At 39.7% G+C, this 121,896-nt stretch overlaps 3 protein-coding genes and 1 long non-coding RNA gene across 4 annotated transcripts; 3 read left to right on the top strand and 1 right to left on the bottom strand.

Annotated features, from left to right (window-relative positions):
- Positions 1–17,074: 17,074 nt before the first annotated feature.
- Positions 17,075–76,223, top strand: POC1B (POC1 centriolar protein B). The gene is made up of 12 exons (XM_062585086.1): positions 17,075–17,123; positions 17,276–17,360; positions 25,346–25,517; positions 26,274–26,453; positions 27,830–27,937; positions 28,819–28,934; positions 29,328–29,461; positions 30,406–30,474; positions 34,831–34,983; positions 43,959–44,045; positions 74,635–74,817; positions 76,073–76,223. Exons 1-12 carry the CDS (start codon positions 17,109–17,111, stop codon positions 76,175–76,177), a joined length of 1,407 nt encoding a protein of 468 aa, XP_062441070.1. The 5' UTR covers positions 17,075–17,108; the 3' UTR covers positions 76,178–76,223.
- Positions 17,723–22,408, top strand: GALNT4 (polypeptide N-acetylgalactosaminyltransferase 4). Its single transcript, XM_062585070.1, has one exon. It carries the CDS (start codon positions 17,723–17,725, stop codon positions 19,472–19,474), a length of 1,752 nt encoding a protein of 583 aa, XP_062441054.1. The 3' UTR covers positions 19,475–22,408.
- Positions 76,224–90,998: 14,775 nt separating the features above from the next.
- Positions 90,999–115,484, bottom strand: LOC134136384 (uncharacterized). Its single transcript, XR_009957490.1, has 3 exons — positions 115,402–115,484; positions 91,480–91,539; positions 90,999–91,084 (listed from the first exon to the last, which is right to left on the bottom strand). It is a non-coding gene; the product is annotated as an uncharacterized LOC134136384 (long non-coding RNA).
- Positions 115,485–116,816: 1,332 nt separating this feature from the next.
- DUSP6 (dual specificity phosphatase 6) lies at positions 116,817–121,334 on the top strand. Its single transcript, XM_062568182.1, has 3 exons — positions 116,817–117,329; positions 117,921–118,358; positions 119,794–121,334. Exons 1-3 carry the CDS (start codon positions 116,927–116,929, stop codon positions 120,099–120,101), a joined length of 1,149 nt encoding a protein of 382 aa, XP_062424166.1. The 5' UTR covers positions 116,817–116,926; the 3' UTR covers positions 120,102–121,334.
- Positions 121,335–121,896: the final 562 nt, after the last annotated feature.

Here is a 121,896-nt window from a genome sequence, read left to right as displayed (position 1 = left end):
TTCACTCCAACTAGACTTCGCTGAGCTCTACGCTTCAGTGGGTTTTCAGTCCATCTCACTGTCCACTCATCTAGTCTATAGTTCATTAGCTTGTCTATGAGGGTATTATGGCAGACAGCCATAAGCCTTACCAAAGTCAAGCTAGACTACAGTTTTAACTGATCCAAATGGAGAACACTTCTTAAAAATATTTTCAATAATAATAGAAGCCAATAATTTAAATGGAATTGAAAATTTGCCTTTTTTTTCTTTACCATAGTTTACAAAATGGTTATCTAATTGAGGGAAATATCAGTTAAATTGAGTATCAGTTCCATGCTTAAATAGAAATACTCCTCTTTTGCCTCATTACAGAAATACTTTGTCACACGTGGAGAGTTTAGTGTTGTATCAGGTTCAGTTTCTTTTTAGTGACTCTCAGATAATGGCATATAAAATTTTAAGTTAATGCAGTCTGCAGATAATGTTATGCTAATGTAGGAAGCCTGATGCTACAAAAGTGCCATTTGAGTCTTAAAACAGATGTAACAGGAAAAACATCTGTCAAATCTTCAAAGTACAAGATGTATGGTAAAGCTAGCTGTTTGGCTGACCAAATGTTAAAGTAATGTAATATGATTCAAATAGAAATTTGGCATTCTAGCTATCGGGAAAAAAAAAAAAAAAAAGAATATCTGCAAAACAAGCCATCATAGCCATGTGTGATTTATAAAAACTCTTTTGCAACTAAAAAAGATTTAATATAAGTACGTATAGAAGATGTGGGAGGAGTGCCCACAACACTAAATCTTTAATATGCTGTGTTCTGGTTCTGTACCTATCTAGATGCCATCTGACTTAATGGTGCACAAAAATACTTTAATTTTCTTTGGTACTTCAAGCATATTGCTATGCTATCATTTCAAAGGCATTAGTGTTTCAATAAAGGATGAAGTAAACTCTATAGCAAGAGTTTAAGATATGCTGAAGTGCCATTTTTAGAAAGCTCGGGATAGCAGTGGTTGCCAAGCATACTCTAGACACATCAATAACTGAACACAATTATATTAGAGCTTTAGTTCTCATTAACTTTTTTTTTCTTTTTTTTTTTGTCAAAAGGATTACAAGCAGTTCAAGTCTGAATATCAATTAAATGACCATGCCAGATTGATACTAATCAACATGTTCAGCAGCTTTCTATGTGCTTGAATCAACAAGTGCTACAGGCGATTTGATCACTGGATAAGGATCATGAGCTGATAAAATTCCACTTGTGAATGTAATACTGCTTTGCAGCTTTCTTCATTGCTATTCCTAAAGGCAATCAGCAAAGCCAACAGACGCCTGTTTTCTAAAAACATGCTTGATCTCTAGTATTTTAAAAAACTGAAACATATTCCTTTATGCTATCATAGCCTCAGTTTCAAATACTGTTTAGTCAGTTAAACAGTTAAGCCATAGAAAATATTTCTAAACTGACTACAGCTGGAATATTGCCCAATAAAAGACAAATGCTCTTGTGGCTTCCTTGCCTTGCTTCAGCATTGCAAAGCTTGATGCTTGTACTGTAACTTAAGTTGGCTCTCTGAGGTTACTGAGAAATTCTATTATTGACCACCCTAATACAACTATATCTCCAAATTTTAGAGAAAGTTTTCAGTTGTTAAGGAGGCTCTCTTAGTGTCATGGATCCCTTTTGCTATCCCAGTGGAAAAGATGGGCATGCAATCTGTTCAATATCCATATATTCAGCTTTGTTGGTTGTCCAGCAAAATTTGCTGGAACTTCTACCTGGTCTGAGCAAGCTGCCCAGTGCAGCTGCAGGGGCTGGCTTAGTTGCAACGTATCCTTTCACCCTGTAGTGTTCTTAACCCATTAAATTGGTTCAGGTTACCTCCTCTGCTCCTCTTCCTCCAGTATCCTGTCTGTTGCACCAGTTAAACTGTTTCTGTGACAGCATGGTGAACCACACTGGAACCAATTCTGGTTAAACCTCTGCTGCCTAAGATAGCACTGCTACCATGAGAAACATTTGTCAGATGCTATTGGGTACACAGGCTGCTCTCTGGATAATAAGCTTGAGGAAAAAGGTCCTCCCCTCTGTGGCACCTAACACCCCAGTAACCTAGAGGTGGAAGAAACAACAACTAACACACTGTGGGCAATGGAAGTTGAGTGGGAGATGAAAGGGGAGGGAGGGAAGGAAAGAATAAGCAGAAAGGAGGTTCTTTGAAAGTGTCAAAGCAAGCAAAATAGAATCTGATGTTGTACACTTACAGACAAGATAGGATTGAGAGGAGCAAAAGGAATGAAGATACAAGTTGAAAGGTATATAACTAGTTTAACAGTCCTCTAGCTGTAGGCACTAACCTTGAGTGCTACAAACTGCCCCTCTGTCACTACATATCTTTGCTTGAGCATCTCAATTATCTTCTCCACTTTTTGCTTCTCATTTACAGAGGAGAACCTACTGCTGTCTGTGCTGTGAATCTGAATACTTAAATTTGACAACCAAAATGGATGGTGGTATGATATCAACATAAACGATGATAGGTTGTTAAGAGTGTACAAGACTAGAATATCAAATGTTCTAAGTAAACAGATGTAAAAAACTTTATCCAAAGCTTTTTATTTAAAATATCAAGATTAAGTGTGGCTAACTTTGGAAGAGCTAGAACTAAAACTGTCATGTCACGGTAAAATGCGCCTACATGCAAGTGTTCACATGCTTTTGATAAAGACATAAGTTTTGTGATCACATGCAGTACTAAGGAAGAAATTCTTCCTTGAAACTGAGGGTATATATAGAAAAAAGTCATTTGTTGAAGGAACCTGTTGTAGCAAGCACATTACAGCTGGCAAATCCACCCAGTCGTTTAGGTGCCAGGACAAGCTGTTTGTATCACCAGAACAAAGTCTAGTTAGTGATGGATTCTTTTAAATTAGGGTGAAAAAAAAGCCAGCAAACCTAATTTCTGAGGTTAAGACAGTGCAAAAGATTTGAGCAGCACACAAAGCAAAATAGATGTTTTTGTTTCTAATAGGCCACTTGTGATTAATTAGCATACGTTTAATGCTTTGCCTACATCAAAGATACTGCACTGCATAGGTGGTAGCCTTATGCTATACTGATGCAGCCAGATGAAGAGCTCCTAGAGCTAAATCATTATTGTAGCAGCTAGCTGCAATGAGGTGGTTCAGAACCAGTCTGTTCAAAAAACAGACTGTGTCAGTTTTCAAATGGGAAGATATCATCAGAGCACAATTCCTGCCACTTTATCTGCAAAAGCGGTTTTGCCCAGATATCTATCCTAACTTTGAGGGGAGAGCCACTTGACTTTATTTACTTTATTTTCTGCAGTGCTCAGGGATTATGACAACTTTAATGTGCTATGTATCTCATCCACTATGAGGCTGTATCAGCCCTCCTCACAGCTGGGACCAGTCTCCATAGCACCTGTACACCAAATGCCACTGGAAAACAAACTGGCTCCAGATGGGAGATTCTGTATATATTATGTCCATGCATGGCAGCCCTTTGATTAGAAGTATGCAAAATGATAAAAACAGATAATGGACAATTTTGTGATATGAGAGAATGCTACAAGGAGTCTGAGTAGCATCATCTAAAAAAATTGTTTTAATTTACAGGACAGCAAAGAAAACTAGAGGTATTCTTCTGTGTTTCTGTTTTCTCTGTTGTCAAATTTAAGTATTCAGATCCACAGCACAGAGCCCAGTAGGTTCTCTTCTGTAAATGAGAGCAAGAAGTGTATGAGGAGAACACGGTACATTCCACTCCTACATTCTCACCACTTACTTACAACATATGGGCTAAACGATTCAGAAGAGAGAAAAGCACTCAAAGCTGAGATCAACATAAAATTTGTTACCTTATTAATGCCCCTCTAAAGAAGCACGTTGACCTAATTCCATGTAGCCTTCCTGCAGGAGAAGGTGAATTTAAAACAAAAGATGGCAGGGGTGGGGAGGGAAGAGGTGGGACAGCTGCAGCTTGAACTTTCTACCCCAGAATAATCCACTACACTAACATACCTCATCAGTGGGATGCGTCCCACTAATTAAAAATATCACTTCACAAGAAACAACTCTACTGCTCAATCCTTGAATCAGACTAGTATCTAGTTGCCTCATTTATGGTGGCAGCTCTTTTGTATTTGATGCATGCATGCAGACAGAACAATGTATTTGAATGTAAAACTTCTGTATATCTGACTCCTTTTCATCTTTCTGTGTGCACCAGCTTTGCAAGTCTGTCACTACCTACTTGTGGGTTTGCCAGGCAAAGAGATCCTTCCCTGCTCTGAGATAGCAATGAAGCATGACATAACAGCATTTACGCTTGCAGATAAAGTGGCAAAAATGTAGTTTATAAGGCTTTCCTTTCTAGTTCTCATGTGACCTAGCCTTCTCTGTAACAGTCCTGAAACTGAAGCAGCTGATACCGCTGGTCACACAGCTGTCCTCACCTTACTCTGGAAACTAACCCAAGAGAAGAGTAGAACTAGGTTCTCCACATAGTTCCATAGTACTAAAAACTAGACAGATGATCTGTCTAGTTCAGTCCTGAACAATGGACATTTCTAATTCAATGCTAAAGTCACCTCCAGATCTGCCACAAGATGCTGAGTTAAGGATCCTATTTAGCAGATGAGTAGTAAACATGGGTAGCGTGGAGCTAGGAGAATGGTATTATGGCATTTCTAAACAAATGCATATAGCACAGCCATGTGCTATCCACTTAACCTATGATGGGGCAGATTCTGGCCTTCATCAAAAATTTGGCAGAAGGAACTAAAGCCATGGACATAACATGGAATGTACACCAACACACACAGCTGGAGACTGCCCCTACTCCACTCAGTTTATTTTCCAGACTGTTCCCTTCTCCATCTTTCTGGCTCCTACATACTCCCCCTTCTTTGACTCTATACAGAGAAGACTTGTTGAGCTGCAAATCATAGTACAGGACCAAGAAGGGGACCATCTGGGCCTCTAGTAGCTGTAGTTGTCATTTTTTGCAATTACATTTCCATTTTTCCACTTGTAGTTGCAGATGTTTAGGCACCTTTAGGTTCTTTGGTTGTTCAGTAATAGTAGCATATTTTTTCTTACTTGTTTCTATAATTACCTTATAGTTTCTCTTCTTGTACTTTTTACCTGGCAGTTCTGTTTATTGATTGTTAAGCACTTTATGTTTTCTTACATTTGTGCATGCTTTTACTGCTTTATCATATTTGGTATATCCATATGTATTCTTCCCTAGTCCTGCTTCAGTAAGTGCAGAAAAGTAAGCTTAAAAAGAATGGAGAGTAAGGTTATTTGCATTTTCTCTTCCCACCAGCAGCCAGAAAGAATAACTATGAGTTAATAAAACTGACATTGAGTGCACTGTAATAGGCTATACATATTAAATAATTTAACTAAGTCCTCCTTCACAACATAAGCCCTGCCACAACTGGTTAAACCAAATGGAACAAGGAGGGATACAACATGCTCTACTCTATTTGGTTCTCACAAACAGACACGACCCAGTTGGCCTGATCAGCAGCTTGAGCCTTGTGGCTGTCTGAAAGGAAGACAGGTCCAAACATGCATTCTGCAACATGCAGCAGCTACTGAAGCAATAATTAAAAAGACTCCTTGGTGGTAAGTCAGCTTGTAAGTGAAATAATCTTCCTCACGGGGCAAGAGAAGAAAAAGCAAGTTTGGTGAGCAGAAAAGGTACTATAGCTCTCACTAAAGCTGCATCTTATCTTCAGCCTGAATTGAACTGCAGAACACTGGCATTACACACCCTCTTAAACCAGCCAGCATTGGGGGCAGCAAAGCAACTTATGGCCTGGAGCCTGGCACCACATAAAATCATCTTGCTGATGGGCTTGGTTACAACTAACTAGAATGCATATCCCATAGGATTGTTTGGAAGCTCATGCACATAAAGCCATCCAGGATCTTTTGCATGCCTATCATACAGAGGTGACATGCAACAAACTCCATCCTTGCTGCTCATGTAACCTATCTACCACATAACTTCAGCGCTTTGCTCTTCTGCCAGTCAGTCAGGTTAATGAAAGCTTAATGTCATCGCCTTTCTGAAAACGATCACATACCTCTTCTCCATGGTCAAGGGACTTGCATGTTCTTCTGCTATTACAAGAAACAATGGGAAGTTTTGGACATATTTCCATTCATAGAATGACAGAATTGCATATATAGTAAGATACCTCCAGAGGTCATCTAATTCAACCCCTGCTTAAAGGGCATCCAATCAGACCAGGTTGCTCAGAACTAGTTCAGCCAAATTTCAAATATCTCCAAAGACAAAGATTCCACCACCTCTTTGGGCAGTATGTTTGACCACCTTCTTGGTAAAGCATTTTTCTCCTTGTATCTAGCTGGAATTTGCCATATTCCAGTTTGCACCTGTTGTTTCTCATCCTATTACAGTAGACCTCTGAGAATTGTTTGGCTCTGTCTTCTCCATACTCTGCTACTAGTTGTGTAAGAGCTTCCCTTAGTAACCTCTTATTAAGGCTGAAGGAATCCAGTTCTCTCAGTCTCTCTTCACACATTATTTACTCCAGTCCCTGAATCATCTCAGCCCTGCACTGGTCTCACTCTAATCGACACTGTTTTTCTCGTATCTCCTTTTGGGGAGACCAAAACCGGACACAGTACTCCAGACAAGGTCTCGGGTGCTGCATAGAAAGGAAAACTCACTTCCCTTGACCTTAGCCAGTCAGCCCTCAGTATATAATGTTGCATGAGGTTATTCCAGCCTTGATGCACTTGGCTTTACTGAACTTCATGAGGTTCCCATCAGCCCATTTTTCCAGCCTGTTGAAGTTCTCATGAATAGCAGCCCTGTCTGCCAGCAGGTATACCCTCTCCCATCATCCAAGTTATTAATACAATATTAAACAGTACATTCACAACACTTGAGAGATGCCACTGAAAACTCGTTGTCAGATGGACAGATAGACATAGAATTAGTAATCATCATACATCTAGCCTGGCAGTACAGCCAGTTTTCCATGTAATTATCATCCACCTAGCTAATCTATGTCTCACTAATTTGGCTGTAAATATACAATAGGAGATCATGTCATAGGCCTTGCTGAAGTCAAGGTATACATCATTCATTGTTTTCCTCTGATCTGTACAGCCATTCATCTCATTATAGAAGGCAATCAGGTTGGTTAGGCATGATTTGCCCTTGTTTAATCCATGATGGCTGTTTTCAGTAAGTCTGGTCCTTCATGCATTTTGAAATGGCTTTGAGGAGGATTTGCTCTACAACCTTGCCAGGAACAGAGGATCACCAGTCCATAGTTCCCCAGATCTTATTTTTTGCTCTTGTGAAGTTGGGTGTGACATTTGCTTTTTTCTAGTCACCAAGAATGTCCTGGGATCACCATGCTATTTCAAAAATGATAGAAGTGCAGCCTTGTAATGGTATCAGCCAGCTCTCTTACTGCATTCTTGATATACCCTGTCTGGTCCCATGGACTTGTATATATTCAATTGGCTTAAGTGCTCTCTATCTTCCTCTACTGGGGTAATGTTTCACACATCAGACCGTGCTAATCAGCTCAGGGAACTGGGAGGTTGGAGCACAAACCTCTCAATTGAAAGCAGACAAAAGCATAAAGTACCTAATCTTTTCCATGTCCTTTGTCAGCAGTACTGAGAAAAAGTACTGAGTGGTGGGCCCACATTTTCGATAGGTTTCCTTTTGCTGCCAAGGTACTTGAAGAAATTCTTTTTTCTCTTCACATCCCTCTTTAGTTCCAACTCCAGCTGAGCTTCGGCTTTCCTAAATTCAATACTGTGTACTCAGGAGATTACCTTAACACTGCCTTCCTCCTCTTGAAGCTCTACATCCAGTCTTGGTCTTTCTATGTTTGTCTCACTGACTTTTACCTCCAGCCACTGCTCCTTGTATACTCAGGCAGTGTGCAGGATGAATAATACAGCCAAAGATGAGGCCATCAGTATGACTTACCTGAGTAACAATCCAGAAATGTACTACTACCTAGCAGATATGACCAAGGAAGAACGTTTTGAAGCTACTGGTGTTGCTTTCAAATTTGTACAGCTGAACAAGAATCATCTAGAGAAGATCTGTTCCATCCTGGTTACCTGTGTAGCAGGCTACAAACAAATCCAGTGAGATCCAGCACTGCCACACTCCAGTGTAGTTTCTGGCAAAATGGTAGAAAGCAGAACTATCGCATACAGATATCTAAAAACATTCCATAATGAAACAGGCCTGCATCTAGCAATCCAAATCGAAAATAAGCTGGAGGTAAAAGATGTGAAGCAATATGAAACTTCAGACAGTAATAGTTCTAAGGCTTGCATGTGCACAGAGTTGCTATTTAAGTGCCTAACTAAGTTAAGACTGCACAGCAGCTGTAAACTCAAGCATGCAATGGGGGCTCAGTGCTGAACGCCCAGAACAAGCACATGGCTGCAATCAATGACAGTTCAATTCTGATGCATATGCCCAAACCAGAAAATTAGAGAAACACACCAAAAGTCAAGCTGTAACTGAACCACACACTCAGAAGCACTCCTGAGGCTGATCTAAATTTAAGCCTAAATCCAAGTGGCTTCAAGTTATAAATTCTGATTAATAAAGAAGTAAGACTCATTTCAAACACTTCAGCCTTCTGTTTTGTTGAAATACATACCTATTTTTTTCTGTAATATGCACAGCGAGTAACTTTTCACTCAACCCAGTAGTTCCCAAAAGTCTCAAAGTAACACCTACACATCCCTTGCTGTTTCAGAGCTATCAAGTTTTATCCCTACAAGTTCAGAATAAAAAACATGCTCATCTTCAGTCACTATCTGCATATTATCAACCAACCTCACTATTATGCTCTGGGTTACTATATTACCTTACCTCTCCTATAAGATCTGAACATGTTCACTTCCTGTGTTTGTCTTGCATGATGTTTGTCAATCTATGTACAAAAAAAAAAATGTATTTTGTGAATGTTTATAGCAGCTTTTTGGATTCCTGAAATATATTAATCGATTGCAATTGGAGGTGATGATAAAAACAGATGCATTTCTACATTTTTCTAGTTAAATTTAATGCATATGTATATTTCTCTTGGAGAGCTGAGTCAAAAATCTCTAGTCTTGATGGTTCAAAACATAACTTTCCAGTTTTAGTACAGTCTGGTTTAAAGCAATCAACATGAACTTATAAAATACCTGATAATATAAATTCAGCTGTGTCCAAATACCAAGTTTTTCCTCAACACCCAGCAAATAGATTTACTGCCACCTTTTATTCATAAATTTAAGCCAGAATTTGATTTCAAGAAATCTGGCCTTCAAAAAGCTTCAATTTTTCTAAAATTGAGCATGTGAGCTCAGATATCAAGAAGTCATTTTTCTAATTAAATTTATTTTATTTTTTCTTGTTCCTGCTTATTCCATTTCCTACTTTATTTTCCTTGTTAGTTTCTTTAGGTATAAAGTTGCCTTGTAATACATAAATAAGCAGATACTTCATCAAGCTTCATATTTCCAAATAACACTACTATGAAGTGTAGTCACCTTCTCCTCATTTTCACTGATTCAATCATACAACTAATATCCACATTATACTAGATGATGCTATTGTTTAACTGTACTAAATGGAGATATTCTGCCAATGTCAATCTATTCATACTTCAGCAGATGCCATAGAATTAGACTAACCTTTGCTGCATTGTACTAAATTCTTCCAAACTTGTTCTAAACTTCATAAATCTAATAAGGCACATGTTAACTCCTGATTTTAAGCACACCTTACAACTAACCTTGCTAAAGTAACTTGATTCTAACCCACATAATTTTAAAATATACAGTATTTTTAAAAACGGCATACAATAGCAAACAGCCCTCATTATAGACATGGTTGCATCCAGGCAGGCTTTGAATATCTCCAGAGCAGGAGCAACAGGGACCCCTTCTTGCTGAAGCCCCAGCTTGAACCAGGGACCTTTAGATCTTCAGTCTAACACTTTCCTAGCCGAGCTACTTCAGGCACTATCTCACATCAATTTAGAAAACAACTGTTTTACTTATTATTAGAAAAGCCAGATGCAAGCACACAAATAAACTATTTACCAACATTCTCATGATGTTGGCAACACAACAGCCATTACTGATATTGACTATTCATTAAAATATTAAAGGCGGGGGGCGGGGGGAAGAGAGAGAGAGAGAGAAATAAGTTCTTTAAATTTAGAATTGCAGACGGGTATACAGCCAGGTAGTTATGTCACTGCTACAAAACATCATATTAATCATATTAAATCCCAGGAAATTTCATTAGCCAGATGAATCCCATCACCAGAAAATAATCAATGGTGACAAATGTTCTCACAGATTCAAACAATTATACAAACTGTTATACAGTTATAATCTGACATGGAAGATAACATTAATATAGGTTTACATGCAGCTCACTCCATGTTACAATTGCGTATTACTATATGAGATTTTTTACTGTACTGTTTGGGTAATTATGGAGAAATACTTTGAAATTTAATTCCTGAAGTAATTAGAAAGAGGCGTATCTTCTGCACAAAAGCAACTAACAAAAAATCTTTTGGATAATACCCATTCTTATACAAATTCTAATGATTTTAAGACAAGTTATCTGGCAGAGTAACTGTTGCTGTCAGCTTCTACTCTAAAAGATTATTTGGCTTACAGTATCACTTTTAAATTATGTAGTTTTCCTTTCCACGTGCTTTCCTTGATGCACTTTAAGGTCTGTTATTTATCCTTCAATAGAAATACAATCTATATACAAAATAAGAAAAAAACCTCATACATTCATCAGCCTCATGTTCACCTTCCAACATGTCCTTGCTTTCTCAGCATATTTCAAGAATCAATGACTTCTGTATTAAGTCATTTGAAGGTATCTGACTCCAAATGTAAATTTGTTGCCAGTTTTCATGAATCAACAAAACCATAAAAACAATTTTTTAAGGATGAAAAGCTTTTGACCTGTTAACCCAATCTACTCTACATAATTTTGAAACACAATTCTAGTTACTACTAAATTCTACTTCCATAACATTCACTAAAATAAGTTGCAGCCTTAAGTAGATGGTTATCTGTTTTAATAGAATTCTTGAGCTACCTCACTAGCACAACTGGAAGGGTTTTTTTTAAAAAAAAAAAAAACAATAATAATTCAACACTGAATAATTTGTCATGCGTACCTTGGTTTGATAACATCCTCACTGGCCTTTTTATTGTGTATACTGAATTATGGCATACTATTATATGCACTTCTCTAATACAAAAATCACAAGTAATTGTCTCCTCCTTAATTACCACTTATTTGCAAACACAGAAAATCTGTGACATAAATTGACGCATCTGACAATAGCTCCTTCTTGCATATAGTATCCAAAAGCCTTCCAGTGTTCCAAGATCTTACATTTCCTGTAGCTAGAGTGTTTGTTTCTCAGCTTTTAGTCTAGTTGACAAATGGTATTCAGTAGCACTATAATGCAGTTTAAAAGCGCTGCAGCTACCTCCTAGCTGAAAAAGTACCGACCAAACACAATTCTAGTATTACCGACACACTTTTTAGTGTTAGCTTATATGTAGTCCTATGATACGTTAATAGGACGAACAACAACGCATGGCTTAACTATTTTTTGTCTTCCTGTTGCATTTGTTGAGTGGTAGCACAAACATGAAAAGTCTTCCTGAACTTTCTCTGTTTATCATACATATGCGCTGATACTCAAAACACATAGTAAAAGTTATTTTTTCCCACTCATGGGTGACTTAAAGATATTTAGATTCCTTTTAAATTAAACTGATTTAATCCTTAAACCTATGGAAACAATACAATATACCTCTTTTATATCAGATCAAGTAATACAAAAAGAACATACCTAAAACTCAAGCTTTCTCATTAAAAACATGTAAGGGTCTTCTTCAATAGGTCATCTTTGGTGTAGAATCATTTTTGAAACTTTCTTCAAGGGACTTTCTTCAAATAACAGATTCTACCATTTTAAAATTTTCCTAGTGTCTCTCAGTAACGTTCCTTTACGCTAAAAGTGACATCAAATACATTCAGAATCATCCTTGCATTTCAATCTGTATGCACAAACTCACTGTTCTTTTCAATGTTCCTGCTTCTGTCGGTGAATAGACTTCAATGGGACTTTGACAAAGTTCCTCCAAACCAGCAATTCTCCACATCTATTTTCACAACTGTTTTAATGTAGCATGAAAAGACAGGAGCTCTCAAGGGCTGGAAAGATGATGAGGGATAAGGGTCTACAACCTTTAACTGAATACATATATGTACTACATTCTTCTACTGAATGTACATGAATAACCAACTTCACACTGGCAAAGCATATGTCACATCCCCCTCTAGTGTCCAAGCCACATCATAGCCTACTTCTGTTCCCTCTGCGCCCCCCCCCCCCCACACACCCAGGGGTCACCAGATCTCCTGCAAACATCTGTGCCTCTGATAAAACAGCCCAGAGGAGATAATATAAAAAGATCGGGGGGGGGGGGGGGGGTTGTCTTTTAAAAAAGGAAAAGCTATTCAGACCCCTACACTAAAGTTGTATTACAGTTATAAAGTCCTCACATTTGATAGGACAAAATGCCAGTTGGACTAGTATATTAAAATTGCTCCCTTGTGCACATGATGTTACTTCAGTTACTATGAAATACCATTGGATTGGTAATTTATGCCTGCATTGCAACATATATGCACAAGGAACATTAAATTTGTCTGTGTGTCCTTGAATTATATGCATAGTTTAATTATGTCCTAGTTTGACCATGCAACCTGTGCTAATTTTCAGTATGATCTTAAAGTGTTCCTCCATATTAAAAAATTTGTTTGGACTGCTGAATATTAAAACATTATTATTGCTTAGAGTTTGAAGGAAAAACAAACTCTCATTCATAGCAAATTCTCATGTTAGAAAAAGAAATGCATAGAAGTTAAAGCAATACATATGCAAGAAATGTTAACTCAGTACCTGTGAAAAAACTTCACAGTTGCTGAAGGAACAGCCCAGTGTTGCTGGAATAATGCTTGGAAAATATTTTCTGATGCACCATCTATCCTTACCATCACACTACACAAGCTGACACAGCTTGTATATTACAGAATTATTAGTCTGAACCTTAAAAATGTCAGCTCATAGTTGTATTAGATTATTAGGAGTTACAATCACACTCAGAACGGTTGAAGCTGAAAGGGACCTCTGGAGATCATCTAGTACAACTCCCCTGCTCAAGCAGGGTCACCTAGAGCATGTTAGGCAGGGCTGCATCCAGGCAGGCTTTGAATATCTCCAGAGGAGACTCCACAGCCTCTCTGGGCAACCAGGTCCAGTGCTCTGTCACTCTCACAGTGAAGAAATTCCCCCTCACAGTCAGGCGGAACTTCCTCCTGTGGTTCAGTCTGTGCCTGTCCTCTTGTCCTGTCATATGGCACTCCTAGAAAGGGTCTGGCCCTGTCCCCTTGCCACCCTCCCTTCAGGTACTTGTACACATTGATGAAATCACCTCTCAATCTTCTCTTCCCCAGGTTGAAGAGGCCCAGCTCTCGCAGCCGTTCCTCATAAGGCAGATGCTCCAGCCCTCTGATCATCTTCATAGCCCTATGCTGGACTCTCTCCAGTAGCTCCATGTCTCTCTTGTAGTGGAGAGCCCCGAACTGGACACAGTACTCCAGATGAGGCCTCCCCAGGGCTGAGCAGAGGGGCAGGATCACCTCTTTCGACCTGCTGGCAACACTCTTCCTAATGCACCCCAGGAGAACATTGGCCTTCTTGGCCCCAAAAGCACATTGCTGGCTCATAATCAACCTGTTCATATTGAAATAATTATTTTTAAAAAAATGCATGCCAAATGCATTCCACAAAAGACGTGGAAAAATAATCAGCATTAAAACTACAAAGATTACCTGCCAGCTTTATAAATACAGTCCTTATATGTAATTATGTAAATGCAAAAGCAAGGGAGTATTTTGCTTCCTTTTCCTATTGGGAGTCTTCAAAATGCTCTCAGGTGAGGATGGGCATTAAGGAGCAGATTATCTTTGTAAACCCTGTAATTAGCAAAAAAACTTCCTAGCACTTCCTAGAAGAGGGATGCCCCTCTCTTTCTCTCCATAGTCATAGTCCTTCCTCTACTTTGTGCCTATCACTCGGCACTTTACAGTTCAGGAATTTTATCGGCAGCTACACGTTTCAGTTTATTGTAAACACACAGAGTAAAGGACAAAGATCTGCATGAGAAGTAACAGCTGTGAAGAAGGTAAAAGGAGAACGATTGAGCATGGCTGGGAATTGTCAGGTCAGCTTGTAACTAAAATTGTATGCGTCTTGGAGGGATACTCCGTGATCCACCAAGTTTTGCAGAGCTGCTGCAACACAACCATACTCTATGATGCACCTCAAAACACAGATATCCAAAATACGGTATCAGATATGATATTATACATTTACTGCAGCATGGAAGGTAATTTCTCTCCTTGAAGATGAGAAGCAGAACACAAAATAACCTAGACTATTTAAACTTTAGTATTAATACTGCAACCCAGAAGCACTGCATCTAAAACTAATTTGATTATGTCCAGGCTGAAGGCCATCAGTCACTGTTAATAAACCCAGGAGAAAGAATGGAGCAAAGGTTGAGAAATAGGTAGAAACTTAAGTAGTGGTGAGCAAGCCAACTGAATTCAAGTTTTATTAGTTACTACTTCTGCAACATAGTACAATGTGGGACATTCAAGTTTTATTATTAACTTTTTTTTAATGGAACATACTTACTTTGTGATAACTAAAAGCATATGAGCTAACATAAGGGGGTGGATAAGTGAGCTCTGAGGGAGAAAATTAAAAATAAAACAACATCCCAAGAATAAATAATGACAGAACTAAGAAAAACTTTGACTTTACTTAGGTGCAAGTTAAAGTCAATGTGTCCCATCCACCACTTAGTCAACCTAGTTTTATTTCCTGAAGCTGCAAAAATAAGTCACCAGTCTGCATAACATCAACATAAGGAGAGCCAGGAGATTTTAGTGTAAACATCTGTGTTCTTTTTGTGATAAGCCTGCTTTTTAAAGCATTTAAAAAAATTATTAAAGCTGTATTTAATGGTTAGGCATAACTAATTTCAAATTGTTCTGCAGCTTAGAAAACTTGCACGTCGGCCTAATTAATGACCTGATTTTGTAGATGTACAAGTTTATTGTGAGATGATGCTCTATAAAATGCAGGTTGGATAAAAAGAGGTAATTGAAGTTTAAGTTACTTCTTCATGACCACTTGAATACACAGCCCTCCCTTTTGCTAATTGCTGCTGCCCCTCTTTTTGCTAACACAGCTATCTAAGTAGCATTTTCAGTGAGACTGGTTCCCTTGCCTAGCTTACCATAAAGCTGCACAAACATTCACAGCACTAGTAACATCATTCTTTTTCTTGGTTCTAAGCAAGAAAAAAAAAAAAGAAAGAAAGAAACCGCATTTTTTTTAAAAAAAAATCCCAGTTGCTTTTTTTTTTTTTTTTTTAAGGACTACTTAAAGACAACTCTATGATACAAACATGAGTGCTGGCTTGGAAATCTAGAAAGCACTAGGAGACCAAGAACCAACGGGGAAGAGACTATTCAAGAAAACAATAGCACCTAAAGTAGCTTAATGCAAAATTACTGCCTTAAGTGTTAAAGCAGCAATTTAGAAGTAACAACATTCAGATCATATTATTTAGATCTTCCACAGTTTTGAATATTTTCCCTCCTTATCAGATAACCTGGAAAGAAAGGCCCTCAAGAACAGGCAAACAAAAGCTGTGGTAGAAAAATGAGTCTTACTCTATTAAAGAGATAGAATCATGCATGAAAGACTGACTCATGATAGATTTTTCTAGTGTCTGAGCACATTATACTTACCACAGTTACTGTATTTCTTTAGGTACTGTAAACTGTAGACCTTTGCCCCCAAATAAGTTTCATACACACTGCTCTGCTCCAGGGCTTTATACTCCTTGAATTTTAAGTTCCTGAGTATTCACCTTAGTATTCTTGACCAGGCAGCCTTACTAGATTCCTGAAACAGTAAGTGCGACCACCTGAGTGTGCTGGAGGCACACATTTGCTAGGTCAGGGCCCAAGGAAAGGAGACCTCTGGTACTCCACCTCAGGGAACAACCTCAGACCAGTAGTCAAAGCAAAAACAGGAAAGAAACGCAGCTCAACCTGTAACCGTGGCAATGGCATTTTCAAGCAGCCCTAACAATTTTAATCAACTCAGAAGCCCCTTTAAGCCTTCCTGAGATTCCTCAATCAAAACAAAACAGGAGCACGTGAAGTTCCGAGCACCATACCGTCACTTGAGAACGAACACAAAACGCGGGGTTACCTCACCAGGAAGAGCTTTTGTTTTTAATACACCGCAAGCCAACTTTCCTAAGCCACGCCGCGGAGCCCCGCTTTCTCGCACCCCTCGCAAACCAGGCCACCCCGGATGGCCGCGCGCTCGCCATCTCGCAGCCGGAGAGCGGGGCCCCAGGCAGCGCAACGGACGCCGGTGTGCGTGCGTGCGGAGGGGGGATCCGGCCCTGCCCAGGCCCCGCGGACGTGTAACGGCCGCCACCGGCGCAGCGAACGACAAAACCGCGCTTGCGCATAGCGAAGAGCGCGGCTAACGGTCACATAGCGCCTCGCAGCAGGGGCGGGGCTAACGGCAGCGCAGGGCCCGCCCCCGCGCGGAGCCACGCCCCCGAGTGGGCGGGGGCGCCCAGCTGAGAGTAGCATTGTCCGCACACCGGGTAGCCAGAGAACTGCGAGGGGCGCTGCTGCTCTGCGCCTTTAAGAGCGAGTCGAGCACCCACACGACGGATGGGGGCAGCCGCGGGGCGCCGCCGGCGGCGCGGTCCCCGCCCCCGCTCCGAGAGCAGCCGGCGAATGGGCGAATCGAAAGACGCAGCGTTGGCGCCAAACGCGAGCTCGGGGCTCGACTGGCCGAGTCTGGAGCGCGGGGGGTTTGACAGCGCAGCGGCGCCGCCGGGGCAGCCGCCGCCCCGCGCCTATGGCGTCCGCGCTGGTAAGAGCCCGGCGGTGGCGGCGGGTCTCTGCGGGGCGGCCGGGGCGCGCTGCGGGGCCGCGGCGAGGCGCGGGGGCCGCGCGGGGCGAGGCGGCGGCGCCGCCGCCGCAGCGAGGGCCGCCGGCTGACGGCGGCCGCCTTCCTCCCCGCAGGAGGACCCCGTCCTCATCCGGCCCTTCCGCGGCCACAGAGCGGCGGTGACCGGCGTCGCCTTCAACGCGGGCGCCACGGGGTTGGGTGAGTGCGCGGGGCCGCGCCGGGCCGGGCCGGGCCAGGGAGGCGGCGGCGGACGCCGTGGGCTCCGCGGGCGGAGCGGGGCGGGGGCCGAGGAGTCTCTGCCCCTTCCTTAAGCGACAACTTTTTGAGCAAACCACGAGGCGGGAGGAGGGGTTTGTCCCGCGGCGAGAGAGGAGGAGGAGGAGGAAGTAAGTAAGCGAGCGGAGCGGAGCGGCGGGGGCGGGGGTGCTCCGTGCCGCTCTCGCCGCCGCCGGCCCGGGCCCCAAGCGGGGGCAGCCTGCGGCCCGCCGGCCCCGCGCAGCGGCCGCCGCCGCCTCCCGCCCGCCCGCCCGCCGGCCGGGGGCTGCCCTCAGTCGGCTGCGATGAGGATCCGCCTGGCGCGGCGGTGGACGTGGGTCGGCAGAGGCTGCGCGTTGCTCGGCCTGCTGACGGCCGCCTACCTGGTGGCGGAGCTGTCCGTGTCCTCGCTGGGCGCCTCCCGCGCCGCGGGCAGCGTCGCCGCCGGGAAGTGGGAGAGGCGCTTTTCTGGCGGAGCGGGCGAGGCGGTGGATTTGGCTCGTCCAGTTTATGACAGATCCCCGCCTGATTCCCACGCCCCGGGAGAATGGGGTAAGCCCACTCGCCTGCAGCTGAGTCCGGAGGAGAAGAAACAGGAGGAGGAGCTGATCGAGAAGTATGCGATTAATATTTACTTGAGTGATAAAATCTCTCTCCATCGGCACATTGAAGATAATCGGATGGGTGAATGTAAAACTAAATCTTACAACTACAGACGACTGCCCACAACATCTGTCATAATCGCTTTCTACAATGAAGCGTGGTCAACGCTGCTGCGGACGGTACACAGTGTTCTTGAAACATCTCCTTCAGTTCTTCTGAAAGAAATTATATTAGTTGACGACTTGAGTGATAAAGTGTATTTGAAGGCTGACCTTGAAAAATACATAAGCAATCTGAAAAGGGTTCGTTTGATAAGAACCAACAAACGAGAAGGATTGGTCCGCGCACGCTTAATCGGAGCTACCTTTGCCACTGGTGATGTCCTTACATTTCTAGACTGTCACTGTGAATGCGTCTCTGGTTGGTTAGAACCGCTGCTCGAGAGGATTGCTGAGAATGAGACTGTTGTTGTTTGTCCTGTTATTGACACCATTGACTGGAACACGTTTGAATACTACATGCAAACAACAGAGCCCATGATCGGGGGTTTTGACTGGCGGTTGACGTTTCAGTGGCACTCTGTGCCAAAGCATGAACGTCAAAGGCGCAAATCTGAAACTGACCCAATCAGATCCCCGACTATGGCCGGTGGCTTGTTTGCTGTCAGCAAGAAGTATTTTGAGTACCTGGGTACATATGATACGGGAATGGATGTTTGGGGAGGGGAGAACTTAGAACTATCGTTTAGAGTTTGGCAGTGTGGAGGCATACTGGAGATTCATCCGTGCTCCCATGTAGGCCATGTGTTTCCAAAGCGTGCACCATATGCTAGGCCAAACTTCCTTCAGAACACTGCACGTGCTGCTGAGGTGTGGATGGATGAGTATAAAGAACTGTTCTACAACAGAAATCCTTCAGCAAGAAAAGAAAATTATGGAGATATATCTGAAAGAAAGCTTCTAAGAGAGCGTTTGAAATGTAAGAATTTTAACTGGTATTTAAAGAACATATTTTCAGAGCTGCATGTACCAGAAGATCGTCCTGGCTGGCATGGTGCTATCCGCAGTGCAGGCATATCGTCAGAATGCCTGGACTATGCTTTGCCAGAGCATAATCCTACTGGAGCTCACCTTTCTCTCTTTGGATGCCATGGTCAAGGAGGCAATCAATTTTTTGAATACACATCAGATAAGGAGATTAGATTTAACTCTGTAACTGAACTATGTGCCGAAGTCCCTGAGCAAAAAGATTTCATTGGTATGAGGAGCTGCCCAAAAGATGGATCTCCTATTCCAGAAAATATTATATGGCATTTCAAAGACGATGGGACTATTTATCATCCTCAGTCAGGAAAGTGCCTTAGTGCTTATCGTACAACCGAGGGGCGTCCAGATGTGCAAATGAGAGCTTGTAATGTTGCAGATAAAAATCAGATTTGGAAGTTTGAGAAATAATGGCTATTGGTAGTAAGAATCGGATGGACTATAATCACCAAGGCTTTTGCGTACATGGGCAAGGGGCAACATTTGATTGTGAACGTCTTCAGAAGTGTCCTTCCTGTAGTAGTGTAGAAACTGTCTCCTGCAGTGAACAGTATGAAAAGCAAAAGTAAATAATGCGGTTTAGTTTCTGAAACATTAAGTCCCAATTTAGAGGTTTTTATTTTTGTAGAATGTTGATTTATTGTTTTCTTATTTTGATCTGCCTTAATTATGGGAAAACAAAGCCTGTTTAGTGGACTGAAGAGGTTGCTCTTGTGTGTGTGGGGGGGGTTGTTTGTTTGCTTTTTAATACTAAACCTACAAGATCATATGTGAAAGTAAAGAATTTATTCCTAAGGAAGTAAAAGTTAGGGTTCTTGTAGCAATATTAACCAATCTATTTTGCAGCTGCATCATGTAATGTGTGTATCTAACATGCTAAATAATGCTACATTAGCAGGTGGTTGAGTTGACTTTGTGGAAAGCAGAATCTGCTTTCTGGATTTTGGTCTTGGAATATCATATAACTTTACTGACAAGTTTTCATACCCTTGAGGATTTTAAGGTGACAATTGACTATGTTGTTCTGAGGAAAAAGAAGGATTTTTTAGTGGATAGGACTCAGGAAATGGTAGGCTTTGTCTCAGATGCTTTCTTCTGGCACAAATGCCTTGCAGTCCTGCCCCTGTGCTGGAACACTGATCTGCTAAGGGTGACTCAGGAATCTTTGTATGCTTGGAAATAAGAGAGTAGCAGCAGTGGAAACAAGGGCATACTAAAGGTACTGTACATGAGAAGAAGTAAGGATGGTAAGAAGTAGGAGTTCCACTGAAGAAGCAAAGAGAGCATAGACTTGCATTAGCTACTACTGTTTCTTAGCTATATATATATGTAATATTTACATGGTCCTTGTGTAAGCTTTTCCACGTTAAACTTTTGGCTTCCTAGGGAGGAAGCTACAGAGCTTATCCAACTGTACCGTGTGTTCAGAACAAATTTTGGTTACATCTTACAAGCCCTTGTACAAATTTTGAAGTGGCAGCAGAGTAGAGGAGAGAGACACAAAGGAAAACTTGGGCTGTTTTGGTTTGCCACATGTACTGTATTTTGGCAACAGCTTGCAGGCCCTACACCGTATGTGGAGCTTTGAAATAGTTGCAGTATGTGCTACTTCTTTCTGGTCATAATAGTGTCACAGGACACTCGGTGAAGTTGGGGTTACTGAGGTGAGGGGAACTGAAGAGGCAGAAGACAAATCTTAGGAAACCAGAGTTTGTTAGGTGGCTCACAGGACATCTTGCTTTGAACATGTGTTATTCTGTTTCCCATCATGCTAACTGTGGAAGAATATTGGTTCTTGAATTGTGTCACTAACTCATTTTCTTTTATCTGGGTGTGATTACAGGCACTAGATGTGATCAGTATTTTGTGTACTTGAAAAAAACAGTCTTGTGCTAGGGTCCATGTTTTGGCCCATCCATGACTGAGTTGAATGGTTACCTTAATGTTGCAGGTATTCCAGCTTTTTTGGTTACTTTCATTGAAGTAATAGATGTTCTCAGTAGCCACAATAAAGTAAATGTTGGCACTGGGCTGGTAGGCAGGAACTTGAGGTGGTGAGCAATACGAATCTGGATAAACACGTCAGGAATGTAGTAAGCGTAGGTATACTGTAGGCGTTGGTAGGTAGAAGGGCTAAAAGGAAGCAAGTGAGACCTGAAGTAAGTAAAGATTTGCCACAAAAAACAAAGCAAGAGTAAATTAAGATATCCATTTGAATCTGTGTGATTGGAAAAACTTGAAAGATTTGGATGACAACTGACAAGCGAGTTAAAACAGGCTAAGATAGAAGGGGAACATAGGAAAATTTGGATCTGGGGATACAGTGCTAAATCATAGTAAAAATGCTTGCCACTGTGTGGCATGGGTTGTTTTAAGCTTTGGTAACTCGTTTTAAAGAGGTTACTTGCGATTTGATTTTCTTTTTTTTTCCTAAGCTGATTTTGGGGGGAAAATGGAACCTTTTTACTATATAAGGGAGGCATTCCCAGAAAATGCACTTTTCTCTTGTGGCAAGGAATTCTTTTGTGGACTCACAAGTTATGAATCACTTATCAAACTACAAAATACAGCCACTCATTATGTACCAGAGCAGAAAATTATACAAAGTATGTGTTTTGTGAAAAGCTTGCTGTTAACTGTTACATTACATAGAAACAGCAGGAAAAAAGACACAGGTATCCTACATAGTAGAGTCATCAGTTGTATATGCAATGCATACTTCCTCAGATGAAAGTAATTAAACAGTGTGAATATTGACTATGCAACTTTTTATACAATTTTAACTTTTTTATAAGACTTGGCAAAAAACTGTGTTTTGTATAGAGAGTTACTTACATGCTAAATATGACATTCAAAGTGCTATTTGAGCAAAAAAATCTGGGTGAATCCATCTCTTAAAGTTTGAAGACCTTTTCTCTCTGCATGTATCTGAACCCTTCCTCCTACTCCCCACCACATCCCATTATATTTTTAATTGTTTAAAAATATAAAAACAAAAAAAATTACACAAAGCAAAAGTAAATGACCTGGCCCTAAAAAAATATTGTTTCTTCCCAATGGCAACAATTAAAAAATAAATAAAGGTGTGCAGTGAGTGGCTGGGGAATAGGGGAGAGGGAGAGAGAAGCTGCCATTTCCAGTTCAACTAGCATTGAACTTAATTGCAGCAATGTTGCAGAAATATCCAGTTTTTCAGTGTGTGCAGATTTGTGGAAAATCTGAAGCTCTGGAAGATTTTATATTGTGTTATACATCAAGAATTTGAGAAATGTTTGTATATATTTTAAACTACTGATTTTTAAATCACTTAAATCGAATGTGAATTCAACACTGAATAAATATGGGAGGGTTTGGGTTTTCTTTTGGAAAATAAAATTCAAATGATAATTGAATATTGACTACTGTGCTTTTTTAAAAAAAAATTCTCTTCCATTCATATAAGTATATACAGCGTACAATGAAACTGCCATGAACTTCATGAAACTTATTGAAGATTTGTCATAATTTATCCACTATATCTAAAATCTCAGATTAAGTTCCTTGATGGGGGTTTAATTAATAATTCTTTTTTCCTCTATGTAGGAAATCTTCATAATCACTGTTAAATATGCTTGCATTTTGACTTTACACCCTATTACAGTAACATTTGTAAGGTTCCTTCAAAGTTTGATTTTTATTTATTTGTTTTTATATTCACATCCCCACCTGCACCCATCCTGAAAGTCCATATGACCTGTAATTCATGCACTGTGTTATTTAGTGATATTGGGAATGCTTCAATACTTTAAAAAAAGGAGCAACTAAGTAGTACATTTAGCTCTTAAAGCCTGGTTGACTGTACTTTCTGGTCTTTTGCAGAATGTAGTCATATTCCTTACAATAGTGTTTTGGGAAATGGGAGTGTAATGGTAATGCCTTATTACAGTGCTTTATGTTTTTGTTATATATAATAACTTATATGATCAGTATGAACAACTTAAAAGTATAAATTGAATTTGTATCATTACAAATGCCATAGCTTTCTTTGGCATATGAGTCCCAGATACCTGTTTAAACAACCACTCAGTGTGCACGCGTGGCCTTTGTATAAAATAGTTTCATTTTTTGTTGATCTGTTCCGTTATGACTTGTAAAGGGAAAAACAAGTTATCTAGAAAAACTTTATTGACACTTAATTCTTTCCTTTTACATTTTGAGATACTTTAACTATGTTTGGGTGTTTACAGAAGACTGAGGTTATAAACTTGACTATGTTGCATATTGGCATCAATCTGGTGTGAATTTTCATTTTTTCCCCTTCTGATTGTATTTTGTAGTTTTGCAGTTACTGTTGCATCATGGATAAAATGTTTTGGATTTCATTTCCAAACACAATTCTAATTATATTTTGTTTTCTGTACGGAGTGTGTGCAACAGACCTATTTGTGGTAGGCTTTCTTTAAAAATCGTTCTGGACCTTCTGTGTTTCTGTTGTGTTTCAGTTCTGCTATTGTAATTTAGCTTTGGAGGTTGTTTTTGGACCATTTGCTGGTGGTCTGGTAATTGGTAATTCTTCAGTCAGTCTCTCTCCCTTTGCCGGCTGGGCACTGAGCCTCTCTGCTCTTTGAGCCCAAGAGCTAACGTGAACCAGGTTTGAAGGGCAGTATCATGTACAACAGCCTTTAAGTGCCCTGATAGTGGGTAAGCGGCCTGAAGAGCAGCCTGAGTAGGCTCAAGAGAGGATCTAGTAAGAGTTTAGGCAATAGAAAATGTTGGATCATTGCTTGCAGCTCATTAGTATTGGGATAATCCCTTTATGAGAGAGTGAGCCACAGAAAACCCAGACTTTGAATGTACTATGTTGTCTTCTTTTAGAATAGTTCCTTTGGTTTTAGCAAGCAAAGAGGGCTTTTTGAAAGCAAGGAGGGCTGGTATTACATAGCCTGTCAGCAGTCTGCGAGGCACTGCTGTGTGTTGCACGAGTAATTGGTGGTTCATGCATTCCTTGTTTTAGGAACTGTCAATCTTGTTATCTGTTCCACTTTTCCAAGATGATGCCTTGAAATTCTACTTTGACTTTGAGTTTACTTTTTATTTCTGTTCTATGCAACTCTAAATTACATTTTTCTGAATCAGAGGCAAAAAAAATAATTCAAGTACAATTAGAGCCTGCTATAAAATAAGCAGCTTTGAAATATTTGAGAGGAAGAAATATTCTGTGTTTATGCATCAGATTCATGCCTCCTGATGCGAGGGTAAGGATAGTCTTGTCCCCCATCTCTTATTAGAAAACAATATTTTTTGAAGTAAAATAACTCTGAGCAAAATGCCTGCATCGAGTTTAGCGTCTGATGTTTTGTTCAAGTCTTGCCATGACATATGTGCCAATAAGTAGGCTTCTTTCCTTATTCTACTGCTGTTTGTGTTGTTGGTGCCTGGAACAGATTGGGATAAGATTTATCATCCTTACTTTCATGTCTACTCCAGTTTCTCGGAGGTCATTGCTCTTCTTTTCCCTCCCTTTCTGTACTAGGAGTAGAAATTTTGTAATTGGTGAGGGAGAGGGAAGAAGAAGAGACATAAATCTGTTTTTTTTTTTTTTGTTTTTTTTTTTATCTGTTTTTGGTTGTGTCCTCCATGCTAGCACTTAGGGGAGATGAAGATAATGGGGCTTAGGAGAATCTGGCTTGTCAATTTAGTTCAGCTCCTCGTAGCTTTTGCTGCCTGAAGTTTCTTGAAAATGACTGAGCTCCAGTGAAAAGCAGTGTCTGCTTTCTTAGATTTAGGGGATAGAGTCAACTTATAAGGTGATTGAACCCCCCTCGCCCCCAAAATTATTTCTTTTAGCGGGCAAAAAACTTCACATTCTAATTTTGAGCTAGACAAATGTTAGCAATAAAAATGTGGTATTTAAACAGAGTTTCAAAATTATCATATTTGGATATTCATTTCAGTTTAGATGCCTAAAGTACCAGAAATGATAATTTCAATTAGTTCTTTGAATTGGCCTCTCTCTCCTCAGAGTGAAATATTTGGAAATTAAAAACGTTATATCTTGGAGATAAGAGTTAAATACTGAACATATCATTGTAAACTCTGTTTTTTTCTGAATATTAAGTAATGAGAAATCTGGATTGATAAACAACGATGTGCATGATGTTGGATTATTTTTTTTAATATTGTTTTTAATCAGTAAAGTGCTTTATAGACCAGTTTGCTCAATACCTGGGACCAGTGGTATGATTTCTTCTTAGCTAATGATTTGCTTTGATAGACAATATCTTCTTAATTATTTCTTGCCAGCTACCTCTTCTTTGGATAGGTTTCTTATGATATGGAAGCTGAAGGCACAGTCTAGAGCGTTCCGATTTGTAGGTCACGCAGCAGCTGTGACCAGCGTGCAGTTCTCACCAGATGGACAACTAGTTGCTTCGGCTTCTCAGGATCGTACTGTCAGACTGTGGATTCCTTGTATGTGAGTATAACTGGGCAATGCTGGCTGTATTTTTATGTATTTATTTTAATGTGCACTGTGGATACTGAAGAACCTCTGTTAAATGTTTCCGTTTCCTTCCCACATCCCTGACTGGGCTTTGTTAGAAACGGAGATTGGGGAGCACAGTTCTTTACTCCAGATTATTCTGTAGTTCCCAGGGAAAATTATTGCAATTCAGAGATCATCATTTCATCAATGTGTAGGACTACTCTTGGTACTGTTTCTCTGGCTTAAAAGATGTATTTCTTTTCATAAAGATTGCATGATTAGGTCTCATTTTGGGGAGACAAATGATGAGGAAACAAAAATAACATTTGAAAAAAGAAATAGACTTGATTTTCTCTTTGGATTGTTATTCCAATAGTGTATAATCACTGCCACTTAAGAATGATCTTAGAAAGTCTAGCACTACTTTAACTCTTAAATGATTCTCGGATTACTGTATTTAAAGCTTTAATTAAATTCTCTTTCAAATAGAATATGGAGGCAAATGCTGCTACTTAATTGTACTATATTCTAAAACTGGTCATCTAAATCTGTATGATTGCTTGTAAAGTCTACATTTTAGTATTTGCTCTACAAATAGGCAAAACTATTGGCAGCACTACAGTTTAGCCACTGTGTGTTGTTTTTGTTTTGGATGAGATGTAGTCTCCCAAATATGGTAACTTTATGGGTTTGTAAGCACTATTTGGTTTAATATAACTGTTTTGTTTTGTGTCCCCTCCCCCCCAGTCATGGAGAATCATCAGTACTAAAAGGTCATACGGCGCCTGTTCGTAGCGTGAGCTTCTCGCATGATGGCCACTTTCTAGTTTCAGCATCCAATGATAAATCAATAAAAATATGGAGCGTTCACCGCCAACGCCTTTTCTTTTCTATATCCCAGCACACTCACTGGGTTCGCTGTGCCAAGTAAGTGTTGTTTTTATTCTCTTTGAAAGCAAGCAGTCTTGGTGGATTTCTTGCACAGAGCTCTTAACAAAGGATATTTATTGCCCAGAGACAGAACTAAGAGAGAGGAAAAATCTGTGAATGGTAAAACTGATATATCAATAATGTTTTTAACCAACTCTGTATGTATGTGTGTATACACACACACATACATATATATGTGCATATATACATAAAAATAAAACTTTTATTAATATGTGTGTGTGTATATATTTCATATCTTTTTTTTTATATATATATCTTAACTGAAGTTTGGAAGCCTATTATTATTAGCCTACATTTATTTATTTAAACATTTGTCATTGGATGTTAAAATAATTATGGACAAGAAGAAAAATTATTTTAAAGGAGGGGTGAGGTCTTCTGCAGTAATTTTCAGTCAATGTCCTGCCCCAGTCATATATATTTTTATGCTGTGTTGACAACTCATTTCTCAGCATTCACTCTTTTCTAGATTTATTTATTTATTTAGATTTCTTGGAGTAAAGGCATAAAAAAGAGTGGTCATGAGCTTCATGAGCTAAAATGAGTAACATTGCTTTTATCCTTTCCATTTTCATAAAAGTTCTTTGTATGGAAAGTTAAGTACCCTATTTAAAGGCAGAGCAGGTCCTCAAAGATAATCCTTTACTGCTTTGTTTCCATACTAACAGAAAATATGTATATTAATCACAGATTTATAGCTAAGAGTCCTGTTAAACATTTGGAAAGGAAATCTAATACTAGTGGATTGCAGAGTCCTGCGGATTTCTAAAGTATATAATGATTGAGAAGAAAAATATTCTAAGAAATCATATGTGAAAATTCTTGAATAGTGTTGCAATATTGCTTTTATGCAGTTGGTTGCTATGAGAAATAATGAGAATTGGTGAAATCAGTCTGCTTAATCTATCTAGTGTGCTTCTTCAGGAATAATCATGAATGTTTTGCTGGAAGTTTGGAAGGCTAGAGAAAACTCCCAGGAGAATATGTATGTAGGTTAAAATTGAACGTAAAGTTCTGTTGTGTTCTCTTTTCTTTTCATCTATAATGAGCTCTTTGGGACCTAAAATGTCTCCTTTAGGTTTAGGTTGCTTGTTACTCTCTTCCCCTCACTTATGGTTTTATTTTTCATTAATTATAGCTGACTGTGAAATCAAAAAAAAAAAAAAAAAAAAATCCAGAAAATGGAAAAAGCTTTTCTCTTGAATTTTATTATTTACTGAGAGATTCAAAATGCTATTATAACTATTATTTCCAAGCAGACTTTCTTGGTTCTTGTGTTTTGCTACCAATGTGTTTAATACTAAACATCTAATACTACACAGAATAGAAATGCATATGTTTACATATTCCAGATTTTCACCTGATGGAAGAATAATAGCATCTTGCAGTGAAGATAAAACTGTTAAAATATGGGATACAAGAAATAAAACATGTGTTGATAGCTTCATAGATTATGGAGGGTAAGTGTTACTATTTTTAAAAAAATCAGTAAAATACATCATTTTAATGAGATTAAATTCATATTTTCTGTTGTTAGCATCTCCATGCCATATCTGAAAATAGATCAAAGTTCTACGATCTGTGGATTGTAATACTCATTTTGATTTTTCTAAAGAGGTTAACTGGCTATATCTACCCAGTTTTCCTAGAGTCAAGAAATAACTCAGAGAGAAGTCAGATCGTTTGGGGGGTTTTGACTTTTTCCTTCATGTTTTTTTTCTTCTGTTAGGATCACTTTATTTAATATTGGGCGCTTTAGCAGGAGGAAAAGCTTAGGAATTCTCCACCTACATATTCACTAGTGCTGCTGATGAAGAAGGTATTCTGTTAGCTTCAGTGATCTACTTTGTTTAATTATGAAAAATAAACACTTGCTTTCACTTATGAATTTCCTTATATATCTTGGAATCAAAGTTTTATTTTACAAATGCCCTAGAATATTAATTTTGTATACATGCTTAGTTAGTTCCACAGCTGCCCCCTCTATCCTTTTTCAAGCAAAAAGGTTGTCGTGTGTGGGTAGAAAATTATTTTACTAACTGTGTGCAACCCTTGATATTATACCAATGTTTTCATGCTCAGAGCTAGCTTTCCAGTACTTTCTTCTGGGAACCTTATACCCTGATGTGAACTGTGAAGATGTGAGTCAGGATGATTGTATTATCTTCTCAGGAAAAAACAGATTATGCAGTCTGATTTGCCAGGCACATCTTTTTTTCCTGCCTATTTAAATTGTTTGAAATACCTTACTTGAGCTTCTGTACAGGTTGTTTCTATGAAAGTTGGTGGCAAATTCTGTTGTAAATATTAAACATCAATCTATTTCATGAATTACCCTTAGATTTGCAAATTTTGTGGACTTCAATCCAAGTGGTACATGTATAGCTTCTGGAGGTTCCAATCATACAGTGAGACTGTGGGATATTCGAACGAACAAGCTACTACAGCATTACAGAGGTAAAAACAACATAGTTTGTTGCATTTTCTTTAGAATGGAGCTATTTGCAACAAAATTTGATTAGTGTAAACTTATTATTTCATTCTTTACTGCAGAAAGTGTTGGGGGGGGAAAGGTCATATTGATATTTTGTAAGTACTCTCTCTGCAGAAAGAATTAGGCAGCCTAAAAAAAACAGACTGTAACCTGGTTATTCCTTTGCAGTGGTGCTCTTGATTTTTAGAATATAACTGAGTAAATGTTTTAGAGATTCTCCTATGCAGCCAACTTTTTTTTTCCCCTCCAGTAATGGAATCAGTTTTTCTTTGGGAAATAGAAAAGAGATAATTATTGGAAATGTACCTTTTATTTCTTAAATATTTCATATCTGATCATAGTCTTATGTAAATTAGTTCACACAGCAGGGGTTAACTGTGTGTCGTTCCATCCTTCTGGTAACTATCTCATCACTGCTTCTACTGATGGTACCCTTAAGATTTTGGACCTCTTAGAAGGAAGGCTTATTTACACACTTCATGGACACAAGGTATACACAATAATTCTATTCTATGATTCTAAGATGTTAATAGGTTCTGAAAAATCTCTTTAAAGGGAAAATAACATTTGTGCCTTCATGTCTTGTGTCTTGCTACTTGTGGAAAAACATCTAGTAGAGAGCCACCTGTTGCCTTAATATAGCTTGTCAGAAATGGACAAGAGATGCATCAGCTTTAGCCCCAGCAATGCAGTTGATCTCTCGGTATTGTATCACAGAATCGGTAAGGTTGGAAGGGACCTCTGGAGATCATCTAGTCCAACCCTCTGCTCAAGCAGAGTCACCTAGAGCACGTTAGACAGGGATGCATCCAGGTGGGCCTTGAAGATCTCCAGAGGAGGAGACTCCACAACGTCTCTGGGCAACCTGTTTTAAGGATAAGCATATGCATGATTAATATTGAGCAAAAGTTCTTGTTCCGAATTAATTAATTAATTTTAGAAATGAAGAGTTAATTACCTGGCATACTAGTCCTTTCTGTACTGAAAAATAGTACAATAACCCTCCAGTTGATTTTGTGTGTGTGTGTGTGTGTGAAAAATGGCAGCCTTTCTCCCTTACCTCCTAATGCAAAACAAACCCTAATTTTGATAACAAATCACTCAGACACATTATTAAATATATATTGCATTATTCAAAACAACTTTTCATTGTTTTAACTCTGTGTAAAATGTATAGACAATGCCACTATCTTTCCATATTTGGTTACAGTAGTGATAATGCAACATCTTATCAAGATGTACAATATTCACTCTTCAATGAAATTGAGTTTCATAAAAATTTCACTGCAGTTGAACTGTTCCTTTTCTTGCTAAAATTGGAAAATGTATTTATATTAAACTACTGCATGGAGGTATTTTTGTCTTTGCCTTAAAATAGTATGATTACAGTAATAGCATAATTTTACTGTGTACTAATTGTTTTTTATTTTACAGGGACCAGTTCTTTCTGTGGCTTTTTCAAAGGGTGGTGAAAAATTTGCCTCAGGTGGAGCAGATGCTCAGGTTTGTGGTATTGACTTTTTAAATAAAATTTCTTCTTAATGTTTGTTGCAGTGAATGAGAGTTAAACATAATATGCCAAAGCATCATGTTAATTATAGTATGCTGACATGATTTCTTTTCATTTCTTCTCCTATTTTGTAATATATTGGCTTTATTTATCCTAAAGTTAAATTTGAGGAGGAAAATGCTAAATGTTGGAAAAGTTGATCCTAACTAATTCAATTGGATATTTTGAAGAGAAGAGCACAATATTGGCCACTTCTATTAACAAATTACATTAAAGGAGTCATTTTTAAGTATAAACATTTTTAAAACACTACAATTTAATGTTGCATACACATTTCATTAGGTTTTTCCTTCTTTTAAAGTCACTACTCTAGTTATAAGAATGTAGTGCTGGAAAACTTTTGGCTAGAATTAGAGGAGGAAAAATCTTATATTAGTTTCACTAATCTGTATTAATGAAACAACAAGGAATTTGACTTCATAGAAGGAAAAGTTGTTTGAACATTTAAAACAAAAGTTCTTTTTAATTAAATAGCAAGCCATGTGATTAATTCTCATCTACTGCGATAAATCTCATAAATATAAAAATTGTTAATAGTCCTAGAATTGCCCTTGACATGTCTTTTATGCCTCAAAAAGAAACAACTTACATAGCCCAAAGATTAAAGTCTCACAATCTGTTGACATTTTTGTCAATATTCGTTGTCTTATTGTTTCCTGTTATAAAAAGCTAGAGCCCATTACAAGTGTAGAAAGTGTTGTAGAAGGGAGAATCTTCTGAACTGACCATGAACTATGTTTGTATTCTAGTAGATATATTTTGTGAAATTTGAAATATATTTCAAGAAGTAACAGAAACAGCCCTGAAAATAATAAATTCTTCTGAATAAAAAAACGTCAGTATCATCAAAATGAATACAGCTGTCTGAAAAACAATGGCAACTATTAGAAAAATGCAGATGTCACCAGTCTTTCAATATTAATCTTGCAAGCAGGAAAAGAAAATGAGTGGAGGGGAAAGACATACATTCCTTGAGCCACTATTGTCGTCTTTTTTCCTCATGCTCAAGCTTTTGTTTGAGTGTTTTCAGTTACAAAAGGAAACTTTGATCCTTAGGGAATCCTGAATTGTTGACCTAATTTTCCTGAGAAGTTTATTTGATTTTTTTTTAATTATTATTTTTTTTAATGAGGACTAATGTAGAGTATTTAACTTGAGAGAAAGTGAAGTGTGTGAAGTATTAAATTAGGTCACATTCTAGAAGACTTATCAGAAGCCCTGATAATGGAGAAGTCATAACATTAAGCCAAACTCAATCTCCCAGACTAATTGCTACCATATTCTAGGAATGGCTGTTATTGCAATGTTCCTTTGAACTCGAGGCCTGCTGAATGCATGCATGTTTGGTGCAATGGTGTCATTGCCTTTCTCCTACTCTGACTCCATGCTATAGAGCCAGTGGCACATGAGATCATGGAGTGAGTCCAATATTGTATTGCAAAACCTGTAAGATGATTCATGTTGTTCAGCAGTCTGATGCACCAGTCTCATGCTCGGTGCATGAGAGGAAAGATCCAGGTTCATAAGAATGTGATTTCTAGGTAAATGGGCAGTAACAAAGTGGTCATAGTAGGACTAGTTGCTAACCCTTTTTTTATTTTTCTTACGAAAAAACATGTTTTTTATCGGTTGAAAATCATCTTTTCATGTGAATGTTAGTGTGGGAGAGAGTTACTTATTTTGCTATAACTTTCATTTTTATGTCTTAAGTTTTAAAGTGTACAGTGTTACATTCTGTGTACATTCTATTCTGTGATAACTGTTGATATATATGGCTTTATCTGTAGCAAACATTAATGTATTCCTTTTGCTGATGACATGTACACACATGTACTCAGGAAACATCAGTGTTTGCTGACCTTTCCATGTAGCTCATTCAAGTCTGCTAGCAGAGTAGCTGTGGGAGCACTCCTCTGCTTGCTTTGGTGGGTTTAATATGGGTTATTGCAAATGTAGATCTCTTCAGGTCTATCTTGAGTTAAACCTTTTAGGGAATATTTATCTGAAAACTTCTGGCAGATTTGTACAGGCAATGTCAGGCTGATCAGCACAGACGGACCAAAGAAATACCATCTCTAGTGCAAAATTCAAAAGATGCTGTCTGCCCACAGCATGAGTGAAGGGCAGCTGATTCATTGTAAATTTACTGTGTTACTTGCTCTGTACACATTCTTTTGAGACTATTTTATTTTCAGACAGACAAAACCTGTTTTTCTCCATCCAACAATGCATACCAATATCTCTGCTTCTAGTTTCAAGTTTCTTTCTGGTCAGTGCTCAGCCAGCTGAGAGGAGAGCTTTATTCAGAAGCACGTTAAGTGTATTTAATGAGCACTGGATAGTCCTTTGTTTCTTCCCTTTTGCTTCCTTTATGAATCAAAAAAAAAAAAAAAAATCATACACTTCTAGTATCTTGACTATACATTCACATGCCCAATTTTTTCACCTACCTGCTTCAGTGAGAAGCTTAAGACTTTTTACAGTTACTATTAAGTGAAAGAGCAAAGTTACACCTGTTCCTTTTGAAGATAATTGTCTTGTGGTGCCTTGCATGAAGACTTTTAATTGACTTGCCATTTAGGGGCAATCATTATGTCAGGTGACTGCCTGGAGATATAAAGAAAAATACTTCCTTAGGTAATACTTACCTTTCTAGGCTTCTGCACAATTGCTTTATACAGTTTGCATCACAAGTGAGATGCTCAAGGCATGCATGGATGAATCCTTGCTAGTTTTAATCTTTTTTTTTTTTTTTTTTTTTTTTTTTTTTGTCTTTAATAATGAAGCTGCAGTGGCAAATTTCCAGTTCAGTGGGACAAAACATTTTTGGAGCTTGAACAGCTTAAATGGCTTGCTGCTGATGAAAGCAAAAGGTCCTGTTTCTACTGCCTTGCAACTATATCTGGATTTACTCAGATACCACTTAGTGTTGAGCTAATTCAGATCGCTAAAACAGCAGAAAATTAGCCTGGAAAAACAGAAAAACTCAAAGCCATAAAATATGTGAACAATTTTATGCAGGACTGATGATCTAAAAGTGATGAAGGTAGTGGGACTACAAAGCTGAGAAGAGGAAGGGAGAAGAAAGCAGGACCTCCCTCCTATGTGCAGCACAGTAAGCTGCTCTAAATGAGCTCATCTGACTGTCCCAGATGGTTGTTTATTGGTGCACCGCATCTCCTAGCTCTAACATCTCCATATTTAGTTTTCCACTCAGCAGAGTCATGAAAGATGTTGAACCTGAGACCAGCTTGTAATAGTCCAGCTAATTAGGAATATATTAAAAATATGATTTAGTTTACCTGGAATTTCTGCTCACAAATCTGTTGTTTCTGCTGTTACTATATAGTTTGTTATATAGTTTATTAATTTCTAAAAAATACATTTTTTGCAAGACAGGCAAGTAATTTTTAAGTCAGCTTAAGAGTAGAACATAATCTCATCTTAATTTTCCTGTAATTTAGAGAGCAGCTATAAAATCAATGTTTGTCTGCTAGAAATGGCCATCTCCCTCTAAAGAAAATGGAATAAATTTTGTAACACTGTTTTGCCAAGCACTTAAGTAAAGTAACAAGGATAGTACAAAAGGGATGACTTATGGTAAATTTAATTAAATATTTATAGTTGTTTTGTGACATGAGGCAGCAATATTAAATGTGTTACCATTCTTAGTTTTACTCTACCGAGTGCTGGATGTATAAATAGTCTCCCTAGTAGGGAGACTATCTTGTACTATCTTACTTCTGCTTTTGCCCATGGTGTGAATGTCTACCTATCCTGAATGAAAACAGTGCAGTTAGAAAGGGTTTAGAAAACAGAATCTTATTGCTAAAACTCCAGAGGATATTCTTCAGAGTTTCAAGGAACTTGGTCATTTTGTTTATCAAAAGAGAAAGTTTGAGAAAATGACTTGCAAGCCTTTATAGAGGACAGATATAGCAGAAAATAGCTTAGCACAATGTAGTTTGCCAAAAGGTGAAGCAAAATAAAGGATTGCTTTGGAGTTTGCTTTGTTTTTTTGATTATTTTAATATCTTTTAGAGATCTTTAAGACTTCATGTTTTTTCTAAAAGAGATTAAAATACAAATATTGGACTTGAAGTACAAGATACTGCAGGGAAGTGCTTGTGTTGTAAAAGTGATCAGACTAAATTATAATAGCAAGGTTAGTCTAATGTTATGATCTATTAGTAAAAACAGAGCTCATTGAATAGTTATGTTTGTGCATTGAATAGGCTTGAGGGTAAAGTTACCGATGGCTTTTTGAAGTTACTGATGTCTTTTTACAGGTATTTCTATGGAAAACCAACTTTGATTCATTTGATTATAAAGAAGTTCTTAAACAACATATTAGAAGACTGCATACTGATGACCCTCCTCATCTTCTTGATATTTACCCAAGGTCACCACATCCCCATAATGAAAGATTTCAGTCAGTTGAGGTGAGTGCAGTAAGTACTCTAATATATGCAGCCTGAAACAGTAAACACTTTCTGACTACCATTTATAGTTAAATGTGGGCTATGTATATCAGAGAATCGTTTTTTGTTTATGTTGTGTATAATATTTCAGGAGCAACCATGATTTATGAATTCATATTAAGGTTACTAGGCTAGCTGATTTGTCTGACTGTTCCTTTCATGCTTCTTGTGTAAGGTCTGTACTTTACATCTGGTAAAAGTGTAGGTGGTAGTCTGGTGTTTGCTGAAATAAAAACATGTCAGACTATTGCAGAAGATAGCCGAACCTTCAGTGAGCTTTTAGGATACTGCTGAAAATATATCTCTGTCAGCAGGATAAGGTGAACATTGGCATTATTACTAAAAGTCAAAAAGTTTATCCCAAGTTGTTCCTCTTTCTAAGACTCTTAGGTATTGTGAGGAGGGCTTGACATTGATCTAAAAATGTAGAAAGCCTTTTTATGATTGTGATGATTTTCATGTCATTACAGAAAGGCAGATCCATGTAGCCTGATTTTCTTATAGGCTTTCTGCAGTGACTATACTTTTAAAGTTTGCTGGTGGAAGGTATTACAGTATTGGGAATTGAAGTGGAATGTCCAATATTCAGTTAGTATTTGGAAAATTCTGTTTAATTCCTGTTTGTCAGATTGTCTGGAAGTTGTTATGCTAAATGAGTAAACAATACCATGAGATAGACAAGACCATTCTTTAGGCTGAAACTCTAGGGCTATGTTTGCTGCTGTTGATAGATCTGTTTCACTTCTGAATGCTAACTACCTACACTTTAATCTCTTCTTTGGTATTCTCTAGATGCCTCTAGTGTTTGAGAGTTGTATTTGATATGAACCTGGGAAATTTTTGGTTGCTTTCACACACTAATCTTGTCCTATAGAAATTCACTGTTATCTGTTCCGATTCTTTTTGTTTGTTCATATAAAATACAAATACTGCTACCTTGACATTTGACTCCTATCTCAGACTCTTAAAACATTGAGACTTCACAGTTCTCTGTGTTGGCCTTCTCTATGAAATGAACTTGCATGTAATGACAGTACTGTTATGCTAGTAGGAAGCATACGTATGCAATATCACTAGTATAAAGACTGACAATATTTGAGGGGAAGTACGAGGAAGGAAGATGGCAGAACCTTAATAGAATCCATCAGAAAGTATTTTCATGTGTCTGATTTGGTTGTTAAGTTGGATGTGAGGTTTCCTGATGCTTAGCATTCTGATCAGAACAAAAACAGGACAACAACTGAATGCTTGACAGCTTGTTTAACGAACTTCTTTGCCAGACAATGTCCCATTTTTGTAAGGTCAATGAATGAAGCTGCAAAATACAGTTCCTTTTAGTAGCTGCCTTCAGTATAAATGGTCAGTGCAGAAACTCAATCACTGCATTTGCCCTCAGATTTAAACCACTCTTACTGTACCAACAGTTTGCTCAAGACCTGTTCAAACTGTATCTAGTTACAACACATGTTAAACAAACATGTTATCACTTTATTACCAGCTCTGAAAGGTCACATAATGGGAATTTCATAGTAGAATATCAAATTATTTATAAGCACGTCCTTGAAAGATTTCATTTAAACTAATGTCTGCACTTCTGCATGGCTGTAACATTTGCAGGCTTCTGAATTAGCTGCTCTCTGTTAGCAAAAGAGGTCTACAGCTTTGTCATTGCAGAGTTTGGGGCTCCCGTGGTATCTTGCCATAGTTCTTTTCTTGACCAATTTAAGGATCTTAGAAAACTAGACACAGCATCCTTATTCTTACTAGCATACTTTATCTGTAGATTATCTTGCTCTCAAACCACCATGAAGTATATTATATTTACTGATTAGTAAACTGATACTTGGTTACTGATAAAGTTTTAATGAAACAGATATTCCTGTGATGTCCTTTTTATTTGTAAATTAACATAATAAAAGTAATAATCATTAGGATCTCTTGTACAACTTATTTTCAGAATTCATTTAATAATGTAAAAGTTTAGAAAGCATTAAAGTGAAGTTATCAAGTTTAGTTGCTTCATATATGTCTTTCTCTGTCTTTACTGCCCCTCCTGTCTTCATAAACAAAAAATGTTGTGTATGATGAGGAAGAATGGGCCTCACCATCTGGATACAGACATAATTTATCTATACAAAATGATATCAGGTTATTATCAGCACAGACATGCTTTAGTTGCACTAACTATGCTCAAAATTTTGCGGTGTTCCTAAATATTGTTTACAACGAAGCAGTATTTTGCAGTCTTCCTATGTATTGCCTCTTAACTGCAAAATACAACATTTCTACCCCCGGTGTGCTACTGTACTTCAGATTTTTGCTCCTCTTTTCAGTTAAGACAAACATATACTTTTTTAAAAACATCCCAACCTTTTTCTTGCAACAGAAAATAGGAATTTTTATCACTAGGCAGTCTGATTGTAATACCACCCTTATTCTTCTAGTTACTCCTCATGTCCCCAGTGTACCTCCAGGAAAGGAGGAACTGAATTGCAGAAACGTTGATTAGAGGGAATTTCTGGAGGTCACCTACCCCCTGCTTGCAGTGGGAATGTTTCCAGCAATTGATCAAGTGAGTCATGGCTTTGCCTAGTTGGGTATTGAACAAGGATGGAGATTCCACCATCTGGGTGGAATCTCTGGGTGATCTTTTCCAGTGCTCCACAACACTTTCAGTGAAGCAGCTTTTCATAGTGTCCAATCTGAGTCTCAGTCCCAACTAATATTCCAGAATCTATTTCACTTTTTAAAACTTATAACCATTACAAGTATTCAAATAATTTGCAAATGTAAATAAGTGGCTCACTCACTGAAGGTGCCTACTTTTCTCCATTGACTATAGTAGTAATCTTGAGCAACTAGGTCAAATACAGGAGTCTAGCAATATGACTGGATTTAACTGAGATGAATCCCATTCACTGTTTTTTTCTGAGATAAGGGATTTTTTTTAGCAATTTGGAAATAGTATATTTATGCCATAGTGTAATTGTAGCATGAGACGGTATACATGCGTGTGATATATATGCATTCCATTTGGAGACAAGTTGTATTTCTGAATTTTCCATGTTTTTGCACAGTTAATGTTTGGTATGCCAGAGACCTAAAATTGTTTCAAGATTCTTCAAACCTCTTTAAAATAAATAAATAAATAAAAGTATTATTTCAGTCTAAGCTGTGTTGGTTTGTATCTTAAACATAAATATCTTCTATTGTTTTGGGTTTTTTTTTTTCATTTCATATTCAAATCTTCAGAATAATTTTGGATGCAAGTGTTTTCCTAGATGAATAAAATGAGTCTACACTAGGTGGCAGTAGAAATAAGCGAATATATGGTTATTGCTTGTTAGCCCTGAGAACTCTGGCCTAACATGAAACTGTTTAACCAATTTAATTTTTTTCCTGGTATACTTGCAAAGAATTTTTCACAGATAACTACATCACTTTTTTTGAAAATGATGTGTGTGAGCCACTTCAAACTTCATATTCAGCTTCATTCTGTTACCTCATTAACCTTTGGTATGACATCAATGTCTTATGAAAGGTATTGTAAAAGTGTGGAGTGAAACCTGTTGTGTTCTTTTAGAGATTGAACGTACTTTATTAAAACCAGCAGAGGGATGTCTTCTGGGGCATATTCATTTATTTAAAGCATATGGTAAGAAATTAATGTCCTTTGTTGATTCTGCTTCTTTTGTTCCTCCCCTATTTTTCTACTGTCTTAAGTAACGATCCTAATTCCTGCTTTTTATTTTCTTAAAATAATATTTGGGTTTGTGCTGCTTTAGTCGTCAGAAATCTCTAATTCCGTACATGCGAGGTTCTGGAGAACTTTTCCTTCAAAAGGATGTTGGGATTCAGGGTGGGGTTTTGTTGTTTAGGGGCTTTTTTTCCTTTCTTTTTTTTAATAGTATGGATCAGAATTTGATATATGTATCATGATATTGGAAGAATATAATCCTATTTACGAGATAATTAAAGGAAAGTTTTTGGACTAGTGATTTTTAAAAACTTTTAATAAAACAGCTGTTCTCTTTACCTCATTTCTTTAGTGTTCTGGTTTTCTCTCTAGTTTTTAAATTTATTTTTTTTCTAAATATATTTAGTGAGATTATTTCATAGCTAACTACATCAGTCTGTCAGGAGATGTGTTGAGCGAGTCATTTGAAACTTTTCCATTTAGTTTCATTCCATTACTTCATTAATTTTTATAGCAAGATTAAATGCAGCTATTCACAAAAAGAGTTTAGCTGCACCCTTCATGTTTTATGCTGCGTTTTCCTCATATGCTCTGCTATTCCTGAGTTGTTGCTTGATAGTTCTGTGTATATTTAGCTCCTTTAATATGACCTGTGGGAAACTGTTCCTGCAGTGCTAGTCAGTGGTTCCAATTCTTCTCCTCCTCCTCCACTATCTCTGATAAAGTGGTAGGCAGAAATATTTGCAATTCCACTGCCAGGAGGTGGTATTTCTGCATAAACAGCACATTTTCTTTACTTAATCATACCTTGTACTTATTTAGCAATGTAACATCAGAAAAGCCATGCAACTGGTTTTACAGTAGTTTTGATGTACGTAACAAGGAGATATTAGTGCAAATAAGATGTTCCAAGAGCTGTTAGTAATAATACTACAGTAATTCAAGTCACTCTTCCACATCAGAATATTGATAGATGATAGGCACCTGCTGTCCCTGCTCTACAGAGTCCTCTGTTCTCTACAGTGCTCAAATGATATGTGTTGGAAAAGGACTGGGCTCAGCTGCCAATAGTATGGCTGACACTCAGCTGATGTATTATATTTATTACAGGAAGGTCTGACAGTCAGACACGAATGAGGCTTGTTATGCTGGACACTAAAAAAAAATGGACAAAACCTGTTGTCTGTTTCATCTAAATAGATTAGATGTGTATAGAGAAAGAAAGTAAAATTGTGGCATAGTGTTTTTGTTGTGACAGTAAAGAAGTCCAGTTAAAACTGTGGAATTTTCAGATAAACACAAAGTTACTGCTTGAACTGTGTTACCTAGCTCTGTTTCTCTTTTTTTCCCTTTCTTCGAAGTCCATTTGACAAAATTGGAAAAAATTGATCCAAATGTCTACAGATTGAGGAAGACTTAACAGCTCTCAATTCTTATAGCCCTGTAGAAAAAGTGGTTTCCAGATTGTCTCCAAATAGCACTCTCTCATTTGGCCCAACAACAGTCTGAATTCAAAGTCAGAATACTTACAAAAAGAGCTATAGAGAAAGAACAGCTTGTCAAACCTGAATTCAAGCAAGATCTAAGCACTGCTAGTCAGAAATGGTGATCTAGCTTAAAAAAAAAAAAAAAAAAAAAAAAGAGTTGAGATATCTCCTTAATGAAGGCTTGTCATCTATGATTGTCAGTGCTGTAAAGCGTGAAGATCCTTTTCAGCTTGACTGATCAGGTAACATCTATATTTGAATATGCCTTTATTTTCCCCCTCCAGCTTGCTAGGAAACTTTGTGGTTCCTTTTCTCACAACCTCCCTTCCCTCACGAAGATCTCACTGTACTGAACTTCTACTTGTTCCAACCAGAATTTGTGTGACATAAGTTACAGAAATCCAGATGAACTGAGTGAAAAGGTTCCGGGCAGTATAAGATGCTACTGTCCATCTTTCCTGGCTACTAATTCCAATTTAAAGCTCTCATTCTAGCCACTAATTCAACTAATGGATCTCTGACCTAAAAAGCAATACTTTCATTCCTAAACACTAGGATCAAGTAGTTTCGGCTGAGGAAATCCCACTGAAGCAGTCACTGGATGAGCAGCTCAGGCTGATCTAGAGTTGTGACTGCTCTCGAGTGAGATGATAGGCCCTTTCTTCTTGAAAAGGCAAAGTAAAATGATCCTTCTATCTAATAAATCTCCAGCAGCAATCAATCAATAAATAAATAAATAGTATCACTAGGCACATGTGTAGTTTTGTCTGTATTTCAGTTGAAAGTAATTAGTTTCTGATAGGTCCATTGTTATACCATTGATGCAAAGTTGAAAAGAAGCAAGTTCATTTCTCTTTACTACACCAGACTTCTTGATAATTTGGAAGTCATCTAGTCTTTCTGTGAATTTTGTCAGTCCATAAAATAGTGTGTATATCACACTTAGAGGACAAATATGTTAGGCTGTGGTGCATCCAGATAATAAAATGATAAGGAATATATACAATACAGCTTTCATAGGGAGGATATTCTGTTTCTTATGTCAAACCATAAGATAAATAAAAGCAGCAACTTTTTTCCCCAGTTGTTTACTCTCTTATTTTTCATTAATGTTTTACTTTTCAGGAAAGGGCATTGATAAAATATTGTAAAAATTGTAGATTTCCTATAACCAACCAAGTGAGTAGTTAAACTACAATAAAAAAGTCAAATTTTCAGACCTTTTGATAGCATGTATGTGAAATAGAATGCTGCCTCTTGTACTGAAATCAGTCCCAGGTATTATCCAGTTTTTCATATGGCTTTAGAGACATCAAGATTTCTGTTTAGCTAGTTCACTTATCACAGAAGTCAGTGTTACCTTATACCTGTTTTCCACAACATTTTTCAAGTTATTTTAAAATATCGGGCTTATCATATAAGAAGCAAGCATATATGCAGATTCTCTGTATTGCTCTAATAAAGGACTGGGGAACTTGAGCGTGAGTTAGAAATGGAGTGCTCTCTGCAGCTAGATTTGTGCTCACATATGGCTTTGGTGTAACGATGTAGCACTTCAGTAAGGCAGCTTGGGCCGTTACATAGCCACTAAGCTGGAGTGGCTGCAACCATGTGGACTCCATGTGAAGCTATTTTACCCTTCATCCTTCTATTTTATTCTAGTGAGCTTCATGCCACACCGCCAACGCTGATGTAGCAAAATTTTGTGGTAATGGAAATTGGAAGCAGTAGTATGAGACTGTGAGCCAGGATGTGCTAGTCAAGTGCTACAGGCTGGCGACTAGCTTAATATAAAAACTTGGGTACTGCATACAGCACCCGCTACAAAATTGGTTGAGCTCTCAAGTCCATAGTCATCCATGACTCCTCCTGCCCTGGGACTTTTCTTCCTTAGTGGAAGGAAGAAAAGGAAAGCACCTACTCACAAGTGTGGGTGAAGTAAAACTTGAAGATGACCTTCAGGTGCCTTCTACGTGTTCTCATAGAGAGGATAGGTCAAACAACTGTAGTTGTGAGCTCACACTGATACAGGAGGAAAAAGGAGGAGTGGAATTACATGCAGTTTCCAAATAGGGAACTAGGATAGATGCTGGTTAAGGCACTTTGGATAAGATGACTAAGCAAGCCCTTAATTTCTGCTCTTGCAAGTTAGAAGTACTTCCTATTTGCTGAACAAATTCAGCTCAAGTAGCCAGACACATCAGGCTGTAAACTTTCACAACTGGCAGTATCATGGCAAATGCTGCAGCTGACTTATCAGAGAATGCTTGTTTGGCACAAAACAGAATTTCTGGCCATTGAAATATTTGACCTTAGCACCTCATCAAAGTGCCTGTATGTGTGCTCATTTTTCCAAGTAAGAACAGGTTATCTAAGGCAGATGAAAGTAGCTGGTATTAACATGATGCAGGTTTGTAGCTGTCTGACATTGAACCACATGGAACTACTGGAGGGAGACCAGCATAGGGCTACAAAGATGATTAGAGGATTGGAGCACCCCTCCTATGAGAAAGACTGCAAGAGCTGGGCCTGTTTAGCCTGGAGAAGAGAAGACTGAGGGGGGATCTTATCAATGTCTACAAATACCTTAAGGGAGGATGTCAAGAAGATGGGGCTAGACTCTTCGGTGGTGCTGTGCGACAGAACTAGAGGCAACAGGCACAAACTGAAACACAGGAAGTTCCACCTGAATATAAGGAAAACTTCTTTACTGTGAGAATAACGGAGTACTGGAAGAGGTTGCCCGGAGAGGTTGTGGAGTCTCCTTCTCTGGAGATATTCAAAACCTGCCTGCATGCAACCCTGTCTACCATGCTGTAGGTGACCCTGCTTGAGCAGGAAGGATGCTCTCCAGAGCTCCCTTCCAACCTCAACCATTCTGTGAAAAGGTGCATTGAATTCTGATACCATGAAGCTAGGCGATCAGAGCATAAATGCTGTGGGTAAACTCTCAGTGTGCATGCCAGAAGGCCCTGTTATGGTGAAGCTACAAAAGTCTGTGGAATAGTTTTTAAACAGGTATTAATTTTAGATGAAGTGGAAACAAAACTGCTGTGGACTGGAGGCAAGCTAGAGCAGCCAGTATAGGTGCAGCAAGCACATGACAGCTACCACTTGCCATCAGTTGTTTATTTGTAGTTAAAGGCAGCATAAGCTATGTCCTCTTCTGAAAACTTCCTAGCAGTGGTAAATTAGTGTTCCATATTACTGTACCCTTATGCATCTTGTGCATCTATGTCAATTTTTTTAAAAAAAGTGTAGAAGTCAGCATAACGGAGGGATACATGCAAAACTTTCAAAAGCACCTGCAAGTGGCAGTTATGGAGTTCAGAAATTATTTGAATAATACCTACAGTTCACTGCTTTAGGAGTATCATTGGCCACTCCTTGGTAAACTTAAACAGTTGTATAGCTTCAATTTTAACAGAAGGAATCACAGAAGGGGTAAGGTTGGAAGGGACCTATGGAGATCATCTAGTCCACCTTCCCCACCCCCCCTCCCTCCAAGGATTTCCCTGGGCAATTTGAGTTAACTGTGATAAATGTATATCTGGATCCTGTTTCTGTATTATATAATTGTTTATTATAATGTTGCAGGAGGCATAATCCTTTATTTTTCACATGCTTTAAAGAATATTTATAGTATTTAGTTAATAGGTGCCTTAGTGTGTCAAATGGTCCTTTTTGTTTCAGTCTGACTTCTCTTTTGTACTGGTGCTGAAATAGGAATGATTATAATTCATTTTCAACAGGTCAACCCTAGTATTGATGTGGCTGATACACAAACACTTGACCCACCTGTCATAGAGATAAATTCCTCTTCATCTTTCAATACTCTGGTAAGTTACCCTGTGAGTGAAAAGAGGATTGGGCATAGTCTAAATTAACGTGTTACAAGAAGTATATTCTTTTTATCTATATTGATAAAATATACTTTTAATAACTGTTCAAAGTTCAATATCCTAAATTCTCAACTTAAGCTTGTTTTCAATTTCCAAGGATAACCAGAAGATGGTGTAGTAGTGAAGCTTTCACATTATCCCAGCAATTTTATCCTTGTACTAAGCAGCTATTCTAATCTAAGCCTTTGTTAATTATATCTAAATATTGCTGTTATTTGTGTCCTATTCTGAAGCAGACTTTCTAACTCTGTCTTTACCTGCAATTAATGGGAAACCTAGAGAATAATTGCCTTACTGATAAAATTCCAATAATGATTTATTTTTTCTCTTTTTAAGACATCTAGTAGTTCTCTAAGACAGAAAAGCTAATGCAATCTAGGAAAAAATGATAGGATTAGATCCTTCTAGTGTTAGCTTTTCATATGACATTGGTATGGCATGTGGGAGGAAAGGAAGGCAATGTTTTAACGGTACTTTCGTAGGAGGAGAAATATGCTCTCCTGCTATGAAGTCCTAAAAGATGTACTGTTCTAGAATTAGGTTAAAATGAGAATTTCTCTTTTTTAGCTCTGAATCTGTTCCTGTGAAGGCATGATTTGTATCTAGAGCAATGTTAATTGCCATAACAACAGTTGTACAGCTGAAGGGTTAATACCTAAGGCTAGGCAGTAGGTGTAGTTTCTGCTGTTCTAATTTGTTCTAAATGCTGTATGAATAGGCATGTTGTGAGGGTACTTTTTATAAAGTACTTTGAGGTCATTTGATGAAAATCATGATATAGAGGTACACATGTTTAAAAAAATATTTGCTAAACAGAAATAACCACAGATTACCTTTTACTAGATCAGAGATGTTACAGTTTCATATATTTTAAGGTTTAACAATTGTCAAACTGTGTTTTCACAATGAAAGATGGATCTTTAAGATAAGATAATTTATGTCAAAAGAAGTAATTTGGAGACTTACAGAAGTCTCTTAAGTAGATTTGACAGATTGTAGCTTATGGTGGATACAACTTATTTGTTACCCATCACTTTAAAATATGCTATAATCATTACTTCCTGATCTTAATAATGATTACAGAATTCAGATATATGTTACACTATATTTTTTTGTCGTGCATCTATAAAGCTGCCAATCATTTAATCTCCTTCATTAGTTCTTTTGATATGAAAGCACTTTATAAAACCTTATGCCCAGAAATCATCTTAGGGGGGTCAAACAAGGAAAAGAATAAGTAGATCCACTACAGACAACATCTTGTTGTTTTTTATCTGATTGGCTTTACAGTCTTATTAAAAATGTTGCTTCAGCTTTTGACTGTTATCAGTAGTCACAATGTATTTTTTCGTTATCTTGAGCTCCTATTCACCATTGGCTCTCATGTTTCTGCATCACAGCACCCATTATCTGACTCTTTTTTTTCCCCTCTCTCCCATCTAGCAACATTTCTCTATCCTCATTACTCTGATTACAGCCCTAAAGGCAATTGCTCTGCCCCACAGACCCACTATTGACACAAATCCAGAAATCATCTGCACATTTTCTGTGCTGTTAGCTCTTTTCCTACAGTAAGACTTCCCCAAATTTGGCAACCCATCTGGGCCTCCCTGCTTTCTAATGTCGTCTATACATCGTTAGCATCATTGTGCTATCCAGTACCAGTCTGCTGCCTTACCTGCTCCTGCCATTTGTGGAATGGCTGCCTATTTCTTAACTGAGCTGTAGGTCAGCCATCAAGTTTCTTCACATTTTGTTTCCAAAGGGGTTCTGGATTTCAGTGACTTAGACCTTTTCATCTAAAGCTAGCTCAGTTGCCCTTAGGTATAGAGGTCCCTTTTATAGAGGCTTCATATTCTTCTGAGAAGTCAAAGGCAGGAAGGGAGGATGCTGAACTTCTCCTCATCTCACTTACACTGCCAGACTTCCCCTAGATATTATTTATCCTTGCTTGAATGGCCCTTTTCTTAAAAAAAACAAAACAAAAAAACAAACAAACAAACAAAAAAAAAAAACACTTCTCTCATTTGATGTCATCATTATGTCATCATTATGTCTAACTCATCCTATCTTTTCCTGATTCCAAAACCTGGCTTGCTCTTTTTCTCCTAATTATCAAAGGCAATCCCCTGTATATTTCTTTGTTTTGTTTTGTTTTCCTCTGCAAACTTTATCAAGATCTATCTTAAAGCTACCTGTGGACTTTTGCTCCTACTTCTACTGGAAGGACTCTGTTCCAGAGTCTCACCCCTCAGATGACTAAAAATCTTTGTTCTAATTGCCAGCTTAATTCACAAATATCCAGTGTGTACCTATTTATTCTTGTTCAAGTCCTTTGCTTTAGCTCAAAAGGCTCTTCTACCCTTTTTATATATTCAGAGAGGAAAAATATAATCTGCACTTATGCATCTTTAAGGATTCTTGTTCAATGAGATTATGTATCACGCATTTAACACAGGAGAGCTGCAAGGGTCTTTCCACCAGATGATATTTGCAAAGCACCTCAACAAGTCTCTGGACCAGGCTTCTCTAGTACAAATAAAAACACTGAAGCTTTTGTAGGGTTTGTGATAAGTTACCAAAAGCTCACTAAAAGATCTTCAGGGAGAATGAAAGTCTCTATCAGACCTTATAATGTTTTGTTGAATGATTATCAAGCTTCTTGACAGTAGCTAGGCTAACTCCTATAAATCTCAAGCTACTCCAGGAAATAGGAGAAAGACACCCCTCCTCCCTGACCTCTCTCCTTACCCACCCTTATCTTTTCTGTGACAGGCTTTTCCCTCTTTTTGTATTCTCCTTATTGAGAATCTCTTCAGACTATTCAAACTGTGTCTGTTTGTACTGGTCATAGGAAATACACTAATAACTGCCTGTAAGAAGACTTGGATCAGAACAAAAAGCTTTTCCTTTCTCTTCTGTATAGATTTATCAGTAGAAATTATAGAGCAGTGTAGGTTGGAATGGGTGTTTGGAGGAACCTCATCCAACCTTCCTCTTAAAGCACGGCCAACTTGAATTAGGCTGCAAAGGGTCTTGTCTGATTGATTTGTGAATATCTGTAAGAATGGAGATTCCACAACCTCTCTGGGCAACTTGTTCTAATGTTTATGTTGTGATGAAAATATTTTTCACAAAATGTAGCTGGAATTTCCCATGTTCCAACTTTCATGTTGCCACAGTCTTATCACAATGGTCCACTAGTAAGTGTCCAGCTCAGTCTTCTCTATGTTCTTTAGTTACATATTTGAGATAGCAATAAGATTCCCCTAAGCCTTCTCTTAAGGCTGAAAAAACTTGTTTCTCTCAGCTTCTCCTTGTATATCATGTGCTCTGGCCACCTCACATCTTACTGACCCTTCATTGGACTTGCTACAGGATGCCAAAGTCTTCCCTGTATAGAGAAGCCCCAAACTGGACACCATAATACAGGTTAAGGTGCAGTTAAATACCCTTGTCCTCTATTCTTCACAACAATCTGTCTGGAGAAAGAATTTTTAAAACATGTATTTAAAAAAATACTATTATTACCTGTATTGCAGATTTAAATATATTTATATATTCTTAGCCATTGATTTATATTTTGAGCTTTAACTGTGTGAGAAAAGATTGGTCTTACTTTTTCCTCCCTCTCCTCTTTTCAAGGAATGCACACTGTTTTCAGAAGAAATTTTAATTTGTTGCTTCATCAAAGCCAACAATCTCTTATGGCTTCCATACTTAAAAATGCGTTTGTATGTATTTTCAAATTTACTTACTTTTATTTTCTTGTGTCAAAGATTGAGCTAAGATATACAAGAAGAATGTTCTTGTAGGAGATTTGCTGGAAAATGCTCAATTCCTAAACTTCCTGAACTTTAAATACCTTATCTTCTCAGATTGTCCTATCTTATAAGCTGTAAGACCATTTCCTTTTTGAATGTGCTAAGGAAAAAAAATGTTTCATCCAAGAATCCAAACAGATACAACTTTTTTTTTGTAGATTTAATGAAGGGAATTTGATCATTGTGCCAGAGGAAAAAACTTCAATGTAAACTTCAGTATAGGAACTGCTTGCTTTGGGCTATAACTACAAAACCATTAAGAATTACTGTATGTTTGTTATATGGTTGACGAATATCCGATGTTAGACATAGTTCTGATTTTTTGCAGTCTTTTATTTCTATTAGAGGTATTAGAATGTCATTCTTAAAATGAATGATATTCATTGCATTGGGCTTTCTTTCCTTTCCCTTCTCTTCCCTTCCCTTCTCTGAAAAATGTTATATTGCCTCTCTCCCAGTTCTTCTTTTCTACATGCCAAGCAGCTTAATAGTACTTCGTTCTCTGAGCTATTGAAAAGCAAAAACTGGAAGACTTGTCTCCCTTTGAGACTATTTCCTCCTATTTCATCCTCTGATTTTTACTGTTAGTTTTGAGGGAGGTTGGATTTTTGGTGTTTCTTTTTTTTTCTTCATTTTTTTCCCCTTTTCTTCCTTGTTTAAGTCTGTAAGCCAATACACTGATAACCTCTGGTCCCTCATAAGCTGCTGAGAACAAGGGAAAGTTGATGATGTCTCAGTAGTTTTTACCCACAGCAGCAGGAAATCAGTGTATAGGCTCTCTAATGTTCCATCCCTTGACCTTGTTCATGTAAACAGGATTTGAAAGGAGCAAAGCAATGTACTGTAATGTGAAGTCAGAAAGTCAGCGTTGATTATGAAAGATCTGCTGGTTTTTGTCTTCCAGTGCTAGTAAACAATGAAAGCAAGACATGTTTATTGTTCAGGTACCTAATGGTTTCTATAAAGTTGAGTTTTTAATTAAACTAATTATTGGAAGGGAAAGATAAGGATTGTTCCTCTTTAGGGTAGAAGGAATACACTATTTGTTTTGTTTTAAAGTTACCTGATAGATTCTTTCTTTTTCCCCAAATTTTAAGATACTTGAAAGCAAATAATAGTACTTGCACAGTTTCACCTCAAGATAAGACACTGTCAACTAGTCTGCACTGCATTTGTGGCTGGTCTTCTAATGTAAAGAGTACAAGTATTTGTATTCTCAATTTGTGATTTAGCTGTTGTCTCTCCAGTATGTATTTCAGGGTTTAGATATTTTTGACCCAAACATTACTTCTTTCTTTATTTTGAGTATAACCAAAAAAAAACCCCTCCCTCATGTGTTGTAAATTATGATAGCAATCACAAATGCTGTTAATTATGAATTTGCATCTAGTTCTTCCGTATCTCTGTGTACCTGAAAGCTTACACAGCTGTTCTGTCTCACTGGAAGCAACTCATTTTGAAGAGATTTTGAGATAAATGTCTTTCTGCATGGGTTAACACAATTCCAGAATTTTGTAGAAGAGAGGATGATAAAAGAAATTTTGTATTAAAAGTGCATCTTTTCCTTTCCATGCAACTTTAGATTTATTCTGTTTTACATCCTTTCCTGCCCTCAGCCTTACGTGGAAACAAATGCCAACTGCCTTGAATGACGTTAGTGGGAGGGGAAAAGGAAGACAGGAATAATATGAATTACACAGCTAAATCACCTCCTTTGGGGACCTGGTGCTATTCAGAAGGGAATTTCCAGTGGAATAAAATTTGTGCAGCACTTCACAGTGCACAATGACTCTCCTTACTGCTAACAGTTGCTGTTGATCCAAAGGCAGGAGAAGAACTGCACAACAGCTTCAAGTTTTCTTGGATCTTGGATATCCAGCCTTTCACTTAAATTCTGATCTTTGCATGATATTTACATGTTCTTCTCTGCTAAAGGAAAGTTCTGGTTCTATCCCTTTGGACGACTGGAATCCTTCTCTTCTGGAAAAAAAAAAGAAAAAGAAAAAAAGATGTCCTACTTGCATTCCTTGTTCAAAACTCAGTCACCAATTAGACAGAATGAGAGTTCTACACTGAGGATGGAACCCAATAGTAGAAGGGCTTTGATCAAAATTGGCAGTTCCTTGTTTCCCTCGATCAGCATCTCTCGCATTTGCTTACCTTACTTGTTCCCAGACAGAATCCAAGTGCTACTGCAAAGTATAAAATTAATATTCAGACCATATAGCAGAAAACTAATCTCAGCATAACAAAGGTCACTTCCTGAAGAGCTGTAGGTCTATTTATTTTTTAAATTGCTACTCTATATTGCTGCTAAATGTAATAGGAACAAACTGCAAATTCTATGATCCAGATTCCAAATTCCAAACATGCAATGAAATTACTGAGTAATGTGAAGAGATCCTTCTTCTCCAGAAGTCTGAGGTAAAACTGTCCGTACCTTTTCCATAGATGAACATACCAAAACCTATCAAAGATGCTCTGAATTTCTAAGTAGAATAATGAATGCTGCAGATAGAGGGACTTGGAAGTGTTCAATGTGACTGAATAAAAATATTTTTTGTTCTACCTTTTGCATCTTTGCAAGTGAGATCTTTCCTCTACCGGTCTTGCTCTTACACAAGCAATTTTTAGTGTCTTGACTTACAGCGCACTCTAGACAGACCTTTCTCTATGTCTAAAACATTCTCTACATCACACTGGAAGCCAGGTGTGCATCTTTCTGCATTTCTCGTAGTCTTTGCTTGCTATATAGGTTCAGTGCATGGGAGGGGAAAGGGTGAGTTGTGCTCTCCCCTATCTTTGCAGCTTGTCATTTGCCCTTAGGGAAGGAAGGGTCTCCTATCCCTTCCAAAGGCTGTACCTAATCCATATGCAGCAATGATGAGGCAGCAGAGACTGCCTTCTTGTTGCCCAGCTGCTGTCTTTCACAGAAAGTATGGTATATACAAAGAAAACAGCTATTTTTCTGTCACAAGTGGCAAAGGGTTGAAGCATTTGGTGTTTTCAACAGTGAATTTCTAAACTGTATTTCTGGTTCTTCATAGAGGTGCAGGCCTGATTAAAATGACTTGGGTAGTTCAATCTCGCAAGAAAAATGCTCTAATAATACTAGCATCAGATAATGATTAATTTTAAAAATCAGATATGTGAAAATGAACTCAACATTTGTAATAAAAGAAGAGTATGATCCAAATGGTTTTTGTGTTTTGCAGTGATGATATTCTAACACAGCATGTAACTGCTGGTTCACAAGGAAAGAACAGGAAATGTGTTGTGCTGCTACATAATTAGGTAATACATGTCTTGATATTCCTTAATAGGCTTCATTATATTCTTTGAGTGAGCTGGAGCTTGAGAGAAAGTCAAGTTTTCACTGGAGACAGAATTCTGAATTTGGGCACTAGAGAGTGCAAGAATATAAAATTTTCTGTACTATTTTTAGCCTGCCTTTCTGAGGAAATGCAGCTTATGGGATAGTAGCTTTATTTGTCTGTCTTTTGACTCATCTCCCTAATAAGCCTTTACTAGTTCATTTTTTTTATCAAGTTTGGAAATTAGCAGCTGGCAGACTGAGCAAACCAAAATTGGTGCCACCACTAAAGAAAAGGCAGGTAGGATGTGACGCTATGAATGTTCTTTGGTGACAGCTGATTGAACAGAGATCATTTACTGATGCTGGACTAAGTACGGACTACCTGCAAGTGACCTGTCCTGGAGCTGGAGTGACTGTAGGGGAGTTCAGGAGAAGAACTTAAAAGAAAAAAAAAATCCAAAAAACTATAGAAGATTAAGTTTCAATGTTTAGTCTCCTCATATGATAGTTTGCTTAATTACATTGCCTTTGCCCCATAGTTATATTACTTATTAACAGATGCTTTTGCTGGACTATTGCTAAGACAAACTGACTAAGTGTAGATGAATTTTAGAACTGGCAGTATACTGCTTTATGTAGGACCTTAGTTGTGGCAACAGTACAATGCTTAAAGACATGGATCAGCTTGAAAAACATTCCTTATATTGTTCCTTTAGCAAGACAGCACATTTCTGGGAACGAGAGGCACAGAAGTTCCAGGTATTATTTCTGTCCCAACTTCCTGACATACTGTATTTGTACATTCTGACCTTGTCTGCCAAAGTAATGTCATCATCCGCCCGCCCCTTCGGCTGGGAATCGAAGCTGTATTCACAGTTCTCACAGCTGATTCTGAGGCATGCAGAAAATGCCCGACAGCTATCAACCCACACATCCAATAACAACTGCTTCCTTCCTCTTCCTGGGGAAGAGTAACATCCTCTGAGCAGAACCATCCCCTGAGGAATGCAAGAACAGCAGTGAGCCTTTCACACAGGAAATTACTGCTATAGCACTTGCAGAAAAGTGTTTCTGTCACTCGGATTGTCAGTCCATAATGAGCTTCCTGCTGACCTAGAAGATGATTTACTACTGATCTAAAAGTGCCATTTGTGAGTTGGTTAGCTTAATGGAAGTTAATGGAGTTAGCATTCAGCAGTTCTGTAAGTCTGTAAACACCTGTTTTAACTTGTGCTACTGCATGAAAAAAAGTGTTGAATGTAGTATTCACTGCATTTTAATAATTCTGAGAAAGCACATTCTGAGGAACTGAGAATGAAGGAAATGTTTGGATCAGTTCATAGTGTGTGAGTCTTAGAAAAGGTTGCAAGGCTTTATTTTTATTTATCTGAAGTTGGATGATGAAACTATGCCACAGATCAAACCTGCCAGAAGAAATATTAAGGCTGAGATATGTCTCTTGACTTAGCCTCTATTCTTAAATATTACTGAGTCCAAGTTTAGTGCAGCATGCTTACAACTACATAGTGCAGTTTTGAATATAAAATGAAATATCTATAAAACATTTTTTATTCAAATGATTAATACAATAGTTTGTTACAAAAATACAACACTTTAACACTATCTGAATCTCCTATATTTCTAAATGATGATGCTTGAACAAGTGCTAGCAAATTCTATTTGTGACTTAGATTTCAGTGATACCTAAACCCAGAGGATGCCTTCTGTCTAAAAGCTTGTTTCGGTGTTTTCCAAATATATCAATTGTTCAAATAAAATACCTCTCTCCTTGCAAACCTTGATTCATTACTATCTAGTTTGCTATAGGAGATGTATTTATTCTCTTCACTTGAGATAATGGAAATACCGAGTTGGATCCAAAAATGACAGAGGTCCCTTAAAACAGGATTGAGAGACTGAGAATTCAATAAAAATTCAGCACTGAGAACAAAAATGTTTTCTCCTAGTAGCTTCGTCAGATCATAGAATCACAGAATCATAGAATCAGTAAGGTTGGAAGGGACCTCTGGAGATCATCTAGTCCAACCTACCTGCTCAAGCAGGGTCACCTAGAGCACGTTAGACAGGGTTGCATCCAGGCGGGCCTTGGAGATCTCCAGAGAAGGAGACTCCACAAGCTCTCTGGGCAACCTGGTCCAGTGCTCTGTCACTCTCAGAGTGAAAAAATTCCTCCTCGCGTGCAGGCGGAACTTCCTGTTCTTCAATTTCTGCCCATTGTCTCTTGTCCTGTCACATGGGACAACTGAAAAGAGTTTGTCCCCGTCCCCTTGACACCCTCCCTTAAGGTACTTGAACACATTGATAAGATCCCCTCCCCCCCCCCCAGTCTTCTCTTCCCCAGGCTGAAGAGGCCCAGCTCTCACAGCCGTTCCTCATAGGGCAGATGCTCCAGCCATCTGATCATCCCTGTAGCCCTACACTGGACACTCTCCAGTAGCTCCATGTCTCTCTTGTCCTGAGGAACCCAGATCTGGACACAGTACTCCAGATGAGGCCTCCCCAGGGCTGAGGAGAGGGGCAGGATCACCTCCCTCGACCTGCTGGCAACACTCTTCCTAATGCACCCCAGGAGACCATTGGCTTTCTTGGCCACAAGGGCACATTGCTGGCTCATTGTCACCTTGTCCACCAGCACTCCCAGGTCCTTCTCTGCAGAGCTGCTCTCCAGAAGGTCGACCTCCAGCTTGTACTGGTGCATGGGGGTTATTCCTCCCTAGGTGCAGGACTCTGCACTTGCCCTTGTTGAACCTCATGAGGTTCCTCTCCGCCCAACTCTCTAGCCTGTCCAGGTCTCTCTGAAGGGCAGCACAGCCCTCAGGTGTCTCAGTCACTCCTCCCAGCTTGGTCTCATCAGCAAACTTGCTGAGGAGGCACTCTGTCCCCTCATCCAGGTCATTGATGAAAAAGTTGAACAGGATGGGACCCAGTGCTGAGCTCTGGGAGACACCGCTAGCCACAGGCCTCCAACTGGACTCCACATCTCTGATGAAAACCCTCTGAGCTCTGCCTTTCAGCCAGTTCTCAATGCACCTCACTGCCCACTCATCTAACCCACACGTCCTGAGCTTCTCTAGGAGGATGTTATGGGAGACAGTGTCAAAAGCCTTGCTGAAGTCAAGGTACACAAGGTCCACTGCTCTCCCCTCATCTACCCAGCCAGTCATTCCATCACAGAAGGCGATCAGATTGGTTAAGCAGGATTTCCCTTGGGGAATCCGTGCTAGCTACTCCTGCAGCTTCTTATCCTCCATATGTCTGGAGATGACATCCAGAATGAGCTGTTCCATCACCTTCCCAGGGATGGAGGTGAGGCTGACCAGTCTATAGTTGCCTGGGTCCTCCTTCTTGCCCTTTTTGAAGACTGGAGTGACATTGGCTTTCTTCCAGTCCTCAGGCACCTCTCCAGTTCTCCAGGACCTTTCAAAGATGATGGAGAACGTCTTGGCAACAACATCCGCCAGCTCCCTCAGTACCCGTGAGTGCATCCCATCTGGGCCCGTGGATTTGTGGATGTCAGGCATGCCCAAGAGGTCTCTAATCCTGTCCTCCTCAACAAAAGGAAAGTCTTCCCTTCTCCGGACTTCCTCATGTCCAGGCTCCAGGATTCTTGAGGGCTGCCCTTAGCAGTGAAGACTGAAGCAAAGAAAGCATTCAGTAATTCTGCCTTCTCTGTATCCCTTGTCACCAGGGCCCCTGCCCCATTCAGTAGTGGGCCCACATTTTCCCTCGTCCTCCTCTTGCTGCTTTTGTACTTGAAGAAGCCCTTCCTGTTGTCCTTGACATCCCTTGCCAGACTCAATTCCAACTGGGCCTTAGCCTTCCTTGCAGCATCTCTACATACTCTGACTGCATTCCTATAATTCTCCCAAGTAGCCTGTCCCCTCTTCCACATTCTGTGTACTTTCTTCTTCTGTCTGAATTTGGCCCAGAGCTCCTTGCTCACCCATGCAGGTCTCCTGCCCCCTTTGCTGCACTTCTTACTCATAGGGATGCACTGCTCTTGAGCTTGGAGGAAGTGATGTTTGAATACTAGCCAATTCCCCTGGACCCTCCTTCCTTCTAGGGCCTTAACCCAGGAGACTCCACCAATTAGGTTTCTGAAGAGCCTGAAGTCCGCTCTGCTGAAGTCCAGGGTTGCAATCCTGCTTGTTGCCTTACTTCTTTCCTGCAGGATCCTGAACTCCACCATCTTGTGGTCGCTGCAGCCAAGGCTGCCCCCAACCTTCACATCTCTGACCAGTCCCTCTCTGTTGTTAAGGACAAGGTCCAGCAGGACACCCTTCCCCGTAGGCTCCTCTACTATCTGTGACAAGAAGTTATCATCAGTGCTTTGCAGGAACCTCCTGGACTGCTTGTGCCTTGCTGTGTAGTCCCTCCAGCAGATGTCAGGGTGGTTGAAGTCCCCCATGAGAACCAGGGCCTGTGATCGTGAGGCTACCTCCAGCTGTCTATAGAAGGCCTCATCAACTCTCTTCCTGGTCAGGTGGCCTGTAGTAGACACCCACAACAGTGTCCCCCATGCTAGCCTTTACCCGTAAGCTCTCAACTGCCTCCTCCTCCTCCACCCCCAGGCAGAGCTCGATGCATTCCAGTTGCTCTCTCACATAAAGAGCAACTCCACCATCTTGCCCTCCTGGCCTGTCTTTCCTAAAAAGCACATAGCCATCCATGGCAGCATCGCAGTCATGTGAGCTATCCCACCATGTCTCCGTGATTGCAATGAGATCATGGCCCTGCGACCGCACACAGATCTCCAGCTCCTCCTGTTTGTTCCCCATGCTGCGTGCATTGGTGTACAGGCATTTCAAAGAGGTGGTCATGCCTAGAGGTTTCCCAGGAAGGGTGTACGGGGGTCGCCCATAGCCATGTCCCAAACGCACATCCCCAGCTGCATGCACCCATTGGAGGCCCCCTAACCCGAGTTGTGTTTTGTTGTCTACCCTGTCTCTATGACACTCCCCCTCCCCTCTCCTACCTAGTTTAAAGCCCTCTTTACCAGACTGGCCAACCTGTTTGCAAAGGCAAAAGTGCCCCACTTGGTGAGGTGAATCCCATCTCTCCCATCTTTCCCCACCAGATAGATATGAAAAACTTTGAAAACATCTTAGTTCCTTTTCTTCCACCAAAATAAATTTGGGATCAGAAATTAAGCAAAACAAGGCCAAAGTTTTGGTTTTTTGTTTGTGTAGTGGGTTTTTTTTCCAGTTGATTTCATTCAAATCAATGCCTTGATCTGTAAAGCCATCCAACCACTACTGCCAGGTCAAAGCAAATAGTAAGGAAACCATGTTTGGAGACTAAGTAGGAGGTTAGTACTGACTGTGACCCACCTTAGGTTGTCCAGTGTCCATTGAACCACATCCCTAATGTCTAGAAAGGCCATGCTCCAAGACATATGGATGTGACACGTGTGTAACACACAAATAGGAGTTTGTCTTTCAAAAGATGCAGTCCTTGGAAAGATATGACCAATGGAATTGCTAGTAATGGTTTCCTTTTGTTCAGGTAGACTTGTATTTAATTATCCTTTTTCAGCATAAAATAATTCAGCTTGCTTACATCCATCTGCATGGCTGTAACCTAACCAGCAGGTACCTGAGACACAGATTGAATGGAAGCTGCTTCATTCTTCATGCTGGAATTTGAGGCACTGTGAAGAAAAGTTTGAATGTGTATGGTATCAGAGGAGAGCAAGTGAGGAGGAGTCTGTAATTCATGATTAGGATATTCTTCTGGAAGAGGTATTCTGGGTTCCAGACCATGCTTCCTTTGCTGTTTATGCATTTGCAATAAATAGTATTTTAAAATATGTTGGAACTGTCCTAAGGGCACCATAAGTGGAAGTATATGTGCATCACTGCTGTGAAGAGTTTGTCTATATATGTATAATGATGTGTATTATTAAAATACACATATTTAAATATATATATTTAACATACATATACTTTAATGGCCAAAACAGTCCCGTACTGCACAGAGACACTGTATTTGTGGATGTATCAGCTTGGTTTGGTGCTAGAGAGGAGGAAAGAGAGGAGTGATGCTGTCTTCTGTCCTACTTCTGCATTTGTACTGTGTAGAGAGTGTTACTGACTTCAAGTTGTCAATTCTAAGTTACATATGTGGTACCTAAAGAACAAGTACTGTAATTCAACCCTGAGTTGACTATTGAAGTATTTTTTACTTTATAGGAAGCCAACCTTTTTTGACATAAAGGTTTAGGAGCATTAATTACTTTCAATGCTGGTTCATCTAAGTGTAGGTTAAGGAAAAAGTTTCTTACTGAAAGGATTATTCTTCCAAATCATTATCCATTCTTCTAAGTATTTGCTATACCTTCTTCCAATTTCTTAAACATCTCTTTGAAAATGTGGGTGCAGAATTCCAGCAATATTTTTACCAGTATAGCGTAACAGTGCAATGCTACCTCTCGCTCAATACTAGCAGCTAGTTATAATCATGAATAAGAATATTGTACTTCTTCACTTAATATCCTTGTCACATTAAAGTTGTTATTCAGTCATGACACTGTAAATCGTTTCAGCACCTCTGCTTTCTAGAGTATATAATTCTATGATACTTCCATTTCTAAGATCGTACCTGAGTGTGTGATGTTGCATTTTGATTTTGGATTGCATTTGGATTTGAATGAAGCTGGATTACCAAGGAACTCTGACTATACTATGCAATAGTTTTTGTTATGTTTCCTTTCATGTCATCTGCAAACTTTATCAAAAGCCATTTCTAGTATCCTTCAAGATATCTGGTTCATTTAAGGAAAACAAAGCAACAGTTGATTCTACCAGAATTACTAAAAACACCATAGTTCTGTAGTAACTTTATAGTTTAACTATAGCTTTTGAAGAAACACTAACTAGATATGGAAACATTAGAATTTATGATATGGTGACTAAAATTGTGATGTACGTATTACAGATTAAAGACCATACATATTTTTATTAGTTACAGTTTGTCTAAGAATTTCATCAGAGAGGTCTTGAGTTTGACAGAGACTTTTTTTTATTATTTCTTAAACTATGTTGATTCGCTTCTTGTTATGCCTTAAATCTTTGCTACTTATGTCCTAGATCAACTTTTCCGTATTTGTCCCTGACATCATTCTCAAGGCAACTGTGACCTGCAATCACACAGTTATCCTGTATATCCTTTCTAAATATTGATGGAATGTTAGCTTCCCCACTCTCCTGGTATTTCTCTGTTATTTGCAGATCTATTCAAAATCAACGTCATTGGCTTACTGGTTAAGTTAATTTAAAACTATTGAGTACAGACTGTGTAATCTTGGGTTTAAAACACGTTTATATGTAGTATAAGTTGTTTAACAATCTTTTTTGTTATGGTTGGAATATAAAGTATTTTTCCACAAATACAATTAGTGTTCATTATCTTCCTAAACAGAAGATAAAACTACTCTATTAAACTCTTTAAAAATTTTCTGCACCACTTGACATCTCTAGGTAATGCATATGCCATTGCTAGGATTTCCTTTGATCCAGAGCCTTTCTCTCCATGAGAGTACCTACAGATTTCTCTCTTCTGGCCAGCCATCTATTCTCTAGTAACTTATATAAAATTAGCTCTCTCTAAGATATCTAGTTCACTGTTAGACTGTTATAAATCTGCAGCAGGTTCAAAACTGAAAAATGAGTTGTGGGGACAGGCAGACAGAAATAATAGTCTGACCATCCTTTCCTTAGGAAAGTGGGCTAAAATGTCCTTTTCTATCGTCCCTAATTCTAAGGCTTATATAGTTTTTGCTGGTGCCTTCAATTATCCTGATCAGCAGTGTCATCACTTTTAAGTTATGATGATTTATATCATTCTGCCTTTTTCAGTTGTAAAAGCAACAATACATTTTGTCTGTGAAGGCTGTAAATCCCTAAGATGGAATGTGGCACTTAGGCCTGGAATGCCGGCTGTTGATCTGGGATTACAGTGCCAACTGCTGGGACTTTGCATTCATTTTTATTGTCATTTTAACATCTCTTAAAGTATAAAGTGCAGCACACTGTAGGGATATATCTACTTCCATATTCCACATCCTGACTAGACCCCTTTGTATAATAACTGATACCACATCACACATCAGCTTCTGCATTGTTTAGCTCTTCTATTCTGCTGCGATCACACAGTATTAATTAAATAAAAAATAATAAAGGACAAGTAACAGTACAATACTCCTGTTTATGTGCCTTCCAGCATGATTGATACTGAGCAGACAGTATATAATGTGGTTTTTCATTAACAGTAATTTAGTGAAGTATTTAAATATTATTGTCACCTTTATATGTATGTTGACATCTTTATATTCACCTTAATAGAGAGATCTCACTCTGAGCTTTATTTAAAAATTTTATTTCAGTGCAGCGATATTCCTAATTCTACTGTAATCCATAGAACCAAGATGTCTAGAGAAATGTGTATCACTTTCGAAGAAAGTACTGTGCGGCTCTGAGCACAAGGGAACACAGACAAATTGCAGATTCTCGGCTACTGTCTTAACAAGAGTATCTCATATATAAATGTTAGGCATTTAACTTGATGGATCTCTAGAGAAGGCCTGTGTTAATGTTGTCTTTTATTATTATTAGAAATTATTTTCCCTAAGATGCAAGCACATAGATGACAAGGAACACCTGTGTTACTATGTGTTTGCATAGGAGTATGGCAATGATATATCTTTTCTGGACTGCATGAACACACAATTCCATAAAATTTTGCATCTTTCAGGCTGCTTCTGGTGATAATAAAATACCAAAATATTTCACCTTTCGTAAGTGTTAAAAGATCACGTTACTAGTGCAAAAAGAGGGGAGTTGCATGTTATTTTTCTTTATAGCTAACAAAACTAAAGCAGAGAGAGGCTGCAATTTCGTTGTCATTACAAAGTAAGAGGATTTTAATTAGAATCTGTGGGAATTCTTAACAAAATTTTTCCTTTTCTTCCATGGTAAAGGATGAAACATGTATTCCAAAGAAATTGCAAGCAGGAATAGAATACAAATTACTGATTTTTCTTTGACATGGTCTAACAAGAGGAAGAGATTTCTAGAATAGACATGCAATAGTTTATTGCTATATCATGACATAAGCAAGCTATATCCCTCTGTTCTTCAGTTTTGAGCTTTAGGTGTGTTTTGGCTTTCAGTTCTACTTATGGAATGTACTGGCATTCCTCTTTTGGCTGCCATTGTAATTAGTTATGTTAAAGGAATGTTCCTTTCCACTAAAAAGAAATAATTGTTGTAAATAAATTTTTGTGTCAGGATACAGCATTCATACAGGAATATAATGAACTGTGCAGACTCAGGTAATAACAGATGACAGTGAATTACTGTTTTAAAGTGCGATAGTTCTGATCTGGATGTCACTAATACAAATATCATTCCAAGATACTTACTAAACTCTATAGAGCAATAGGAAAGTGAGCAAGCTAAACAGTGCTTTTGTACTTATAATTCTGTTGTCACAATTGCTTTCTATTTTGAACACAGAGAATACTAGTGTTAATCAATATTTTAAATTTGTATAGCCATTAAAAAACAATAATGATAACATCAACACATGTAGCAACAAATATAATTAAATGTGGAATGCATGCAGAAGATGTGCATGGGTGTTTATGGAATGAATTTGAGTGGAGATATGAATAAAACAATACACTGTAGTTAATGGAATTTTAATGTTTATCTTTAAAAGATTAACCTTTCATTTAGTGTTTTCCATTTATTTTCCTAACTCACACATACACACATGCACATATTCTTTTAAAATTTTGCATGTTATGAAGAATACAGCTGTAGGTGTTTTTATTCTAAGGTAATAAGAGTTTCTAAGGTGATTCATATATACATATGTGTGTGTATATAAAACCTTATTTAACAGATTACATTATTTTCTATTTGTATACATTAAATGAGAGCTATTCCAATCCACAGTGAACCTGTTCTTCAGAGCTTCTTCTTTGCAAAAGGCATTAAACATTGCTGAATGAAGGAATAAGCTTTGCTCTTGTTTCTCCTGAGTTGTGTATCTGCTTATATCATTTCAACTTTTCCTATTGTATAATTATCACTACAAAAAATGGAAGCCTTTCGAGTTTCAATAAATGGAGCTTTCTACTATACTGAGAAAGTGTAATAAGATGAAAGAGTGATGGCATTTAGAATACTACGTTGTGAATTTCCAAGGCCACCTGGCCAGATTGCTTCCCTTCTACTGTGTTCACCAACTGCTGCTGCCTTTCTGCAATGCTGCAGAAAAAGGCTCCTGTAGGAATCACCAGGCAGGGCTTCCTTGAGCTGTGTCAGCCCTCAAGAATGTCATACTGGCAGGAGTTTGTGCTAGTTTCTTGTTGGTGGTGATTTTTTCCCCCTTTTAGGTTGGGAGGGAGGAAAATCTGATTGCAAAGTAGTCAACCCAGGCATGCCACGTCATTAAAAATGTGAACCAGGATCTTAATCCGTAAGACAATCACATACAAAGAAATGAGAAAAGGGGGACAGGTTTTGGCACAGTCATTTGTTTCCTTCCCTACCATTTTTGTCAGCCCAGAATTCTGTATTTTGGCTTTCTTCTAGCATCATTTGTGGAAGTGGAGAACAAAATCCTAAACATTAGCTGTCTACTTCTGTTATTCTGAGAATAATTTATCCATATTTAGTTTAACAAAAGTCTTTAGCATAGTGGATATAACCATTATTAAGGACATCTGTTTAGATAGGAGTTCTATGTTTTTACTTGTTTAGAATATAATCTCTTTAAATGACATTTTTTCCACTCTTGAAATATTTGTATTCTAGCCTCTTTAAATTAAAAAAGCTTAAAAATAATAATTTATTGGCATGTCAGATATTGTCAGTTCCAAAATAGGAGATTGTTCGATGAGAAAGGTGTAGACAAATTCATTTACCTGAGAAGTGGATTGAGCAATCGAGGAGAGCTCTTCTAGTTCTATGGTCTGGTGAAGTTTAAAAATAACAAATATTCTTGGAATTGTAATTCATTCAGTCTGCTACTATTCCCTTCCAACCCTCCAAAATTCAGGTCAAAGCAGTGTTGCTATTTATCACATGTTTACAGTTAGTCACCTCCAATTGTGTGTTAATTTTTGTCACATCAGATAGGGAAAAATTTGACTAAAATATAAATACCAAGTGACAAGAAGTGAGAAGATGTATCTTTAAAGTCTTGTAGCAAATTAATTCCTTGAGCAATGAAACCTACTTCCCTGGGTTATCACAGTGAGATTTTTAATTGAATTCTGATCTTTAATGAACTGCTAGAACTATAAAACATGTTCCTGTACCAGGAAGGGGGTTAGTTTGGTTTGCTTAAAGTTCCAACTGTCACAGCACAAAAGTGGGAGAAAATTATGAAGCATTTCAAAATAAAGCTATTATTAGCAACGTTAATGTTTTAACAGTAATTTTTTTATCATTGAATTCCTTTTTTAAAATACAGCCAAGCAGAATCTACCTACCAATCTTATGTGCCAAGACATTTAGCATTTTAATTGGTACTGAACAATGTGTGTATTTTGACAGAAGTTTGTAATAGAACACTAATTAAAATAAGTGATATTTCAAGAGTATAACAAGCATGTTCAAACTAATGTTTTTTGGATATTTGTATCCAATTCTCAAAAGCTTTCTTCAGTTGCCTGATTTTATTCCCATTACAGTAAATTGTAGAGCTCAGCTGACTTAGGTAAGAACAAACTTATGTTAGTGCTGCTTAGGCAATTTTTTAAAACCCCACCTTTGAGCTAAACTCAACAGCATTAAGTATTGTATTGACCCAGATAAGATGAACAGCATGTCCAAAACTTCAGTGTATTATTAATGTTGAGCACTGAAATAGTTCAATGTGAACTTTTGTTTTTCCTCCAGTTATTAAACAAAATCTAATAAAAGCATATTTGACATTTCAATTAAAATTTTGAAACTTCATTTTAATCTTAGGAGTGTTTTCTGCAACAGTATTGTTAAAGTATTGATGTTCTCCTCAAATCTTCTATCATCCTTTATAAATTTAATATTTTATTAGTAAAAGCCTCAGTGAAATGCTGAAGAACAGTGTACCACACTTGCATAGTACAATAATGTTTTCCTGGCCACAGTAGGGTGATTTAAATTCCAAGCTGTGAAATGCTACGCATCTTTTTTCTAACAGTAGCATCTGGTTCTTTGGCAAAGTCTACAGCAATCATGCTGGCACAGTTGGACTTTTCTTTGGACTCTCATGTCCTGGGTTGTTAGCTAAGTTTCTAACGCTTTTTACTCCCAGGCATTTTCTTGTAAATAATTTAAATTGGAGGATATTGTTTGCTTCATGGCAGTGAGAGTAAAAACCCAGTGGTATTGTAGATAGCCACCTGGTTAATTGGAATACCCTACTGTTACCCTTACTTTGAAGGGAAGTAAAGTCAAAGCTGACAGATCTCCTACAAAAGGAGAATTCCCAGTGAAGTCTTTCTGTGTGAACGCTCTGCACCTCCTCGCACCCACTAATGGGATGCAACTTAGGTTTGTCTATGCAATATAATTTTGTTGGCATGAGTTATGCTGGTATGAAGCACCACAAAAAAATTTCACACCGTATCACTGACATCTATATACTGGCAAAAGCAGTTGATGTGGATGCAGCTATACCAACAGGAAGGAGCTTCTATAGGTTTCACATATAACCTTGAAAGAAAGCTACGTGTGTGTATAGATACCAAAAAGAGAAAAAAGATTCAGTATCATTATGTGCTTCTGCACTAGGGGGTCCTGCTAACAGCACGTGCCTACATAGTAAGAGAGGCTCTGCAGTATAGATAGCTCTGTGCCCTTGTCCTGCACAGCAGCCTCCCAGCCCTTCTTGGGAAGCACCAAACCCCTTGCCTGTTGACTCTGGAGCACAGAGACAGTTATTCTCAGCTTTCTGCAAGGTTTAGGAGGAGATTGTCCATGTTCTTCAATCATTTTCCTTCTCTTTTTCCTGGCAGAATCTTTCAGGTTTTTCCTTTCAATAAATTTTGTTGTTGTTGTGCTTATCGAGATGCAAGGTTTAAGATAGATGTGTGTTCCTTTAGCTCATCTTATTTAAATACAGTATAACTTGATTAAGAATGGTTTTGCCTTAAAGATTAAGAGACATTATGTAAGTGCATATTGTGATATGTTGTGTATGATTCAGTTTGAAAAAATGAACTTGAGAAAAATAGTTTTGACTTGGTGTTCTTGGAAGTAAATATTCCTGCAAGTGGAGAAATTCCTTCATTTAGGTTTGTTGAGCAATCTTTTTTTTATTGTAAGTTCTTTTTGAACAGTACCAATGAATATAATATGTGACTTTACCAGCTGTTTTAAGAAGATAAATGAAGTGCTAACGCTTATATTTTTTATAACTCAGCACAGTAAATCATACTGTTACCAGGTATTGTTTCTTTGTGAAGTACAGTTAGATTTATAGCTAGCTGTTGGTCTAAAGGAGAGATTTTCAATTAGTTTCTTAAGTAGGGGAGAGGAAGACAAAGAAGTCATGAGTAGGCAAGCTAGAAGCACAGGCCTCCTTTTTCTGAGTAGAGATGCTCCGGATGAGTATTTTGTGCTCTCATTCACATGCTTCCCTAACTCTCAGGCTTGCTTCTCTGTATACCAGGGCGAAACAGTAGTGTTTTATAGCTCTGTTTCCTTTTTACGTGAACACAGGACGATGAAAGGTATTGTCTAGCTCTGTTCCCCTTCTTTTTTTCCCTCCCCCCAACAGTCTACAACATTGCTTCCTACTTCAGATACCCAAAACTTGACTCCATGGCCTTCTCTTCTATCTCACTGTCAGGTCTAAGGTGACCCTGTCCCCTTCCATCCATCCATTTGGTGCCCTCTGCAGTCTGCTACCCTGCAGATATGGAGTTTGCCCACAGCTTTTCTAGCATGATGCTACATGAAAGAGTCCAATTTTTTATTTGGGTTTCTTCTGGATTTATAAGGTCCACCATTGCAGGCTGTGCTATTTATGGTATTAGAAAGGAAGCCCTGGCCATACAGGGTTATTCAATTGATTTCATTACTTCACCTCCAGTACCCATTTCATTATGTTACTAGTTTGTGATATTTCTCCTGCCCTTTTTCAACCTTTCTCTGCCCTAATGTGGATAACAAGTTCTGCAAGCAGGGTATTTAATTTTTAGTAGTACTGTTTCTGGGTTAAAGCAGGTCATCACATGAAACTTCAGGATTCATTTTATCTAAAAGATGTTCCCTTGTATGTGTGCACACGAGTCCAGAGTAGTTCGCTTAAATTAAAATTGGCTATTTTATTTTGTGATTGTGAATAGTGGGAATGTTTCTATGGTTTCATGTTATCTGTCCTTCTCAGTTTTACAGAACTTCCTGCTGAAGCTATTTCCAGATATACTGAAGATCCTTTACCTTTGTGCCATAGGGTACATATTGTTATTTTTAGTCTGTGGTATGCATAGGTATTTTTATAATTTATGAAAGTGTTTGAAGATGGTCTTCCTGAACTGTTATATTTAGAATTGACTTCCTGGCAGGGAATTTCTCACCTTTGGAAATTGAGCCTTTAATGATTTCTGGCGCTGGGATGAGTTAGTTTGTGCAGAGTGTTCGTTTGTTTGTTTGCTTGTTTGCTTGGTTTTGTTCCTCTTTTCAATAGTATTGCTTGCTTTATGAGAAGAAAATATTCAGTTTTCTCTAAAGGCTTAAAACCTAGTGGTTTACTTAGAATACTTTTGAGGAGTTGTGTTCTTTTTTCATTTACAAACTACATAGCTACTGTTTGGAGACTGTATTTCATTCCAAGGGTTAACTTTATCCAAACTGAGTTAAAAAAGCAAAATAAGCCTTTAAGAAAATGGCATTAAATTACAGAAGATGCTAATTTAGACACTGATTTTGCCAATATATCATGTAAATGTACACAAATCCAGTAGAAACAGAGAACAGCTATTCATTTGTGTGGATCCCTCTGCAGGATCAGACTGTGACAGTGCAGGAGGCTATTGATGTTAGCTGTAAAGAAATTAACATCAATTGCAGAAAATGAGAAAAGTCAAAAAAAAAAAACTTTTTCTGTTTTTAAATAAAGGTTAGATATTACTGATAACCTAAGAGTTTAGAAAAATCGTATAGAAATAGGTTATTTATTATTAAGTTGACATACTCAAATATTTGTGGACTTCTAAGAGTTTTTTTGCTGGGGGATTTTAATTAATTTTTATATACCTTACAGAAAACCAGAATTATTTTTTTTTATCTTGTTAACATGCATGCAATATGAAGCAAAATATTATTGCATACTCACTTCTGCACGTGTGGCATTATATAATACCCAGTGCATTAGATGTGCACTGTTTTTCAGTGTTTTCTCAGACCATCAGCAGCAATCACAAATAAAACTTCTGAAAAAAACCCTGATACAGCAAAACAACACAGCCAGTTAATATATATTTGAGAGAACACTTGTACTGTATGATTTCTTTACATAAAACAGTCCCTTCAGAATATTTTGAGATAGTCCTGTGAGTAGAAGAGTTTACTACTTTTTGCTATCCCACTAATGATAATTTTAGTATAGCTGTAATCTTGGTAGAAAATACATAAAATTGCTTAATTAGAGCATAGCTGTAGCATCAGGACATCACTTAATTACATATTGATATTTTTAAACACAATTCAGCAATCTGTTTTTATTGTACTCTACTGACCTCATGACCTTTATAAACCTTGCTAGCATCAGGCTGAATTTCTTGTTTGCAAGACCAGGGAAGTGGTTATGCTCTTTTAGGTGAAAATGTCTGTTTTGCTAAGGGAAAAAATTGCTTGGTTTGTTGGCCGAGAATTTGTATCCTGGTACCTCCACTCACTATTAGGTTCTAAATTAAAGTACATACTACTTTCAGTGATGATACCTGTGCTGGAGAGAAGGAAATCAAATATTTCCTTGACAGACTGAATAAAGTGCACTTACATGTAGTGCTTTCTATTCAAACGTTTTGTTTTTAATTTGGAGATTGTTTTAAGAACTAGAGAAGTTTAAGATGACTAAGAAGTCATACAAGACTTTGAACTACATGTGAAATTCTGCATTTTCTGCTGTTTTGAAAGAGTTCTGCTAAAACTAGACATGCCTTTTAGATTTTTTTTTTTTAGATATGCTGCATAGTTTATCTATATTTTACTGATCAAATGCAAAGCATGTTACAAATTAAATATACTCAGGTAACAAGATGCAGAATACTGTCATTTGGAACAAGGTGTTATTTTGCCATGCATAACACTAGTTTGTTTGAGGGCAAGAGAAAGAGAAGAAGTGAAGAGTGCTGTCATCAGCTGAAACTAAAGGAAAGTTTATTACAGTAGAAAATGATAAAATAGATTGTGATTTAGCATACTTAAAATTAGTCTAATCAGAGAGCTGTGCATCACTTATTCATTGAAAAAAAAAATCAAAGCAGTAAAAGCTATCTGTAAGTGATTGGCCTAAGGAAAAAAAAAAAAACAGAGAAAAAATATCCCCAGATCCCTAGATAGTTCAACATAGTTTATCCACAAAGAACCATTTTAGTTTGAGGCTAGATTCACAAGATGGAGGAATAAGCAAAAATAATGATAATATTTCTACTTCTGCAGAAAACCTTTTCTCTTTTAAAAGAAAAAAAAACCCAGGAAATTAAGATTTGGTAGATGGGAGATTACACTGTTATGCCTTTGCTCTTCGATCTGTTTGAGCTTAATGTCCTACTTATGACTAATTGTTTGTAGTTGTTTTAATCACAGTATCAGCAATATTTTAGTATTAGCAGTCAAATGTACCATGTGTTCAAATTTTAAAGGATTATTTTTAAAAAGCAGGCCATGCCAGTTTTTGTGATTCATTAGGAAGCTTACCAACGTCACTTCTTCATTTAAGCCCATCTTAATTATAAGATCATTAGGGTATTCATTTGGAAACCTTTATATATTTTCTGTATTCAAAGCTCTTAGAAGATTGAAGACTAATGATTTCCACTTGAGTGACACAGACTTGGATTTTTTCTTTCTTTCTTTTTTTTTTTTTTTTTTTTTCTTTTTACTTTGAGAAATTTTCAGGCATCAGATGTTCAGGCATCTTTATATGTGAATACATTTTACTCAGTTTCTATCCTTATGTATCATGAGATGAAGGGATACTGGGGTTCAGTTTTCTGGTTTTTGTTTTTTCCTGTCTGATCTGTGAAAGTTTCCTGGGAAAAACGCTTGGGAATATGCAGAGGTGATAAGGTTATGTGTAAGCATTTTTCACAAATTCATTAAGGACCACCTACAGAGTCTTGGCTATTTTGCTTGACAGAAAACAAAGATGAAGAATTATGTTTTTCTGTTTATGACATCATTTATGAGCTAAATTTAATTTTCTACTGAACATCCGCTCGGTAATGTTGTGGTAATAACTTCCTATTGATTAATTAAATCTGTTCCTTTTCCTCTTTATTTGTAACTGACATGAAGTTGCCCAAATGTGAGTCTATTTTATTACTAATGGTCTGTGAATGGAAACACTGTAAACATTTTAATTTTCTTTTTAGCTTTGCTCAGATGTAACAATTTAAAATTGATTGCCTTATTCAAATTTATTCTCTCAAAATAAGCTATAGTTCTGAAATCTTACAGGGAGTTTGATTTTTGAGCTATGAGGCTTTTCTGCTACGTTGCTGGCAATAAATAGAGTATTGTTTATGAATTGGTGATGTTTAGATTGCTTTAGAAAGGGGCTACTTTGAAGAAAAGGGAACATTTAATTCATTAAATGATTTATGCAGAAGAGACCCTTTGGTAGAAAGAGTTTCTTTAAAAGACATTTTTATAAAACAGTATTTTATATTGAATGACAATGATGGGCATAAACTGATAGGTATCCAAAAGTAAAGGAAGTCTATTTAGACTACTGTCACTCCCTTATAACAAGTTTTTGCCATATGAATGTGGCATTAGATTTCAGCAGTTATGGCCCTTTCATTGAGCTGGTGAAGACTGTCACTTTTATCACATTCTGGATATTTGTAGAGATTCTAAATGCTATCACACATCAATTAAGTACTTATATTTATGAGATATCAACTCTATATTTAAAAAACTTCTAATGCCTAAATTTATAATTGTATGGGCACAACTTAAGTAAGTCAGAAAGTGTCTCATGTCATTTATTGCTTATTCATGTTGAAAGCTCAATTATTTTCTTATCTATATTTGATCCTTTCAAGTTTGACAAATACTGAGGTCTCTGCCTTATTTATGTAAGCCCTCCTGTATTGCATCATCCCTTTATAACTCTGAGTACGTAACAGAAGAATCGTGGTTTCCTGCTTAACTGACCAAATGACAAGGAGACTTTTCTAATATGCTGAAATGGCAATGTTGGTGTCAATTTACTGAGCTACAAAGCATTTTTCACAGCCTATTTTTCTGATACATTGGATTTTGGATCACTCCACAGATTTACTGTATGAGAAGACGTTTGGGAAGATTTTTAGTAACTTATTATTTGTTTTATTTACCCAGTTTGACAGCTTTCCTACTTGGGTTGGAGGGAACCATTTAGTTTGGCTTTAATAGCAAAATTTGTGATCAATTTGTGGGTGTTTAAACTGAAATCTCTACTTTATTTTCAGTCTGTAAACAGCTGGCTTATTGGAAAAGAAACTGAAAAACATTACTTCAATGTAGGATTGTTTTTAGAAAAACTTGTCGATGCCTAATAATGTCAGATTGCTTTCCTCTTCTGGTCCTAAAATTATCCATTAGTTTAAATTAATTTGAACTCTTAACTCTTAATTATCTGTCTATAATTTGGAGGTGAATACCATTGACTGTTAAGTCTATTTTTGATTATTTTTAAGTGCTTGAGAAATAGTAGATTATCCCAAGAACACTGAATTTGCAAAGCAATAAGCCTTAAGGAAAGTCAAAGAATATTGTTTGCAGCTTAAATACAGTTGCATATGGTTTGTATGTATTGTCTAATTAAAACAGCAAGAAGATGAATTTACTTCTCAAAATATCAGTTCAAATAGCTCTGTAAACACTAGACAAACTAAGCTAGTTTTATTTCCTACGGTTTTATTGTTAGTAGTGCCTGAGAAGATGTGGGTTCCCATCAGGCTTTATTGCACTTGTGGAGTTCACAACTTTATTCCTCTGTGAGCTACAGAGGTGTGAACTTGTACAGCAAAATTTACTTCCAGGATCTCTGGCATATGTTTTCCTGAAGCTTTAAGGAACTGAATCGCTTCTGAGACCCATGCTTCTCCATCAGATTTGATGAAAATCAGCAACTAGTGCCAAAATTTTAAGAGGACACGTGTGGGTGTGCACAAAGAATGATTGCAGAAGCTTTGCTTCATTAGGAAATCAGAACACAAACAAATTGTTCCTGTCCCAACTGGTGATTTTTCAGTGATGTTTTAACCCTCATCAACTGCCTGCATTTCATAAAGCCTGTGATGGCACTGGACCGCTTGACTGCTGCCACGCAGAATATAAAATGCTCTAGCTGCCTTTCATTCAATGCGTATCTCAGCTACCTTGTCTCCAGTTTTCCTGACATTTGCTGCCACTTAATCAGTGAGCGCGCTACCTCTGTCAAATTTAGCCAATAATGGTTGAGATTACAGGACAAGAGGCAATGGGCAGAAATTTCCGCCTGACCGTGAGGGGGAATTTCTTCACTGTGGGAGTGACGAAGCACTGGCACAGGTTGCCCAGAGAGCTTGTGGAGTCTCCTTCTCTGGAGATCTTCAAGGCCCACCTGGATGCAACCCTGTCTAACGTGCTCTAGGTGACCCTGCTTGAGCAGGGAGGTTGGACTAGCTGATCTCCCAAGGTCCAACCTTACCCATTCTGTGATTCTATGATTTGGAAGCTACTAAGCAAGCAGCACAGGCTTGCAGATAAAAGCAAGGTTTCTGGAATCTCACTCTTTTCCTGTAGAAATCACACTAAAAAGTCCTATATAACATAATATAATATAATATAACAGACTTTCCTGTTGTAGTAAAGTATGAGGATGTTATTCTTTGTAGTATGAATAGGTTGTAAGACAGGAATCCTTTAAATGTACAGCCACATTTTTTTTCTTTAAGATTTTAAAACAGAAGCAAGTTTAATCTTTTCCCTGTTAACCAGCATTTGGAACTATTACCATCTTATAAGTTAGTAAGCATGCCAGAAAGCTTCATTAATCCTGTTTTCCAAAGACCTCAGATATAACTTGGTAAGCCAAAAATTACTCAGTGAGTCTGAACTCTTCTAGTATATGAATGAAATGTATCTCTCATACCTAAGTGTGCAAAGGGAAGATGTGAACAGTCGTAAGCTGCAATACTCCTGTATACTTTGTGCATTAAAAAAAACATGGGGATACATTGTGAGCCAGAATTTGAGATATTCAAAGCAAATTCTCTTGAGGGTTCTTAACACTCTAAAGCAAGGAGCTAAAGCAAAGTACAATTAAATGGGAAATTCATATTTCTTTCCTGTCTACCTTGTCCAAAAATCAAATGGTTTATATTCTATTTTATTTTGTGCTAAAAAGTGACTCCTTTACAATGTTATTCTTTGGAATAAATTGGACTTGACAGCAGAAGCTTTTTATATTGAAAAGAATTTGAAATTCATCGTACCAGAGAGAAAGAGGAGGCCTAGTAGTTATGCCAGCTAGCTAGGAGTGGAGAAGTTTGAGGTTCCAATCCCTGTTCCTAAGGATGTTTTAATAATTTCATGCAAGAGCTACTCATGACAACAGAACTCACCTGCTCCTGATAAAGTGTCCTAACCATTGAACAAGAGCTGCTTTCTGTTGGCCCAGGGCCAAACTCTAACAGCATGGCTGGAGAGAGGACCCTTTCTTCCACAGTTTCTCACCCTTAATAGGTAACAGACTAGTTGACAAGGCACTGTGCCATGAGCTTTGAGTTTAAATAATCTTAGACTGAGAAGGCAAGTTCTCTGTAGTCCTGAAGAAATATTTTAACCATTAGGATGTTCAGTAGAACAGCTCTGGATGCTTAATATTGGATGAAATCTGTAGTTTGATGTCTAATACTCTTAGGTTTTGACATGCTCCAGCATTTATACAAGTCACTGCTGGATTTCAGTATGAGTTGGATCAGGCCGTCAGTACTGACACGCTTTTTTATTTGTGCAGATCAGTCACCAGGCACAGAAAAGAGGAAAACTGGAGACACCTTCTAGTCCACCCACCTGATTCTTTCATAATAATGAAATCAATGCAAATTACGTATTACTAGATACCATGGTATTATCAAACCTTCAGAAGGGTCCCATATGTTTTTTGTAGAGTTATGAGTTAAGGTGTGAAAGGTATATATGGATATCTACCACTGTTGCTACAAACCTCATGCTTTGCCCTTGATGGGTCTCACTTCAGGGCTGAGACCTGTCCCTGCAGAACTTAACCCCACAATGAAGCCTTTAACTCAACATGTCAGAGAGGGTGCTAAGACCTTCTTCTTCACTGTCATCTTCCTAAGATACAAAACCCTCTTACCCCAACCTAAGCTCTACATTCAGCCATTCCCCTCTCTAAACCCACAGTCTTCCATTGACTCTGTGTCTGGTACTTCTGCTTTGCTTTTGTGCTTTGATAGGAAAAAGAAAAACTCTGTTTGGTAGATGGTAGATACAACTTGCCTCTTAGTCCCTCTCCCATTGGTGGAGAATGAAGGAAATGCATGTAGCACTGCCCCAGCACTAGGGAAGAAAAGATTTTGAGGAGTAAATTTAGAGAATAGAAGCATGTGGTTGGCCAGAACTGTGCAGGATGGCACTGAGCAAGATACAAGAATGTATCTTGTGGATACTGCAGCGGTATCAAATCCTGATAATATTGGTATGATTTAGTATTACACATATTTAAAATCATGATGCTAACATAGTATTTCACCCATCACTATCTGATACTACCTGGTTCAAAGGCAAGGTCAACTGTATATAAACCATTCCTGACAGAAAGTTGTCTAAACTGTTTCTAAAACCCCCTGGTACTGGTGACACATTAACGACCATAGGCAATCTTACAAAGGTTTGCTACTAATTCTACCTAGAATTTAAGTTCTACAAAATTATTTCTGAGATTTAGCAGGATTTTTTTTAACAGCTCACAATGATTTCAAGAACTTTCATTTGAAAATCTATTCAGCTTTACAACATAAATATTTTGGGTACTTTATAAATATTGTATATTATATATACATCAGATAAGACTGTGAAATTTCCTCTTTCTGTAGCTAATGGATACTTTAATCAGCTGTCAAGAATTATCAGAAAGACAGTTGAGCTGTAACTGCAGAAAAGGTTTATTTTATAGTGCTTCTGGATATTGCAAATATAATTAGAGATAATAAAATATGATTATTGCCTCAGATTATTTTAATTTGAGTTTATTTTTATACTATCTTAAGCTATAAGAAGTTTTGAAAGAAATCTCAACAAGCCATTATTAAGTCAGGTGAATTTATGAAGAGCCATCTAGTGACTTAGTGATGATTTAAACTTTATTGACTCAAAACTGTCACTAAGAACTTGGAGACACAAATAAAAATAGAAGTGATTGGAAAGATCATGCTCTTTCACTTACCCTTAAGCAAAATTTATATACATCCAAATTGTTTCTTTCTTAACTTTGCATTGTGTGGGCTTTTTCAGTAGCTTCCTCCTCCTGCACTCTGAAGGAATCAGGTTCTCAAAAAGAAATGTAACTGAACAAATAACTAAAAACTATTTAATGCTTTTTATTATCAAAGAAGACACATATCTTTTATCACTTCTTACTAAATAAAAGTTTCATATGATGATGTTGGAAGAAACCCTTGTGATCATGTACTCCAATTTGAAAGATGTGATCCATATGACTGCTGTGAATGAACTCCTTTATGAACTCAAGCTATCTTTTTGAAGAAAACTTCCACTTGCTATAGTATTTATGCAAGCTTTAATTTAAGCTCCAGCAGTAAAACATTTAGTTCTTCAGTCATATGTACCTGAAACATATTCTTGTTGAAATCATTTGTAAAGACTTCTGATGTTTCTGTGTGCACCATAAATGTTTATTGCTTCGTCCGTTATAGCTTAAATTGTCTCCTAGGTCTGAATGAATTGAAGTGTTATGAATTGGACCAGCAAATCTGAAGGCAGTTGTGTGTATTTACATATGTGTAAATAGATTTTTACAATGTTAAAAGAATATATATATTTTTCTGCCTATCTTCCTGCATGGTTCCACTTAACTGAAGACAAGGGGAACTGGATTTTCAAATGATGTTTTTACATTCAAGGATGATGTCAGCAGTGAAGACTCGCAATATCCCCCTGCTGCAGGCCTGGCTACAAGTCCCAAAAGGAAGCCAGAGAATGAGAGTGAAGTAGCTATGCGTAATATGGAGAAGCAAAGGGACATCTCCCCATCCCTAGGTCATGCTTTGGAGCACATAGTGGAGCAGCTGGATGTTTTAACTCTAGTAAGTATGAAATAACAGTTAACACTCACTGTGGAGAATGTTAATGCTGTCAGTGGGCAATAAAATCCAGGAACCATATTCATAAATCTGAGTATTAAAGTCTATGGGGTTATTTTGAATAATTAGACAAGTGACTCTTGTTTTTTTCTGTTCAGTATATATTAATTATATTGCATTCTTTGAAGTGAATGCTTCCTGCTACATAATCACAAAGATTACTGGTGTATTTTTGACTCTGGGGGGTGGGGAAAGTTGGTATTTTTCAATAGTGAGATCTAGCATAGATTTACCAGAAGCCAGAGGTTGTCAGATTCCAGCTTGAACAATTACGCTTTAGCAGGGGATGAACAAGGGAAATTGCCAATGTACCATTAAATCCTTTTTCAAACTTAGTGCTTGAGGTTTTGGCTTAGCAATCTAAGCAGTGGAATAATTCTAAGTGTCAGTGAAACAGTGCAAGTATTAGGCTCAGTCATTAACTCTGAGTCACTTCTTTGCAGATGCTTAGTGCTTCTTTTTAGTATTCTAGGTTTAGCCAATTTATGTTTTAAGTTACAGCTATGTTCTGTAATACATTAACTTTCAACCAAATCAAAAAGAAGTGGCTAAGTATTTTTCTACATTATTTTGCAATATATATGTTATTGCAAGCAATAAGTTTTGACAAGAATGGAGTAAAAAGCCATCACTTGAAAACTATTTGTTTAGTAAATTAAATTAAAAAGAAACTGTCAGCCTGTGTCTGGAAGCCTACCTTGTTAAAGCAGGGTGAGTTCTTGGAGAATACCTGTAAATAGTTTTTTTTTTTTTTTTTCCCCTAAAATCAGTTTTTTGGGGTGTCTGAAAAGTATCTTTTAGATGTTGGAAAGCATCATTTGGGGTCTCCAGTGATGACTGTTTTTCTATTGAAATATAATTGTAATTTTCACATTGTATTTCTGGATAATTTGTATATACATATACATTATATCTGTATCAATATCTATATGTATAAAACAATGCGCACGCACACACACACTTCTAGGTGAAATATTTTATGAAAGTAGTTTTAAACCTTATAAACACTCTCCACAGATACAAAACCACTACTACTGAATACAGTAGTAAATAGTGGAATGACTATGGCAAAGACGTTTTAGAATTTTTTTTTCTTGTTTAGTTAAAACAATTATTTTTTATTTACTGTGTTGCATACTTTCTTAATACTGTGCAAGTTGTATAAAAACAAATTGAAAGCATTGTCCTCTCCCTGCAGACTATTTCAATCCTGGAACAACGGCTTACTTTGACTGAAGATAAATTGAAAGAATGCTTAGAAAATCAGCAAAAAATGTTTCTTCAGGGAAGACAGGGAGAATAAAAGCTGCAGATGATCTGTACTGATGAATATGTTCCATATATTCTCAAGGAAAAAATAAATGTTGCTTCATTGTATTTGGCTATGAGCAAATTTTTTTTTTCTTATTTCAATAAGTCACTAACAAAAAGTGAAGAAAAAATATGCAGCACATTTTAAAGATTGGTAGCAAGCAGATGTTCTCATTACATATATAATAAAAGGTAGCCCAGCCAAAACTAATACTTTTTAAAATCATTCCCACTGAAAATTACAAGACTCTTATTTCAACTTAAGATCTTTAAATACAACTAAGCAACAAACTATGCAATTTTAGATGAGCAGTAATTACTATGGAAGTGCATTATGCCGGTTTTTCAACCCAGATAAGGGTTGTGAAAATGATGCTCTTTGTGCTAAGGCAATTTTACTCAAGCACTGAAATTAAATAAAGCCTAATTACCATTAATTGCTAAAATACCACAGGTTTTCTCTGTAGTATAAAATGTTTTATGAAAAAGTGGTGACAGTTACTCTTCATCTTATAAATATTTCTGTGTCAATTGGAAGATGTTTCATTTTAAAAACTTTCGGTTCCAAATATAAAAATGTGGTCACTTAAACTTCGAAACAACAGTTGGATCTGTGAATTCAGCTTCAAGACTGGTGCACTGTCTTGTATTTGCATTCTTTATTTAATCCATTAAAATTCATTCTTCATATTTAGAAGAGCAAAATTTACTTTCATACTTCTGAAGAATGAAAGAACCAAACACAAAATAATAGGAAGCCTGTTGAAGAGGCACTCAGGCTTTGCATGCTATGAATGGCCTCCCTAGAAATCAGTTAAGACTGTATAAATTAAGCCATAAATCAGAAAAGACCTTTTATGAGTCAGTTTGTAGTGAATGATGAATTTTGTTTCTATTTTAATAAAGATACGATTTTTAGAAAGGCGTAAAATTGTAGGTTTTATTCTTTAATAGAGAACATCTTTCCTTCTTTATGTCTCCATCCTATTTTTTAAATGGCAATTGCGGAATATCTCTTGTAAATCCACAGTCAAAACTAAACTATCTTCCATTTCTGCAGCTTCATATTTTGTATTGAAAAATAGGATAATTGAAATGCGGAGAATTTTAATCCAACTCTGCAACTGACTATATATAGCTAAAGCCCATTTCCTAAACTGAACCTCCTTAAAGTCTATAGAATTTAACTTAAGCACAAAATCTCACAATGCAAATACAATTGCAGTTGGAGCCAAAGAAAAGAGCAGTAGATTTTTTTATAACTTTTCATTTTCCTCCTAATAATCACTTCTGGATATCCAGACATCACCTCAATTGGTTGGTAAACTCTGAATTTTGCCAACAATTACTATATATTTTTGATTCAGTCTTAAGCAGTACTGTTTATTACAAAGAAATAATCTATTCTTAAAAGTTTTTGGGTGCAACTATTTCCCTATAACAGCTTCACCACAGATTTTTCGTGAAATGATGATTTTCTATTCCAATGTGTACAGCCTGACCTTTGATTATGCAATTGGTTATAATTCTGTATAATGCCTCATTATGTAAATATTGTCTTTTAGATCAGATGTGCTTTTTTTTGCATTTGTAAATACTTCTGTGATCTTTTTTGGTTTCATTAGAAGGCAAAAAATATAACCGTTAAAAACTCAAGCTTGTTTCTTGTTTCCTCTTAATATTTTCTTCTGTTTCTTTTAGTTATCTACAGATTCTTTTATTTTGTTAGGCTTTTCAGGATTATCTGTCAACAAGATTTGGCAATTTTTTCTTCTTTTGTATTTTTTTAATAAACTGCGCTGAAATTTTCCTTTCTGCCTTAGTTTCTATCACTAATCCTTCTTTGTATTCAGTGCATGTTTATTTGGAGCATTTATTACTTAATCCATTTTATTCCTCTGTTGTTTGTGAATCTAGTGAAATAGCATAACATTTCCAAATGAAGGTATGTTCTTGTCATTCTGTCAGGTAGTCTGTTGATTTTGAAATCCTCAACATGCATGGCATGTAGCATATTTGCATAAGTAGAGGTGCTTGTTAGAGAAAAGGATAGAGGTATTTTCCTCAAGGTGCGCCTGCTCTCCTGAAATACAGCTACCACCTTGCACAGTATTCTTTTTGAATGAAATTCGTCATGAACTAATTATCTCATTCCCTTGGTCCAAATAATTTCAAACAGAGTCACTGAATGTAAAAATTCCCGTTGAAAGCAGTTGAAGAGGTTGCTTAAACTCTTCAAAAGCAAATATTCTCAGTATTTAGGGTTTTTGCTCTGTCAAACAATTGATGTCTTGACTAATTTGAATTATCTTTTAGAGACAGATGAAAGTAAATGCTGTTCAGTCTTAATTGTACTCCAGGAGTACTTGAAAAAATAATTTCAGAGATCTTTAAATGTTTATGAAAAGTATATCTATATTACAGACTTCAGTGAAATACTGAAAATTCATACAAATTCATACAAGGTAAGCTGTGTACCTGAAGCAATCCAACTTTCCTCAGGCTGTTATCCCTCTATAAACAGGACATCCTGCTGAAGAAAGACCACTTGGAGCATCCAGGCCAACTACTGAGTTAAAAAGCAAAAATGTCTCAACTGCCTGTTCAGGAAAACCATAATAACTGAAACACATGCTCCAAAATGGGGTAGATCTCCAATGTTTGTGAGGGAAAGAGAGAATGTGGCAAAATGAACAGTGTCTCTTACCAGTGTCACAGGAATTGTAATTCCTTGTAATTTCCATCAAAGTTGAGGTGTCCATTTTAGTGGAATTTTTATCTTGAGCATCACATAAAGCATAACGCTGAAGCAATAAAGATATTTTTCTCAGTTTTTCACTTTAGACTGCAATATGCAATTTCTTTGAGAGCACATTTAGAGCTTCCTAACTCTTACAGTGCTTGCATAGAAAACCTGGGTGTATAAGTTACAGTTCTGATTTCCATTTTAGAGGCAGAGAATAAATAGCTAAATGTTGCAACTGAATGGCACTTAATGTTTTCTTTTGGTTTGAGCATACAGGTTTTCAAGTGCCTGCGTAAAATCAGATTGAGACATTAGCTTACCCCAGTAATCAAGCATGCTGGCTATATGGGTCATCTTGACAACTCAAACTGTTGATGGTTTTACTATTCTGGGGAGATGAGGAGGGAGCTGTGGTTTTGTTTTTTTTAAAAAATAACACTGCTAAATTCTCTGAAAATCTTCATCATTTACTTGTTACTACTGTTGGGATATCTTTTATCAATTTATGGTTTTGAAAAAAAAAAAAAAAAATCCTGGATGTAAACATACCTAGCAACTCCCCATCTTTGGCGGATTGTTCCTTCTTGCCTTTGCACTGGTAAGATGATATTGCATTGTTTCATTATCGTAATCTTTAGGTCAAGAAACTTAACAAACTCTAAGCTTAAATTCTGATTAAGCTAATCTTTTGGAGAAACTGTGGTAGAATATAGTTTCTCCTAGCCATTTCAGGAGAGCCTGAACAGATCCCTGTAGCATGAGGGAAGATTTGATTCAGGAAATACAAAAAGAGAAATTCTTGTCTTTATTCAAATAAATATACTATATACTGTGCTATTTTTAAGGTAAACAGTTTTTCTCCCAAAAGGTCTTGCTTACACAGTTGCTAAATTATTTTCCTTGCCATATCACATCACAAAAACACTTTGAGTTTTCCACTGAATGAGGGTAGCTGGGATCAGAATGTATTTCCAAGGACGTAGTTTTATGTAACTTGTTTACCTTGTACACTTTGTAAAAATCAGAAATTGTGGACTCTTTGCCCCGAACAATTAATGAATATGTATGTACACACTGGATCCAGGAACAGTATGTTTTTGTCAGAGTGTCCCCTCAGCGACTTTTGCACGCTTCGGATGCATAATACAATAGAAGCCATTTCTTTGTGAGAAAATAGGTCAATGACTTGCCAAAAGGCAGATGTTAATTGGAAAAAGTGCATACAAGTCCTTTTCTTTACAATGTATATGGGTTGCATTTGTTTTGACTTGCATCCAAGAACAGGTGCAATTTCAATTGACTCAGCTAGCAGGATGTGCTGAGTGCACTCTTCACCAATTTTACTATAAATTTTAAATCCAGCATGAAAAAATGGTTTCTAAGTTGATCAGTGAATGATAAGTTGCATTTATTATCTGTGTTACAAAACAAAATTATGACTTGTGAATGTACTTACATGTAGACATCTTAATAATATGAGGATAAGGACTGTATTTGTCAGGCTTGAAGAGATTTACTGTTGAGCACTGATGAATCTTACCCAAGACAAAATATATCTTCCCTTTCAAAATGCTTCTTTTGTAAGAGAGTCAGCAGTTCTACACAAGGTATCATTAATATATTTATAAATGTAACTTAAATGAGAAAATTTGCTCATTTTCACTAATATATTTTCTTGCCACTAAGCTGCATAATCAGAAGCAAATTTAGAAAAAGAAAAAAACAAACAGGAAAAACCCATCTGGGTGTGATAGCATCAGAAGAGCTTCCCTCTGATAGTTTCTTAAAAATGGAGAAATGCAATTAAGGCCTTTTGGAATTTCTAGTCTACACTTAAGAGTCCACCAAAGCAGTTTGGATCGTGTGCCTAGCCTGACCTGGTTCTTGGACAGACACTCACACTTCCTCTCGCCTTGGGAATGCTGAATGCAAAATGGGATGGTTATACGAGCAGCAGCCAAATCGGCTCCACGCTAGAATACCCAGTTGCCTAAGAATCAATCATGTTGCCAGGGTGCAGAAATATTGGGTTTGAATGTCTGTCTCAAAGCCAACACAGTAAGTGTTTGAAAGATTGCCTTCTACATATTTGATGGGGTGGGTAAACTTAGATTTCTAACAGATGAAGAAAGCTCCTGGGCTTTTAACAGATGAAGAAAGATCCTGGTTGCTTTTCATGTGAAGCCCAAGCCAATATGTGCTTTGAGATACTGACTAGATCAAGACCTATAGACTAGACCAGTGCAGGAACACCTAGTTCAGGAAGCCCACAGGAGCTTTAGCATGAGCAGGGGTACTAACACAGTCCGCTAGTGGCTGAGATTTCACAATTTTCACATGCCTCTAGTAGGGTCTTTATCATCAGAGGACTCAGTACACTTACAGAGAGGCAGGAGTGGGCTGAGAAGAAATACTGAGCATCTCAATGCCATCTAAATACAGGATTTTGCAACACAAGAGTGGTTATTTGAGTTGTAAGTTCCTTTGTGGCTTGAGCCCTTACAGACCAGAATAAAAGAGAGGAACTCCACTTCAAAGCTGCAGAAGAGGAAGCAATTGCTGGTAGAGGGGAAGAAAAGACTTCTATTATGTATCTTTTTCATTCTTTTGTGCTCTGTATTGTAATGAAATAGTACTTCTGTCTCAGGTTGTTACCTCCTCCTAATCTCCAGAGGAAATCCCTGCTCCTTTCAGAGAGATAAAACATAAGAACAAAGAGAAAGTAGCAGGAACTGCTAGTCTCTGCAGCATAGGATATCACTGAAGCCTTTCCTGGCCACAGTGGTGGAACACAAAGGCTTATAGCATTTACTCCAACACCTGCGTCAAATGTCAAGATCTGTCATAAGTTTAATTACTCAGAAGCGAGGTATATTTTGCAATGGTCTATTGTTTACTGGGACAATGAGCAAGTATCACAGAGATAGAAATCTATGAAGTTCAAAGAACTAAAAAACATTTCTCTGATTTTTTTAAGAAAAATTCAGATGAGCCATGTGCTCTGTTGCTTCATGCTACCTTCAACTTGCATGGCTCTCAAAACAAAACGTTACAGATGTGATACATTTGGGTGATGAAAAGGACAGAATGTTACCAGAATAATTTCTTCCTCACCAGAGCATTCATCTAACACTTTGTAATCATTCTTTTTATTATTATTACCGTCCTGTGAAACTTGTGAGCACAAAGCCCAGGATATGTGTCAAAGCCTAAAAAGAGCAACTTCAAAGAGAAAGAAGAGACATTTGGTGATGATTTTCAACTGACCAAATTCTGCACTGGTTGTTAGGGTTGTTCTGTTAAAATTAATGATGGTACACCTGAATTTTGATATTGTAGGCAAAAGTAGGGTTTAGCTCTTAGTCCACAAGTCTTGAAAATTCTTGTAGTTCACAAGACCAGCTTTAACTTCCAAGAAAACTGTATAAATATAAGAAGATGCCGTTAACTTTTCAGTTAAGCAGTGAATGTAATCAAGCAAAGCATAGTAGAATATAATATTTAATTATATATAACCATACTGAGTGGTCTCCATCCATACTGATGTAACTGTACATCTTCACTCCTAAAACACCGTGTGCTTTTGTGCAGCTTCCTCAATCTATTCAGCACAGACTTGGGCTGTAAACAGCCACATTATTGAGAAACTGTAAGAGGCTCATTAGAGAAATTTTAACAGCCTCATTCTAGCTGGGGATGATATAGCACCACTCCAAGTTATCAAAGAATTTGAGCATGTGTGCAACTTTAAGAATGAAACTGAGCTTTTAGCCATGCAGATGAGCAGAGTGGTTCTCTGGTGCCCCTCCAGGCATCATCTTCTTGATTACCCCCATTGCAGACTCTCACAAAGTGTGCTGCGGTCCTTTCACAACACAGGCACTTGCATTTCTCTCCATTTCTCTCCCACGTCTCTCCACTACGGTCGTGTCCCCGTACAGAGCCGGGATGCAGCCAAGGCAGGTGCCTGGGGCTGGGCCTGTCAGATGTCCTGCAGAAGGTACCTCCCCAGCGGCGTAGACACAGCCGGTAACATCAGTCACGTTCTGAAAATCACACGCGGCGCTATGTCCTTTGCTGACTCAGTGGGAAGCTTCTGGCTGAAATCAGTGGGACTTCTCACGTGATTGAAGCTACATGCTGAAAACGTCTTAATCTTATTATTCACATAGCTGAGTGATAAAGAAAATGTGAATAGCAATTGATGGCTATTTTTTTGAAGGTATATGAAAGACAAATATAGTCGTTAGAACTTGAGCTCCTGATTAATTTAAATGGCTTCTTTATTTATTTCACAGCTACCTGATTTAGAGCCTCCCTTTTCTGATCCAGGAACTCAGATAAATTAATTTTGCAGGAATAAGTCCCTAATTTGTACACAGACCTTGTCTTACAGCCTTTTGGGTATTCCTTTGGAAAATATGCTAGAATGAGAAAGGTTTCCAGTATCTTTCAAAACCACGAAAGAGGAAATATCACTAATTTTGTCTTCTTCCTGTTAGAAAGAAAAATGGTCTCAGCTATTCAGCTATTCCAAGTTGTATATGTGTGTTTTCCACATTTATCTCTCACTTCTCTCTAGTGAATAATGACCAAGTTAGTCATTTCAAAGTGGGAGAGTTATGCCTTTGTTACATAATTTGAGTACTGGGGAGGGAATTATCTGTTTTTCTGTGTAATAGATTTGAGAGGAACAGGGAAGAATATAAAACCAACAAGGTATGATATCTGAAAAATGCAGTTCAGAATCCAAAATTGAGGCATACAATAAAATCAACATATTCTCACCCAGCATCTCACAATTCTTTTTTACATTTATATACACTCTTGCATACCAAAGCTGAGACTTCAGCACTCACCACGCTGACAAAACCAGACAGAAATAACCAAGGATTCATTTTTCAGATTTGCCCCGTAGAAGGAGTCATTTGCTACAAAAATATAGCAACTGTAGTCCCTTAATGTTAGCTATGACACACCCAGCTTCTTTTTTATTTAAGGAACCATTATACCGTAATGAACACTGACTGGGAGTTTTCCAACAGAACAGATTTTTTTTAGAAAATGCCAATTTGTCATAAGCAAAACGTTTCGCAGAAACATATCTGTTTGGATGAACTTCCGATGAAACACAGGCACGTTTCCATCACAAGCCTGCCTGATTTCCTGCCAGCTTGCCTTGCAGCTTTCCAGGCTCCATGGCTCCGGGATGGCTCTGGACTGAGCCTGTGATTTTCCTTGACTGCTTTTTTTTTGTTTGCCCCCCCCCCCTTTTGAAATTAGACGGAAAAGGTCTTGGAAGAAATGTATTTCAGCTCTGCCTGGATTTTTTCTGATTCTTCAGAATTAGAGATTTCTTTTGACAGTGATGGCACTCCACAGCCCACTGTCTTGATTTGTTATATGGGAGAGACAGAATAGCTTTCCTGCCTCCTAGAGAAAGTGCTTGGGTTTAATAGCTCTGCAACTGAAACACTCTTCATACCAAACCAAGCTTCATTTCTGAGTACTTTCAGGAGACTTCCCAGTGTAATATTATTTCCTCCTTTTATTTTCTACACTGTGGTGGCTCTGAAGCAGCAGTGCCCTTCAGCACGGTCTCCTTTGCTTTCTTCTCCTAGGCCAGCTTCCGGTACAGAGGCTGGACTCAGATCTCCAGCATCCTTTTGCTGCTGACATTGTGGGTGTCGGACTGTTTCTTGGGCCCTCACAAACACGTACTCTAGCAATCTGCCTCCATGGCCAGCTTACTGTGTTTTGGCTATGTAGTTTCTTCCTGTTTTATCTGCCCCCTCTTCACTTGCAACCAGTGATACTTCTCTGCATTTATGTCTGAGTATCCCAGGAGGAGGGAGTTGTTTCATTTTTAATCTTTAATGTGGAGTTGTCTGAGGGCAGGACCTTATGCAGGCATGTGCTCCAGTTTCTGGGAGCTCAGTAGGTGAAGGAAACTGGGAAAGGCAGATACTTCTTTTACACCTCGGGGCTAAAGCTGCAGGCAGCCAGCCGTATCAGCCCTTGTACTCCAGACTCACAACTTCTAACAATCTTCTCTGGATACTTTCAGTGAGTGTTCGAGGGAATCATAGAATGGTAAGGTTGGAAGGGACCTCTGGAGATCATTTAGTCCAACCCTCAGCATAGCCCTGTACAGGGACTGAACCCACAACCTTGGCACTAGCAACACTACGCTCTAACCAACTGAGCCAAACCTACTTTTCTAACTTCAGCCCATGAGTTTCTTCAGTATGTTAATTTTATCCATGTACTTGGGTAAATGTGGCCTCTGAAAAGCATCTGACTCAGAAGAAGCAGTTGGCCAACATTGAGAAGCTCTGGTGATTTGAACTCTAGAGTATATTTGGTGTTGGTGTTACCAAATAGCTGAATCCAGCTGTCAACATCATTTTAATATTCTCTTTAAGCATTAGAACTTCATCAGAAAATATCTGATGATATTTTCTTGACCAAGAAACCCACTACATCAGAAAGCAGATTGCCCGAAAGGCTAATGCAGCCAAGAGGATCAGAGCAGAGTCAGGAACTAAACAAAGAACATGAAAAGACAGAGATGTGCTCTGGTGTAATTTTCAAGGTGATGATGGTATTTGTAAGCCCTACCAGAAGTTTGAGGAGTCTGAAACCTCAAACGAGGAGGATGTGAGTGGCAGGGGCATTGCCAACAGAAGTTGGGTGGAGCCAGGAACAGCACGTGAAAGAGGTAAACATGAACCCCATTCTGCGTAAGTGCAGCTTCTGATCATCAAGTTGAACGGTCTTCCTGAATGTATCCACAGTCTCTGCCTCCTCCTGCACTAGCACTTTAGCTCTTCCTAGACTGTCTGTCCTTTGTAGCCCATCGATTCTTTGCTTATCTCTTCCTCTCTCTGTTTTCATCCTGTCTTCTCTCCCATCCTTTTCCTCTGAAAATATTTTGCAGCCTAGAATTAATGCACTTGGCTGAAGTCTTGTTGGGCATATCAGGAAGTTTTCCGGATCACTCGTGGGTGGAGTTTCCCAAAAGCATCAATTTGGTATTAATGTTTTATAAACAATGGATCTGCCAAACTCTGAACAGTGTGAGGCAACCTCAAAATGTTGTGCCTCCTTGCAGATTTCCACTTTTGTTGCGCATTACTTCACATGAGATAGACACCATGACCACCACATTCACACAACAAAAAGTGACCTCAGCCGTAACTTCAGCATGTGTAAGGAGGAATCTAATCCTTGTTGTTAACTTTTTTATTTTGATCAACCTGAAACATTGTTATCAATACTGTTTTGGTAGCCGACCTTTCCGTTACCTCTTAAGAAGTCATAGTTGGTAACACAGTTAAAAGTACAGGCACATTTTCAAAGTTGCATTTAAACTGCCAAACTCATTTTTGCCAGCTGTCGTGGGATAATGAGATGTATAATAATGACATTGTTTGCTGCAGCTATGGGATTGAGTTTGAATCAGTACATTGTGTCTGCAAGAGGATTTTAAGTAAACATTATAGTTCATACGGCACAAGTACAACTTGACATACAGAATGACTTAGCTCATTTGGGAGCCCTTCTTGTCAGGAAAGAAGTGGATAAGGGGTGGGTAAGAGCATTTAGACCACAAACTGGGAATGCCACAAATAACCATCATTTCCCACATTTTTTATTATAAGAGGCTGTTCCCACAAGTTTTCTAACCTTTAACTGCCTTGATTAAAGTTTTCCATGCCATTCTACTTCTAGCCATTTGTGAGAACAAGATAATATGTAGCCTTCTTTGGATCTTTTCTGGAGGAATTCTGACATCAGAAAATGTATGAAAAGCTCATAGGAGTGAGGTGGTGTAGGAGACGTTTGATCTGAGGGCATAGGTAGATGATTTGTTAAAAGCCATTGGAGAGGATGACCCAGGTTGGACAAGAAGCAGATGCAGTGGGACTTGCTTGGTGTGGAGATTGAGACTAGGGTAAGGAGAGAGAAGAGAAATCTGAGAACAGTAGAGTGAAGAGGGATGGTATGAGATGTCTGGGAATTTGAAGCAGGACCAAGGAGATCTGTAGTAATGGAGCAGGAGAAATCAAGCTTGAGGCAACAAGAAGAAATTACCTTTGTTGCTTAGACCCTTTTTCCTATCAGTCTACAATACCACCACTGTTCAACTACACATCTGTCAAGCTGCTTGCTTGGTGTCTTCCCCCACTGTGTATTTCCCTGTGGTCCTAGTCAGCACAGAGGATAACACCCTGCTGCTGATGCTGGTTACTCCACTAGCTCAGGAGGCAAAGGTCAATGTGATGAGCCTAAAAGTACAGAGAAATATGTACAGAGAAAACTACTTAGAACTGTATGTTAAAATAATTTTGCTAGATAGGCTCTTGAGAATTGAATTTTCTCTCTGCATCTGCATCATCAGCCTGGCAGCTGTACTCTGTGTAGGAAGCAGTGGGATGGAGACATGAAAAGGCTGGCAAGGAGGGGGATGCAAAACCCAAAACCTGGAGTCTGCAAAGTTATAAGCAAGCATTCTGAATTCTTGGTCAAGATGCTGCAAGGGAAAAGGCAACAGAATTTGGGCACATATGAAGAGACAAACAGTGAAAGAGAGACAAATAGTGAAAATAGTGAAAAACGATCCTGTGATTATAGGTCCGATCAATAGCTTTTACGTCAGCAGGTAGAGGATGAGGAGTGGGAAGGGCCTTTGGAGGGAAACAATTAGTTCTGCATTAGAAATGTTAAAAGTAAGCTGCAAGTGAAGCATCAGGAAATGCTGCCTTCTATCCTGCCTTAGGAGAGGGTTCTGCTATCTATCTAACTGTGGTTTTATGAATTGTTGACCACGTTTATTTGCTGCTCTTCCTATTTGATTTTATAATGGTGAGTGCATCCTTTTGCATTTTTTAAAATCAATTTGGTGCTAGCAAATTGATTTGCCATACTAACAACCTCTCTCCATCCGTTCGGTCTCTAATGAACAGCTCATGCTGCCTTCCTCACATGTGTTTGCAACCCCACTGACTTCAAGGCATTCTCCAGGCTCTGAACTATCCCACAACATTTTCCCCTGTCCCTGTCTCACCAGTGGCACCGAGCTTTAGTAGGTAGCATTTTGACTGATGTACCTGCTGCTTTCTGCTCATGAAAGGTAGAAACTGCCTGTTAGATGCATCCCAGAGTGTATTACTCCAGTATGGGAACCTATGTGCCTGGGAAAGGGTGGTGAACTGAGCAGAGCATCACTGGGGAGCCTAAAATATCTAATTTCCTACAAAACACAGCACTGCCACTGGGAACTCTCTCTCTCAAGCTGTGGCTTCTGCTTCCCTGTTTGTTTTCTCCTCCCAAGTAGGGAGTTACTGGCACGGTGCACCGTGCATGGCTGTGTGACAAGGGAAGCTGGGGCTTGCTTTTGAATGTACCTGAAATTTTGGTGGGGAGGATTTGGAGCAGCAGCCTCAGGTAGCTGTATGGGCAGAGATAAAGGAAAGCTGCTCAGTGAGCTAGAAATTCCCACACTGTGTTGTCAAACATGCTTGTGCACTGGTGTGTAAAGAGGAAGCTGAGGAGGAGAGAAATGAAAGCAAATGCATTTTAATTGGGATTAGGGGCATATGGTGTGGTGCTATTTGTTTTCCTCTTCCTGCCTTTGCACTGGGACTTTAATGCTTTCACACATTTGCCTTTATTTGTCATGTCAAATGGGAAAGACAGCAAGAGGCTTCCCCCCCCTGCCCCGCCCCACATTTGGGCCCATGCTAACACCCTCTCGCTTCACCCCTCTCACTTCACCCTGAACTTTGCCAAAGGAATAATCATAACTGTCACAAGTGCAGCCAGATCCCCCAAGCAGATTAAGCAACTCCAACTTATTTTTATTAAACTTCTCAGCTGCTCCTGGGAGAACCCTTGCTGTTTTCAGGCAGCAGAGTGGGGTGGATTCATGGGGAGGGAGAGGGTCCACAGTGCCACATGCACATCATTCACTGGCAGCTGGATAGTTAGGTTTTATTGTTATGGCTGTATATTTAGTGTTTTGTAAAAAAGCTACTGAGGGAGCTGTTTCCTTTGCTGTATAGCAGTTTATTTGCTGGAAGATTCGGACTTAAGCCTTTAATTACACCTAACATCCCCTCAAAGTAATTTCTGTTCTCTCTCTGGCCTCATGCAGCATCTTGGGATGTTCTGCATTTGAATGTGAACAAGCTATTGTTTAATGTGGCTTTAAATCATGGCAGAAATGTTCTGTAGCATCCACTGGGAAAGACCTCTCCCTTCTGCCCTCTTCATTTTTCACAGCAGCTTTGGGAAGGAAGGCCAGTAATCACAAAAATCTTGTTTAAAAGTTAAGCACTGAGTAGCATATCTTCATACAGATGAAAAACACTGATTATAGTACAAATTAATAACAGGTGAAACTGTGGCTCAGAAACATCTAAAAAGGAGTGTAAAGCTTATTTAACCTTAAGCATCTTCCCTAGCCTTCATGTAACCATCTTTCCATTCATTTTCCAAAACTGCATATGATACAATATGAGGCCTACTTACTTTGCTGAGTGTTTGCAGAGGAGTTAGATGCTAACGTCTTCTCTAAAAAATGGCTCTAGCACAGTTTAAGCCCACATGAATCCTGCCCTGCTCCTACCTCCGCTGACACATGTACTCTGGTAGACCCTTGTCAGCTGCCGGTGCCGTGATATCCCAGCCTGACCTTCACCCATAGTCTGTAGCTCTGGAGTCACCTCAAGACTTGGGGGTTTCTTCTGAGAGAATATATTTTTTTTTTGTTATAGCTTCAACCTGTAGAAAAAACATAAAATATTGGCTAGGTGTTATTCAGTTTAGTCTATATTTGATTCTCCTCCCCCTCCGCCCTGAGTATCTGCTTCAAATAATGATGACAAAGTTGTATTAAATTTACATCAAATAGAAGTTGTGGAAGCAGCTGTGCAAGTAGCAAACACATGCATATAGCGTGATTCTGAGCAAGAAACCTGTGCTGGAATGGACTGGGAGGGAACACATTTAGGTTACTGCAGCATATGTCTAACACAGGTAGGGGTCATCTAGATACAGTCTGCAGCAGCTGAGATGCCAATTTGATGGTAAATTTGATAGAATCTTCTTTGTAAATACTGTGGCGGTGGCTGTACTGTACAGTTTTCTAGAGTGGTTACCACAGCCTTTTATGTGGTAACCTGTACAGGTTTCCACAGATAGGCTGTTCCCAGGGGAGAGTGTATAGATTTTTATGTAAAGAATAATAAGTGCAAAGACTCACAGCAAGGAATGAAAGATGATGATAACATTCTGACAGTGGTCCAGACACATCTTTAAAACGAACGAAAAGAAATTGATTAAATTGGAATGAATTTCACCCACCCAGATCTCAAGACTACAAAGCAGTTCAGCATTTTTTCTTTTCAGCAGTTAGAAATATTACCGGCTCTTCCAGTGAAACCCCGAGCATGGCCAAGAGGCCACGGCTCCACCTGGCAGTGAGGCCGCATTTGTCCTGAGCAGCTGGACAGGCTCTGGATTCAGGATCTTTGTTCAAAGTTCTTCTGCATGAGGTGAGCACATACTGGACTTTTGCAAAAGTAATTCATACTTTTTGTTCTGTTAGATGTTTAACATTTTATATTTGCTATGCAGAAATAGGTATGCTTGACATTTGTTAGTAATATTCATGATTTGGTTGATTTTGCCAGGTATTTGGAATTTAGAACAGACATTATCTATTACTTTGGATGCACTTCTGGTTGCCTTTACTAGCCGCCCTGGTCCCTTCTGCTGTCATTTGAAGTCACTTTGAGTAGAGAGAGCACTCAACTGGCTGGCCCTTATTTCTGGCACTAAATTTTCCAAATGTTCAGCACCATGATGTTGGATCAGATTTTCAGAAGTGGGCAGCCATCAGCTTTGATTTCTATTATTAAGGCCAAATTCTCAAAAGACCTTGGCATCTGGCCAGTCCTGCATACCTAACGCTTTCCTACAGGAATAACAGCTCTGGTATTAGCTTACCTACTGCTGTGCTGCACAGAGGAATCAGTTTTGAGGTGTGTGGAGCATCTGAAGGTGCAGATAATTGCCTTTTAGATGTGGTGCTTCTGGGCTGTGATGCTTGCTGTGCCACTGAAAGGCAGAAAACTGAGAATCCAGCTGTTACAAAATGATAGTTACAAGCAGGAGAAATCCATAAATAGAATACACATTTTACATTAATGAAATCAGACAACTGGCCCACTGCAGGCAGTGATAGCTATGAAATTAGCTGCGCAGGTTTTGGCACATCATAGCTAACCATACTAGAGCTGGACTTCAAACTTGAAGTGCATAGACTAATTTTAATGGATCTACAAAGGGTACCTAAGAAAACCAAGATTTACATTTATTATATTGGGATTTAAAATTTCCATCCATATCATCACTGAAAAATGCTTGGGGCTGCACAGATTGAAAACAATTGAAAAGATGATCACTGAACTAGAGTTATAAACATCCTTAAAATAATATTTTTCAAGACAGTAACCACTAAACTCATTTAAATTACTTACATATTAAGTCATTTATCTTGAACTTCTGCCTCTTCCAACTGACCTTCAAAAAGCATCCTCCTATGTGGAAATCAAGAGTAAGCAAAGGCAGTTTAGCAATTTTTAGACTAATTCAAACGACTATTAAAAAGACAAACAACCAAGGAAGCACCTCCGCTCAACCAAAAACAAAGAAAAAAAAAAAACCCTACAAGTCCATTGAGGTAGGCAAGGTCATGGCTTACGAATGCTCTTATAACCCCCAACAGACAAAATTGCACACAGTCAGACATACCACTGCTGACACACGGGGCTGGCCTGGAGGATGAGCTTTTGCCCTCCAGCTACACTTCAGTGCCCTGCTAGCATGCTTGGGCTGTGATCCCACAGCCTCCACGGTGAGCAAACGTGCTCACAGTGTGCCTGAAAACACACGGTGTCCCCCTATGTGCACATACAGTTGCTGAAAATTTGACATATCAAGATCAATGGGAATTTTTGTCATTGATTTTGAGGGAAGCAGGATTTTGCCACATTGGACACTTCCTCCCAGATACATGTGCATATGAGTGTATGTGTGTATAAGTACGTTCTACAGTACAAAGTAATTTTTACAGGAAGGCATCTTCTCTTTTCCAATGTTTCTCTTCAGCTTCAAACTGCATTAAATCAGACCCTCTCTATTACAGTCACAGTTTCTCATAGCGTAGTGGTGTTAAAGAAGCCTTGCTCCTCAGCTCTGTAATAACAATCGCACCATCAGGAAGAGGAAATGAGCACTGTAGCACACTCTGTACCTTTTAACCATGAGCTATTGTTAAGAGCACGCTACTCCAGACAGAGTGGCAGCAAGGCATGGGGTGGGAAGCAGGTGTAACCTGCCAGGAACACTAGGCTAGCAAAAGTCGTTTATTAAACCAGACAAGTACCCCTCCTTCTCAGTTCCCTCTTGCCACCATACTGAAAGATATTTTACATTCCTAATGCTCAGTACTTGAAAGCTTAACAAATGCCTTTATAGTAAATCAAGAGCTCGTTTTCTCATCTTGGCACTTGGGTCACTCATTTGCAAAGTCTTTGAAGTTTTTTTTTCCAACTCCATGACATTTCACATGTAACAATCTGATCTCAGGAAACTTGTTTCCAGATACCTTGCTGTAGTCTGGATTTCTTTGCTTTACGGAACAGTCTGAAGTCTCTGCTTGCTTGCCCTGCTTGTCCAGCTCATTTTTTCTGTGCTCCTTTCAGAAAGAGAAAGCTTCAACAACAAAGGCTGCCCAGGCTGTAGCTCCAGTGGAGTGCTTTAGTCAGGCTACCTCTACATAGCTGTGTCCTCTTCCTCCTCACCCCAACACAGCTGGGTGAGTTTGCACTGTTGCTGGGTGGCCCAAGCCAAACTCGGTTACATCACACCCTAAATTCAACTGCAATGCATTGCTGGAGAACAAATCTGCCCTTCCCGAGCTCCCTCACTCTTCTCAGTCTGCAGCTGAGGTGATTTATGAACGTCAGTGTGGTGGTCCGTGTTGGAATGTGTGAAGTCAACAGCCTACACATTCAAACCACTTCTCCATATTAGTGTGGAGTTCACTGTCCCATGGTGCAACACTAAGGCTTATTTGTGATCACATTTAGTTCACCACGCTCTTAATGCTATATTTACCAATATGTGCTGTTCATCTGCAGCCTTGATTAATACCTTGTTTTCAAATCCCTACTGTCTTGTTTGTTGAGTACTTACACACCATGCAATGCAATATAAATGAACATGTCCAGCTCAGCTGCCAAAGCATAAACAAGCCTGATGTAAAATAACTCCCCTTTCCCCTGCCAGACCATTAAGAATATCACATCCATGCCTGCTGCTACCCATCAGGACAATATACCTGTTGTCTTCCTCCACTGAGGCCTGGAGAAGTACTGTCTTACATGCATCAATATGAAATGCATTCTCTGGCTGGTTATTCTTCATCTAGAATTACCCATCAGCTGCAGGACACAGATACTTGGCAAGGGAGTCAATGGACCATGAGAAGACCAGGCATCTTCTGTCCCTTACTAAGCAATTTCTCTACTATTCCTCTACATTATTTCTATTGTCATTATAGCTTGGTCCTTCTCTACCTTGGGATACCGTTGGGAGGTAGAATCTGGTACTGTCCCCTCCTCCCTCTCATGTAGCACTTCCCAGCTGCAGTTAGACTCCACCTGGTTTTCCTCAGAAGCTAGCTCAACACTCCACCAAAATCTCCATTTGACCCTCTCAGTATCTTGTTCCTGACTTTCTTTTCCCTTGCGGATGTTGTTGCATTTCTCATGGGTGGTATTGTCCTGTTCTCATGAGTTTGCTTTATTTAGATGGATTGGAATGATGTGGAAAAAGAATGAATCCTCACTCCCACCCAGTGGTGTTTCCTCCAAGAGAAATATTCGCTTTAAATTGTCCTTTTTCATTCGGGATGAAAAAATACACTTTTTCCTCATTAGTGGACATGATTCCTCAGTCATCTGCTCTTCTGAGCTCTGTAACTATTTTATGTTAAGTTATGATAGTTGTGATGAAACTAGAAGCCAGAGGCATAACGTATAGATTCAGACTGGGAGAAAAAGGGTGGAGACTTTGTGTTAGTAATCACTTTAGCTTTATTTCACTCAGTGGTAACACTAGACAATAACAACTTACTTTGCACTGAACCAGATACATCTGTCCCTGCGCTCCAGTGCAAACCCTCCTGTCTGTGCCCCTGAGAGTTGTCACTGTCTATTCATCTCTCACTTCCCACTTGTGGCATCACTTCATCTAGTCAAGAGTAACTTGCAGTCTACCGTGCCAAGAAGCTTTGAAAATGTTTTGAATTTAACACCCAGAAAGGCTACAAGGTGCACTTAAAATGTCAAATCCCTCAGAAACTGGTCTCACGCTACTGCAAGTCCGTATCGAAATGTGGATATAATCCTATGTTGATTGCCTGTGCTTTGTTTTTCAGCACTGGTATTCTAATAAATCATTTTATGTTTTGCTCTGCACCTTTCCATCTTGTGTTGTTTATGTCTGATTAAGAAATGAAGAAGCTGGAAAAGATAAGTCATCCTTGTGTGAGGTTTGGCTGGCAGTATTCAGGCCACGGCCTATAACCCAGTGATACAGAGTCCAGTCTCACCCACAATGTAAGTGTGTTTGTAACAGTGACACACTTGCCTAGCTGTCTGAGAGGTGCCAGCTGATCCACCTGAATCTGTTTCTATCCCAATCTCAGCAAAGTCTTGGGCCCAAAAAAGCTACAGGCTAGTCAGGAAAGTGGGGTTGGCAACAATGCCATTTCTTGTTCTCCTTCTCTCTGGCACTACTGCAAATTACCCCTTCTTTCCATTTCCACCTTCTAAAACATCATGCCTTATAAAAGTGGTACCTGGGCATGGTGGAGCATGTGATCTAATGTGCTACTGGCATATTTGGGGTGATCTGATGGACTTGACATTGCAACCATTGGTTTCCTGTGCATGGCATGATTTGTAGCTATCACTGGGATCACAGAATCGCAGAATGGTTGAGGTTGGAAGGGACCTCTGGAGATCATCTAGTCCTACCTCTCTGCTCAAGCAGGGTCACCTAGAGCATGTTAGACAGGATCACATCCAGTGGAGTTTTGAGTATCTTCAGAGAAGGAGACTCCTCAAGCTCTCTGGGCAACCTGTTCCAGTGCTCTGTCACTCTCACAGCAAAGAATTTCCTCCTCACATTCAGGTGGAACTTCCTGTGCTTCAGTTTGTGCCTGTTGCCTCTTGAACTGTCACTGGGCACCACTGAAAAGAGTTTAGCCCCATCCTGTTGACAAACTCCCTTCAGATACTTGTACACACTGATAAGATCCCCCCTCAGTCTTCTCTTCCCCAGGCTGAAGAGGCCCAGCTCTCGCAGCCTTTCCTCAGAGGGCAGATGCTCCAGCCCTCTAATCATCTTCGTAGCCCTACACTGAACTCTCTTCAGTAGCTCCATGTCTCTCTTGTACTAGGAAGCCCAGAACTGGACACAGTACTCGAGATGAGGTCTCACCAGGGTTGAGTAGAGGGGCAGGATCACCTCTTTCGACCTGCTGGCAACACTCTTCCTAATGCACTCCAGGATACCATTGGCCTTCCTGGCCACAAGGACACATTGCTGGCTCATCTTCGCATCCACCAGCACTCCCAGGTCCTTCTCTGCAGAGCTGCTTTCCAGCATGTCAGCCTCTAGCCTGTCCAGGTCTCTCTGAAGGGCAGCACAGCCTTCTGATGTATCAGCCACTCCTCCCAGCTTTGTACCATCAGTAAACTTGCTGAAGAGGCACTCTGTCCCTTCATCCAGGTCATTGACAAATAAGTTGAACAAGACTGACCTCAGTATTGAGCCCTGGGGGACACCACTAGCTACATGCCTCCAAGTAGGAGGACGAAGGATCTAGGGATCCTGGGCCTGAATCATTGTTTTTAAGCTCTGCAAGATTTATTGATTTGGGGCATCTCTCCCCGCATTATATGTCTGACTGTCAATGCCTGAGGGCTTCATCAGAGCTTCTAACAGTCTTCAGTTTGCCAGTAAAAGAGGATGTCTACAAGAGCATGTCCACTTAGGTATTGCAGAGACACGGAAGCAATGGGAGACATAAACATGGTGTTCAAACATGAACTAATATCCATTACTTTATATAATTATATATGTATATAACTGTACAGAAATATATATCATATAAGAAAATGGAGAAGGAGAAACAAGAAAACGAAGGCTAATAAGAACTGCAAGGGAGGAGGGCAGCCTGCCTGTGCTGAGCCCGGGCTCATGGTCTCAGCTCTGTTGGCTTGTCCAAATGCTGAGCATTTTCCAGCAGCAGCACTGAGGCTAGGGAAGACAGTTAGGAGCAAACCATTTCTGTGCTACCATACCTGTTCCCAGGGGATTTATGAACTCATGTGGAGAAATCTGCCTGAGGAGCCCTGGCTTGCTGCTGCCTCAGCGAGCATATCTCCTCAGAAACCAGAGTGCCAGGAAAGTAAGTCAGCAATGCGTAAACCCTCCTCTAGGAAATGGAAGCAGTTGTACCTACTTTGTTGGCATCATTTCCATTACCAGGAATAGCCAACGTCCTGTGAAAGAAATCCATTTTGCTTTTTTTTTAGTGTCAGGAAAGCAGACACGTACCATACTGACTGCTCCCTCACAGTGACTCGCAGCTCAGGTGCAACGGATGATTGATGCCACTTGCCAATGGGAGAAGTTAATCCATTCCCCACAGCTGCCACCTTCACAGTATTTTCTTTTTAGCACAATGCACTAAATACTGTGCTTTAAGGTTGGGTTTGGCAAATGCACTTGGTGTTTCTATGTTTTGTTCCCAGAAGGGAATGATCACTTCAAAAGGAGCCATGAGATGGGTGCTGGTCACCTCTGAGAAGCCTTCCTCTATGAAAGAGATTCTGATGTTGTCACTTCAGCTTTACTGTCCAGGAGCAAGAGAGAAAACCTCTGCTATTTGTATAAAGGTAGTAAGACAGTACCATAAACAATCGGTAAGATTGAAAAACTGAAATACTTTCTCCAGATTTTCATATTTGCTTACAGTCATTTTTCCTACAGCACTTCTATTTAATTTTTGAGTGAGCTCATACAAGTTTTGAAATTTTGATTAAAAGTGAAATTTAATTCAATTTTTCACATTTTATCTTATAACCTATTAGTAACAGTATGAATTATACAACATGTATATGATATGACACAATGTTTTATGACATATCAAACATTTTACCTTTTTTATTGTATTATTTTCTTTTTCAAGTTCAAATGCAGCTGCTACTTTGTTTTACTGTCCCAATCTCCTTCTGAGCAACACAGGGCTATGCTGAGAGTTGGATTAGATGATCTCTAGAGGCCCCTTCCAACCTTATCATTCTACGCTTAGTAGGAAACACTTTTAGATCAGAGTGCAATGATTTCTTTCAATCCATCTGACATAACAACTGCCCATAGTACACTTTGAAAAACAAAGTAAAAGAATTCATGTAAGTTCATGAAATATTTTATGTATCTAGATGCTCAAATTATGAACTATGACTCTGGCATAGTCATGAAATAATTTTAAAATCAGATTATATAAAATAATTTTTAAAATATCAGTTAACATCTTGTTTTAAGACACTGTTTATATAGATTAATAAAATATTTACATGGACTGAGGAGGGGATTTCTAATTTGTAGGAAGCTTGAAATGACCATTGCTTGTCTCAACTGAAATAAAACCAGATTTCAACTTGTTGAAATTCCTCTGAAGTGGAAATTCCTGGTTCTAATCTACTGTGAAAATCACACAAAAAACATTTCAGATTTTTATGGTGATGGATCAGAATGGCATAATTCCTTTCCTTTGATATGGTGAGGATGATGCAAAATAGGGTCCGATGCGTGAAAAAAATAATAATCTGTAAGTTTTTGTCATACCAAAAAAAAAAAAAAGGTGTTTCATTTAAATGATCTTTTTGGAGCATCACCCCTCCTACTGCAGGAGGTGGTGTGCGGCTGGTGTAGCTGTCCTGGGGCTTGGTCCCGCTCCACCGAGGTGGCGCTGGCCCTGCGCAGCCAGCGGCCATGGCTCTGCTCACCGAGGGACCAGTGAGACCCTCTCCAGCCTCACTGGCCTCGGCCATTGCAAGCCGCCAGCTCCAGTCATGGCTCTTTTTCACCCAAAGCAATCAATATGGTGGATCATTTAAACCAGTCCTGTGCTGCTTGGTTTTAAGACCCTCTGCAGAATAAAAATGCTGTCCTTTCATTGCCCAAACAGGTGAGCGTTTTATACAAAAAGCTCCTTGATTTGCCCCCCTCCACCTTTTTGTTTTTGTCAGTGAAGAGGATCCATGTTTCCAGGAGTCTGCAGAATGCAGACATGATGACCCCTGAGGGATGGACACTTGGCCAGCTGGAGACCACTCCTGGGCAGAAGAAAAATGTCAAATTACTTCAGAGTCCATTGAAAAGTAGACAGCCTAAAAACTGTCTTGTATTTGCAGCATAAATCCTCCATGATTCCTTCCTAAGGGCCTGGGGTGAACAATCAGTGTGCAAGAGTTAAAATGTCTTTAAGTGAAAAAAAGAAAAGGCTCATAAGGTTCACCATTCAAATAAAAATTGCCAAACAAAGGCTACTACCTCGTAATCATGACAGAACTACGGGAGGAAAAAAGAAAGAAAAAAAGAAAGAAAGAAATTTGCAGAAATTTAAGCAGCTGCCCTGACCTCACCATTTTTTAACATGAAACATTTTTTCCACGTTACTTCTCCAGTGATTATGTTGCTGCTCTGCTCCTTTGACAATTTGTGAGATTAATTTGAGACTAGAGACATCTCACCCAGTTTGCATTCATTTTAGGGCAAAGTTAAAAGAAGGATTTCATTCTTTTTTTCCCTCAATAAAGTATTTAAGTGTCTTGCACACTTAAAATCTTTTTAAAATCAAGCCTTGACACTTCTACTTGGAGTTTATTTTTTCCTAGACCACTGTAAATAATACAACGTCTTTCTTTGTGATAAGCAGACAACAACTTCTAGAATAAGAATGAAATTCTCAAGATCATTCCATGAAACGTGCATATTCACAAACCTGTTTTGTTCCATGTTCTTATTTAGTTTAGAAGATACAAGGATAAACTAAAAAGTGTTGCTATTTTTATGTCTTTGAACACGTGTGTGTGTGTGTGTGTGTGAATCAGATAACTACGTAACTAATGGACTAGGAGTTAGTAGTGCTAAGCTGGTATTTCTGTCCATCTTGAAATGAAAAACTAATTCAATTCTAATTTTGTTTCTTGGAAGTTGGAAATTTCACTGTTCCTAATATCTGCCACTGGAAAGTAAAACAAGAAAAGGAAATACCAAATTAGTAGTAATTCTTCGTCCTAGTAGAGTTGTTCAGAAGGGGGCACAGGCCATGAATAAGCGTTTGGTCTCTGAGCAATCACACACAGTAACAGCAACAAAACACCTTTCATTTTCACGAAAGGAAACAAAACAAGCCAAAAAAACCCCACAAGTCCATTATTTAATAAAATAATGAATGAATGGAAGCCAGTGCCCAAGGTGCTGGGCTACCTGTGAAAAGAGCCGAAGGCGTTGGTCCTGGGAGGGAGCAGAGCCAGAGCTCCTTGGGGCAGATGCCTCCCTTCTTCCACCAGAGAAAAGTAAAATACAGGCTGTTGTTTGTTCCTTGTCTGTGCAGAGAACATTGCGCATGGGCAGGCTGCCACCTACGAATTGCTTAATCCCCCCAATCTTGCCCATTTGGCAGTTTTCTGGCGCAGCCTCGGCGCAGGAGCACTCCCAGCGCTTGTATGCCTGGTGGGTGAGAAGAAACTGTCCCTTGTCAGCCTTAAAGCAATACCCAGAAAAGGGTGGAGACTAATGTCTTTTCCATTATCTGAAGTGCTCACAAACAAAAATTCCTCCTCCGCTCCCCCACCCAAAAAAGCTGCAGCCTCTCTGGAAAGCAGCCTGGTACCTAGTGACGCGAAAGCAGTCTCAGTCCAGCACCGGTAAACACCGAGAAGGAGCCGAAAGAGCGCTTGGGCACCAGATGTTCATCACAAGGGTAATTTAGGGCTAAACTGAGGGAAAACAATCCCCAAACCTCTGTGCAATTCACATCGGTGCCTTTAAGGCCAAAGATGTTTGCTTTAACTGCAATGTTTTCTTTAGAGCCTACCAAAAAAAGAGAAGTTGTGCTAATTAAGCTTAGTTCAGAAGCACCGCTGCCATGGTTGAGCTTGTGACATTGGCCGTTGCCTTCTGCTCAGAGCTGCTGGGTGTTCAGAAGCAAATAATACCTGTTCCTAAACCCCTTACGGAACAAATCCCTCCCATGAACCCAGTTCACAGCTCTACCTTTTTGTAGGGCCCATGCCTTATGTTTGAGAAGATGAATTTTTTAACGGATTTATATGGCCTGCTGAGTTCATGTCTGGCCACATATGGACACAAGCTGCAATAAGTTATTTCAGTTCTGAGGAAGTGTTTGACCTTGGAGCAGAACAAAGGAGAAAGCAAAGACCTACTGCAAAGGAATTGGCAGTCTGTGGGTCTGATGCTGCATATGCACCCCATAGCGTTTGTTGTTACGAGTGTCCCACCAGCAGTAAGTGGGCTGTTAGCAGGGAACTTGCTTAATATTTGATCCTGAAAATCCTATCAGCAAGCACAAGTTGTCAACATGGTGAAGTCTAAATATCAATATCCTAAATCAAACTTCAAAAATGTATGTGATTTTAAAATTCATCATCAAAAAACAGCAAAAGTAGGGGTTTCAGTCTACCTGTTAGAGTGAGCAATCTCTGTGATTTTAAGATTTTCTTTCTTAGCATGAAGTCTACAAAGCCTTGTTCTAGTTGCATAAAATGAGAAATTTTCATGAAATCACAAGACCTCAGCAGCTGGGGCTTAGTGGAAAAAAATATATATCATGAAATTCATCCTAAAATTGGGAGAGTAAACTATACCGCAATATTAATACAGCCCAGGTGTGTAGAACTGTAGTAACAGGAAACAAACTTTTGCATTAGAAATACATTAAGCCTGCATTTCATGCAAGCCCAAAAAGACATTTATTCAGCCGTTGGAACAAGCCAACAAAACCTGTGTAGCCCATTCTACGCTCCCCAAACCTCCATATTACTGGGATAAAGGCAGCTGCCACTCAAAGCTGCATTGACACTGTGTTTTCACCAGGAGTTTGTATCAGGGAATATTAAGAAACCTTTTCCTTCAGTTCCCATATCAGCTTTTCAGATCAGAGCTCTTCCTAGCCTTTCCTCCTCCAGGCTGCTCACAGTGTGGAGTGCTCTTTTCCTGTTTACCCTTCCATGCCTTTTTATTACTAGGCGGGATTTTTTTTTTTTTTTTTTAAGCACACTCAGGCGCCTGCTTGTTTTTTTCTAAAGCTCTACAGGGATTTGCTGGCGTCTTTTGCAGCAGGTCATCCTGTTTTCAGACACAGTTCCTGTCTTGTTAAAAACAATCATTTCTGGATGTCTCTGTAGAGCTCCTGCCTTTAATCATCCTGAGTCCTTGAGCCATGCAATCTGCACCACAAATATTTAGGTTTTGTTTGTTTGTTTGTAGCTGGAGGAAAAAAAAGAAAAAGGAAAATGAAAAGCCCATAGAAAAATTTTAAGCTGCTGACCTTCTGCAGGACAGAGGATCTCCCTACACAGTGTAACGATACGGACCAGCTATGCTACATTCAGGAAGAAGACTATGAAGACTACATTTAGGACAAAGACTACTGATGGAAAAAATGGCAGCAGCATCAAACCCCTCGCTGACACCCAAAATGTCCTTGTTGCTCCGGATAGGATGATTTATCCAGAGGGAATTTGCCACCTGGCTGCTGAGGACTGGCTCTCGGGTGAGCATCTGCCAGCACAGCTCCCAGCAGCAGCTCTCAGACCCATGGGACATAGCTCTCCAGGTGGGACTGGCCAGAGTGAGGACTGGCCAACCTTTTGGGCATAGTCTGCACCCAGCCAAGAAAAAGCCAACACTGTCTTGTACAATGACAATAATTTTCAGAGCAGATCAAAGCTCTGCCTGGCTTTAAAAATCATGGACAGGCAGTAAGAGGGCTACTATAGTGCTATACAGCTTGATGTTTTTTAATCCAACGTTGAGAGAAAAGTTCAGACAATGGTCTGTCATGTTTCATCTATTCTCATTCTGTACATGCCCCTATTATTGTAGCAAGGGCAACTATCCAAAGAGTACATCTATCCTGACAACACCTCCTGTGAGTGAGGGGGCTGATATTTTTTAATTCCACTGAGGCTGGGACAGATATTTTGCATGGCCTAGTTTGAGACAGAGATGGGAGATTACTTTCCCTGGCTCCATTTATAGTGAATGGGAAAGATCTGCTTCTTCAGAAGGCACTTATTGCCCTTAAGACAAGATCCCCTCCTGAACTGTGCTCAGTGGGAGTCTCTCCTCATTAACTGCTGAAGGAGGTGAGCAGCCCGTCTTTTAAATAACAAACTCTCAATAAGTGACGATAAAAGATGCCAGCGTGTTTAACAGGGTATTAAGTACCTTTTGCTTCTTAATAGTTGGGGGGAACTCGGTCCACAGAAGGTGATATGTCTTGCCTTAAACCAGTCAGAGAAATCAAGTCTCTTTTATCTCACTTTGCAGATGGGCTTGCTCTATGTGCCAGGCTGTGCTGTTACCCACAGTGCTACACACAGGATGAAGTGAAGCAGAGGACTGCGTCTCTGAGCTCCTGAGCCAACACATCACAGCTTCTCACCTCTGAGGAAACTTTCATGCCAATAGCAAAAGAAAAAAAAAAAGAAAAGGCCTCTAACTTATTTTCCTTAATGGCTCAAAATTTGCACTACAGCAAGCTGCATCTTAAAGAGTCTTGGATCACTTTCTGGGAGCCATTTACTTGCACAGGAAAAGCTCATTTTCAAGTGTACCTCCAGGGGTTTGTGTACTGTTATGTCCCAGGAGGTGATGAAATGTGTTTCAAAATATGTATGTCTCAAGGTGTCACTGCCTGCAGCTCCATTAAGAGAAAGGGCTTATTGTGTGCTTCCTGATGCTACACACTCATGCAGAATGATCATCAATCAAAGTTTCAGGCTTTGGTAAATTTACCCCTGACAGTTCTTATAGGAAGATGTTACACAATCCCTAACCCAAATGCTTTGATCTCCTCTGTCAAAGTCAATATGTCCAGCTGGATAAATAACATTAAGCTCAGCACTGCTTCCTGTGTAAGTGATAAAAAATTGATAAAGTCCTGACTTTGAGAAGCACAGGTGCTTTAAATCAATGGACCACAGTTCACCAAAGCTATTAATACCAACCCTGGGAGCCCTCAGGAGAAGCAAAGAGCTTTGAAATTTTCATGCTTCTTCATTCAGCACTGGAGTTTAAACGAGATCACCTCTGCATGGCCACAAACATTGAGCCATATTCTGGGCCAGTATTAATCAGAATAGTGCCATTTGCTTAACCGGGCCCAAGTCACACCAGCCCTCCTCATATTATCACAGACCTTCTTGATGGGCAATAGCAGGGCTGGTTGGACTTGGACAGATTTCCTTCTTTTTGGCTTAACAAACTCTTCCCCCTGCCCTCGCTCTGGCTCTGTTCTCATCCCTCAGCTACAGCACCAATAATCTATTGCAGACTCTGTCTTCCTGCGTGTCCCCTTCCTCCCCAATAATAATGACTTTCCTGCAAACTTGAGACAAATATCCTATTACAAAACAGATGATCAGGCTGACTATTACTTTCATCCTCTAAGTCACTGCTTGTGGGGGAGTGGAGATAGTCTGTTTAACCATATGGATGGTTTTCCATCACTCACAAATGTCACTGACAGCGGGGCAAAAATATTTTTTGACACAATCTTTGGATTGCTTCAGTTAAAACCTCTAATTCTTGGAAGGAAAAATTCACCTTGATCCAAGGGCCACCCAATATAGAAAATACAGCATGTGTTCCCAGGAACCCCCCAAAACATAGACTTTTCAGAGGAATGTGGATCTTGTGCTAAGAAAAACCTTGGAGAAAATATTTTGACATACATACCTTATGAATTGATTTTGATTCCTCTGAAATAATACCTCATCTTCTTTCTTTCAAGTAGCTACTGACTATAGATTCCTGGAAGTGCTGTGCCTTCCAAAAGGAAATTGCTTCTGAGAAATCTTTCTTTAGATCTGAGGATCTCTCTTCCAAAAGGAGTCAGAGAACACAAGCTTCCCAGCCTCTTCTCAAGAAGTATTTAGTACTTCCTCAAAAATAAATGAGACCACAGCCATGGAGAAGTCTGAGACACCTTCTCATCCAGCAGTAGAAACCAAACCAGCCACCCTGAGTTTCAACAACTGTTCTTGCTAGGCAGATTATGAAGAGTGAAATGAAACACTCTCTGTCTAAGGATATTTGTGCTAAGGTCCTTTCTCTTCATGTGAGTAAGGAGAACTCAGAGAAGGGAGTAGATGGTAGACCTGTTCTCAGGTAAAGACATTTCCTGTGGGGCTGTTGTCTCAGGTTCAACAGTCCCATTTGGTCTATACCTTGCTCCTTCTACCTGACCTCTACCACAGTTCGGCAACCCCTGAGGGAGCGAAGAATCTCCTTGCTGCCCCCAGATAGACCACTCTAAGAGGTAGTATTTGGCAAAAACAGCCTCAGTAAACACTCAGTTCCCTCCAGGCCTGGCCAATGTAGTGCTGTCACCATACAATGCCTCACAACGGTGCGTGCAGGACATGTGTCGGGTGCGCAGGGGCTGCTTGTGTATGTGCTCTGTTAACCGTAGTGAATGGAGGTAGCTCACCCCTTTTTGGAGGTGTGACCATGAAGGTCAGGCAGAAGTAGGGGAGGATGTGAGATAAGGGGCACAACATTGGAGCTGTGCAGATCCACAGGACATGTTGTAGAGGAGGTGCTGGTAACACCTTCTCCTTACTTCTGACCTCTGCATGGAGCCAGCTCTGATCTCTCTGCATGCCTTTCTCATCTCATCTCTACTCTCTCCAAGGTCAGAAGTTCATCTTCTTCTTCTTTTTAAAGGCAATGAGCTGAATTCAGCTTAATGGGTGATCAGACTGACTGATCAATTCCAAGCCCTAAGAATAAAAAGCTCTTGGTTAATTTCTCTGTAATTTTGGTCTCATTTGCCTTCTAAAGTAATATGCAATATATTTTTGCAGTGACTCAGATGCAAAATCAATGCAGGCTTTGCTTATAAGAGGGAACAGACAATCAACATCATAGGTCCTGTTACAGACATTGTTTTTGCTTTACTATGTCAGCTAACCAAACTTGAAAAACTGCTATACCACTACTCACAGGGAGGTGATACATTACAGTTTAAAATGTTTTTTGCAGTACAGGCTTCTGTTATTCTAATGGCTAAGATTTTTTTTTTATTATTTCTTACTTCTATTTTAATGTCATGGTTCTTACTTGTTATGGAATACACCGATAAAGGTAACTGGTTTTATTTACCTACAATTGCCTTCCCACTAAAATCACAGTATCTACTGCTCTCTTGTTTCCAGTTCAGTTTCTCTGTGCCTGAGAACACCTATTATCTCACTCAGATGAGGTAAAAAGCATCAAAGTGTTTGAATCAAATGATACTTCCTCAGTAGAAAGAAGCAGGTTTGCATCTGATGATTAGCAGACTGGAATCAGCTTTTTCCCCCCTGTAGCAGTATATCTCTTAGCTTTAGCAACTAATAATGCAGAATTCATTCATTCATTCTTGTAGCTGTTCAGGAAAAAAAAAAAAAAAAAAAAAAAAAAAAGTCAGGTTAACAACTCCCTCAAAGGAAAAATCCTGTTGTACATTTTTGGCTGTGAGTGTTTAGAATTTGAATGATGTGGGCAAGTGACCTCCCCTGGTATGTATGCAGCACTCCTTGCCCACCTGACATAGCAGAGTCGGGCGTCACGCATGTTAAGGAGTCTCAAAGGAGCGGGAGCAATTGTTTTTAAATGATTAGTCTGTGTCTGAATCTAAGAGAGATTAATTTTATCAGTGAGCGCAGAGAGCTAGCTCTTGGTATGCAAGAATTTGTGCTTATTTTTCTCTAGTTTTGTCTGAGTAACTACATGCATTGACACAGGTAGTGGTTGAAAGCACTGGGCTAGTGTGAAGAGTGCTCTCATCCTGAGTACTTAATGCAGAAGACATAGTTACTTTATTTACTTTGCACAGATCCTGGGAAGGAAATATGAAGCACTGAGAGTCTCTTTGTTTTTGCTCACTGGATTTAAGCAATTCCTCCCGCACACACGAGAACAATGAATCCCTTCAGTCTAACAGGCTGCGAGTGATATAAGGCCATAGATTCACACTGCAGATCTTCAGAATTTTCTAATTTTCAGAGGAGCAATTGGATGATTATTTATACTGACTGCAGGTTCAGACTTTGAGGCTGCTATTTTCAGAGGCAAGTGATAAATTGAACCCCCTTATGCTAAGAGTCTGAGGTGACATAATGTACACATTAATAAACCAGAACATCTGGGCTGAAGTTGTCCTCATTAATCAGGACAATTCTTGGCCAAAAACGTATTGGTTGGAGCCCCCAAAACACAATTAAACTCACTGATTCCTTGCCATGTATTGCCACTGGTAGAGCCCTCATCTTACACATTTCCAGTCTCAGTAAGGACTTGCTAACAGTCAGCTTGCTGTGTAGGCAAGCATCCACACAGCTGATAGGTCCATTCCCACAGAGCAAGTAGTGGTGCCCTTCTTCGAAGTGGACTCCAGAAAATACACTTTTTAGATGAAAAACATCGTACAGCCCTTCGATCACTCTCCAGCAGCCCCTGAGAAATGCTCTTGTGCTGAACAGTCACTCAGGCATGTCAGCTGGATGCTCATCACCATTCAGAGCTGTAACTTGCCTCATTAACTGTACTATGTAGAAGAAGAAACATCATACTAAGGCCATGATCATTTGAGAGATTTAGAATTTATCTAGAATAGAAATCCACTGGCTGATTTGATTGGAGATTTTTGGTACCAAAAGCACAATTTGAATCAACCAACAAAAGGAAAGATTGAGGAGATGGTGATATTGCACGACACTGCATGTGTTGCTTTAACACATTTTACCTCCTGCCCAACTCATTCCTGCTTGGATGGTTCTTGATACCTACTCCTCAAGAGCTCTTCTCTTACCAGCTGTCATACATTAACTGTGCCGTTTGGTAACTGTTATGTTCTTACACATTTTCTCTGTTGTGGAAGAGAGGCCACTTACATGGCCTCACTTCATGGTGATGAGGAACTTTATTTTCACAATTCCCTCCTTGTCTCATGCTTTTAGGTGCCTTCTCAGCACCTTCATGTAATTCTTAGCTAGCAGAGCCCCATTAAAGGTCATAAGTACCCAGTATAATGCACCAGCCTCCACGTGCAAAATGTTTCAGGGCTGCCTGCCTCTTTTACAATACCTTACAGTAGTTAGCTTTTGATTCTTACCTGTTTAATCCTTACAGAGAAATCTTCTCTGCAAATGCCATTTGGACTGTGATCTAATCTGACTAATGTAAGTATCTTGCTCTTGGGAGACAAATCAGTTTTCTTTGTTTCTCTGTATAGTTCATATAGAAAAGCAGTCACCTCCAAATTCATCATACTTAAGTGGGGTACCTAATCTACTCACCTTGAATATAGGTCATAAAATATTGCAAAAGTTAGTTTGGAGGCTGCATTTTCATTCTGCAGCCAAAAGCTCTACAGGCAAGAAAGTCAGGCAAACTAAAACTAAAAAAAAAAAAACTAAAAAAAAAAAAAAAAAAAAAAAAGTGTCGAGGGTGGGTGTGATGAGGAAAAAGCTGACAGGCCCTTACATTCAGTGGCAGTAATTAGTTTTACCATAGTAAATTCCAGGCATATGGCATAACAACTTTCGCACCCTCTTACATGATTTAAAATGGTTCTCGCAAATGTTCGTCTCACTGTAACTGTGAAAATTCTCCTGTTTTCTTACTGCTCCAATATTTTGCCCTGACAACAGAGACTTCAAAAAATGCCCCCCAAATCCAGCTAAGGCACTAATGTGTGTTTAATGCAAGAGAACAACAATTCAGGTATTTTTGACTGAAAAGAACTCAGCTGAGCTGCCAGAAATGTCAAAAGTTCCTTGCTATTCTGACACTTACGTAATTGTTCTGTGAACACCCACACACCGGAATAGACCTACTCCACCAAAAATTGCAGGGCTGAGTCACTGAGTGTTCCTCTACGTATCTGAAGACCTAACCACCTAAGATACATCATCCATAGCGTAATTCTAATGTGATTTCCCTGATTCAATAAAGTTACAGTTCACTCAGGAAAAAAAAAAGAGAAGATAATATATATCTTTAGGATCTGCCCACCCATCAGGGAGGAAGAAGCCAAGAACGCCAGCGCTGCTGAAAATCTGCCTTAGCTCCATACAAGGGCAAAACTGGGATTAGATGTGGTGGCCTGGATCTTGGATTCTGCTTGCTGAAATGAAGAACAAAAGCAACTACAACTTACTCCATCTTGCCCTCTGTGCTACGTAATACTCTCCTTCCACAGAGCAGAAAGGGGAAAGGGAAACTGCAAGGACAACCCCAGATAGGAGAGTCTCTCTTCTGCAGGAACTGCGGCACTCGCAGCTGCCTCAGGCAGCCCTGCAGAGACCTTTATCTCCAGGAGATCCTTCCTCAAGATCTGGGAGTTTGATCCTCTGCTTGTTCCTCAGAGGAGCAAACTCTTGTCTCCCTAACGAATTGCAGGTACAGGTGAAACTCAGAGGTCTTACTTTCTGCAATGAAAATAGTTTTTCTGAATCCAGTTATTACAACTGGCCATGAAACATCTTATTTGCAGGACAACACTTCTCTCCACACAGCTTTCTTAGCCCTGGGCTGAGACACTGACTGAGCGCAAACTCAAAAGGGAGCACGACTGGATCCTTGCCCTTACTTCCTCTACACTTCTATGTTATGCAGTATCTTCCACATTCAAATTCTGATGTGATCCAGAAATGCTTAACTTCTCTGATCTGATGGGACTGCAACATGAAATGTTGCAGATTGGTGCAAAATGGGACTGAGACCAAAACCAAAATAATAAACCGACATTTGTAACAGTAACCAAAGAAAAACATTGACTGAGAAAGGGAGGGAGGGAGGCTGTGATACATCACTGGAAAGCACAGGGGTGTGTACATTATAGATATCTCTACAACAACCTCTTGCCAACACTTGAAGAGTGATGTATGTGTTTAGCCAGAATAGGTAACTTTGTGAGATAGGTTTAGCTTTTACAGTTAGACTACAAAACTGCTCAGAAAAAGTAATAATTTATTGTAATTCATCTTGCAGTATGCTGGTAGCACCACTGTATCGAATGAATAATGTAAACTGTGACCATAAACGGTACTGCGATCATCATGCCATTATGCTCTGACATACTACGTGGTGACCTGATATTTGGATGGGACAGTTCTAGCACTAAATCCTCATAAAAATATAAGCAGTAAACTTAACAGCAGTAATTCTCTTGTCAACATTGGAACTCACACATACCCAGTCTTCAAGGTATGTTATATACAGCCACGCTCTAAAATACATGATGAAAGGTGCAGAAATAACTACCATAGCCATCTACGGTTATACCGTGAGATGTATGCCTTTTAAAAGGACTGTACACCATAAATAAACACTTTCCTAGTAATGTGACCAACTCAGGCATTTTTGATACTGCTCCATGTTTAGGGCATTACTTTTCCCCCTCTTAGCTCTAATTACTCCCAGTTCTTTCTGTTAGTTTCCCAGTCCCACCAGCCAAATTCTCTCCTTCTTCCAGATTGAAGGAAATTACTAGATTGATATGTAGGGCTTGGAAGGTGTGGTGGTTCCTCTATACAGCTGTAGTTTGGCTGCTGCATTTTTTTTCTTTTTAAGTAGCAAATTAAACCAGAAAACTGGGTGGTTGCATCTAAGGGCACAAGCCCTCTTAACTCTTGGAACTGCCTGTGCTCACACGCTGCCCCCTTGAAGCCTGCAATGCCACTGGTGCTTCAAATTCAGCATGTGATTTGAGCCCTTTTTTAAACTGAGACATAACAAGGCATTTTAGCAGCGAGGTCAGGCCATTAGTTGGGTGCTTCCCCGCAATGAATTTCCACCAAATTGGGTTTGACAGCATATCACGTGGGGAACCCCCAGCCTGACTGACTCTGGTGGGAGGTATTAATAAGGAAGTTCATGCTTCTGCCAGAGCATTCATCCTGCTCGGAGAGCTCCTGCCTGGCCTGGGAGAGGTCCCCATGGGGGTTACATCTGTGAAAAGTAAAACAGAAGAGCTAAATGGGAGTTGCAGGTGCCATGTGTCTGTCCATGGCTCCCCGCCTCTGACATCCTGGAGCCAGCGCGTACACTCGCCTCCATCGGGTCCCCAGGACACATTCCAGTGGCCATATAAAAAAATAGACAGCGGAAATTGAATTATTCATGCCTGGGTTAGACTCCTAATTGCCTCTCTTTGGAACCAGAACATACGATAGCTGCACTGCACTTTCTTCCTGAACGAACGGTCCAGGATGAAGATCCTCCTCTTATGTAATCTTCTGTCCTTGCTCTGCTCTCTGCATAGCTGATTTAACTTTCTTTCCTTCTTTCTTTCTTCTTTTTTTTTTTTTTTTTTTAACTCTTCTCACAGTTTTAAACAAGCCTTCGGTCATCCCAGGGACAGACTTTGTTCCCAGGGTCAGAACAAGTGATGAGAGAGAGATTTGGGATTAAAGGACCTTGCAAATGCAGAGGGAAAAAAAATCTTTAGCATTGGTGAGAGAAGTACTTGGTGTTGTCAGGTTTGCTTCTCTGTAAGGGAAGTAAATGGGATGAAAATGGAATGGTGCTATTGGAGTAATGTACTTTAGCATACTGCTAATGCCTCCTCAGGTAAGCCCACATGTTAGTGCCTCGTAAGCCCTTCCAAGCACATCAAAACAGGGAGCGCTAAAGAGATTACGGTATTTTCTCAGTGGCCTCATCTGGTGTGGTGCCTGTGCCCAGTATAGATGATACAGGCTGCCCCCAAATAGCAGGTGACAGCTGAGGTAAATGCACCAGCATGGTACACTTGGGCGTGACTGAACAACTTGGTATTGGTAAAGCAATAATACAAACGCTTTGCTCTCCCTATACAAAACCCCAAATATTCCCGTACTGTGGGTCAAGACTTTTTGATAGGTGGTGCTATTTTCCACCATTAAGGTAACAGAATCATACCAAACTGAATTCCCACTCATAAACTGTTTTATTCATTTAACCACTGCCATCAGATTTATGGGCATATCAGTATTTTCATTAATCATACAAACTCAGCAGCATTTTTCAGGTTTAGTCTGCCTTTCTCACTTGCTTCTAATATACAGTTCACTCATCTTGACTTGCAAACTTTGACATGTACATGCCATTAATTATAAGACAAGTATGCATAAACATAGACTTTTGTTTTAATCATTTTTATTATTCTGCCCACCTTGCTGTGTTTCTGTTGCCAGCACAATGTACACTGCTGTGAAGTGATACATAGTTCAGTGTTACCAAAACTGCCTCTACTAGTGGCAGCATCTGGTATAGAAAAAATAAAGGAAAGAAAAGGGAGGGGTGGCGGGGAGATTGGGAGTTTCTTCTTCTCCATGTATTAACTCAGATCTTCCTCACTTGAGTAGCTGTAAATGGCATACGTGCTGGTCTGTGCCCCTGGCGAGGACACTGTGCGAGTCAGGCTAAATGTGTGCCTTGCACTGCCCTCTTGTAAGCTTAATTTTATTCCCTAATCGAGAACTCTGCAACCGTTAGTGAGCTGAGAGTCAAATACAACTACTCTTTGCACCCTGAGGAACCACTTGGAGAACTCATGTATAAGCTAAATTCAGAGGCAAACTTAGCTAAAAGAAGTCAAAAGAATGCAAAGTCTCTGGAATACATGCATTTCCATAGTACCTGTTAAGTATTTTTAAGTGTCATTCCTAACTAATTGCTAATTACATTACTTTATTACAAGGCACAATTAAATATATGCTTGAGGTCATCCAGCTACTTGCTGTTTCAAGGAAAGCACTTGAGTCAAAAGGATTTCCTAAACGGTGTCATTCAGTGTTTTATTTCTCCAATTTCAGGAATTATTCTAGATGTGATACATAATTGGACATTGAATAATCATTTAAATGTCATTTCCATAAATTGTTTGTGCTTTACATAAAACAAGCAAAATGCTTTATAGGACCCTTTTATTCTCCCTTTGAGGCACCCTGCAGTAACCAGTTGCATACCACAAGCACTCCCTTTCACAGCCAGTTTGGTCTGAGATGACAAATTTTACAGTAGTTTGGTTCTATTTTCAAATAGATCATTCACACAAACCAGCATAAATGGAGACCAATGCTCACTTCTACTAAAATTAATAGGAATGGTGAGAAGGGCTCAGAGGTAAGACTAGAAGTGAGAATCACAGACTCTAGGCATCTAAAAGATAGGGCTCCTCACTATTAGGCCCCATTTAGAGCCAGCAAAGGGAAAGGAGCAATTCCAGAGTGCAATTTGTCCTCTCTGAGGGCCCCCTGAAAGTGATTAAGAGAAATAACCAGCTTAAACGTGAAATTCTAATTTTTTACATCTACAGTTGAATGACTGTTATCACAGGTATCTGCAGATTCAGCTACTCATTGATAGTCGAGGTCCTCTAAATTAATGTCTAATTGCTACCTGTTAGCAAAGAAACCTATACTTCCATTGCAGACATTTTCAAATCACCTGCATTTCCAGTGCTGAGTTGAGCTGGCCGCTCAACTAAAATCCTGACAACCGGCATGTTTAGTGCTCAGACCGTACTTTGCAGGCCTTACGTAAAACAGCACCAAAACAAAGGTCTCTCTGCCACTTTGATTCAGGCCATCAGTAGGTGGGAAACCAAGACTGAAGTCCCTGCTTTAGTGAATATTTGCTTATGCAAAGTGAGAAAGGTCTGATGGAAGAAATAGCAAAGCTCCTGCTGAATCTTGCTCCAAATCAACTGAAGTGAGCTGCAAACTTGTATCTTTAGAGGGGAAAAGCACACTGTGTAAGAAAAAACAACAACATTCTCAGTCTTGACGTCTAACGCAAGAAGAAACTTCACCAGTACTTAGTGGCGTGAGACTGCCTCAGCACCCCACATTGTGGAATATCCCGCAGGGGCCCAGCCTGCCTGGATCTAAATGCCATCAATACCTGCCTTCTTGGTACCTCTCTCTCCCATTACGCTATGTAGACAGCCCATCTGCCTTATTTAGGGCTAGAGTTGCTGTTACAGGGGAAAATAGGAAGAAATTAAGCAAAGCAATGCCGAACTTCAATTCTCACTGCCCACGTGTGACTCTTCCCCACTGTGCCTGTGGTGGGGATGATCCCGAGCTGTAAGCACTCAAGGAGAGCTATCTGGGCCTCCACACATGAGCAGAAGAATGAGCAGAAGGTTTATGGTCCTAAAGCCAGCAAAGCAGGGCCTTTGATGATGAATATGCTCTGTGCTATTTAATCTCAATGCTCTTAACATTTCAGTTAGATCTAACGATACTAACACTTATTTGCCTTTGCTGTATGTTTTGAGATTTGTAGACAAAAACCTCCTTAATACTATTTTTATTTATTATTACATTATTATTAAGAGTATCTCAATGGGTTTGACAAACTGTTTGCTAATATATAATTTTCACTTAGAATGTTGAATGACTAAGACTTCCACTGCCATAAAACACCACTGAAAATGCCCTGAAGATTATAATCATAACACATTTTCTTCCTAAAATATTTTAGTCAACAGAGAAGCAAATTTACCTTATATGAATATGGAAGTATTTGATGGGAATAATTTTGTGTTTGTTCCATTTTCTTCATATCCAAACTCTGCAATGCATTGGTGTTTCTCTGTGCATCTTTGTTCTTTGATTGGGTTTTAAAAATAATGTAACCTTGAAGAATCAAGTTAACTAATAGTTACATGACTTCTAGGAACAATTTGTATTTATCATTGTGTTGAGCTTGCTTGTCAGAATGTTAGACAGAATTTGTGCCTGTCTCTTTTAGGTCACATTCACTATCGTTTAATACGAGTCCATTTACTTGTTTTCTAAACTGACCTATTTTGTGGTGGAGGAGAGGGAGGGATGGGAAAGAAGGCAATCCCTTAAATGAGAATGGATCATTTGAGGATTCTTCCAGCTGTAGCTTCTGTTGGGATGAAGATTAACAGAAAAAATACAGCTGATTATTAGCATAAATGAGTAATCAGAAATGTTCAGAATACTTACAAGACAAGCATTGTATTATATAGCACTTTATAAGATAACTGCAATTAAAACTACTCGAGAATTTCCATTTCAGTTATTTATGCAATGCAGAACTTCCATTTCCAGAGCTGACCTTCCATTTTCTGGCCTGAAATCTGTGGTTAAGCATGGTTTAGGGCTGAATTATCTAGTTGTGTAAAATTTAAGCAGTTGATCTGATGTACTCGGGAAGAAGGGTAGAGACAGTTTCAAAAAAAAAAAAAGTAGATACAGCTTCAAATTGAAGAGAAAAAAAAGTAGGACTTAAAATTATGATTTGATTATTCATTTTACTAGGACGGTGCTAGCTGTCATACTGACACAGAGCAAAACAAGAGCAGTAGCCCCTCAAAGCTTGCCATAGTGCAGGAGCCCTGACCAGGTGAGACTTCAATATAACAGAAAACAAAACAAAAAGAACGTAAAAAAAAAAAAGTCAGCTTTGATCTGTCACAGCTATGAACATTTAAACACCAGCCCCGAATGCCCAGATATGAACAACAAGGGAAGCAGCTGGCAGGAAAGAGAGGGCAGGACTGCCGGGGGCAAGGTGGACTGAGCAGCAGGACCCCACTATACAGCGCATGGGCTTGTGTCCAGCGAGTCTCACATCAGCCAGGCCAAACCCCTCTGCTTAGGGGCAGGGAAAGGTTTATGCAGTGTGCCCCACTCTGAAGCCTTCAAAAGAGGCAGCAAAACAGGAGCCTGTCAAAACCCTTGCTGAGAACTTGTTGACAGTGTCATCTGGATGTTATTGCTTCTTGAAGCAACAGAGACTGATGTCCCGATTTTAATTAAAATCGTGTATGTTTTCTACAGGACTATCTATGCAAGTATCTGTTCCCAGGGTCAGCACACTGCAGCGACACGATACCTAGGGCACCTCCTTCAGCCTGGGTTAAAAATAATCAGGAGCAGCATAAACGAGATTAGCCTCCTCGGAGCAATTTTACTGCCGGCCAGATGCCGGCAGGGCGAGCAGACGCCAGGCCCGGCTTCTCCCGCTTTAGTTGCGCTCTCTGATTTTTCACTTACCCGGTTTTGAGGCCGCACTGTGGCCGAGCCCCGCCGCCGGCGCCGCGGGGAGCGCAGCGCCCTTCCGCAACGCGGCGGCCCCCGGACGGCGCCGGCAGCGCCTCGGCCGACCCGCGGAGCGGAGGGGAAGGGGAAAGGGAAGGGGAAGGGCAGGAGGGGGCCCACGGGGCTGCCCGCTGCGAGGCCGCCGCGCCGCGTCGCCGGTGACCCGGGGAGGTGCCGCGGGGCTCCCCGCGGGACCCGCTGACGCCGGCCCACGCCTCGGCGCCGGCACTTTCACCGCTAACATTTACCTGGAGGCACCGGCAGCGCCTGCGGCGGGTCGCCTTCCCCGTTAAGGGCGCCCTCAGGCTTTTCGCGATCCCCGCCGGCTATTCCTAACAGGGCGCCGGGTCCTCCACTGCGCTTCCGACCCCGAATAAAACCGGGTCGCGTAGGAAGGGATTAGCTCGGGGTTTACCCTTCAGCCGCGCAAAGATCAGCTGAGGACAAAGGCTACCCGCCTCCCTGAAAATGGGATTCCGGGAATGTCCTCGTGAAAAGGCAGGCTCGGAGCACAAGGGGGTTGGGGTGACGGGGGGGGTGGGATGAAGACACGCGGCCGGGCAAGAGGTCCCCCGCAGGCTCGGGATTTAGGCGAGCCGACATGGAGGGAGAGAAAGGTGCCTTTTGTTCCGCGGCCTACAAGGGGGAGGGGGGGGGGGGGGGGCCGCGGCGGCCCTCACCTGCCCCCGCAGCCCCCGCCCGCCGGCCGCGGCGCGGCTGCCGCTTGTTTGCACTCGGCTTATCCGGAGCGGAAATTCCTTTCCGTTTTTGTGAATGACAAACTCATTAACAATTCATCAACACAACCTGCTCCAGCCGGCCCGTCGCCGCGGCAACAGCCCCTTCCGCGCGCCCCCATTGGCTGCGCCGCAGAATGTACCCATTGAGACGCGCCGCGGTTGTATCCATTGAGGAGCCGCCGGGCGCCGGAGTGCGCGGGGACGCTTCAAAGGGGCGCGGATCGCGGCGGCTGCAGCGCGGAAGGGGCCGGCGCCGCCGGGGCTGCGCAGCGCAGCCGAGCCGGGCCGGGCCGGGCCGGGCCGGCGGCCCGCGCGCTGCCTGAGCCGGGGAGCCCGAGCCGGCGGAACGTTAATTGGATTTCATTCACGCGGGGCCGCGGAAAAGCCCAAGGGCTCGGGCTGGAGAGGCGATTAGGCGGGTTCATTCAGGGATTCATTGACAAAATAGGGGAGAGCGGGTAGGCTAGCTGCACGCACGCACACGCGCACACACACAAACACACACACGCACGCACACGCCGGGGCTGCTTTTCCCTCCCCGTGACTCCACCGCCGCCCGGCGCGGGGGAGGCAGCGCGGGGGGGGGGGGGGGAGGGGAGCTGCGTGATTCATTTTCCTGGGGCGGAGGGAGATAAGTTGTGCGGAGTTGGAGGGGCGCAGCCGCTTGCTGAGCTAGCCGCATGCCTCTGTGAAAGAGAGGGGCGCTTCCAGAACACGCTCCGCTCCCCTCGTCCTTCCTCATGCTAGATACGTTCAGACCCGTCCCTTTCGCGTCGGAAATGGCGATTAGTAAATCCGTGGCGTGGCTGAACGAGCAGCTGGAGATGGGCAACGACAGGCTGCTGCTGATGGACTGTCGGCCGCAGGAGTTGTACGAGTCGTCCCACATCGAGTCGGCCATCAACGTGGCCATCCCCGGCATCATGCTGCGGCGGCTGCAAAAAGGCAACCTGCCGCTGCGCTCCCTGGTCGCCAGCAGCGAGGAGGACCGGGAGCGCTTCGCCCGCCGGTGCGGCACCGACACCGTGGTGCTCTACGACGAGCACAGCCGCGACTGGAACGAGAACACGGGCGGCGAGTCCGTGCTGGGGCTGCTCCTCAAGCGCCTCAAAGACGAGGGCTGCAAGGCGTTTTATCTGGAAGGTGAGAGCCGCTGCCGGGCCGGGGGGGAGCTCGCTGCCTGCTGGGGGTGGCGAGCCCCGGGCCGCGGGGGGTGATGCGGCGCCCCGGGCTCGGCCCGCAGCCTCCTCCGGGCGCTGCGCGCTGGCGCTCGGGGCGGACGCTGGCTGGGCAGGAGGCTTTTCCCCGTGGTCCCCCCGTGTCCCTGTCCTTGCTTGGTGCAAAGAGACCTCGGGGGCTGGAAACGCTGTGGCAGCGTGTGCAGGGCAGAGCTGATGGGGCCCCGGCATGAGCCGAGAACAGGAAGCATTTGCTCCAAGACACCTCTCCAGAGGTCCCCGGCAGGGCGAAGAGGCACTGAGCTTTAATCTTGAACATACAGAGCCTTCCCCCTCCCCTCACCCCCTGCCGCAGCGGCCGGTTTTGCTAAACCTTCTTTTACGTTAGTCCGTCTTGCGTGAGAATGTGACTATTTTTTTTTTCTTTTCCCCGGGGCTCGGGGGAGAGGGGGGGAGAGCGGATGCCCATTAGGAGACGGAGCCGTAGCGGAGAAACAAGTCAATCTGCCGTCAAATATCAGGTTGCATTTTTTTTTCGCTTTGCTTTTCTCCCCAGGTGGTTTCAGCAAGTTCCAGGCCGAGTTCGCCCTGCACTGTGAAACTAACCTAGACAGTTCGTGTAGCAGCAGCTCCCCTCCTCTGCCGGTCCTGGGCTTGGGAGGCCTCCGGATCAGCTCCGATTCCTCCTCAGACATTGAGTCTGACATTGACAGAGACCCCAATAGTGCCACCGACTCCGATGGCAGCCCTCTCTCCAACAACCAGCCTTCCTTCCCAGTGGAGATTTTACCCTACCTCTACTTAGGCTGTGCCAAGGACTCCACTAATCTGGACGTTTTAGAAGAGTTTGGCATTAAATACATCTTGAATGTGACCCCCAACCTGCCTAATCTCTTTGAAAATGCTGGGGAATTTAAGTACAAGCAGATCCCGATCTCTGACCACTGGAGCCAAAACCTGTCTCAGTTCTTTCCTGAGGCCATCTCCTTTATAGGTGAGACCCGGTTGCTTGCTAACAGCTACATGTCAAGCTGAATTCAATTTCTTTTGCGGAATTCAAAGGAGATTTTGGGCGAGAAACAGTAGCAGCTCTTTCTGAGGGTTGCTCAGCTTTCTGATTTTTTTAAGCGGACTTAAATTGAGGGGAGGGTGCTATTCCCAGGTTTAATGACAAAACCTGGTGAATTTTGACCAACGTTTGCAGGTGGCAAACGTATACCTGGTTTAGCTGGCTGTCAGGTCGCTGTGGGAACAGGGCTGCTTATGGCGAAGCTGGGCACTGAGCAATATGCAGGATGGGGAATATTTTTAAGCCTTTTTCTTTCTTTCTTTCTTTCTTTTTTCTTTCTTTCTTTCTTTCTTTTTTTTTCCTTTCTTTCTTTCTTAAAAAAAAAAAAAAAGCCCGAGGTTCATGGTTTGTGTCCTATTTTTCCCCTTCGGATTACTGAAGAGTAGTATAATAATTTCTTTTTTTATCAGGGAAGCTAACTTTAGCTTTTTAAATACAACTTATTCATAACAGTATTCCTGGAAAATGTATAGCGAGAGCTTTAATTAAGTCTCGTGGTAATAATGATATACCTCTCAGGCTTGGTGTCTCGGTTAGCCAGCCCTTAAACGGTACCCGTCAGCTTCGAAAACGGACGGGCTCGGGGGCTCCAGGAGTTCTGGTTAAAAATTTGCACTTTCCTTCACATTAGTGAAGACCGAAGTCGCCCCGCTCGGGTGCGGTGGGGTGGGCATCGCGTTATCTGTTGGGAAGCTGTGCTGTAATCCGGTTGAATGATACCAGTAATAGTGGAGAATGTAGGTAATCTGAGCCCAGCAGGAAGAAATGTGGGCTGGAAGCCACAAAGAAACTAATCTCCAGGCATTGTAATGCATTTCCTATTACAAAGGAACCCATTTTCAACCAATGTTGACATCCTGTTCCTCCTAATGGGCTGTCCCCTGTGACTTCCCTCATTCTTTTAAAATGCCTGAATACCTCCATTGTTAGCAGCACAACAGTTGGAGAATAATTTAATAGACCTTTGCAGTCTGCTGGTCTGTATAAAAGGCATTCAGTGACATATTGCAGGATTTCCATGCTGGGGCAAGGGGACTGTAAGAATTTAAGGCACATTTCCAAGCAAAAGAGTGCCTTTTAAAACTGGCTTTTAAAACAGCGTCATGCAGTGTATCTTGCTCCCTCTGTCTTGTTCTTAATTTTCTCAGCTTTGGGGCTCTGGTACAAATGCTTAGGGGGCTGGAGTCTCCTCTTGTCCTCATTTCAAACCGGTGTGAAGTTAACCCTTGCATTGCCCTGTCAGCTTTTGAGATCAGAATCACCCTTTCTTCTTATTTGATACTTCTCCTGTTCATGTTGTGAGATCAGTTACCAAGCTGCTGTCTTACGTGTCCTTCTCTGCCTCTTTGTCCCTGTTCAGATGAAGCTCGGGGGAAGAACTGCGGGGTCCTGGTGCATTGCTTAGCGGGGATCAGCCGCTCGGTCACGGTGACAGTGGCCTACCTCATGCAGAAGCTCAACCTGTCCATGAACGATGCCTACGATATTGTCAAGATGAAGAAATCCAACATTTCACCCAACTTCAACTTCATGGGCCAGCTGCTGGACTTTGAGCGAACTCTAGGGCTGAGCAGCCCCTGTGACAACCGGGTGCCGAACCAGCAGCTGTACTTCACCACCCCTTCCAACCAGAACGTCTTCCAGGTGGACTCCCTGCAGTCCACGTGAGCTCCCGTGGCCTCCTTCACTCCTCATGGGATCATTCCTCAGTGGTTTCTCTTTGGCAGTGGTAAAGCAAACGCAGCTTTCTCTTTTTCTGGTCTCTGCTGTCAAAAAGCAGCTGCAGATGCAGGCTAGAAAAGGTTACACAGTGCGCGAGCTCGGCTATTGCGAAGGGAGGGAAGGTGGTGAGATCCCTGGGAAGGAAGGTAGTGAGCAGCCAGCAGGGTAGCAGCGCACCCACTGGGTACACAGTTGCTCCCACTCCCGCGGTGGCTGGGATCTGAGGACTTCCAAAGGGGTTCGGGTAAGACTGGACAGACTGAGCACGTGTTCTCTAGTGACTGGAAGTATACGACTTCTTTGCTTTTGGATCTGTGACATACATTTTTGTCTTCAGTGAAGACTTTTTGTTTGTGTGTTTTTTTTTCTTTTTTTTTTCCTGTTTTAATTTAGAGGAGCCAAAGAAAGAGATTTCAGCTTAGTGTATTTGGAGTACTTGTTTGCCAGGAGCTCAGTAGTATTCTACTTGATCAGTGTAAATATTTATTCTTAAATCGATTTGCAATTTTTTTTAATTCACATGTATTCAAGAAGTCAATCCAAGGGACATCTACACTTTTGTTCTCTTCATAAATTCTGCTTTATTTGTTTTTGGTTTTTTTTAATTACAAAGAATATATTTGCAGCATGTTTAATTTTATTGTTCAACTGAAGCACGCTTTCCATGGGGAAGAAATGGCAATGGAGAGAAGTTTTCAAATCATGTTTTGTGAGCAAGTACAGTCTATTCTTTCTTTCATATATTTTTCTTTTCCTTGTGGTGATTTTTTTTCTCACACTTTTGATGTAGTTTCACATGATATATATATTTTTAAATTAAATTAATTTTTGCCTTACCTTTTGTAAATAGATCATCTGGGAGAAGATTTGTCTTTGAATGAGAAAGATTTTTGATCACTTTTTAAAACTTTCAGATGTGCTAAACAGTGCATTACCTCTGTACAAATTCTTCAGGGAGCTTCACCTCAAATGCAATATTTTGTGTCTTTTTTCCCCCTTTTTTGTATAAAACTGGAAGTATGTGCGAGCATTTGTACCTGTGTGTGCGCACAGTGAACCTGCACATGGTTGCCAATAAGGGAGAGTCTAATTCATGGTGTAAAAGTTTTAAGATGGAATTTATTATAAGAATGTAAAACCTTAAATTATTAATAAATAACTATTTTTGGCTATTGACAACCTGGCTGGTTTATTCCCCCCTTTCTCCTCTAGGTAAATGTGGGTAATTGCACATACACATATGTTTATGTTTAAAGGTAATGATTATTTTCAGAAGTTTTAGTATAGCCCTTAAGAAAATAAAGTCTTAATCCCCCCCCCCCGGCCCGTGCACGCACACACCCACCGCCCTTTGGTCCACTGATGCCTAGATGAATGAACAGTGAATATATTGGATTCTTGTCTTGCCTTGGTGAAGGGAGTCGTTTTGAAGGCCTTTTGGTTAATGATAGAACAGCCCAGTGTCCCTTTGCTACTCCATGGACGCACCTGGCCCTGGTGCATTGCTTCTGGGGTGCAGAGCTGCTTTTTTTTCCTGGCTCCATCCACAAGTGTTTGCCATTCTCTTGGAGACACCAGGAGACAGTGTTTTTGTGAGCTCCTGTCCAGCAGGAGCTCATTTCACAGATCCATAAACAGTTTGTAGATGTAAACGATTTTCTGTTGCTGTTCAGGCATGTTGCAGCTTAGCAGGTGAAGGCAAGAAGGAAATCCTCTGTATGCCATTAGCCACCTCATTTCC

The sequence above is a fragment of the Rhea pennata genome, chromosome 1 (assembly GCF_028389875.1).
Source record: "Rhea pennata isolate bPtePen1 chromosome 1, bPtePen1.pri, whole genome shotgun sequence".
Lineage (NCBI taxonomy): Eukaryota > Metazoa > Chordata > Aves > Rheiformes > Rheidae > Rhea > Rhea pennata.
This window is presented reverse-complemented; position numbering and strand designations above follow the sequence as displayed.

Bases quoted from the DNA above. Each gene is read 5' to 3' on its own strand.
- POC1B (XM_062585086.1), top strand. The intron at 26,454-27,829 runs GTAAGTGTTGTT...TACATATTCCAG, and splicing joins CACTGGGTTCGCTGTGCCAA to ATTTTCACCTGATGGAAGAA. The intron at 30,475-34,830 runs GTTTGTGGTATT...GTCTTTTTACAG, and splicing joins CAGGTGGAGCAGATGCTCAG to GTATTTCTATGGAAAACCAA.
- GALNT4 (XM_062585070.1), top strand. From the start codon at position 17,723: ATGAGGATCCGCCTGGCGCGGCGGTGGACGTGGGTCGGCAGAGGCTGC.
- DUSP6 (XM_062568182.1), top strand. From the start codon at position 116,927: ATGCTAGATACGTTCAGACCCGTCCCTTTCGCGTCGGAAATGGCGATT. The intron at 117,330-117,920 runs GTGAGAGCCGCT...TTTTCTCCCCAG, and splicing joins CAAGGCGTTTTATCTGGAAG to GTGGTTTCAGCAAGTTCCAG. The intron at 118,359-119,793 runs GTGAGACCCGGT...GTCCCTGTTCAG, and splicing joins TGAGGCCATCTCCTTTATAG to ATGAAGCTCGGGGGAAGAAC.